The sequence below is a fragment of the Myripristis murdjan genome, chromosome 18 (genome assembly GCF_902150065.1).
Source record: "Myripristis murdjan chromosome 18, fMyrMur1.1, whole genome shotgun sequence".
Taxonomy (NCBI): domain Eukaryota; kingdom Metazoa; phylum Chordata; class Actinopteri; order Holocentriformes; family Holocentridae; genus Myripristis; species Myripristis murdjan.
The window spans coordinates 27760774-27904952 of record NC_043997.1 but is presented as its reverse complement, the minus strand read 5'-3'; the positions used below and the strand labels follow the sequence as shown (position 1 = coordinate 27904952).

The following is a 144179-nucleotide window of genomic DNA, read 5'->3' as shown; positions in this document are numbered from 1 at the left end:
AGCGGCTCCCACTTAGCATTAGCATCATCTGGAAATCGTGAAAAAAATGTTTTAAAATTTACTTACTAAAGGAGAAGGAAGCGCTGCATGGCTCTAGTGGCTCATACAACAGGTACTCTTAGTGGGCCAGGTAAAAGATAAAAGGTAAGGTGTTTATGCTTTGTGGTAATTGTTTTCCTTGGCTATTAAGCATATATAGGGGCAAAGGTATTGGGTTGGTGCCCTCTTCTGACTAAGTACAAAGCTTTGGATTATGGGGTGAAATGCCATCCACAACTGGTATGTAATTTCTGGTAAATATGTGTTTGTCAGACCCTGAAGAAGACTCAGAGTCGATACGCATTGGTCTGCTTAGTTGCTAACTATTTTGCTTAATTCAAAGATGCATCACTTATAGATTGACATCAAGGAAGACTTCCAGGACTTTGTTTTTAAATTTTATTTTGAATGCAAATGCCCCACTGGGGCTGTTGGTGGCACTAGACCGTAGCTGCTGTCTTTGGAGCTGCAAGGAGGCAAAAGCTCATGCTTTTTGTTTGCTCTAGCTTTTTGTTTCTCCTCCACTAAAAGCAAAAGTGTCCAAAGGCAGCTTTGATGCAGCAAAAGCAAAAACCCAACCCAACTCAGTGGGAGGATGTGGTTTGTTTGGTCCATCTACCGGTGGAGGTTTAGCAACTCAAGCTCACTACCCCACCCATGAAAGCCAACACCCCCACATCTGTATTGTTTTGTCTTTTTCATTTATGTAGTAGTAACATGACAATGATGAATGCCTTAATCCATTCAAGAAGGGTTTAGTGTCACTTTACAAGTGTCGTTTTCCAAAACTAAAATACACATACGACTACTGAGTGCACACAGAAAATAGTTAGGAAGATAGCACCACAACTGTCCTACATAACAGCTAAGGGGGGAAGTGAAATAACAGCACACTTTTTCAAAATGGGTGAACTGTCCCTTTAAGGTGATTTTTTTTTTTTTTTTACTTTTTACAGTATCAGTTAGCAGATGATGTTACATTATCCAGAAGTTTGTTACATCAACAGATCACATCTGACAGGTTATGACATTATAAAGCACTTATCACATTATCAGCTGCTGCACACACACACACATATGACAGTTATTACATCATCAGCTGCTGTAGGCTCAGCATGCATATTCATAGTCAATCTCTATCTCCCCTACACGCGCACGCGTGCACACACACACACACACACACACACACACACACACACACACACACACACACACACACACACACCACAGTACACCCCCCACCCCCTTTCTCCTTTCATGTGGGGCTAATTAAGAAACAATGTAGCTGTTAATTAATTACTAGCCATCACTAAGGGCCCCTGCTGCTCGTTTGGGCAAAATTAACGACGTCCTCATTATTGTTGCTGTCTAAGGAGCACCCTGCGTTTGGGCAATGTGTGTGTGGTGTGTGTGTGTGTCTGTGTCTGTATACGTGTGTGTGTGCATGTGTAAATGGTGTTTGTGCATGTTGCAGGTGTGGAAGGCACTGGCACAATAAAAGCATGCACTGGCATAATTGGCAATGAAATAACGGGAAAGCATGGAGGATAACAGAAGGGGAGAAATGAAGGTTACACAGCTGGATGGGGCTGGATCAGTACAGATTTTTAAAGCCTGATACCGGCATACCAATAAACTTTTGGATTAAAGAGGCCAATGTTCAGTTTCTTTAAATGTGGTATTTTCTGCCAATAACTTCCATAAAATTGAAAATATTCTGACTTTTTCTCATCACTTTATTCATGACACATTGGAAAGCCACTGAAACATTTTCATACATCAATTGGACCATCATGGGATACTAAAACTTTAGGCTGCTAACACCAGGTGAGCCACGTTTCACTGAGTTTTAAGTACTGACACCCCTGAAGCTGCTGAGTAACTGAACCTCCATTGCATCGGTCTAACCCTGTTCTGGCATCACTGTTGTTGTCTAGTCAAACAATACTGATTATCTATTGACTCATACTGACTATCAGCCTCTGGACCTGACACCTGTTTATCAGCAGGTAATACAAAGAGGGGCAATTTGCAAATCTCTCTTTCACCACTCTGATCTGGTGTGTGCTCCTCTCTCTCTCTCTCTCTCTCTCTCTGTCTTCTTCCTCCTCCTCTTCCGTCTTAACACAGTTTAGCTGAAAAGTACAGCATTGATGCAGGGGCGCTAGATTCACTTAAGTAGTGGGGGGCCAAAAAGTGCCGTGCTGTGTGTTCAGCTCATTCACAGTGCCTCTATTCCGTGCACCTCATCCATGCCCCTATATCGCAACACTTACGGTATAAAAAAAAAAATAAAATAAAAAGACGTTTGGCTCGTTCCCGTTAACCCACACACACATGCCCCAAATCCATCACCAAGATTGATGTGTCTTAAAAAAAAATAATAATCCTTTGGACTTGTCGTTTCAATGTATATCATGAATTAACGCGCAGTGAGGTCCGTGGCTGGGTAGGCACGATCAACCAGAGCTTAAATCACATAGTACATGCATACAAAAATATATATTAAGTAGAACTCAATATTAAAACCACTGCAAAGTCAATCAAGCTGCCGCTGTCAAAAATGTAGTTACTGACGTCGGCGGATTATAGCGCGCGCACAATTACTGCCAATGAATTATCTGAGACATACATTCACCTGCATTTCTGCAGGATTTACAGCCCAGGAGCGCCCAAACACAAGATCACAACAAGAAATCAGCTGAATCTCAACAACACAGGACTTCCAGCTCCAGTGCAGTCTATAAGAGCAACAACTATACATTCTAAACACCGCCCGCTCGGATCACACACCATTCTAAGCAAAACTCTAAGCAAAACTAAGTCTGAAAAGCCTAAAAAGCTACTGTGTCACTCACATATGAGCACAACATAGGAAGACTTTAAAACCAGAGAGAGAGAGAGAGAGAGAGAGAGAGAGAGAGAGAGAGAGAGAGAGAGAGAGAGAGAGAGAGAGAGAGACTTTTAAATATCCCTGTTAGCTTTTACCTTTTGATGTGGAGCTTTAGCTGCTAATCCAGCGCTGTGCCTGTCCGGCTCTTACCAAGGGTGTTCAGGTTGATCTGAGAGCGGATGTGGGCTGTGCAGGTCGCAGTCAGCCTCTCCCACCCAGACGCTGCCGCGACCGCCGGGAAAAGGAGACTCGGAAAGCACAACAACTTGCTAGCTTGATTACATCCACACAACCCAGTCTTTCTTTTTGTACCATTCCGTTTGAAAAGTCCTCACAATGTTAGTCCCTTCCTTTGGGTTAAATCCTTGAGGTCAGGTGATGGTTTTCCAAGTTAAAATTACGTTTTTTTCCTCAAATATCAAGTTAGAAAGCCTTTTACTGGTAAATCTCCGTCTTCGCTGCTAGCCAAAAGCACTGTGCACCTGTGACAACAGCATCGCGAGACCTTGTGGGGGGTTCATGGCCTGTCGGGATTCCCGATATTCCCGAGTCGGGAAGCCAACCCACAAAGGCAGAGAAGCACTGTGCCTAAATGATGCCCATTGAAGACAGCGTGAGAATAGACTATACATGCGCATTGTTTTCTTATTCACTGGTTCGGACATGTTTGCAGATGCACGCAGTCAGTTCAAACAGGCAACACAACACACAGCAATGAAACAGTTTTATTGACTGATGTACAGTACACTGTATGTATTTGAATTGTGTGACGTCCTCTTTGATTGGATTAAAAATGTAAATATTCTTCTTCTTCTCTTGTTTTATGTTTGTGTATTACAGAGCAGCGGAGAGGCCATAGAGAGAAAAATAAAATACACCAGGCCACGTTTACACTGTACGCTAGAAATGTTTGAGTGCGAACCAGATACAGTTTGACTCGCTTTTTTGAATAAGTCATTTTTGTATAACTGTAGTCCTCCTTACAATGTGGTGCCAGGGTGAGGGCTTCCTGCTGCTGCTGGGGGTTGTGGGTAGGGTGGCCATACGTCCGGATTTAGGCTGGACATGCCGGAATTTAAATGTCTTGTCCGGCGTCCTGCGCAGTCTCAAGCCGGACGCTTATTTGTCCTCCTTTTTGGAGTTGCACTTGAACACAACGCTGCATATCGTCCAGTGGTGTAAGACAGGCCTGGACTGTACATTGGGAGAACCGGGACATTTTTCTTTTTCGTCATAGACTTTTAAATTACAATCCAAAAAGTGCATTTATTGGATGCGGGTTAGTTTTTCTCCTCCTGCGCTGCTGTGTGCTCATGCCGGTGTGTGTGTGTGTGTGTGTGTGTGTGTGTGTGTGTGTGTGTGTGTGTGTGTGTGTGTGTGTGTGTGTGTGTGTGTGTGTGTGTGTGTCTGACTGAGGAGCACACACCCCAGCGCTGTCTGAAATGTAGTGAGGCAGCGCACTGACATAGATTGTGTAACAAAGCGAAGAGTTGCCACTCCGGTCTATTTTCGCTGGCTAACAGCAGCACACTGGCTTAGCTTGTCTATTCATACAAGAGGTATCACTTCGGCTTATTTTTCAATCTATGTTATCACATGCATTCTAGGCTACTGCTCATTCATTGGTAGCTGAATTGTTAGGTCTGTTTGATAATCAATTTACATTTTTAAAATAATAATAATAATTTAACATATTGTTCAATTAAAAAAGCCAACATGATGCAGGTCAAAGACTCAAAAAAGACTATCGACTAAAACTAGACTAAAATACTTTGTAATTTAGTCAACTAAAACTAGAATAAAATGCCAAGACTTTTCGTTGACTAAAATGTGACTAAACAAAAAAGAATACAAGTTGACTAAATATGACTAAAACTAGTAATTTGACACAAGACTAAGACTAAAACTAAATTGAATTTAACACTGGGTCTTGCAAATTTAGCGCCCATATGAGGATGAACACACTACATTTTCCCTAGTGACATAAACGCCTGTTTACATGGCTTCTGTTTGGAAACACATGCTTGTTTTCGGCTGGTGGGATCAGTTGAACATGCGTCCTGTCTATGGCACCAAGGTCATAGAAGCTTTGCTATACTGTCAAGGGCTCGGGAAGGGTAGTGCTGAGGGTGCTGCAGCACCCCCAGCTGAGGAGGGGTGGAATAAATGTCAATTAATTTTACACAAAAGAAAATGACTTGATTGTGGCTGTCACTTAGGGTGTGGACAGGGGGAGTATTAATCTACTGCACCTAATGCAAGGAAAACGAAAAACATGTAAAACGCGTGCAGAGGGGCAATTGCGCCGAGACGCATCACCTGACGCATGCCGCGCCAACAAAACCATGGCGCCCCTGTGGCAACGCATCCCTGTGTGGTCGCCTCATCATCCTCATGTGCGCACATTCCCTTGCAGGACCCAAGGAGAGGAAAACGATGGAGAGGTCATTGAATCACTGAATCTCACTTTGGAGGCAGTTGATTTGGAGTCAGTGAAGTCAATGGAGTCAATGAAGAAACTCATTACAATACATTACAACACATCTCAGTCGTTTGACACCGGATGAATAAATGCCTCCAGAAAATAAAACAACACACTTCAGTGAGTTATACATATCTCCAAACTGGAGGCATGTCTTCATCTGATGTCAAAAAATAGAGATATGTTGAGTTTTAATGATTTTTCTCCATGCGTCCACCCACCCCCCTACCACCCCGGTCGTACACGAATGGCACGCGGACTTATCCCCCCCCGCCCCCCATACGCAGCACCCCCTGGCAAAAACTAGTTCCCGCACGCGCATGTATACTGTATAATGAAACTGACACCAAAAACACCCAGTCCCTGACCTAAACGTGTTACCTGTGATGAAAATATAAGGAAACAGAAGACACATCTAACTTAAGCCCCCAGAGCAGAGGTGCAAAGCTCAGAGAAAACCACACCAGAAGGTGCCTGTCCAATGAATTCTGCAGGCTACAACACCGCTGTCAGCTGTATGAGAGCATTGTCGATATTATCTACAACAGGATTCTTACAGGAACCACAGAGAAACGAATGCTTGAATTGGGAGAGCGAGATGAATAGGATAGAATTGCATGGAATGCATTAATCCCCACAGGGAAAACGTCACACTTTATTTATGCTGACTGGGAAAGTGTCTTTTCACTTCAACACAGGAGATCAAAGGTATTGATCAGAATCTCGTGGAATTTGGACACAGCAGGACAGATGCATGCTGATACAGGAGCATGAACCCGGATGCACTCCATTCCCTGTTCACCATCTTCCTGTAGGCAAACAGAAACACATAACCCTTATGTCTGCTGTGTCTTCTTCTGTCCATTTTGCATTGTGTGAATGGTGTGTCAGTGCTAGTAGTCTCTACATTTCTCCATCAGATGGTTCCCTGTACCTTCACTGTGTTTGAATAAAGTGACTCTGGTCCTGAGATGTGGGGCAGCGTGTGTGTTTTCATCATGTTCGAGCGTCTAAGTAAAGAGTGACAAATCACATATTTTGAATGTGTTGACGGGTTAACATGCGATGCTGTCAGTTACTTTATCCAGCTCATTTTTCAGTCTTCCTCGAATACGAACAAGTCCCCTGATTTATATCATTTTGCTGTGGTGGTGTGAACACAGAGCAAACAGATTAATGCAGACATGACTAATCTGCCACCGCATATCCATCAGTCTTCTGTGTTCAGTCACTGCGCTGTAACGAGCATCATGTCCTTGTCACCCTGCTGCTTCCCCTTCCCCGTTTATGCATAAATCACATAGTATTTCCATACATTAGAATGTCAACGTCATTTAGAGAAATCATTTTCATTTAGAGGCAGAAACAATATACCTTTGTTTTTAAATGTGACGCCACAGGGCACACGTGCACCACAAAATGCCAAGAATTCCTTGTGTTTCACTGCTAAACCTGGCTGAACCATACTGATATATATACATACATAGCTACATAGCTACATATACATATGCATTTTTGACTGAAGAGTAATCACCATTATTCTATCCTTGTTGTGTCCGTACACACATTGACAGATGACAGGCTTGTTGAAAGACAGAGGCTTAAATAAAGTTGAAAGCTATACTGTTGTCTTCTTTTTTTTCAAGGAATTCTGTAAACTGCAAAAGTACAAACTTGTAGAGTGTGGTCTTTACCTGCTCTACCTGCAAAGCGTCATGAGATAACTTTGTTGTGATTTGATGCTATATAAATAAAGATTGATTGATTGATTAATTGATACAAAAGACAGCACAAATTGCATGACATCACACATCTACAACCATTAAATGCAAATATATTAATCACTGTACTTACTTGAATATAAATTGGGTATGGAGAATATTAAGGGCCTCCTGAAAACATGAATATGACACCGGTGAACACAGCATTCATGGTGTGGCCTGTGAATGCTGTGTTATCGCCATGGTTAGAAATTTACAAGAGGGAAATTCCGCTGACCGACTTCCCATGACAGCAGCTTAGCATCTCACATCCAGACACACATATCTGTCCACATTGGTGTGGAGGTAAACAAAATGAAATATCTATCAAACATCAACTACCAAAACAGGGCATTTTCACGAGGGGAACACCTAATGATAACACTGCACAGGCGACCTCCAGTCTGTAGATACTGAGGAACAGACACTATATAACACCGGTTTGATTCCAGCTTAGATTAAGGAGTTTATAATGCTGCAACTTTTCTAGGCAGCGTTCTGAAATGGTCTTGTTGCCTGCCAAATCTTTGGTATACTCTGGTTTAAACATCAGATTATTTGTAAGGATTATTAAAATGGCTGTACAGATTACTATTGAGAACATTATTGTGTTGGTTGTTCAGGCATGTCTGTTGGTTTATTTGTGGCAACAGGACTCTCAATCACAAGGTAACAAAGGTGCATGTAAACAGCTTAACCTGATAGAGAGCTGAACAGGCTCCATGCATGTTGAACAAAAAAAAAAAAAAAGAAAGAAAACAAAACACACCCCACTAATCATTTTAAAGGTACATTTTCCTTTTCCTCTGACTAAGTCTCATCCAGAATCACTTCTTCCTGAATCCTGTCAGAGTGACTGTGTTACACTCTGGCAAAGAAGACAGACGGAGAAATATAGAATAGAAATAATCCAATATGAAACAAACCATACGTAATTGGCACCCCATTGTCTTCAGTGTCTCATCCTGCAGTGTTCAAATTTCATTTAAACCAATGTGGCATGACAGGAGAGTGGCTAACTACATTATAGCAGTTTTTAGAGGAAGTCAGTCAGAAAGTTTCTTATTGTTTTTATTGCTCATAACAGTTTTATGTACCCTTCTGAACTGACATTTTGAGCTTCTCACTGTGCATGCTTTTCCATTTAAATGAATGCTTGCATTTGATGTGTGTGTGCGTGTGTGTGAATGTGTGTGTATGTATTTAACCTTAATATTATAGGGCAATGATAAATTCTGCAGCTTAACTGAGCTGCAGGGAAAGCAGTTAGAACTGAGAGAGATCAGTCAGTGATTGCACACTGTCTGAAGCGGGCACATCACAACACCGCAAATGCAAATACACAGATGCACACTGCTTTTTAATGAAGGGCACGTGCGTGAAAACCTTGCTCCCTTCCTGTGGGACCCATAAAGTGTGGCTGTCATTCCCCTGACATTGGGAGTGCTGACATTGTGACACCAGGGCTCAGGATAAGGCAAGAGGCAGCGTGGCCCTGGCTGCTGATAGCAGTAACTCATTATCCACCCCAAATTAACTACATCAACAACAAAGAGGTCGACTGGTGTGTGTGTGTTGGGGGGGGATAAGTGTATAAAAAAGCCATTAGAGGTCCACTGAGTGTCGTTTTCATCGGCGCTGTAAATAAAGGGGAGGGTGGGGTGGCTGAAGGGCAAGGCAAGCAGCCGATCTATTAAGTTGGGACGTCGCTTCTGAGTTCTTTACTGTGCGGTTTCACTGCTCACTTCCTGTTTGTGTGTGTGTGTGTATGCTGATCACTATACTACCAACAGACCCAGATGAAATCAGACACACACACACACACACACACACACACACATCAGAATCACATCCTTTGCATGGAAATGAGCCCAGGAAAGCAGCCTGCTGCCTCCACAGCCACAGAGCCATGTGTCAGAAAGTTACACCAACAAGCCAACACAACAACACACTGTGACACACACGCCGTGCAGGCTGTAAAGCTGACCTTTTCATGCCCGCTGCCTCTGTCAGCTCCCTTTCTCCAGTCCATGTTCATTAACAAGGAGATGAGCTCTGATTGGGTGACAGCTCCACATCAAAACTGCTACCCCAATCCACTTTGATTAGCCTGCTGGTTAGAGACAGCTGCCTCTCTGTCAAAGTCTCTCTCTCTGTCTTTCACACACACACACACACGGTATCACATGCTGCACACATTGCATATTCCATTCTTTTGATATCCTTGTTTACATACTAAACACACAGCCATTAAATTATGCAGAAAACGTCTTGTCACGTCACCTGTAAAGCCACCCAATACTTCAGCCATGGATCGCATGCAAACATATGCAGATCACATCATATTATATCAGTCACCACTGCTTTACACAGCACACTGAGTCACTGCTGTCCTTGTGTGTGACTCACCCATCACTGACAAACACCTCCAATGTACACTCAGCCAACCGAACACAGCACAGCTGAACTGCTCTAACACCTTAATGCAGACACACACACACGCACACACGCACACACACACACACACACACACACACACACACACACACACACACACACACACACACACACACACACACAGGCTAGGCTCATTAGGATGTCATGCATGAACGTGTTAACTTACTTATACTGTAAGTGAGACCATATGCAGGATGGCTTCCCACAAAATGTACTGTCCTTCTGCTCTGTGCCAAGCTGCAAAGTGTAAGAGCTTGTTGGGACATCAGCTCCTGGGTGTACATGGGACTAAAGTGGCAAATCAGCACCCACCACTGTCTAAATGATGCCAAATATTTGCAGTGGTGGGTAGATTTTTAGTCCACCAGACATGGTTCTTGGTTAAATAAAAGAGGCTGTGAATCACAGAACCTTATGCTGCGGTCATTTGGCTGCTACAGAATAAAATGGTGATTATAATTGTTTGCTATGGTAAAAGTCAATAGGGCCATAAAATGTGTCACGCTTGCTTGAAAACTGTCCAGATATGTTAAATTTTGAGAGCAGAAATTAAGTTACTAAAAGAATAGTGAACATTTGAATCTGTGTGTGTTGCGCAAGGTTGGCATAAAATTAACAAGACTGTCCTTCTCCACTAGCAAATCAAGCTGGCCAGCATGATCAAAGTGTACCTTGTATCTCCTTAAATAGCACAAACTGTCATAATTTAGCAGATTTTCAGTGAAAAAGAAAAGTGCTTTATAGTTGTAAATGGTTAACAGACACTGGAAAAAAGGCTAGACGTCTTCCCACTTGTTTGGTGTTTGTTGCAAAGCGCCTCACCTCAGCAGACACTGGATTGGTTGTTTGCTATTGGATTGCCTGTGAAGTCTGACATAGAATCCAATGGCAAACAACCAGCTCCAGCGCTGGGCTTGGACTTGGACTTGATTTTGGAAGTTGAAAACATTGTCACATTTTGAAACTACAGAAATTTCAACAACAGATAAGTGTAAAATGCCTTCACTGTAACACCTGTTCTCAAAACTGCCAACGTAATATTTGCCAGAGCTGGAGACCAATCAGGAAAGCAGCTCTTTTAACATGAAAAATGGATTTATTATTTGAAAATAACTGCTTTTAATGACCTCAGCAGACCATCTACGCTGTTAATTACAGGAAGAGACTGTTATCTGATCTCACACACCAAGGACCTTTATCTTAACAAATTCCTTTCCCAATAACTTTTCACCTCTCCAGGAGGAAGACTGAAACTGTCCTCAGTAAAAACATCTTCCTTAATCAAGACTATGACTCGAGTAGAACATTCAAATCCAATCATCTCCCTCACTTCTGTATCTTCTCTATCTTTTTGTCTATCGCTCTATCCCACAAATGTTGGGGAATCAACACCGGCTTAGCATTCAGAAAGTATTAAGATTCCCTTCACTTTTTTCACTTTTATTATGTTGCAGTGTGATGCCACAATTGTTTAAATTCATTTTTTCTCTCATTAATCTAATCTACACTCAGAATTGTAGAATTTTTTTAAAATATAAATTTATTAAAAAGAAAAAGTCTTTTGGGGTATGATGCAACAAGCTTGCTCCATTCAGCTTTCCCTGAACTCTGATCAGTCTTTCTTACCTTCCTTACTCCCACGATTGCTCAGTTTGGCCGGGCGACCAGCTCTTGGAGTCCTGGGAGTGCCAAACATCTTCCATTTGAGAATTATGGAGGCCACAGCGCTCTGTAATATTACTTCGCTAACAATTCCATAAAGGTTGGGCCACGTTTGATAGTTGCAACATATAAATCTGAACACACTTTTTTCCATTGAGCTCTACTGCCCTCTAGTGATTTTAGAGGGTCACTTAGATGAATAAAAGTAAAGCTTTGTTTTGTTATGATATTGTATATGTTCTGCCCTCACTGTTCGACCTGAGCACAGCTAAGCAGACAGATACATTGCTCGATAAATGACAGTTGTATTGACTTTTTTATTAATATTATTTTTTTTTATTGAAGACGCTGCCTTCAAAACATGTTCGGGCAGTTCGCATAAACAGAACATAGCTGCACATTCATCAAAATTACTATGTGAGAAGCAAACAAAGATAATGTAAATTCTTAAAGACCCCATGAGATGGACTTTAACTTTCTTGTTTTGATGTATTTCCTATTGAAACAGTATGCTTGGGTGGAATAAAGTGCAGGGAAGGCTCATTCACAAGTGCAAACTGATATATAACGGATATCAGTGTGGGAGGGAAACAATTTTATTAGAAGGAACAGGTGGATGGGATTCAAAGATTTGGTATGGTTTTATTTTTATTATTAAATTTGCATGTTTTCCCTGTATTTGTGTGGGTTTCCGCCGTAAGCTCTGGTTTCCTCCCACAGCCCAAAGACATGCAAGTCAGGTGAATTGGAGATACTCAGTTGACCATGCACTAAATGTATACCAATGTGGCAGCAACCTGTCCAGGGTGTTCCTCCTGCCTTCCACCCAATGAGCACTGGGATAGGCTCCAGCACTCCCTGTGACCCTTATGGATAAGTGCTTTGGAAAATAAATGAATGAGGATAGTCATCATGCAGCTATGCTACTAACAAAACATAATTAACTACAAAATGCCAACATAGTCAACAATAATACTTTCATACATATTAATGATTGAAAATACTCACAGGCAATGTTTTCCACAAAACAAGGAAGGATGAATGTAGATTCAGTCATAACAAACTTGACCTCTGTCCCTGTCGGCCATTACTGTGTCAGCCTTGGTGACTCTGTGTCCTCCTCTGCTCCTCTCTCATGAGGGGTCCCATAGGGCTCAGTCCTGGGCCCTCTTCACTTCTCTCTCTATTTGCTCCTGCTTTGTGCCATACTTCAGAAGCATGGCATTTCATTACACTGTTATGCAGATGATAGTCTGATTTATATGCCCCTTAGAAAGAATGACACATATTCTGTCAGAATATTACTCAAGTGTCTTGACGACATAAAGATCTGGCTCTGACCTTTTTAAGTTTAAATGAAAAAGAGAGAAGTAATGGTTTTTGGTGGCACCACTGGGACCCCCATGTAGATCTGAGTTCCTTGACTCAGTATATTAAGTCAACCATCACAAACCTAGGGGTTAAAATGGACTCGGACCTTAAACGCAACAGTCAGATCAGGACGGCTGTTAAATCAAGTGTTTTCCAATTGAGGCGGCTGGCCAAAGTCTTCCAAGGTATCACTTTGAGACAGTAATCCACGCCTTTGTCACCACTTGGCTGAATTACTGTAATGCACTGTATGCAGGAGTTAGTGAGTCTTCCGTTGCCTGTCTCCAGATGCTACAAAACATGTGTCTTTTAACTGGCACACGAGCACATTTCCCCCATTTTAGCCTCACTACACTGGCTGCCCATACAATTTAGGGTCAGTTTTAAAGTTGTTATACCCTTATACACCTACCTATTCTCTCAGGTCAGCTGACCAGCTGCTACTGAGTGCACCTAAAATGTGAAAAGTGTAAGATCAGAGGGGACCATGCCTTTGCTGTTGTGGCTTCTAAATTGTGGAGCGATCTGCCTCTGCACATTAGACAGGCCTCTGTTGACTTTATTTGATTTTCCTGATCTTGTTGTTTTGTTCTGTATGGCTGTTGTTTTACGTCTTTTAACTTGTTTTATTTGTATTTTTATGTTTTTTATGCCTTGTGTGAGCTGTGCATTTTATGTCTTCTATTTATTTTTCTGTACAGCACTTTGATACACTGTGGTTGTTTTAAAGTTAAGTTGGATTGGATTGGATTGGATGTGAGACTTGTTTCCCAGCTAACCTAAATCATTTGTATTGGCTACTGCAACACACAAAAAATGAACACAAAAAAAGCAATAGCAGTACCTGCTGGTGAGAACTGATCTCTGCCAGCATATGTATGCTAGTATAGGAACTCACCAACTAATATTCATTAGATTTTTAGATTACTATAAATACCTTTAATAGTATAAATATCTGCTTTTACTGCATGTGCAATGTTTATACAATGTTTTGCATGGTGTACAATAGTATGCTTACCAGTTTTAAAATTTGAATTATTAATTGACCATGATTTTGGACCAAGTCCATGATACGGTGTGCTAAATTAAATAATTCCCTTCCAAATTGATTATTCCTTAGGAGATGGATCCACTAGTCCACCAAATTTCTTTCACATATTTTAACCATGTTAGATCAGTTAAAGCTATTATTCAAACGACAACCAAGAGATCCAGAATCCATAGTTATCAAGAATAGTTTGCCAGACCCTTCTGCTCACGGCCACTACCTGCATCTGGTAGAGAGACATACCAGCTGAGAACTGCTGAGACTGACGCCATTGCCTGGCAACTAAACTGCGTCTGCCCCATGGGTCTTCCCGCTCAGTAGTCACAGCCAAAGTCTGCGCTGATCCAGCCTCGAGCTAAACTGATTCATCTACAAGAACAACTCTTTAACAAGTGGGCTTTAACTTCATCTGTTAGCTGTGACAAAAGGTTGATGTCCAAATTAGAGTTCCAAACTTGAATTTTAATCCTCAGAGATAGTCCAACCATTCCATAGTATACCTTCTCTTTTGCCATTTAAAAGTTCTATATTTAACTACTAATAAATGTCACTGCAAATAAGTCATTGCTCGTGTGATTCCTATACAAAGACTGTTATCTCTGTATTAGAATTTAAGACTTCTGAACTGTGACTGGTCTAAAAGTTAATTCCAACTTTTAATTTCCCACAATACCATCGAGGGTGATGCCCCTAATTTGAGGTTTCAAGAAGCCACTTTTTATGACATGATTAACAATTCTGGATTAAGGACTCATCCTGGCTTAATTTGACACTGTCTGGGAAACTGTCCCCATGAGACACTAAGGCTCTGTGTCCACTTGGCATTATCTTGCGTCTTGTGTGATTCGATCACAAGTGCACAGCTCTAAATACATCTGTTCACACCTGGCATTAGAATGTACTGTATGTCCACATGTGTCTCGTGTAACCATTTGGGATCGGATCTCACTTCTCCACCCTTTATGCAAAGACGCACACAGCCTGCATCATTTCCATTTGAACAGTCCAAACACATTGTATTTTTCTAAATCAAGATAACTTGCATTTGACAAAATGAGACTTGCCAACTCACGCCAGTGGGTTTGAGAGGGCTGGGTTCTGAGTTTGAGCAGGTAGGCAGCTTATGTTTTTATTAACTAAACAGCCAACTGCACTCTCCAGAATCAACAGTATATTTTTTCAATTAGAAACCTGACAGGTCGGGCCATTGTTGGGATTAAAGAACAGGCTGGAGCTGTGCTTACACAGACAACGTAAGGCAGTCCTTCAGTGAGGCCTGGGACAGATGTCTGTTTACACTTCAAACACAATGTGGACAAAAGCATCCCAGGCTTCTTCTGACTGTGGCTGGGGCGAATGGATCTCAAGATGCATTGGCGACACATTGGGTGGATTTACACCTGCACCTATACAGGTGAACAGATCACCCAGGACACAAGTTAATGCAAGGTGGAAACAGGGCCTTAAACTCTTGCTTTGTAATAGTAATACAACTGTATTGAAATCAGTTACGGGCTTTCCATAGACAGTCAGTGTAGGATTGATCATTTAAATAATGTACATCAAATCAGAGCAGGCTAACATCTGATTATCCTGATACAGTCTCTACGGCTGTATCACTTATAAAACAGCATGTTCAAGTAATTGTGTGTGTATGTGTGTGTGTGTGTGTGTGTGTGTGTGTGTATGTGTGTATGTGTGCGCGCGCACGTGTGTGTGTGCATGTGCGCACCTTTAATGGAATACTATAGCAGTGAGTCATGGGGGGTTCAGTAATGTGAAAGCATGTTCAGCTGCTCAAGCTCATGCCTTACATTCCTCATCAACAGTGTTCTTAAACATGGATGAACTTGATGTGGTCATGGCCTGGCTGAATTGCCTACACAGGACAGATATATCATTTCATTATCATACTAAACCATACAGATAATGACTCTCACAGCTTCACCTGATACTGTAAACAGGTTTAAAAAATGAATTGCTTTCCCACAGATAACCCAATCTCTTCCTGTCATTAATTATAAAACCAATATGTCTCTTCAGAGCACAAAATCTCTTAACCATCTGTCCCATCTCAGGACAACGTGAACTCAAATGTATGCTGTGTGTGTGAACAAGCATATGTGCATATGCGGGTGAGAGAATGTCCGCTAAGTTTAAAAAAACGAAACAAAAAAACCCTCCAAAACTGGGACAGTTCCAGGTGAAGGATTGTGGGAAGGAGGACAGCTGCTGGGTCTCACGCCCCTTCAGACCATCCAGTGCCACATACCCAGCATGCCTTGGGGTTTAAGACCCCCCACAGAAGCGTCCAACATTGACTAGCCTGTCGGTATGCGTAGTTTGGAGTCGCCTCAGTAATCCAAGAAAGCAGCACAACCACAGACACGTATTCTTTTCCAGGAAGTGGAGGCACTAAACAGGACAGCTGAGTTGAAACATTCACTTTGATCATTTTTATTGTGCCCCTCCCCCTCCTGTCTACTGTTTGACAACCGCTGAGATGCACATGCACACTTTCAGCATTTTGAATCCGTACCACTTGAGGGATTTAATCATCTCCAAACTTGAAAAGAGCATGTTGAACAGGACATTATTAGAGTGACACTGGTCTTATCACCCCAGACATGCCATTATCGAATCACCTTCACATTGTGCCAACAATAGACACCATATCGTGATCCCTCCCAGAGTCTAGACATAATAAGTAAATGTCCCAAGATACAACAAAAGACAGACTGAGGATCAGAGATATTGTGGCTCTGGGCAGATTGCACCAGAAAAAGACAACTGTGAGGGAATGCAGTGATCAGGGCCCTATACAGGAAATTAGCTAGTTGGCATTAGAAAAGATGGTCTATCTTCTGGAAGATAAAAAAAAAATAAAATAAAAATAAAAAAAAAAGTCAGACCAGAGTGAGACAAGAGTGTCAGTCCTCATTGTACATTTTTCTCCGACATTTTCTCCCACAGTTCCACAGTAAATCATTTTTTCAATTAATACTACAAAGGCCATGCAGTGAAGCCACTTTTTTTAAATTTATCACAAGTGTATATTTACAGTGAGTCCAGTGTAGATGCATTAGTTAGAGTTCTGCACTGGGTCAGGTTTTCGACCACAAGATCTGTAAAAAGTTACTTAACATTTGTCTGTAATTGGTCATCAACATTTTGAAAGCTTGACCTGATGCACTTCAGGGGCCATAACTTTTCAAAGCTAAATTAGACTTACACCAAATTTACACAATTATTGAATTAAAATTAAAATTACACAAGTGTAAAAAATATTATGCAATTCAACCCCCAGGTGGTGCTACTGTAACATTTTACCATGATATTTTTAAAATTCAAACCCTGGCAACCCCACTAAATACTATAGCATACTGCCTACCAACCCCCTAGCAACCAACCAGAACACCATAGCAACCATCTAGCAACCTCCTAGTAACCACAATCCAAATGGTTGCCTTTTTGTAGCCATGGTTCAAAGTCTTTTTTTTTGCAATGCTTAGATTATCAAAAAAAATACCAGATCAACAGCCACACAGGGTTCACTAGCAGCTACCTGTACAGTGTAAATGTGTGGTTTTAAAAGCAACCACCCACACCACCACCTACAATCGGCATTTCTAGTCTATTCTAATAATCTATTTTATACTATACAAGGTGTGATGTGATAGTGGCATGAACAGTTGCAGTGGCGTCTCTGGGTTCAGGAAATAGTGAAATAGTGTTGAACTTGATACTGATAAACAGTTTAGGCGTGAATAGAATAAAAACTAAACCAATTTATTATCCAGTAGTTACTTAGTCAGATACACCTTCAAATTTCTACAAGCAGAGGAAAACATGCATGAATATTTTCAAATATTGCCATATGTATTGTGAGCCTGCTTAAATGCTCTGGACCTTTGAGGGTTATCATGCAAAGTTACAAAGAAAAAGAGGTGAGGGGCGGATAAGAGCACACACCACTTGTTAAGGCTGATTCCTGACCGCAGTGTCCTGGGTTCAAATCTGACCTCAGGCCACTTGGGTTAGGGTTCGGGTCATACCCTCTCTCTGCCCTGCCTTTCCTGCCTCTCTCTACTGTGACTGTCAAATAAAGCAGAAATGCAAAAAAAAAAAAAAAAAAGAATTAAGAAAATGAATGTCCTCATATGTCTGACATATGAGGACAAATGGATGTCTAGCCACTTGCTGCCCAATAATCAGTGTATTTGTGATACCTGTTCAAGGAGCTGAGAGTTGATGCAGACAGACAGCGTGAACTGGCAGCTGCCTACAGGCTAGCATGTCCCTTCAGGCTTTGCAGGACTGGATTGCTGCCATTTGCCAAGGTTTCCCCGAGTTTTTTTTTTTTTTTAAAACACCTATGCTTACCGTACTATGCTTTGGTACAAGCACCAGCATTTGTATTATTCAAGAAATATGCAAAAGTAACAAAGACAGGGAGAGCACTTAATTATCCCAATGCAAGGTTAAGCCATTTTATTCTTCCTGTTTGTTTGTAAGCACAGAACAAATGGCATTCAGAGAAACCTTTTGTTGGCTGTCTGTCACATCACAGAATAATGACAAACAAAACACCACCAGAGTCACGCTAGCACCACAACTGAGCCTAAGACTTGGGCAACTCCTTTTTAGCCTCCAGGGGTGCCAGCTCATCCTTTGCAAAATAAGCAATACTTTATTTTTAGTATTATTTCACTCCCTGGACATTTTTACAACCTGAGAACGTGTTGGGGTGACTGTATTGACCACAGATATTATCTGCCCTACATCCACTATACGGTTACATGAATCTGTACTTGTCATATCCAGTGAACGTCTTCAGTCTAGTCAAATGAGGCTGATGATCTACTCCATGTGTAATTTGTGTCTATGGTTTGGAAAACCACTGTCCAGCCTAGTGACGGACATTTGTCATTGCTGGGATCCTTGTGAGAGTCTATCTATTGTATTTGTGTGTGTCTAGCACTGCAGGTCTGCCTGTCAGGGTGGTAGCTGAGGTGGTTATCAGACATGCTGCACATAATCCTGTGTTAGCAGAGGTGCTATCAGTAGTGCTAACAGTGTGGACCCACTGTTTCCCTCTATATCCTCTTTCATACTGGCCTGCTTAAGACAACATTCCGCAGCTAATCTGCACACAGCTCTTATCTGTCTGTGGCAGACTGTGTGTGGTGTGTGTGTGTGTGTGTGTGTGTGTGTGTGTGTGCACGCATTATGTGTATGGTGCACAAGCATGGTCCCTGATCAAAGAGCAGAGGTAGCATAGAGAAGGAAAAGTGAAGTGAGTGAAGCAAAATTAAAAATGAAAAGGTAGTCATAAAGAGGATGAGAGTAAAGGAAGGGAAGAAGAAGAGAGGAGAGACATGAAGAAGATGAAAGAGAAGAGGAAGAGGGAAGAAGAAGAAGAAGAAGAAGAAGAAGAAGAAGAAGAAGAAGAAGAGAGAGAGATGGCAGACTAAACAGGGATAGCTGGTGTGACTGTAGAAAGCCATGGAGAAGCCAGAGCCACAGTGCAGAGCTCAGCTGTTAATGGCTCTCTGTGGAATGAGTCTGCAAGTGAATACAAGCAGAGCAGTTCTCTATCAGCCTGCCCACTATTGAAATACTCACTGGATTACTTGTCTAATTCCCTCAGCTCACAGAAAGACACACACACACACACACTTCCACACTGTACAACCTGGATCATGTACAGCGCAACAAACAACCTTTAATCTTTCGAAGACTTGGTGAATTAGACAAAATCATTTATGGACTGAGGAAAGAGAATCCACTGAAATGGAGTCAAACCTTGACTCCAAACTCATCCTCTGAGCAGAGGCAGGCCAGCAAAAGGCTATCATCGTGATGTGACGATAAGCAGGTTGGAGGTGAGTCCTGCAGTACAAACTTCCAGCTCATGTCTAAACATGAAAGTAAGTAGCATCACTTGGGGGTTTAAATTCTGTTTTCTGTGAAAACAAGCGGGGTAATCATGAGCTTCACCACTTTTTATGAATTAGGAGAGCACACTATCATCATGTATGTTATTTAAATCTTAAACGCTAAAATGAATACGGGGCTGGCATGTAGTATAGGGAAAATCTCTATCAGTATCAAGAAAATGTCACCCGATTCAAAACAATTCATGATACCAGTTATTGTACAATGGAAACATATCTAAAAACATGTCTAATTGTCTCAGACTGACAGGAAATTTCAAGAAAAAACAATAGATTGTAAGACGGAATACCAAACTGATTGTAAAAATCTTTTTTGCAGTTTTCAACCTTAGCCTCTGATAAGAATCACTATTTATAATCATCTCAGAAAGTTCCCAAACTCACCAGGCAAATTTGGGAAATTGTAATCACATGAGAAAATCACCTTCAAACTGAACACAAACTCATCAAGTGGCTCTCAGAGGAATGACGAGGATCAGATACACCGCAGGAACCCTGTGAACGATGTCATGGCTTAAATGGATTGAACCACTTGGTATTTGCAGTCGTTTTCTTCATGGGACTCGCAGTGAGCCCATCTGTGTGACTGCAACACAGCTCATTCCCCCTGTAACAAGAGGGTTTTTTTAACCTCTGGGGCACCCTTATCCTCCTCCGTTTCAGTAAATTAATTACTATGTGTTAATTACAGCCATTACACCTGAGCCCCCTGGCTGCTGGGGCAAAAGCTTAATCAAACTGTAGTGACAGTCATTAGCTTCATCATTAAGCCTTGAAGAGCCAAATGCCACTGACAGTCCACGGGAACTGCCAGCATCTGGGGATTCTCCACTTGGCAAGCCCAAAGCCTCGGTAAACCTCTGCCTGGATCTCTAATGGAAAGTTTGGTGAGGAGATGGCACTACTTTTCTACGAATTTAAGTTATAATGATTAATATCGAGCCAAAAAAAGGGGTTAACTTCTATTCTGTGAATAAAAAGTGGACTGACTTTGTTTGGCTTTGGCATTGTTTGTTGCTAATGCACTTTGGTACAGTAACATGAGTTTTCATCTCTGTACGTACATTTCATTATCATTGTTTTACTCCACATTATGGGATATTGTTTTTTTTTTTTTTCAGGATTTAATGTACTTCCATTTAATGTGAATTATTTATTGTTTACACTTTATTGTAATCTTTTCTTTGGCAATTATGTATAGATTGGGGCCACACTATTGGTTTAGTGCCCCCTTGTGGCTATGTACAAAGCCTTGTAAAAATTGTAATAAATTGTGGGGTGAAGTGCTGGTATATAATTCCAGCCGATGAGGTGTTTGTCAGACCCTGATGAAGACTGAGAATCGATACAGGTTGGTCTGTTTAGTTGCCTTGCTTGAGTAATACATTTTTTTGCTTCATTCAATGACGGAGTGCCATAGTATTTTCCATGGTTGTCTGCATCGTCTGAAGACTTTCATCAAGCAAGACTTCCAGGATTTTGTTTCTAAATGGATTGTCTGTGTTTTGGTGGGTTTACCTTCCAGTTACTCCCTTTAACAGCGTAAGTGACTGAAACTATAGTGACATTATAATACCGTATATAGAGATGCGCTGTATTTCCATTTACATTGGAGCATATCTAAATGGCATTCAGCAGAAGGTACTTCTTGCTACCTTTTCCATATCATTAGGCACCCTTACCATTAAATTATCTGTGTCTGCCTCCATGTTTGTGCAGTGCACTTTTTTTATCTGTTTTGGTTGACTGGTGTTTCCTCAAACTCTGAGCTCTGACAGGGTGTCAGTGGCAGGCACATTCTATTGTTCCATACAACACAGTATATTCAACATCCAGCACGGGGCTGTAATTGTATAGTCTAATTCCTATTAGCATATTTATACTATACTGGCATCAGCAGAGCTGTCTTGGCAGGTAGTGCTGCTGCCTGTTTTGAAAGGCAGGTGTATTATTCATGTCAGATATTTACCCTCTCTCTACATGTTTCTCTCCCTCCCTTTCTCTCCCCTCTCTCAATTTCTTCAATTGTCACACTTGAGTGGTGCTATATTCCAGTGCTTCCCTTCAGGCAAACGTACTGAACAACTAAACAATTTCTCCATTTACATGCATGGGGGAATACAGTGTCATTCATATACACTTATACACTGGCAAACACAAACCAATGACAGTGCTACACAAATGTCTCTTGGTTCAGTTCACATGCATGTCAAGGCTCCATCCCAAGCAACTTCTAATCACTGTCAAAATCAAGCGTGAAGTGTAGAAATGTTCCCTCACTTAGATGGAGGGTGGTTTTCTCCTGAGCTTCTCTTACAGGAGCCTATGTCGCCACAGTATAAACTGCTCCTCTGAGATAGTCATGGTCACAATGGGCAGTGTATTGGCAGGGACAGCGGAGTCTACAGCAATGAGTTACAAAGAAATACACTTTCAAGGAACTGTTATTTTATGATAAGTCAAAAGATGATTTTTTTTTTTTTATTCTATACATGAAGATAGCTACATGATGGTTGTGGCTGTGGTCTAAAGTTACAAGAGAGAATCGATGACACTCCTGAGAGCTGCAGGTTGGTGTTTGAGAAGGAAGAAGGAGTACCGAGCAGACAAAGGGAAATACAGGAAAAGCTTCCACCCACATTTCTCCCTGGGCCTCATGCCTCTGAAAATAGAGGCAGCAAATATTCTGAATACAATGAAAGGCAGAATAGACTGAAGCTGTGCCATTATTTCAGCCCACAGTTTTAGCCCTGCAGGTGTTCCCATGTCACAAGCACAGAGAACAAGATGTCCCCAATTTCTGAACAAAACAGTTATTTAAGTAAAACTATACATTACAGTCCTTCCAAGTGTGAAAATTTCAGCATCCAAACCCATGGAGGAAACCCATTCTGAGACACTGAGTTGTGAAGGGAACGTTTAATTAACAGTGCCACAATGTTCTGAAACCTTTTTCCGGGTCACTCCACAGGCACTATCATCACAGCTCAGCCCAGTTGTAATAACCCGTGGCCCCAAGGTCACCCATACTAATTACAGGTGTTACTGGACAGGTACGCTCTTAAAAGGTAGCCCTATGTCAGCCCCTACAAAGAGCCATTGTCCCGAGGGCAGCCTCTGATGGGGGATTAAAGGTGCCTTGTTTTGGGAGATGGCAGCTGCAGTCACAACATTAATCCAGTGATTCACCCTGCTTTTTCCCCAGCTGACCCCCTGTCACCTTAAACAATGTCCCATTGACCTCTGGATGACCTGGGTGCCAGAACTCTCCCTACCAGAGGCAACATGAAGAGCAATAGATTGATGGGACACTTGCTGTGAGACAAGATCAATGTGGGCCACAGTCTGGGTCAATGTCAACCAACAAAGAAGAGAATGTAGTTATTAGAGGACCCAAAACCATGGTACACAAAGGGGAACTTCAGTGATGTTGCTTTGGTGATTTTGGTGGTTGTTTCTCTGGGTTTCACTGCTCTGACAGTGTGGTATTGCCTTTCATGACATTGTTTTATATATCAAATGATCTTCCCTCGTTTTCCATTCACTCTACAACTGATAACATTATCAACAACCCCAGGAGACATGTCTAAGACCAAAATCCCTATCCTGTGATGCTGACACTGATGTTCCTCTGTGTCATAAATACTTGCACTTTCAAAAGACTTTCTATGCAACTTTCCCTGACTCAGGAAAAGACTGCAACAAAGAAATTACAATCATTATCTTTGCTTTGATCAATTCAGCATGTTCTGTTTGGTAGGAACTGGTGTTTAAAATATGTTTTTAAGAGATATTATGACATCAGTAGAATATCTCAAGCTTGCGTGGATAAAGTTATGTCATGTTTAATATAATTTGATATCATTACTCTTGATTGTGGGACCTGCCAATAAAAAAGCTGGCCCCGTAAAATTGGTGCCCCATTCATAGATCCAGCCACCTGGAACGCCCAGTTCCAGAAGAACTTTTTTGTAATCTGGGACCCCTTTGTTCAGGGATTCACCCCACTTAATCTGTCTAGGAGGACCTGCTCAATGTGCTACCCTGTGGCATTGAATAGAATCTAAAATAGACTTCTAAAATTTGCATCTCTTGTATTCATCACCTGAGTACCAGAAGGATGGAACATCTCAAGCCTACCTGTACTGTCCACAACAGCTCCACAACTCGTATACCATCCCAAACTACTCTCCACCTGCACAGACAGAGCACCAGCCACCAGCCAGAGTGTAATCACTGCTGATTGTGTGTGGTGTTCTGGGGTTAGTTAGAGTCAACTCAGCGTACTTCAGTCAGAATCCCAATGCAACATCCTGGTGTGTTAGTCTGACTTAAGCTGCATTCAGACCAACGCCGACAATGTGTGTAATACGCCCGTCCTCCCAGTCACTTGAATGGGGGTAGTGCATTTAGGCTATGGGAGTACATTCCACAGGGGTTTTAGCATTAACATTACATAACATAACATATATGGTGTTACTTTTGTAACATGTTGTTTTTTGTAAAGTTTACATTTTGGTTGAATGTAGACATATAGTCACTATGTATTTATTGTGTTACTATGCAGAGTTTATATGAGATGAACTTTATGTCGAATTATTCAACTGTTAATGTTAGCAGCTAGAGAGCATGGTGCGGTCGGTGCTCGGTTAGTTTCCTCATTCCTAAAACAATTCAGATCACATAGTCCAAAATCTAAAAAGACACCACACAGAGAGTGAGTTTACTTATTTATTTTTTTAATATCTTGAAAGTAGCTAATGTGCTTATACCAGAGGATCAGAGTCACATGCTCAACCATTTACTTTTACTTTTTACCATTTATTTTTGTTTAATATATTTAGCTTTAATGCTAAGTTAATGCTATGTTGACACTTTTTAGTTAAACAAATTGAAATGACATGTAATATACAACAAATTTTTAACTACAGTAATTTGCTGATATGGAATGTAAGAATGCTATGGAAATGCTATGGAAAAAAATGTTTGTTGCATTACATACAACTCACTGTTGTATATAATGCTTCACTCTGCCTGAGTACAAATCCACAATTTTTGTAGTAAAAACCAATATGATCTATGCATTAGCCTGGAGGGGTGATATTAGCTGATTAGCTGGGGATAGAAACAAAAAGCAAAACAAAACATGGTTTAAATAAAAAAATGATGGATGTAAGCGCACTAAAAGCTGCACTACTTTGCTGACTTTATTTCCCCTCAGAAACTAATTGGTGAGTCTCAGGACAAATACTACCTCTAATTTCTGTCCTAGCATGAAAATGTTGGAGAAGCCCTGCAGTAGATGAAGTCCTCTTCACATGACCCCACAGTCAGTCCCTGTTGGAGTGATCAATACACTGAAACCACAGCTGACTGTGACTTGACCATATTCAAGACATACTTATTTGTATGCAGAAAACAAATCCTAATTACACTGTGTTTAACATGGATACCTGACTTCTGCTCCAGTCCAGTTCCATTCGTTGCAAGACATTAGCTGCAGTGCATCAGAGACAGAAAATGTCAGATACAGTGTTAAATTTCCCAGGCATTGTGAAAAAGCGTCCAGCCTCTGCCAAAGGTCAAAACTGATCCTTTTACTTCCTCCCTCACAAAACTACACGCTAATATCAGACAGTTTTCAGGACAGTCCAGGGCATGACTCACCAAAGACAAGCACTAAAGGATACACATGGCTTTCATCTACATCAAGATGCTAGCCAGAAGGTTCACAACACTGGCTACAGCAGCACTGTGCCTCTTCCCACAAACACCAAAATGGATAAGCACTGAGGGAGAGAAAGGACTGAGAGTCTAGAGGACAAGGACACCAATAAAAAACACTGTCATATAAATGTTCTCAGAAAGGCTCCAGCCTTGGCTATCCAGCAACATTACAAGGAGTCCCATAGGACTGCAGGGCATGAACTCCCTTATACAGTAAATGTGCATATAACTTCGTTCAACATTCTGTCAGCGTTATAAATTGCTCTACCAGTGAAGTATAGATAGTGCGAGCACTCCAAAAAGGGGTTGCGCTTTTTTCCACCGTGATGACTCAACCAACGCACCTGGATGCAGTGAGGCCAGTCGACCCTCACTGATTTCCATGCAAGATAATACAATCTGTTTCCCTTGGCTGCTTTCCCTCTCCAGTGTGACTCACAAAGCTTTTTACATGACATCCCATAAACCCATACAGCTGCTTGGCTACTTGAGCAATTCGAGTCTGTTTTTTTTTTTCTTTGCAATATCTTTTTCAATTCAAAAGACATCAGTCTGGGGAGGAATTGTTTAACATGCTTGTGGAAAATTGTAGGAGTAGTGATTGCCAGGAACACATTCACCCTACATGAAAAATGTTCAATCTCGAATGTGCGAATGTCCAATCTCGAATCCAGCGAACCTTTCCTTCTAAGGCTGGGCCTGACTTTGTTTGGAATAAATGTTGCCAAAGACCTTGTGATTGGGATTCAGCTCATCCATCAATACCCTCACCTTCAAGGTCACATTCTCTTAAAGGGTGAATAGTCTTGAAACAGTCTATCTACAACAACCTGGTTCTTCTTTGCTTGGATTGTGGCCTGTCAGTTTGAATGTGATCCCCAAGGGTGAGTCCACAAAGGGGATTCAGTCCTCTCCAGTCTGCAGTCACTCAGGGGTCAATGCACAATGCTCTACACAGCAGCTCACACTGGCAGAAGGCTGCGGTGGTAACGCAGAGCTGTAAAATGGGCCACATTGAGAGCGGGTTCACATCGAAGAGTCGACCAGAGGAGATCGGGGTCACAGTGGTGAGTGCAATACGATTAGATGACTTCCTCCCTGCTTGGCCTGGAACTCGCTGCTGATTTGGAGCGCACCACCAATCATGAGACCCATAGCTTATAAAACAGTGCATGTGCAGATGTATGTGTGTGTGTGTACTTGTGTCTCTGTCTTTGTATCTCTAAAAATAGAAGGCAACATGATGAGAAGCCATGTCCAGGAATGAAAGGAAATTCTGAGCATCCCACTCAAGTTCGAGAAAATGATCAGTGGTGTGAGGGGTTCTGCGATTGAGCTGGTCAGTACAATCTGACTCAGCAGCTTTGATGTGAGACAGGACAGGACAGTGGAACCAATCAGTGCAGTCAAAACCAGTATCTCTACCTCTGGCCTGCATAGATTAGAAGCAGTGGACCTCAGCAAAGAGCTTCATGTTGCTTTCACTGTTCCACTTTGTCTGAAAATTTTATTATAAAGCAAGGATCTGAGAATCTGACCCATACATGCTGTCATATCCACTATATGCACAAAATATGTAGGCATTGCAGCATGAATGGAGAGACCGACTGGGATGTAAATGAACTTTCTATATGTCCCATTCTGGTAAAGTCCAGTTAAGTATACATGATGAGCAGAGCTATGAGGGAATACATTTCTATATCTGAACACAACAAGTAAGTTGAAGGATTAGGATAGGGTAAACACAGACACAAGGCAAAAAAACAGAATTTGCCTTATCAGCAAAAATGAAACAAAGCTAGAAAGACCGAACAAGGTGGTCATCAATGATCCTGCTCTCTTTCTAACTGCCTCTCTCTTTCTTGGCCTCTCTCATATCTCAATGTCGTCAGAAAAAAAAAATCCCTCTTTTGATTCTCTGTTTCCAATCATCCCACACCTCAGTGTGCTGACCGGCCTTCTTTGCTCTCCCCAGTTGTATCCACATGAAGAATATGTAATTACAGGAGAGTGGAGGCCTGACAGATGACTGTGTGTGGAGCCACAATGCAGCCCAAGAAGAGTCATTCTGCCTGGGGGCCATTATCAGATTAACACCCCCCTCTTCTTCTGAGATCTCCGCTGGCTGTCTGGCTCTCTGACTCTCGATCTCTTTCTCTTTCATGGTATGCCTTTCTGCCTCTCTCTCGTATTGTCTCTCTCTAGTCTCCCAGACGTGCCAGGTTACATGCCATTGTCTGACTGGGTATGAGGATCTGGGTGGCAACAAAGCAAACCACAGGGAAAGGACAGAGAGGGAAGGAACAAGTAAGAGGTCTGCAAACAGAGAGCAGATGAAAGTGTGAGTTCATAGCAGTCAAGAAGCAGTTCAGAGGTTTGAGACGTTTGAAATGTCCAATATGATGTGGAATGTCCCGTTTAGAGTTTTTTTGCTCCTAATGTTTTAAAATGCTCATGGAATGATAATGATAGGATATTATGAGGGACCACAACGACAACGAGGAGTTCATGTTCAGTGTTTTCAGAGCCTTGGTTTTTGAAGAGTGTGTCTGAAGGCTGAATTCCCAGGCTCTTGCTGCGTCAAAGTCTGGACAGTTTCCTCCAACCATTCATTCAACCAATCAAGCCCAATTACCCCACAGCAGTGAACACACAGTCATACTGACAACTAACATGATTTTCTAACTTCTGTAACTGGTCTCCCTGCGGAAATATATCAAGTTTCACCCTGGCAGAGGTTCATTGCAGACAAGAGATGGGAGGAAAACCCCTAAATTGAAATGCACTGTAAAATGCTTGACCGTTTGCTCTGTTGATGCAGTAGCTGCAGAGTTTTCTTCGCATTTAAAAAGACCTGAAATGACATCCAGTAGATGAGACAGAGAGACTTCATACAGTGTGGATGTTTGTATTTTCTTAAAACTTGGATTATGGTTGTAAAAGAGCAAATGGCTATTGTGGAATAAACAGAGATTTATCCTAAAAGCCACGAATATCTGTTCACATCAATATCTACACACAGTAAAGGATTCACTGTGGGATAAATGGGTTATACCTGATATACCAGAGGTTTCAATTCACTGAGCTTCTTATCCACCCTTACTCTTTAGCTTGGAAAACAAATGCGATCCAGTGTCTTTCATTCTGTACGCGATGGAGCTTTAGTTTCACTGTAAGTTAAAGGTCGATCAAGTTATACTTGATGAAGAACTCCTGCCACTTGGAAAAGGATCAGCTTATTCCTGTAGCATATGAACAGCACATGAGGGGGCCATACCCAGTGCCCACCAACCAACCACTGAGATGACGGGACTGTGCCGAACAGGAGAGCTGCTCTCCTTCCGCCATATCAAATCAGCCAGAAGGTGAGACATTTCAAAAGGTTTGCTCAAACTGAAGAAATAAACAAGATATCACAGTTGAGGGGTCGCAACAACTCAGTTTAGACTACACACAAGCAAATTGAGGCATAAATCATAATTTATGAATCCAACCCACCTGCCAAATTTACATTAGTATACAAAAACAAATTCTTTTGTTTATTTCACACAGGTGCTATACTATGCAGCAACAATCCTATAGATGGTAGTGTCGGATACGAGTTGGGTTTAGTTTGGTAGGCTCCCGTATGCAGTGTGTGGGCGGCACACAGCTGAAAATTTCTACAAAGGATTCATGCTGGCTAAAAGAGCAGCAAGCAGAGCAAGATATTTTCAGAGGGCTTGTTTTTAAAAGAGTGGATGTAGGCTGCAACTGAAAAACAATGTGAAAACTTTAAAAACAATTACAGTGGCCTTGTTTTGAATGCTTTTACCTTGTGTTGTTCACTGTGTCTTCAACTCGCTATCCTGCACTTGAACCCAGAACTTTGCCCACCCTGATTTAGACTCAAAGCGCTTTCATAAAGGAAAAAACCCTCACACACCCAGACTGCAATACAGCTGGAAGACCTGAACAAGGTTAAGTCTCTTTCTGTCCCTCTCTTCCATCACTATCAAGTAAAGCAGGAATGCCCAAATACAATCTTAACCCTATAAAGCCTAAACTATGAAAGAATTGGCAGAAAATTAATTTTTTTTGAAATTGAACCCTTTATTTAGTCCTATAACAAAATATATATATAAAAAAGAAAATTCAAAAAATATGTTATTACACGACTTTTCTGGTGTATGATATATGATATGTAGTTGAAGTGCCAATGGTATGGTCCAGGGTGAACAGGGGAAGTGTTCAAATGCATACAACAGTATTTTGGTCAAGTATTGATTAAACTGAAAACGAAAAATGGAATTGAAAATGTGTATCATATATGATACAAATGGCTTTATAGGGTTAAACACACACACACACACTCACACACACACACATGCACACAGCCAAGAGGACAGCTGCTTGTCTGAGCTGAAAGACACAGGTGGGGACGAGGAAATGGTAGCGGTGGATGTGTGTTTCCGTTAGTATGGTTTTCATGTGGAAAAGTAGGCGTGGATCTCAAAGGTGTGTGCTTGTGTGTGTGTACAACCATATACTGTACACCTGTGTTTTGTGTGACTCATCCACCACAGTCACTGTCTGGCATGGGAGACGTGCCCAAAGGCATTAGCTTGCCTTGATATACACTCATTACTGCTTTTGGAAGTACATGGGAGGTGATATCAACCTGGTGGGCAACAAAGGAAATTGTGATGTGCACAACCCATAAGAGGCCAGACTCAAGAGGCACTTAGCATAAGGATAGAAGATGGGTGTGATGCTAGAGATTTGCGGTGTAACATTACATGGCCACAAGTGTTCTATAAATGCACTGGTGGAGAGGACGCCAGCATATGGGCCGGAAAAAATTCAGCGACACAGGAATACTCATGAGCGAAACCAGTCTCTCTCTCTCTCTCTCTCTCTCTCTCTCTCACACACACACACACAGCAGGTTCTGATCACACTGACATGTGCACACAGCATGCTCCTGGAGTCACACACACACAGGCAGCTGCCATCCTCTCACTCTGTGTGTGTGTGTGTGTGTGTCCTTCTCTCCTCATGTCTTCACATACTTGTGTCTTAATACAGTGTGTATATACATATGTGCTATATGTGTGTGTGAGTGTGCTGGCATGTGCATGGATGTATGGGTCAGGCTTATGCAGCTGTCGCGACCTTGCATTCACAGCTTCTCCGTTCTTACCCCCACCTCGCCCCGCCACCTTCCTTGGTGGATTAGCGCGCCGCCGTGCATGCTGGGACCGCATCACAGCCAATCACATATTCATGGGAAATTCAATTTCTCCGACACACTGGGATGATTTGCACCCTGACACAGGGCTCTATCTCGCTCGGAAAATTGTGTCTCAAATTGAAAAAGCAAGCACAGTAAGTCTTTTACAATGGGCCCGAGCAGAGCAAAATATTGGAATGTGAGAGGCTGGGGGCGGCGGCGGAAAAAATACAGTTAATGTCTGTGTGTCTGTGTTCCTAGTCAACTGTACAGAGAAGCTGCCCTGACTTATTTGTTACATGCTGAGGGAATTCATCTGCATATCAATGCTACTGTACGGCTCTTCTATTTAACTCTGTTCCCATGCAGTCAGTGACAACAGGGAGGCAGTGGGCTGAAAAAGCAATCCACTCGCAATTTCACAACTGGCGCTCCCCTCTCTACCTCCGCTCCCATCCCAGTCGTTTGATACAGATGTTGCCCAGCCCCCACCGCCACAATATATGGATGTGGGACAGGTGTTCACCCTCATCCCACCCCCACCCTGTTACCACCAGCAGCAGCTTTCCCATCCCCTGATCGAGCTCAAGATAAGCCCGTCTGCCACACAGACAAGTGATCGTCATGGCGGCGGCACCGTCGGGAGACACATGTTGTGCAGATGCCATCGAGCTAATTGGAGCCAATCGGCATTTCACACAGCGAGTGTCACCCGCATAATAAGGTCACCCCCTCTAAAATTCCCCACAGTGTTTTGCTCATTTTCCCTTCTTGCGTTTTCACACTTCCCAGTGGTGTTGGCCTAAATATGGTGTTTAACACACCAGCTCTGCCACAGCTGATTCCTACTGACAAGGCAGGGTTGCGGGTCACAGGATGGAGTGCGTGGTAGGGGTTCAGGAGAAGGCGCATCTCCCCACTTTGAGGTAGCTCTGTGCCCCAGGTAAGTCTTCTGAGGATGGAGGATAAAATCAGATAAGAGATCCAGAGACCCCCCCCCCCACAAAGAGAAAGTGATAAAGACAGACACTGAGCAGCCTTGAAGAGGGAGATATTTCTGCAAAGATAATCCCTCTATGGGTGGGGCCGTTTTGAAGAAGGGGACATTTTCATCATCCGTCCTTGTATTATTTGATCTGTCCAGTAGCCGGTCTGTAGTTTGTTGTTTTCTGATCTTGACTGTCTTTTCAGGAACCCACCAAAGAGGATCTTAGCAACATCTGGCTCTGTGGAGGATGTTCTGAGACAGTGCTGGTATCACATTTCAGCAGAAATGGGGTTTCACAGCGGTTAGAGAGACTGTCCCATCAAAGAAGGGTAAAAGGTTTTGATGCCAGCAGCCAGTATCCTGTTGAAGTGTCTTTGAGCAAAATGCTGAAACCCCTTCCAGATCACTGACTCGAGCTGCTCTGGGTAAGACAGTCAGATAAATAAATCAAATAAAGACAGTGAGCTAATTGAATAAAATGTCAGAAACTCAGAAACAGCATAGTCCAGTGTGACTAGAGCCCAGCATTTGATAGATCTGTTCCCAAGTCAGCCTATTAACTTGTTTATGTCTGCAAACTTGGACTCAACATTCTTACAGTGAGCCTTCAACTCATTTATTAATTTGGAAAATCCTGGTGAAAATTCGGCATCACATTCTCCCTCTCCAAGGTGTACCTCATCTAAAATATGTTTAAACTGGCCAATAAGACACTTAATTAATTCGAGAGACCTTCAAGGAGTCCTGTAGCTCACATTCACGCTAAGACAACAGACTTCGCTTGCATAATTATCTGCAGTGTTTACACACCAGTAGACTTTCTGCAACCACCAACAAATCTCCAACCTTTTCAAAATGCAGCAGGAGTCGTCCATTCAGGCCGCTGCTCCTCACCGCTAAGCCTCAGTCTGGCTCTTTGTAGCTGAAGCAGTGCTAATGAGAATGAGGTCATGGGGATTTTGGCAGCCATTGTGACGGATGTGTGGAGAGACACTAGCCAGAGCCATACCCGCCCCCCCGCCCGACACCCTCTCTCCCCCCTACACAAACACACACATACACACATGGATATACACACACACACACTCCTCACCTAGTGTGTCCAAACACAGTGAGTGCTGGGCCACTGGCAGCTCCTTGGCAACTGGCAGCCATGTTGGAGGCCAGCTCAAATAAAAGGATTTACATGGGAGAGAAGGGAAGAAAGACAGCAAGAGAGAGAGGGAACGAAAGAGGGAGAGAGAGAGAGAGAGAGAGAGAGAGAGAGAGAGAGAGAGAGAGAGAGAGAGAGGGAGAGAGAGAGAGAGAGAGAGAGAAACTTTTATCATTTGCAGTTGACACTCGAAACCCTGCTAAGCAAATGGGACAGAAAGACGAGGAAACCCAATCAAAACAGCATCAAAGACCATTTCTAATTCACACCAATCAAACCCAGTGTGCATTTCACCTCCACACACACTCACCATTTCTCCCCAGTAATAATGTGAGCCAGATGGAGGGACGAACAGAAAGGGACTGTGAGAAAAGGCAAGGACTGAGCCTTAAAACGGATTGAAAAAAACATGAGAATCAATGTCTAAGAATTTACCCACAATGGTATAATGAATGAATGAATTTTTTATTTTCATGTCATGCCTCTTCCATGGCCCATCCCACATGCGATTACAAGACAAAGATAAAATAAAAATCATTTCTGCTTGCTAAAGCCGTAAACAATACTGATAATAATAAGGAGAAAACAAATGAAGTACCTGATCTCACCTATACACTGTGGTCTTTCTTCTAGCCAGTGCTTCTTCTAAATAAGAAATTAAAAGGTTTTATGTTCAAATAACCATGGCAGTATGTATGTGCGCTGCATAATTTTTTACCTCCACTTTATTAAACAGTGTCATTCTTATATTGTGGTAATGTGGGCATTACAAAACAAAATCAGTTTCATTAAGCTCACACAAACAATGACATCTCTCCTCAGCAGTATCTACCCACTGACCAGGGAGGTTTTTTGTTTGTTTGTTTTTGTTTTTTACAAATGCATATCCATATCCGTACCTCTACAGGAGCGATTATGTTCCTCAGACGACAAAAAAATACACATTCTTTCATGCTTGGCACAAAGATACACTCTGCACAGTGGTACAGGTTTTCCCCTTTTCACAACCTCCAAAACTCCACTAGTGCAGCTTTTAGGTCCCATCAATGGCAAGTATGCCTTGAGGTCCAGAAAGGGCCCTGCATTGTACACTAATTTCTGACAGTGTAGATCTGTAAATATAGAAACATGATCAGGTTTGATATAATCCTGCAAAATTATGTCAAAGTCATTCAAAATGGGGCTTCATATTTCTTGCCCCTGACAAAATTGCACATTTGCACATTGCCCACATCTATGCACATTGTATACATCGATGCACACTGGTTTTTGCACACTGTTTTTTTTGTTTTTTTTTTCATGTATTTATCAGCTATTTATCATCTGTTTATACTGTAAATTTGCACATTGCCTACATCTATGCACATTGTATACATCGATGCACACTGGTTTTTTGTTTTTTTGCACATTGTTTTTTGCACATTGGGTACTTAGATCTTTAGAGCTCGAGTGTCATCTTTTATTCTTTATTTTTTATCTTTTATTCTTTATTTTTTATTTATTTAATCTTGTACTCTGTGGATACTGCTGAAAACTGTGAATTTCCTTCGGGATGAATAAAGTATCTATCTATCTATCTATCTATTAGTTATTGTTGGGCGTCCAGATTGAATCATACAGCTTGAATCAGTGACGGTTTTCTCATTCTGAAAGGCTATGAGTTCTGATGTAATCCACCGTCTTGGGTTTCTTTCACGCCTAATAGTTCATTTGCATGGCGCCCGAGACTGATGTACTCTTAGCAATGAAAATGAAAGTGACACTTAAAAATTCATCACTTTGCTCCCAACTGGCAGGTGTTGCTAACAGTGGTAACAGTGTAACAGTAAGTGGACCCTTGCAAATTATGGAGATGTGCAAACCTGCCCGTCACTCCAAAATCTCACTGAAATGATCATTAGTGCTGTGCATGTATCACCGCATTTTGCTGCTCAACATTGGAATTTCACTGGAAACTGCTGTCAATGTGTAGACAACATTCATTTATAACCTGCAAGTCTTCCCTCCATGGCAACACGTTATCTGCTGTGCATGACATCATCTGTAGCAACAAGGTCAGCCCTGCCCCTCCTCTTAGTTTAAGAATTCATCCAATTCCTTAGTAAAAGTTGCTCCAAATAGCTTTGTGAATAGGTTTAAAGAGAGAACGCTTAGCTGGGAACTCTTAGTGCCGCTTAGGAGGATTCTTACTCGTAAGGTAAAATGTTTAATCAAAGGCCCGATGCATCAGTCTGCCTCAGCCTGAATCGTTTCTGTAATCAGACTAAAGGCCTGCAGATTCTGCTGAACTACAGCACACAGACCTCTTCATACTTAAAGATTCAACTCAATGCAGTCAAGTGTGACCTACAGTGATCCGACAGGCACTTCACTAAGAAAGCAGCCTCACAGGAGGAAGGACCGGACTCCGGAAATCAGCTGGTGTTGCACACAATGTTTGCTGCTAAGCTGTTTTTTCGGGGCAGATGAAAAGAAAAGGGTGATAATGAAAAAGGGGATTACCTACAAAAAGAGAGGAGAGAACCAGTTAGGCCTGCTGCTGAATACACACAATAAATTAAAAAAAAAAAAAAAAAGCAAACAAGCTTCCCCTGTTGGCCTGTCTCTGGCTCACCTCAGCACGCCAGCTCTGAACCACAACCAGGCTTCCTTCTTTGTTTGTGTATGCATGTGTGTGCACGTCTGTGACTGTGTGTGTGTGTGTGTGTGTGTGTGTGGGTGAGCGTTCTTTCGGGGGGGAAGTCGGACAACAGATTTGCATACAAACAGCCTGTCCAAATCCACAGAGGGGAGAGAAAAGATGTAAGGAGGGGAGAGAGGAGAAAGACAGGTGAACAAAGTGAAGGAATGTGTGTGTGTATGTGTGTGCGCATACGTGCCTGTGCGTGTGCATGCACGCGGAAGGGGGATTTGTTTGTCTTCCTCAGGTGCTGAGGGTTTTCGATTTAAGCAGAGTGGAGAATCTCATTACCTGAGTGATTCACTGACTGTGTGTTTACATGCCTTATTCCAAAGGGGCTGCGGGAATGATCCTTCATTCCTCTCTCTCTCTGCCTCTCTCTGCCTCTCTCTTTCTCTCTCTCTCTCTCTCTCAGTCAGCAAAAAACAAAGTTCCCATTGCAATAACAAACAGCCCGTCTCAGACACAGAGGAGGCTGTGGGATCAAATGCCTGTTTCTCACTGTCGTGCCGTTGTCACAAACAGGACTCTTTGGTGAAAGTGCTTGGATGAAGTTTCCCTGATGACACAAGCATCTCCTCTGTCACTGTCATGGGGGGCGGTGGGGGTCCTAGATCACTGTTTTGAAGTTCACTGGGACCCCCAATTTGACTTTCAATAAACTGTGGCCCCTCATGTGAAGAAATTTTGCCGTATTGGGGCCCTTAGATCAATGCATTTTTTTCACACACGAAAAAAACAAAGAATTTGCAAGAAATTTATAAAAAGTTGCAAGAAAATTACCAGAAAATTAGTAACAACTCCATTTTTAAGTTAACTTTCTTGTGTTTAAATGCTTTTGAAGGCATCTGAAGGTAGCATTCAGATGCCTGTGTGAGCAAGACAGGCAGTATTTTTTATTGCACATTTTAATGATACAAAATGATACAAAACCATCTGTCCAACTAAAAATGGCTCAGTACATAAAGAGCCATATGCATACTGCATAAAGCATATTACAGGATATTGGCTAGAATTAGTCTTAGGAACTTGAACAATAGAAATTCTTTGTAATTACTGTAGGTTATCTTTGCACAGAAGGTACTGGAAATATGAAATCATTTGGACTGGAGTATTCAGAATCGCAAGTCAAATTTATTTAAATTTACATATTAGCTGTTGGTAAATCACTTGCTAAGTTGGTAATAGTTGTGTCTTTTTTTCCAGTTAGAGTTAGGGTTAGGGTTAGGGTTAGGATTAGGATTAGCTGGTTTGAGCCTGCCTTAGTAAATCAGGGGGTGTATCTCTTGTATATTTCTTTCAAATCAAACAGTGTTGATCTTGGTAGTAGCTAGTTGAGCCTTATCTGGCAGGTTGATGGATGCCATAATATTATTTAACAAACTGTTTAATAATAGTACAACCAAGATAATGTGATACCATAACTATAATTAAATTTGATCATCTAGTGTTCTGTATATGGTTCAAATGGCCTGTGTAGACAGTGTAGATCCTTTACCAGTAATTTTAGTGTTTGTTTTGTCACAATGGAACTTATTGAATAAGTCCCCCAAAGATAGCTGCCAGCTGGCTCATTAGAAACTGTAGAATCTGTGATACAATGCCAGTCTTCATCACTCTCCATATGTTTTATTTTTACCTGTATTTGTCTCTCTGTTCCAACCTCCCTGCTGGAATCAGTGTAATCTAGGCTAATCTAATCTCATCTGTTGGAACGTGGAGATATCTTTGGTCATGGCTCCAAAACGGCAGTCCTACGTTGCACTGTGAGAGAGCTTCAAAGAAGTCACGGTCTTGTGACCAAAGATAGCCAAAGACAAAATTCTGACAGTCAGAAATTTGAACCACCTCAGAAAATGCCACACCTGCAAACCTACTGACAGGAGTGCAGTTTAAATGACGTGCTGATCATCACAACACTGGTGCTAAACCCAATGATGAAGGTAAAACGAACAAAATAAAATGTTTGAGGTTCTAACAAAGAAGGCCTGGGTCCATCTCTCCTTCTCCTCTTCTTCTTTTTTCGTATTTTTTCCAGACACATCAATATCACTTCATATTAATAATTAATATTAATACATTAATATCACTCTTGGCTTCATTCTTGCTGAGCCTCACTGTTTACCACTCCAGCAGTGCAGACTGATGACGTACACCAGTGATGTTTCCTTGCATACTGATTGTGTTGTAGCCAATAAGACTCAGTCGGTGTGATCATCGTACAGTCGACATACATCAAACTTCATGCTGTGCCCATGTTTAGAAGATCCACGTCGCGCGGTGTGGCTTGCAATAAACTGGCATTAGAGGTAAAACCCAGCAATGTTCTGGTGAAAAAAGGGGGGAAAATTAGTGTGTAAGCTATGACCTTCATTCTGTTAAATGTTACGGCATGTTCTTCCCATTTAAAGAACCCTATCTTTAAATCATCAGTTTTACACCACCTTTTATGATGTATACAAGAAATTCAGGAAGATTCATGTCCATTTATGAAGGTGAGTAAATTCTGTTCCACAAATAAGCAGATGAGCACCTTGAGTCTACATTGGAGAATTACTCCAAAGTAATGCACGAGCATGATGCCATAACTGTTTCATACACACAACTGGATTTCGTATTAAGAAACACATCATTGTCTCTTTAGTCTGAGTGGAGTCTATTTTGTCAGCGTGTCTTTGTGAAAACAGCCACCGCACCGCCGTTTCCTTTGCTCTGCAGTCTTGAAATCACCTGGCGCCGCTGTTGTGACAAGCAGCACTCCAAACAATAATTCAATTTGTCGCTGCTTTGCATCCTCACTCTCGCTCACAGGCACACGTCTCCTTTCAATCAAGAAAAATTTAGTGAGTGAGCGTGAGCGAGAGACACAGACAGAAAGAGAGAGAGAGAGAGAGATGGAGGTAACAGACAGTCTGGAGGCCCAGTGGATTCAGATCACAGCACCTGGCCTCATCTTTCTCATGTAAAACAGCTTCTATTCCTGACAGTTTGTTAAAAACCACCCAAGGAACATGCCAGATTCAGATGAAAGAAGCCTCAATGTTGGCTTTTTTTCTTTCTCCTTTTTTCTTTCTTTTCTTTTCTTTCCTCCCCCACTCTCACCACACCACCACCCTCCCATGATACACCGCTGCACTAATTGCTATCAACATGAGTCACAAACGCTCAACCCACTTTTTTTCCAGGCGAAAATTATTACTGGCAAGCTTCACATCCGTCAAGGCGTGCTAATTCTATTTTACTGGTCGTCTGGGGTGTGTGCGTGTGTGGGTGTGTGTGTATAGGTGTGTGAGTTCGGCTGGCTCGGTGACAGAGCACGTCATGCTGGGTAAGACTTGGGTGGCAGAGTCGCCTTTGAACTGCAGACGGAATATGTCAGTTTCTGCTCCAAGATAAACTTCAACCAACAGGGAGCAAGAAAACTGTAATGGTAACACAAACAGTTCTGTACACCCCAGCAAAACTCTGTATGGTGATGTAAAGTACTGTTACAAAAGGCATTTTTTTAAATTTTATGTAAAATCACCTTTAAAGACCATACCAGTGATTTTGCATGTTTAAAGTATAACTAATATCCACAAAATGCATCTTCCCAAAGCAAGCAGTCATATATTAGAACTCCAGAGTCATTTTTCCTTTTATCCAGCCACTGGTTTCCATTTATTCCACTATGATATAAAAATTAACTTTCAGAGACTTCAAACTTTCTTCACATCACTCCACATTAGTTTTCCTAAAAGTAGCAGCACTGTTGTGTTTTAATGGCTTGAAATTGGGTGGCGTGAAACAGTCTCTCCACTGGAAAATAGTCCCCAGAGAACTCTTTGCTTTACAAAGTCAATTATCAGTTCTGCGGTTTATGGATGGCAACAATATCGCTAGCCACAGAAGCAGAACATCATTAGGTGGGTGTTATGAAATCTTTAGTATCCCCACATGATTTGCAAAAATGGTTTGTTGCAATGTAAAAGGTGAGTAAATTGCAGTAAAGAAGAAAATCATTGGTATGAGCCTTTACACAAAGAACCCTTCAAGAGCTCTGAATTTTCTCAATGTGATGGCAGAGTGAGGGATAAGACAGAGAAAGTTTGTGTATTCTTTTTGTGGAGCTGAAACCACAGAGAGACCTCTGTAAAAACATTATATACAAGGGACCCAGAATGATAAAAGACTCAAATTGATCTGAATTGAATTCAGTGTGAGAACAAAGCAGCACTGGGCCAGGGTTTCCACACATCTGAAAACAGTGAAGAGACAGGGCTCTCCCTAAAGCCCTGAAAGCTGTTTTCAGAGGCACTACAGGATGCTTTATTGCCATTATAAATACTAATCATTGCATTTAAGAAGAAAACATAATGTCATATAAATATAAAAGTTGAACAGCAGCTACATAAGGAGGCCACTGACAGACAGTGGTGATTCATACCACTGTTATTAATATTAATATAGAGTTATGCAGTCACAAGTGTGTGTTTATATAATATAATTTATATGCTCTTTTATATGCTCTAATCTTATATCCTTGATAGTTAAATGAAACGTTTATTAAAAATTTAAGTATGGGCCAATATGAACCAAGGAGCTTCCTTTTATATATCATGTCCATTTTTGTTGATTCCAGAAATGTGTGAACGGCGGCATGCTGTGTTTGTGCTATTGGCTTATGACGGAAACTGAAAATACCAGTGCAGCGTGCGTGTGTGTGTGTGTGTGCGTGAATGTGGAGAGGGTGTGGGGTGTATATGTGTGTGTGTGTGTGTGTGTGTGGGTTGGGGGGTGCAGGGTGGAGGGGGGTGGGGGGTGGGTATACACTATACAGTGTGGTTGGCACAGCTCTGAGGGGGAGAAGATCCAATCTTTGAATGTGTTGGTGCGAAGGTGGAATACTGCAGAAACCCTGCTGGGCCACATTTCACAACTCTGCTAGGAGCCTTCCTATCGGCACACACACACACACACACACACACACACACACACATGCACACACACATGCACACATCTCACACCACCCACTCACACTCACACATTTAAGACATACAGAAACATTCTCCAGCAGGCCTGGACTGCTCTACATCTCACTTCTGTCACTGAAACCACTTAAGGTGATTTTCATGTTTTAGGAAATTCTTTAAGATAAAATGAAAAGTGCACAGTGGTCACATTGCCATTTCACCTAGCAACAGCATCATGCCTGTGTGTGTGTACTGTTGTATTTGTGTTTGGGTACACACACACACACACACACACACACACACACACACACACACACACACACACACATCTATTTATATGTATGTATGTATGTATCTATTTATCTCTCTCTATATATAATGTGTATATCTGTGTGTATATATATATATATATATATACATACAGTATGTGTGTATATGTGTGTGTGTGTGTGTGTGTGTGATTGTGTGTGTATATATCTATCTGTCTGTCTATATCTATATCTATATATAGATATAGATATAGATACAGATATAGATATAGACAGATAGATATCACAGTTGTATGCAGGTCTTGGCCTGGGGAAGAGGGAAACAAGGGGCCACTCTGCATTCAGATCAGGAACCAAACCACTGGAAGACCCCAACAGGATTCCAGTGTGGGTTGCCAGGGCAACATGAACAGGAACTTTCAACCATGACAGCAAAACTGCAGAAGCCGATGAGGAGAGCACAAAACAGCAGGGAGGGGGGAAAAATAACCTCGATTTGGAGGGAAGCGACTGGAAACACAGCGAGTGCAAGCAGAGCATGATGGGACATTTTAGTGGAGAAAGTTTCAGAAGGTCTGGCATGTTAAAATAAACGAGTAAAAACCTTGTTGTGGGTCTTGTGTGCCACGGGCTGGCAACTGGTTGTTTTGCTTGTTGCTAGGTAACCAAAGATCCCCCCCCCCCCCCCTCGCCCCCCTATCCCAAACTTGTTCTCAGCCATTTTGCTCTCGACAGTTTCCACCTCACCAGGCTGAGAGAGACAGACAGACAGAGGAAGAGGGAGGAAGAAAGATTGTGAACTAGCTACCCCCCCACCACCACCACCACATACACACACACACACATACACATTCAAACACACGTTTCACCACCGCCCCTGTGGTCACCCTCAGATGCAGATGGCAAGGCCCAAACAAAAAGACGACCCGCTGCCAGCGGCCTCGGAAAAACCTGTAAGCAAACACTTTTCTGCTGTTCCTTAGCAGGCGGCGTCCTTCTGCCACTGCTAAACACTTAATTAGACAGTAGTGCCGTAGTCGCTCAGTGTACTTTCCCAAGGCCTCGTTAACGAAGCGTGCATGGAGTTGAAGCGGCGAGCGTTGCCTACCGCCCGGACAGCGCTGTGCCAACAGCAAAGAAGTGGATGGCTATGGATGAGAAGAAACAAAAGCTTCCCGTGCCAGGAAACTTGGCTATTATCGTCCCACTGCGTCTCCCAAGGACGACAGGACAGCGACGGTCCAGACGGGACAGATGTGAGGTCAGATAAAGCACACGACAAACACTCTTGAGCACTGCACACATGGCTCAGAGTGAAATTATGTTTGTTTGTCGGCCTACTAAAGGCCTATTTATGCTCAACATTAAGTGCATATCCAGATACAGACAGTCCATACTCATGTGTTCATTTCATCCATATTCCAAAACGGAGCCGTACCACCACAAATTGTGGAGGTACGGCGGAGCCAATAGGGCGAGAGAGACTGGTCTATGAGCGAGACATGAAGACGACATTTTTAAAAATCATAATACAGTTGTCCCTCGCTATTACGCGGTTCACCTTTCGCGGCCTCGCAGTTTCGAGGATTTTTTTTTTTTTTTTTTTTTTTTTTAACAGCGCATTGTGTTCTGTGTCTTGATTGGCTAAAGGAGAGCCCGTGCATTGTGTTCTGCGTCCTGATTGGCTAAGGGACTGTAGACCATTGTAAATCAATCTCCTCCGTGCCGTGTCTCCTGTACAGTACAGAATGTGTTCATTCTATAATACTGGACTTCTTTTTCTACGAAGGTTTGAACTTTGAGAGTTTAAACAAGAGAGAAAAGTGAGAAAATGTTAATGCCTGTCTGAGAAAAGTGTATAAAGTGTGTAGTGAGGGGTTTTACAGCCTTAAAACATCTAGAATAATTGTAAAAAATAAAGCTGACTACTTCGCGGATTTCGCCTATTGCGGGTTATTTTTAGAACGTAACCCCCGCGATAAACGAGGGACCGCTGTATTATAGAAAAGAATTCTCCATCCTCCCTTCATGATGTATTTAATGACCTCACAGACCACCGCCGTCTACAGCGGCACCTCTGTGTGTGCCTCTTTGTTGCAGGTCCGTCATTACGAGCTCATCCACTGTCGCCATGTTTGCTGTCAGTGAATCCACGTGAGGGCAGCTCTGAGTCAAAAGTTTCTGTTTAACATCCGTGCCAACATGAAGAATCCATCACAGTATGTGGGCAGTGACAGCTACATCGTTTGAAACAGACGGATTTATTTTTGCGTGTAAAGGGAGCATAAATGAGCTTTAATAGCAGAGGTTTGTGATGCAGCTGATACTGATACTATATGACCGCGGTTCCACCTGTGTTTTCACTGTCAGATCCAGTCAGATTGATATTCCACACATGACTATTGAATTTCTTTTCCCTGTTTAATATGTAAAATTAAATTTAATCAAATTAAATTAAATTAAATAAGGAAAGCAGTGTTTCTTCTGTAATATGTTTACGGCTGTGGTGCTTTGGACGATAATTCTAGCTTTGTCCTGTACCTGTAGCTGTCTGGGTCGAAGTCAAGGTTATCATCCATTTTATCTTACATTTTTGATCAGTTTTTGGTTTTGTTTTGTTCGGATGAAAGTTTATAGTTTTAATTCATTTTTCAAATTGGGTTTGCCGGGTTAGTTTCATTTTTATTTTTTGAAAATGCTTAGTTTTAGTTTAAGTTTTCAGAAAAAGGGTTGCGTCATAAAAACGCAACGAAACATCAGACCATTTAAAAAAATGTCTTCACAGAGGACAGATGAACAAAAAAACCGACAGAGATGAAAACTAAATGGATTTTCTCCATAATTTTTAGTTTATTTAAGTTATTTTTGTAAACACACAATACAGTTTCAGTTAGGTTTTTTTTTTTTGGTAAATATTTTTTCACACCTAGTTTGTTATTTCTTCAGTTTTCGTTAACAATATCAACCCTGGTCTAGTACGTTTCAAACTGAGGCTCTGTTATTTGTTTATTTATTTATTTTAAATCATACCATAATCAGTATATTCACTATTTCCAAAGCATCTGGATTGCATTTATCTTAGTTTTAGATAACAGTGACCAAATTGCAATGTATATTTCAATTTCATATTTCATCTTGCAGTGGTGATGTGTCTGCTGTGCTGGTGCATCACTGCTAAATGAATACAGGGGAAACACTGAGGAGAGGGATATGGAAGTATTTACAGGTCTATCTGTCCTTTTATTCTTGATTTGACTGCTTTTCTGAAGTGAAACTGGTAACAGCTGGCAGGCTCTGAGGAGAGTGCAGCCTGAGCGCATGCTTTATGGAGAAAAACTATTCCTCAGCGCTCGTATGATTCTGGAGAGAGACTGAGAATGCAGACAACACTGGTAGAAACTAAAGACCTCGGATTTCTTCACACCAAGTCACTGAATGAAAATTGCTCTCCTCTGCTGTGCCAAGTGCTTTTTGCTCCTCCATTGAGGTTTCCCTGGGGACTATTTTCCCTGGCGGAGGGACTGTTTCACTCCAACCAGTTCCAAGCGATCAAAACACAACAGTGCTGCTGCTTTTAGGAGAACTGATGTAGACGACTTTATTTTGGTTTTTTGAAGAAGGTTTGAAGTCTCTGAAAGTTCATCTTCATATATCACATTAAACATGTAAAATCACTTATATTGTCCTTTAATCTCATCATTTTATGGCCCCAAAATCCAAAACTTCACAGAATTTCATTTTCCCATAAAATGTTGAAATGCTGAAACCCATTGAAAGTCAGACTAATACAGACATTTTCAATGAGTTAATGGCTTTGTAATGCAGGATGAGGCAGGTTTACAGAGGTCACATCCTCATTTCCATCAGAAGGGCCCAATATTAACTAATATCTAATAAATGATTTTTAATGAGGGGCCAATACATCAGCCTAACAAGGACTGTGGTGTAGCTGAGAGGAGGCGTCAGCTGTGTGTGCAGGACACCAGCAGACAGCTGATGTTATGGAAACAGCCTGGGAGGGTCTGGATGGGCCCTGGCCAGCTTGAGTGGCGAGCTGAGCGACCTGGCACTCTGCAGGCTGGAGGAAGCATGAAAGAATTCATGAAACAGAGAGGGACCGACAGCAAATAAGTCTGATGATTTACAGTGTGGCTTTCAGAGCATCTCTTTAAGCAGGATGAACGAGGAGAGACAAGATAAATGAGGAGAGGAGTCTTCTCTCTTCACATGTGCAAACAATTTTCCACAAAGAACAACCACAGGCCAAATGAACTGTCTGCTCAGGACGTGAAGCGTGAACAAATGCCTTTCATATTAAGTCAGGACCCTGGAGACCCATATAGTGCATGTGTGTGTGAGTGTGTGTGTGTGTGTGTGTGTGTGTGTGTGTGGGGCTGGATGTGAGTCGCTGCCATGCACCTGTATTTGCCAACATTTACAATGTAAATGCACACACCTTATTATAGAACATCATGGTTCCCTCTAAATGTTCAATTTAAATTCAGCCAATCTCAGCTCAGATTAGATATATGCTGCAGGGTGTTAATCCTTTGATGTATGTAGTGGTGGTGGGGGGTGGGGATGGGGGGATTAGAGACTGAGAGGGTAATGACTATCCAATCCAATATGATACAATACCATCAGTGCTGGTAAAGTTAGTCAAATCAAGTCATTGAACACAGTGACTCTTCACTTTGTACAATACATAATAATCACATTCCAAATGAGCCTCTGCACAAAGGAGTTAGAGTACTAATTACTTTACTTTTGTTTAACTTTCTAACATTCAGATCAACCATTGTCAGACAAACAAGATGCCAAATCATATCATGGTCTACAATCGGTTTTGGATATTGCATCATAATAAATAAGATAAGAAGGTCTGATCCTGGACCAGCAGATAGGAGGCAGGTTAGGCTGAAACCTCAGCTAACATGATATTTCATTCTCTTCACTGAGAATCGAATCCCTCAAAAAGTCCAAAGGCAAAGTAAAAAAAAAATGAACGAAAATGATCACTTACAATACCTTGTTATGAGGAAAAGTAATCGAATTACAGTAATCTGAGTAACAGTGATCTAATTACTTCCAACACTGGATATGATACAATACAAATAAAAATGAAACAATATGGTCAGATATGATTCAATACAATACAAAATGAGGGCATATGAAAGGTCATCCAAACAGAACAAAACAATACAACACAAAACAATACCACCCCTACCTCTTTTCTTTTATTCTGAATTTCAATTTGTTTTTACTTTACTTGCTGTAAAAAAAATCCCTTTTTTCTCTCCACTCGCCAAAACAAAAAAGCATCTTCACACCTCTAAGCAGTGATATTTTAAATATTTATGAAAAACATGTTACATTTCAAAGGGCTGAAGGTGACGGAGTTGCTGACTGGGCAGGTGATGATGATGACAGAGGAGCAGGATGAAGATGACGGCAAACAACAGGGACAAATGTCATTAAATATGAAAAGCTCAGTCCATAAGCAGGAGGTTTGAGGTACAACGCCTTGCAGCAGTCATTGCATTGCGGTGATTTTCATTTTAGTTTCTGTCTTTCTCTGATTTTTTTTATTTTTTATTTTATGATTTTTTTTTGGATATTTTATTGTAGTCAGATTGTTGTAATTTATTATTATTGATGTGATTTTAATTACAGTTTAGTAGACAAAAGCTGAAAGAGTTTTACTTTTCATCTTGGTCAATCAATTATTTTTTGATTTTAGTCAAATTTTAGTCATTTTTTTATGTTCTAATTTTAGTTTAAATGAAGTCTTCAATTTTGCTGTGTTTTTCATCAAAATAAGTAATTTATTCATTATTACTTTTAGTCAGAGAAAATTTTGTCTTGTGTTTTTTAATGTCATGGGTTTTTTCATTTCACAAGGGAAGAGATGAAAATTGAATACAACTTCACACCATCATCGTTTGCAGGGCTCAACATATTTTGGTTATAATGACATCATCGTCATGGCAAAAAGGATTCTTACACCACGAGGAGGTGGGGGGCAGCTGGTTGGACAAGCATTTTGACTGTCAGCACCTGTTTTACTGCTCGTTAATCACTCAGGCTAAGGAGGAACACACACACACACACACACATTTTAAAAAAGTGTGACCATCCTGCCAGCACATTTAGGTAACGGCCAATCTGACTCACCTCCACACAATCAATAGGCAAAAAAGCAGAGAAACCCTATTAAATGTCGAGGGCTGGTTCTTCACACACACACACACACACACACACACACACACACACACACACACACACACACACACACACACACAGCAGCAGCATTGTTCATCAGCACAGAGAGGACAAAAATAGAAGGAAGACGAACAGTTCAGAGCCTGCAGCCAGTCAACAAGAGACAGAGACAGACAGACAGAGAGAGCGAGACACACACACACACACACACACACACACATACACAAAGTAAGTCCTTTCAGTACTGAGTCTCTCTCCATTCAGGCGCCTTGTCATGTTATAGAGCCTGCTGTTCCTGCCCAGAATCTCCTCCTCTCCCAAACTCTGTGTGCGTGTGTGTGTGTGTGTGTGTGTGTGTGGAGACTCATCTTTTTACACAAGCCTTTCCATAGATCTCCACTAAAGATCTTTGGAAAGTCTTAGTATCGCTGTGTCCTTTCTGTTTGTGTGTATATGTATGCATATACATATGTGCGCATGTGTGTGTGTGTGTGTGTGTGTGTGTGTGTGTGACTCAGAATAGTATACGTAAATGTATATCTTTTTTAATGTATTGATTTTTCTATGCATTGGCTGTTATCTTTCTGCATGTGTGACACACTTTGTAACTGTGTGTTTTGAAATAAAGCTTTACTTTCTTACAATAGTTGTGTATCCTCAGATGTCCTTAGACCATGTTGAACCACAGTAATATTCATGCTCAGTTATCACTTAAAATAATTTGGGTTGGTTAATGTTGCACAGCAGCCTAAACCCACTTTCTGCCAGGTTCTACATCTGCTCTGCACAAGTCAAACAGCATCAAGAGAAAATCCAAGCCCCGCCCACAGTTTGATTGACACTGTTAATACAAAGGACAAGGGCATGGCCACCAAAACTACCAGCCAATCAGCAGCCATGGCTCATTAACACTGAATGAAAGTTCTTTGTTAGGCTCTAGGTGCAACAGCGGCCCTGGAAAATAAGTTCGCTCAATTTTTTCCTCAGTTTTCATTCATCACACCCCTTTTAAAGCCGCTCAACACATCTGTGCATGTTGGCGGCCCCTAGTGGTAGTGAGAAGGAAGTGTCAGAAATCCAAGGGCTTTGATACTCAAAAATCAGGTACTGTGTGATCAGAAAACTGCCACAGCTACGTCGGCTCTGTGATGCATCAAACCCAAACATACAAAACGGATGACGAAGGCGCAACATCCGATACTGGTGAGTTCATCTTCCTTGGGACAGAACGTGGCTCTCTGCTGCTCTACTCTGAATTACACGCTTACTTTCGATTTGTCATTTCCTGTGGGCGGAGATGCCCCCCGCCCCACTCCCACCCCCACCCCCAGTGTGCTCACAACAGCAGAATTTCATTACAGCAAACAGAGTGAACCTACAGCGTTTCAATTAGCGGAGGTGGGACTCGCCCCTCTGCCGCAGCCCCGCTTATTAATTCAGGCTGATAAGAAAGGCTGGATTTTCACATTCAGTCTTGTCTGGTGCAGCTTCGAGTGTAAAATGTAAAGAAAAAAGGCTGAAAGGCAGCGCAAGTGAATGTGTCTCACTCTCACTTTTCTTTTGTAGAGCCGGGATGCCCAGCATTTCAGACCATTCAGCGAGGACACAAAAACATTTCCATGAATCTGTATCCGCCTTGTCTTCTGAATCTGCTCAGAAAAACAACCAGTGAAATGCTGCAGATGACACACACACACACACACACACACACACCATACATGCAGAGCAGGAGTCAGACCACAAAGTCAAAACATGTGCGGCAACACACAATTAAGACATGAACTGCATACATAGTGAAAGTAACACACACACAGACTGTCTCTTCCCTGCAAGGATGCATACAGGATGCTGGGCAGAAAACAATTTCACAGTTTACATGCATCAGTCGACCAATCACAGAGCTTCACAGTGCAGCGAGTGGACTCTGAGCAGAGCAGAGCCTGGCTCAACAATAACACAGGTGGGCTTTTCATCTTCTTGTCAACTCTGAACACTTTGCAGACGAATGGGTGATGGCAAGTGGGCTACAACACACACACACACACACACACACCTGAAAAATTCAATACTGGTTGTGATTGCATAATATAAATTCCGACCTCCAGTTATCGTGAGGCAAACAAAAAATAACACTAAAAAAACTGCATTTTCAGAAAAGCATTACTTCACGCCTTCCCCCCATGCTTCTTTCTCCTGTCCTCATATAACACCAGTCTGATATGTGGTAAACTATGAAATCAAATTTACAGCTCTGTGCTACAAAGGCAGGCACATTGTATTCTGCAAATGAAAAGATGGGTAAAGTGAGTTTAGCTGGGTTTCTGCTTCACACATCATTGTGACAAATATGAGAACACCAGTTGCAGCTTATGCAAGTCTTTTCTCTGTAGAATAAGCATATCTGCTGTGTGGCAGAATGATGAAACCTTAGAAAAACATCCTCTGAATGAGAAGGCTCCCACCTTCCACCTAAGCCATCGCATCTCCCTGACGTACATTCAGAATCGCTCAATCCCTCAGACAAAATGAAATACAGAAACAAGAGAGGAGGCAGGGATTCAATTTTCACACCCATCAATCCACATGCTGCTCATAAATGTCAGCCTTAGGGAAATTGAATGGCACCATTTGTCTGTGTTTATTAGGCTAGGATGAACTCAGTTCTGTCGACCTTTCAGAGTACAGGCTCATGCCAAGTTAATTGAGGAGAAGTCAGGGCTTGGGGTCCTGGGGTTGGCAGAGCCTGACTGCAGGTTCCCTGTGGACTCCTTCGCCGCAATAAAAAAGAAAAAAGGACAGGGAGATGGAGAAGGGAAGTTCATCAAAAGAAAAGACTGGAGTCTGTTGAGAGAATGTCAAATATTTTTATTACAGGAGAGCCCGGTCTGAAATGCCAAAGCACAGGAATCCCACAAGTCAGAGCTAAGCAGTTGCGGCCTTGGTTCTGGGAACTTTGCTTGAGTGAGTCACCACATTTCTGCAGCACTGATCATGAGTTTGTTCTCTTTACGGCTGGCCAAGAGGAGATTTTTATTAGCATTACAGCCAACTTATCAGGCTAAGAGACAAAGTGGAACCCAGCCACACTTACTGAGATGCTGCATACTCAACCTGGTGAAGCTCAACTGACAAACTGCACAGGTGAGCATGTTGTGTGCAGTTTACATTATTTCTCTTCAGTTTTTCCTTCCCTACAGAGTTGCCTCGGCTGCATTTCAAACGACCAATGTGCAAAGCTGCCTAGTTCACCTTTAACTGTGATCTCTTTGGACTGTGTTAATCATCCATTCAGTTGTATAGTTACATGACTATACAAACTATTTACCAACCATTTTCCCTGAAAGCTCCAACAAATTTGAGCAAAATCCTGTGAGCTATTTATTTGTTTGTTTGCTCGATTGAAATAAAAGAGGTGTCAGGCAGTCTGCAGCTCGGGTGTTACACTGACAGAAAAGCTCTGATTGGAAGTGATGTCCCCACCAGACGCCACCACTCAAATCCCCCAGGCGTCTGTCAATATCTCATCACAAAGAGCCTGTTGTTTACACAGTCAGGCTGCTCTCACTTGACCCAGCCTTAAGCAAAAATCTCTATAATATTTCTATAGTCTTGCCATACAGACTTGCAAGGTATTTCTGGTCCTACCTTAGTTTATAACGATCTTATTGCACTTTGTGATGTTTTTATCTCCTGTAAGATCGCTATAATAATCTTATAGTGATTCACAATGGACTGTCAATGTGTGAGCAGTATTCTGTTGTGAATCTACACTGGCCTTAATACATTTTATAGAATCATGTATTTCCAGTGAAATCACTATTATTGTGTATCTGCATGGCATTTTTCTAAAATGTATTAGTCTCTAGGATTACTGTAGCAATTTTAGCTATAGGGAGACACTGACGGTCAAATGCCGTTAAAGTGCTGTGCATTTACATGTTAGCAAAATCGCGTTTCAAGCCACAAATAGGAAACCCACTGCAAAATTCATGGATAAAAAGCTACATCAATATTTTAGTGGTGGGTTTGTGTGACTAAATCAGCAGTAAGCTGTCTGTTTACTGTGGGTCCCCGTCTCACTGTGCGCGCTGCCACACACAGGAGCGTCCCTCCGCTGTTTATCATGGATGTTGTGGCGCACAATGGCTCAGGTAGTTTTCTGGTCTCAAAGTGGGGTCCGGGACAACCAAAGGCCCCTTAAGGGAAGGAGGGGAAGGGGAAAAGTTGGCAGCAAAACGACGAAAATAGCTTCATTTAACTGTAATTAACTCATTAGAAATTACTGTGACTAAAGAATGTGCAGTTTTACATTTTCTCTCCACAAACAATGGAAACAAACTATTCCAACCCAAAACGATCACGACACCAATCTGATGTGCCTAGGAACAAATGTGATCAAACAGCGGTCCGGGGCCCCAGTGTGCATGGCCCCCTGCCCTGCAATTATGATGAAGCCTAGCGCATCTGACCATTTGGATACATAAAACCAAACCCTGTTCCTTGTGCATGCGCGCGCGTGCGCGCCTGTGTGTACACAACAGCCTCCTGAGAACAATAACTTGTTCCTGCGCTGATGTGGAGCGGCTGGTGTGATGGATGGTGGAAGGTGACAGAGTGGGTGCACGGCCAGGGGGACGTGACGGGACGGGACGGGGGGTGTAGGGGTTGGAGGGAGTGGGGGTCGTTTACTTACGCTGCTGTTCTCCCCTGTCCAGTGGACCATCGCCTGGTTGTGGGTGGCATCCCCCTTAAGCACGAACGAGCTGCTGAGCAGAGACACTTTGTCCCGGGATAGGGCTCTCCTAAAGCGGGGCGAACTCTCCGCGCCGCCTGCTTCTCCGCCAGCGTCCGTCGGTAAGCCCGGCCGGGAGCCTGCGTCTCCTCCGCCCATGTCAAACATACGGTCCTCCCCGCCGCTCCAGTTTAAAACCCCGCTGTCACAGCGCGCGGGTCCCGGCAGTGCCATCCAGGCCGAGACGGTCAACAGAAAGACGCAGAGGTGCGCGACGGCGGACACAGGTGCTTCAGGGCGCAGAGGTGCCATGGTTTGCGCCGTGCTAGCGCTCATATAGCGGAGGCTGATGGAGAGGCTGCCGATGCTTGTGGAAGATAGATAGGTGTATACTGTACGCCGAGAGAAACAGAGAAAGAGAGGGAGGGAAGGAGGGAGGGAGGGAGGGGAACATGAGCGAAGGCAGACAGTGGAAACAACGTGGACGCGTCCCTGTGCCAACCGGGATCCAGTTAGCGGCACATTGCTGCCATCTGTTGTCCTGCAGCCTTACAGCACCTGGTGACTCACCTCATGATAAAAATCGGTTCTTCCATTTCCTGTCAGTTGTCATTTGCATTTTAAATACTTATACTCAAAATATTTTCTGTTGTTTATGTTGTTATTCTAAGGGGGCGGGTTAGCCTGGAGGATGGGATAGAGGAGGACTTGTGACAAGTGGATATCACTTTAAATCCCAACCCACCTGAGGAAACCCTTTTACAAAGTGAATTAACATCAACTAACACCAACACCAGCACTGGCTTGGTGTCACCAAGAGCAATCTAAAACATACAGTACACGTATCCAAAATGACAGTAATACCTGAAGAAATATGTGTGTAACATTAGTCCACTTACAGTCTAACAGTCATCTTCCATGCCCCCTTGAGCATGTGCTGGTGACCAGCTGGCCACCACGTCCAGGTTGACACCTGATCCCACTAAGCAGTATCCCCTCTGTGTCCTGCCTCCTATCCAATTATAGGAAGAGGCTGGATTAATCCACGGTAACCTAGGTCAGATGTCTCTTCAGCTCTGCATCAATACAGACCTTACTTTTTCCTTTATGTTTACACTAGTGGGGAAGCACGCATTTCACCTCTTTTACTAAGATTTATTAATTAAACAATGTTTGGGGCAAAGCCTTCCTCAGGGTCAAAACCCAGCGTTTCTAATTAATGGTCCTAAGTAAAAGGAGTTGGGATGTAATACATAATTTTTCATCCATGAATTCCCTTTTTTCCATCAGTGATGCTGTATGACAACATAACTGGTGTCAAAGATCATATAACTGCCTCATGTGAGGTGTTGGAGCAATGGGGAGCACTGGAGCAATGGGAAGGTGCTGCAAGTGGGAAAATTTGTTCTTGTATATTTTGACATTATAATGGAAAGCAAGCAAAATTGTCCAGAGATCTATTTAGCTACATAGTGAAAACAAGGCCAGCTCAGGTATTCAGGAGACCAATGCTCCCTCTAACATGGCCTACTGTATTTAAGGAACTGCATGAATTAATATTATCTAATTTAAGGGGAAATGTATGTTTAGTATACAAATTAATAATTCATGAACTAACGTGAAATAACTGTTATTTCAACAGTTTTTCTTCAAACATGCATTATTTCTTTAGTGGCTATTGTAAAATATCAGTTTTGAGAAGGTGATTCGGTTAAATATTAATTTTGTTAAATAATAATATGTGAGAGTGCTGCCCTGTTGTTATTGGTTGGGAACAAATGGAGACAGTGCTGGCTAGTCTCAGATCAGTGCACTCAGGTGTCCCAGCTGGCAGAGCAGGGCAGCGCTGCTTTTAATATTTGATGGATGAGAGGGAGGAGAGGAGTCCGAGTTCAGGAGAACAGACAGGAGTGGAGGGCTTTTTTCATATTACAGTCAAATAATAACACAGATTCTGTTAAGTATTTTGTTCCATGTTCCATTTCTTTTTTAAATGTGCAAATTGGTGTTTTAGTTCTACATGCTTTTCTCACTGCAGAGCTGCTCTGGAGTCAGAAATAATCCCTATGTTCGAGTTAAACCCCAGTGGGCAGAGCCAAAGAAAGACATTTTTTCTAATAATAGCTAACCATAAGTCATTACCTAGTTAGCCTAAGAAGCCAAGTTAAAACAGGACTGTGGCATCCTGTTGCTATCTAGGTAAGCTAGTTAGCTAGCATGTTCATCTGCCAAGATCCAGTACTGGATTGTGATGGTAGCAGGGTGAGAAGGGCAGCCCAGACTTCCTTTTCCACAGCCACATCCACCAGCTCCTCTTGGGGGATCCCAAGACATTCCCAGACCAAGCATGTTCTGGGTCTGCCTCAGCTTGTCCTCCCTGGAACACCTCCACAGGGAGGCACCCAGAAGTTGTACTAATTAGAAGCCAAACGGAACACATCGTCTACAAAAAGCACAGATGCAAACCTGAGATCAGCATACAGGACACACACATTTGAAATCCTGTCCACGAAAATCACAAACAGATATGGAGACCAAGCACAGCCTTGGTGGACTCCAACACCCACTGGGAATAAGCTTGACTAGGGGCCAAGGATTGGAACACAGTTCTCACTGCAGTTATACAGGGACTGAATGATTTGCACTGACACCACATACTGTCTAATGCTATAGTGACACAAGAGGCAACAAAGCTACAAAACGGTCAAGCGTCTAGATCTACATTGCTGCCAAGTTTCCCATTAAATGTCAAATGATATAATTAACGTCATCATGGGCTGCCATGCATGAATCCCTGTATGCTTATACAGTATATGACATCATCATCATCATCATCATCATCATTATCATCATGTGTGTAGTATGCAACCGCAAGCTGTATTGGCTAGCATGTAAACAAATTTGACTTATCTGGTGCACCAAGAATTGCTACCACCCTATTTTTCATCACAGTCTATGGGGTGTTATAGCACTGAAAACGGAAACTTGAAATGGAAAACTTGAAACTGCTGACAGCAAGAATGTTTTTTTCTTCATTCCCAGCAGTAGGTAGTGGAGCTTGGAGAGACAGCAGGATGGCAAGTTCAGAAGATGAACAACACAGGTGACTGGCTGACGCTTGTCTGTCACTGAAGCGTTGAAAAAAGTCGGAGTCAGAACAGCCGTCACACAATGACAATTGACGGGCATGCATTTGTAGCTTTATGTTGCAGATTTCCATTGAAAATAACATTTCATATCAAGTTTGCCTCCTGTTGCGTGAACACAGAGTAACAGTGTTGAGAGTGCAATCAGTGATCACAGGAGCTTTTATGTATTCTCTAATTTGTAGGACTGAATGAAAACAGTCACTCAGTCAATGCCAGAGCAATCACTCTCTCGACTGATCAATTGATCAATTGATCAGTTGATCAATCACAGATTATGCCACAAATCATCATGTTTCCACTATAGCCACAGTCTCCACAAGCTGTGCAGAGTAAAGTCTGATGTAGTTTTCTTGTGGCGGTGTAAGACTAATGCACATTAATCTTCATAACATCCAATTATCCATGAAAACTCCATGACGAACAGAGCTGCGTTCAGCAGCATTCAGCAGCATGCTAACCAGGCAGGCCCCCGCGGTCCGAGGTTCGCCTCCCCCTGAGCTCTGCGCTCAGATGATGCAAGACCTTCTTTATTCATCCATACATCTCATCTGTGATCACAGACACTGCACCCTGCCACAGGCAGCCATCAGTGAGCACCATGAAATATTTGCTGAGTTTAGTTTGCTAATTTAGTGGTCAGGTTGTGGAGATGATACACACTGAAATTCTTGCAATTTTCTGTGTTTCACTGAGTCTTCAACTTCATGGAGCCTTAGTCACAGAATGAAAAACTGGAAAACTGAAAATAAGGTCTTGGGTATTGGTGGTTCTTTCTTTTGCCCAGTTTTTGAGTTTATATTTGTGATGGAAAATGAGTGAGATTCTGGTCAACTCTAAGAGTGAAGGAGATCTCAGGAGATGTGATGTCTTATGCAAAAGATGTTTAATTGATGCTCAATAAAGCTGGGGAGAACAGAGTATGAGCGCTACAAGTGCGAACACTGTGTAGTACCACACTAATTCTGAGGGTTTCTCACTGGCATGCCTTATTTTAAAGGAGAATCCTTACCTAAGTATGTCAGAGGTCAACAGCTCTGGGTTCATGAAAATTGCCAATCTGCCTGGCCTTGTTTCCCCGTGCCGCAGACTTCTGGCATTGGCAGCACAGAGACAAGTATGTCTTATCAACGCAGCTCAAAAGGGCCTAAATGTGACCTATAGCCACACAGAAAATTCCTTCACCATATTTGATTTCCATCTCACTGTTGGATCAGTATGAAAATACAGATACCTGATGAAGGTCAGATGACAAAAAAGTCATGCATAAAATTTCCTTAAAGTGATTTTTTCCCCTAATTTATCTGCCCGTACCTGTCAATAGTGTGGGCACCTATTAATACAGAGGTGCAAAATCCTTTCTGAAGGTGGCCAAAAATTAAATGATGGAAAATTCTGCAAATGTTTTGTAATATTCAAAATGTACCAAACAGCAGTGAAGTACACAAGTAATGCCACTAATCTTGTGACCCACATCCAGAGAGGCCATGTCAATCATGGAAAAAAGTATCATCAAAGTGTTCTTTCACATCCCACTTCCTCTGCATGCTCTAATTCTATTACCAATTCTATTACCAAAGCCTTGTTCAAATGGAACAGAGTATCATTATCATCATTGATTCATTGAAAAAATGTCATTGCAAAAATACATTATAAGCAGTGGACTGTTTTAAAGTGTTGTTTACAACTGAATGATTTACATGTTTTACAAACATGTTAATGCCATTGTAATGACCCTTTCTCTTTCATTTCACATTTCTTCTTGTAACTAATAACACAACTATAGCATTAGTAGAATCAAAATGTAAAGATTCTCACTGTTACATTGCATTGTGATGCATTGTGACAGGACTGAATCAAATTGTACTGATCTTTTGGCTACTTAAAATGTATCTGCAGCTAGATCACCTCATTGATCTCCTCTTGAGTCTTTTCAAGACTGGAATGATCTGTTGCCTTTTCCTGATGATATTCTCTGAGTGCTCTCTATGTAACATGTTGGTGGTGCTGCTGCTGTATTTTTGCACAGTTTACAAAGAGAGTCATTGTCTTTTTTTGTAAAATGATCCCAAACCAAGCTTCTTGGTTCATCTTGTCTAAGGTGTTTCTTGACAGAAAGGCGGAAATGTACTACATACTAAATATAGCCTACGAAACATCATTAGACCTTGCTCCTTCCCATCAATTTCACGTCTTCACTTTATTTAACATTTTTACACATTCATCCTGTAAATGAATGCAAATTATCTGTCTATCTATCTATCTATCTATATAGATCTCTCTCTCTCTCTCTCTCTCTCTCTCTGTATATATATATATATATGTATGTATGTATATATATATATATATATATATATATATATATATATATATATATATATATATATATATATATATACATACATACATATATATATATATATATATGTGTGTGTGTGTTCAATATCTGGTTAAATGAAAATATCCGTGCATCTCCCTAGTCAAATGGCACATCGGACAGGACAGGGCCTGAAAAGCCTGAAGCAGAAAGCCTGGGTTAACAAAGACAGTTGATCACTACCATTAAGGTACCAATGATCACTGTATGTGAGTTAAGGGTTTGTCGACACAGCTTATGCAAAAAATAAAAGCCTGGCTAAGTCGAACCTGCTTCATAGTACAGTGCCCTGTTTTATACTGGTCCTGTTTGCTTTGCCTCTTGTGTTGCTCCTTGCCACAACATCACTGTCCTCCATGTTAGCCAGTCCCTTGCGTTTCCCTCCAGATTCCTAATTCCTCATGCATTCAACCTGTCTGCATCACCCATGACACCTATTTGAATTGGAAAGTAGATCCGGCAGGTGCCATCTGCAGAAAATCTTTGTATAGTTCCCTTGCGCCAGGAATTTATGACATGATAGTGCTTCCACAAATAATTTTAACTTCATGAGAAAACTGGGTACCAGGACATGTTTGCTTTTATATTATCATAATCCACTTTGGCTGTATGCTTTTCTGTGCTACACATGCAATTTTGGGACCTGTTTTGCAGCACTATGGAAGTGAATTGACAGATGGAAATACAATATTGTGGATTAGCAGCCCAGGGGAGCACAGAGCAACTAATAAGGATATTTTACCACCATGTGGACTCACATTGAGGTAACATAACAACCCAACACCTGACCAAAGTTACATTTAAAAGGAAGTCTGGGAAATTCTGGACATAACCAACATAAGTAGAAGTAGTGAAGGCAGGCTGAGGTAAAGTGGGTACACCAAAAATGAAAAGGGCAACACAAACTGAGGATAGACAGATTGGACTGATTTTCACCTTAAGCTTTTGCCTAAGTTATTCAAAGTTAGAACAAACAAGTTTTTCCTCTAAATTTTATCACAGTGTCATGTACATGTATTTGGAGATATCATGGTAATATTTAGTGAAATATTCAAACCCATAGCATTGTTTTCTGGTTTTATGGTTGCATCTAGATATTTTCTGTTTGATGACATCACACAGAAAATATCTAGATGTCTTGCGCATTATTTTATACACATCTCCCTGTAATTAAGCTGGACTTATTTGGCACCTTTGGAAACCTTTGAAAACCTTTTAGCCACGCAACAAGCATTTGTGATGACACAGGCAGAGTTGAGGAGGTTAAAGAACAAATGTGGCCAGAGATATTTATCGACCATGATCACATCATTTTAAAGCCTTTACACGCTGCTGGCCTGCATGCTGCCACATTTATCACACTCTCCAAGAGAGACACATACACGCATAATGCATGCATACACACATGCATACACATATATACCTCGAGCCAATGCTAGACATGTTTCCGACACGTAGTAATAGGATGTTCCACTAAAATAATGAGGCAGCCAGCAACTGACCTTATCAAACCCCTGTGGAGTAATTACCTCGGTTCAAGATCCTTAAAGCACTCATAGACACAAAAACACCCCCAACCACACACTGATAGAGACACACACATACACACACACTGGCACTCTGGTATTTCATGTGTACTCCTGCATGGTATAAAACCTGTGACCATCCATTAGGGAACAGATGAGGGCTGTTCTGTCCTCGGTGCCCTGCAGTCACGCTCTGTCATTCCACATTAAAAGCCACTGGGCTGATAACTCACCTTGGCCAGAAGATCTCCAACACCACGCTCTCCCTCACTGCTGTGAACAGCACTGCAGGCACACTTATACTGGACAAATGTACATGAGTGTTTATGTGCAGACGATGACATGTATACAGTGTTCTGGTGGTATGGTACACAAAAACTGACCTCTTTCCATATCTTTGATGAGAATTTGATTTAGCAAGCAGTTCACTATCTTCAATTATGACAATTTTCCCCAAATCAGACCTCACAAATCGTAAATAGCAAGTGATTTTCTGGATTTTGATCTGTCAAACTTATCAGTTTGTACAGGTGTGTTCAGGTGTTTGTTCAGGCAGGGCGAGGCAGGTTTCACCGTACGTTCTGTTGACTGACATGTGGTTAGAATTGGGATTACACTGACATAATAGCTGGACTAGTTCAGGTCAGGGAGGAACCTGCATGATAATAAAGACAACATGACTGACTATTATCTGTTTACGTGTAGATCAGTACAGAAGAACAGTTAAGCAATGCAAACACAGGAAAGTAAACAGGGCTTTTATAATCAGGTTCCCCTGCATTACAAAGACAAGGAAAAGCAACACTCTACAGTGAAATAATAAAATCCATATTCAAGGTAAAGTGCCTTGCCTGAGTTCACCTGCCTCAACTATACAAAGACTTATACAAAGACTTTCAACCGTCAGACCTTGATGCTCTGGTTGCCAAGATACATGTTGAAGAGCTGTGCGTCGATCTAAGCATACAACACTGTATGATTTTGTATTCCAAATGTTTTGTTTTAATCTAAGCACACAAGGTTAGTACTGATACACAGTGCTTTTGAAAAATGTATGTAATTACTTTTGTGCATGTTGTAATTCACTTCGGGATTATGATCCAATTTGCCAGCAGATAGCCTGTGGATTGTGTTTTATAGATTTTACAAATACTGACTGACTGTCTTGTTCAGATCAGACTCTTTAATTGTCAAGCATGAGATTTCTTTCTTGTTTTCCCCCTCAGCAGTCTGAGGAGCGCAGTGCTGTGATGTGAGAGAATGAGGACTGATGTGCAGCGGTGAGTCACAGGCAGGAATAATTCTCAAGACAGACTGACCTACAACCAACCTTTAAGGAGGATGGGCTGATTAGAGCTATGGTTGCTAACTATTGCTGTATTAACGTACTCACAGGGAGCGAGGAGCAGATATTCTTCTTGTACAGTTCAAACAAAATTTGCTTGTGAAGATCAATACCAAAACCATTATTTTTGGATCAAAGCATCTGTAGCTACAACTTTATGATGATATTCTCTTTAAAAATGTGACCACTTTTATGTAAAAATAGTCTCTGAAATAAATCTATACTGAAATCCAGAGGAGGAGGAGGAGTATTAGAAGAAGAAGAAGGAGAAGAAGAAGAAGATGATGATGATGAATATGACAATGAAGAGGTCAAAGATGATGATGATGATGATTATGATGATGAAGATGAAAGAGAGAAGAGGAAGAAGAAGACAAAGATGAGGATGATGATGGAGAGGAAGAAAAACAAAGATGATGATGAAAGAGAAGAGAAGGCAGACATCACTCTTATCAGAAAATGTAGCCATCTAATCAGAAGTGGATCCCATCTTTAATAAGAGGCCAGTGTATGTGGGCTGACAGCACTGTGTGTCAGGAGCTGTGCTCTTACCATTCTGCCAGCATACCACAATGAAAGCTCTCTGCTGCTCTTTGAAAGGCTTCAGCTCCATTAACTCTCACATCTTTAAAGCCTCTTCAGTGCAGCACTTGCTTTTATTTTGCTGCTCCATGTACATTTTTGCTTAGGGAATACTCATAATACATTTCCATTTGTCAGATTTCCCTGGAGCTTTCCTGCCCACCACCCCAACCCCCACCCCCTTTAGGTTTTCTCTTCAAAATGCCTCAAACATCTGAACCCGCTCTGCCCTAACTCCTCAACCTGAGGTATCAATAAAGCAGAACACCCTGCTACAGCAGCGCTAATTGTGACAGATTTGTTTACTGTGTGCAAGGCAAACAACATCTTAATTATAGTCGAGGGAGGAGGGAGGGGAGGAGGATGGAGGGATGACAGGAGTGTGTGCGTGTGTATGTGTATGTGGTAGTGTGAGAGAGAGAGAGAGTGAGAGAGAGCAAGACAGAGTGTGTGTGTGTGTGTGTGTGTGTGATGAAGGCGGGTGTGTGTGTGTGTGTTGGGGGAGGTTGATGCAGTGTCACATCAGGAAATGTACCCATGGATCAAAATGTGCCAGTTATTCCTTGCTCCAGGTTTGCATGAGGTCACCAGATAGATGAAAAACAAAAGTTTCTCATGTGTGAGTGTGTATGAGTTTGTATGTGTTTGTGTGCATATACAAATTCATATTTTCCATGGACATTTTGGACTTCATACCAAACATTAGACATGCTAACTTGGCTCATAGAGAAAAATGGGTGGCACTCAAAAAAAAAAAAAAAAAAAAAAAAAAATGAATAAAAAATTCTGAGATTATAAAGTCACAATTTTAGTAGAGAAAAACTTGATGATTTTAGCTCACAGTCACAATCTTCTGGACTTTGAAGAGACATTGCTGTGACTTGGGCTGATTCAGAAGAAAACAACATTGTGATTCTGGCTAAAACCAGCAGGATTTCCTTCTTAATAAATCCAATTACAAAGGAGAATTTGGTGAGGTCAGCAACTGCAGGCATGATACACGGCAAGCAGCAGCATCTACAGTGTTGTCGCTGAAGCCATGTGATTCCTTTACCAAATAATAATAATCATAATTATAACTAAAACTATTTTAATTATTTTATTCAAGTTTGTTTTTTTTTTTGGTAAATATATTATTTTAACCTTGGCCCTAATACGCCAGCATAGAAAACCAAGTTTCATGTTTGAATAGTGTCGTATTGTTTTCGGCTACGGAGCCCTCAGTCCTCAGTGTCTGGGCGCAGTGATATTTTGTTATGTTTACAACCTACAAATTAATATCACACGCCACTCGTCTGTTAATAACATCTGGCACAGGAATATATGAAAATTTGTCCAAAATGTACACACGTGTTAATGTGTACTGTCTGTCAAATAAACAAATAAAAAAATCTAACTGAAGTGAGGGTATGAATATAGTCAAAGAGAGTTATTAAGGGTAAAGTCATACGTGTATGTGTGTGTGTGTGTTGGTTGAAGCTTGGTTCACACTGGTTGGTTCTGGTTGCTCCATGTTGGTTCTACTGGGTCTTGTTAGCTTTGGGTGGTTTGCTTGGCTTCGGTTCCTTCATGTTGGTTCAGCTTGGTTCTGGTTGGTTTGTGTTTTTCTGATTGGTTGCGGTTGGCTCTGGTTGTTTTTTGAATGATTCTTGTTGGCTGTGGTTGGTTCATGTTGGTTCTGCTTGGTGCTGGTTGGCTGGTTGCTTCTGTTTGAATCTGGTTGGTCCTAGTTGTTTCTGGTTGTTTCTGGGTGAGTGTGGCTGGCTCTGGTTGATCCGTGTTGGTTCTGTTTGGCATGGGCTGGCTCTGGTTGTTTCTGGGTGATCCTGGTTGGTTCGTGTTGGCTCTGGTTGGTTTTTGGTTGCTGTTGCTGGCCGTTGGCTCTGGTTTGTTCTGCTTGCTTCATGATATTTGTTGTTTGCTCCGATTCTGACTGGTCCTGGTTGGCTGTGGTTGGTTGCAGCAGTCAGGGAATAAGCATGCTGTGTTTCTCAGCGCTGCAGACAAAGTTTTGACTGATGTGTTGTTGTGTTTTTAGAGCAGAGCGCTCTGTGCCTCACTTCAGAATCATTTCATGAAGGATGTAATGAGTACAAATCCGTTTCACTGCACAGCATAGTTGAACTTTCACTGATGGATTAACTTTTAACACGAGTGTGTGTTTGTGTGAGAGAGAGTGAGAGAGAGAGAGAGAGAGAGAGAGAGATGGCTGTGCAGATGGCAGTACTGATGGATCCTCTTTTTAAAAATATCTCATTCTTCTACCTAATAAAGTGTCCACTTTATTAGGTCCACTTCTAACACCATCTAATGCAGCTCAGCTCAGCAGCTCTGCCATAAACTCTACCTGTGAACAAAGTTTATAATGTTCAGTTTGTGTTGACATTGTGGAGAATGTGTCAGTTTAGTTCAGTGTTTATTACTGAGTTGTAGTTTGCAGAGGTCTTGTACAGGAGTACATTACACTTAGATGTGTTTCTAATTTTTTGTCCTCCCTATTTATATGTGTGAGGGGGACAGAATATTAGAAACATCTCTCAATAAAATTCAGTCCAGTACAACAGCACCACTTAGCTGTATTGGATTGTAGCAGATTGTTAGAACCCCCCCTGCTGGTGGTTCATACACCCCACACATCATCTGAGCCCAGAGAGCTGTGTTTTTCGGAGTCTGATCGGTGTAAACAAACGTCCTCTTGGCAATGCTGCGAAGGCCTTGTTAGTCTTGTTGGATGAGAAAGGAAAGGGCTAGCAGAAGATCCCCAAGCATGAATAATGGAACAACCTTGAATATGTTGTCTTCTAGTTTGTGTGAGTAGAACAAAAAAAAAAAAAAAAAAAAATGAAACAAAACAACTTTCAAACAGTCTGTACCCACCCACCCGCTCTCGACCTTTCTTCCTCCGCAAGCTGCTTTGAAGTGAGCTTTATTTTCCTCTCCTTCTCTCTCTCTCCTCATCTCCCAGTCCTCGCAAATGTACCCCCCACCCCCCGCCCACCCCTCCCCCAGTATGACATTGGGTTCTGAGGCAGTTGTTCAGTCTCTCTCCTGGTAAACAAACAGACAGCTCTGCAGCTCCTTCCCCAAGGCTTCACTCTCACAATGACTATTCATAAGGACTAAATCCTTCACCCAGATAAGCAGCAAACAAAAACACTTGTCTGTCCCAGTCCAACTGCAGAGGGTGCTTCTGATTAGATATGGGTTAAAATAAAGGAAGGGTCAGTTAAGGAAACGGGTGCAAGAGTCCAACAGTGTTTTTAAGACTTTCTTCCATCAAGAAAAGAAACAGACATGAGGAGAAACAGACTGTGCTGATGAGGCAATTGATTTCAGAGGGACTGGTCAGTTTTCAGATACTATAACATCTTGTTTCTGCTGAACTGCTGTCCAATTTCTCATGCCTACTGTAGTTTCATAAAATATGCACAAAAAACGCAAACAAGCATAAATAGTTGATTTATACCTTTATGTGCCAGCTGAGGTTCAGAGAGGAAGCCAAGAAGTCATCAGCAGTGAATGTAATTCTAATTACTTGAATATTTTGAAAGCTGAGAGTTCAGTTCTAAAATACCAAGCAGCTGTTGATTGGCAATGGCTAAAACTGGCATAATCTCTGTGAGCCAAACAACCAAACATGTTTTTTTTTATTTTATTTTATTTTATTTTTTGTTTTTTGCCCATTAGGAAGCAAGGCTCTGTACAGTACTTCACCGTGTCAGTTGGTGGGTTGGTCAGTCTGTCAGCAGTTCCACAATGGCATATATCAAAATCTATTTGGTGGTTTGCCATGACCATTGATGACAACAGTCATTTTTGTTTGCAGTAGGGGTTTTCAAACTTTCTCATGTTCTGGACTCCCAAGTTGACCCTCATCAAGCCCCTAACCCCCCCTTGAAGTGATTTTACCATCATTAGTTGAGGTCTGCATGGGGCAGGGCCACCTGCAGGACCTGCAAAAGATATGTGCATGATATATGTATGTATATGTACATGTGGAGACTGCTGGCAGGTACACATGGGCACACTGTAATGCATGTCTTTAGTTTGTTTGTTTGTTTTGTTAGTTTTTTTGGTGGGCATGACACACATTGGTTGCAGGCCGGCTGTGAGCTAGTAATTCTCCCTGATTGCATGCCCTAGCTAGCTTGCCATACATCAACACCAACAGCTTGTTTGCTTGATATGCAACCTGTGTTGGCAGCATGCAGGGAGGTGACTGTGACTTACAGGATGATGGTCGCTTGACTGAAAACAGAAGACATTTGGATCTGTGTTTATTATGTATTGAAAAATCTAGGTGTTATACTTGTCAAGTAAAGTCAGAGAGATGAGATTAAACCATCATTTAAAAATAATCACTTGCATGTTTGTGTTGTACCGAGGTCTAGTAAATTAACACTTTGAAACCTGAGCAAATTCACTTGATGTCTGTCAGAAGATATGGGACAAAGGTAATTAGCCAAGAAAACTACCAGAAAAATAGCAAACCAAACACCAGAAAATTAGCAATCACAAAAAAAAAAAAAAAAAAAAAAAAAAAAAAAAAATGGCAAGAAAACTATATAATGCATGTATACTATTAAAATGATCTATTTAAAGGACAGATCAGTGATACTGGATCAACATCAGATTTGACACCTTTCACAAGCACAAAGTGAAATTAAACTAGTCCTCATTTTGCTGGGGACCCCCTGGAAGACCCTGAAGGACTGTTGGAGGGTCCTTGAAGACCACTGGTCTACAGGATGAAACCTGTCAGTTTTGGTGACCCTGTGACCCCCCTCTAGCTCTAGCCCAGATTTCATGTCCCATAGCAGCAAGGAATGTGGAACAACTCCGATGGGAGGTGTCTTGGGGTGCTGAGTTGATTTAAAGTATGAAATCAATAGGACTTGGGGAAGTTGCCAATCCATAGTTTGGACCCCACCAAGTGCCCACCAAGTCACCCAGTGTTTCTCTGCGTACCCTGCCTCCTTTGTGTCTCCATCTCCGTCTGTGTCTGTGTGTGTGTGTGGCATGGGTGTGGCTCACTCAGCCACACCTGACTCCAAGCAACTCATCTACTTTAGTCATCATCAGTCATCAACTTTAATTCTTGTTACGGTTTTAGTTTGGCACACTCTAAGGCAGAGGCACGACCCAGTCAGACAGTTACAGTCAAACAAGGATTTATTTAGGAGTAGGGGAATGGAGATGGTGAGGGAAGGCCAGGCGTGGGCAGCGGTTGGGGAACGAGGTCTGCTGGACGGCTTGGTGGCGAGGGCGGCAGATGAACATGCTGAGCTGGACAGCTTGGTGGAGGAGACGGTGGGCTCGAGGGTGGAAGGACAGGAGATCCAGAGCTGGAGCAGGCAGCGGGAGTCAGGACCGGGTCTGGACACAGAAGACAGGATTAGCAAAACAGAATACGGGACAGAATGGCAACAAACTAAGTTAGGGTTAGGGTTGTGACTTTGCATGTGGTGCCACAAGTGCAGTTTCAAAACTAGATGTCTTCTTCATAGATTCAAGAAACATGCGTAAAGCCGTTGTCATATCGTGTTGGGATGAGTCTGTTAGCTGTCACACCATGCAGATAACTCTCCAGTTACAATCCATAACAGAAGTATTTCCAGTTCATCGTTAATGAGAGCCGTGAAGTTCAGCCCACATCAGAGGAAACAAGCAAGAATCTCGTCTTGTAATGAGACAGAGCACACCGTGTTACCATCCTGTCTGCTCCGCTTTTCACACACTGAATGAATCATTTGCCTTTTCCTTTTTTTTTTTTTCAGTGGCTTGGTGTCTGAGCAGGTGGAGTTGCAGAGAACCAGCAGAGAGGCTGCCGGTCAGTTAGCTCCACCTTGTCAGATGTGGCAAAGCAGGGAAAGAGAGGAAGAACAAGATGAGAAATGAGAAATGAATTTGGTGTGTGTCTGTGCATGTGTGTGTGTGTGTGTGTGTGTGTGTGTGTGTGACAGAGAGACTCAGATAGTAATTGGGCTTCTTTCATCCACATTGATGAACTCTTAGCAGCTCAACTCTTAGCTTTATTCATTCTTGGTTGCCACCCTAATGTTTCCCCTCTCCCTCCCCATCTCACTGTCCTTCTCTTAATATCCTCTCAGGCTCAGATTCAAGCTACAAAAGGACCTGTATGATCAAGTCAAGACATTTGACTTTACACTACCGGGATGCATGACTAATGAGCTTGTTGCGACCCTGGGGTTGTAAGGACATGTTGTGTGTATGTGTATGTGCTGTAGCTTTCTTCCTTCGCTGCGCCTGCTGTGGTGACCCTGTTTCCACCTGGTATTAACATCTGTCCTGAGAAATATGATCAGAAGCTGACACTTTTAATTACAGGTGTATACAGCAGCAATGTGTCCTCAATGTGTCTTGAGATCTGATTGCTCAGGACATATTTGGAGGCCTGGGACGCTTTTGTCCGCATCCCATTTGAGGTGTAAACACACATGTAACCCAGGATGGATTGTAGATCCACCTACTTTTACCTGACATCCTCTGTCTTAAGCTTTGGTCCAGACCAACACCACCAACACTGTCCAGGCCATCACATTTCCAGTATCTCCTGCCTGACTCTGCCCAGTGCAGCTCAACTGTCAGCCGATGGATCAAATGCAAACTGAAGTGCAGGTCGACTATAAAGCAGCTGGTTAATGAATAAAAACACAAACTGTCAGGGAACTACAGGGGAGCCAGGAGGAGCACCGCTCCCCTAAATAAGACATAAGGATATTTCTTGGCAATATGCAGCAAATTCAGAGGCTGCCGCTGAATTTTATATGGAACAATTTTATATGGAATTTTATATGGAACATTCTGCGACAATCTCTCTAACCCCAGACACAAACGAGTTACTATAGGAATACTACAGAAATATTACAGGCAGCAGTGTGAATGTGCATGTCACAGTTACTACATGAATACCACAGAAATATTACAGGTTGATTTGTCACCAAAGATGTATTTTAATAACAGGTGGGTTCAGAGCCTGTGTGATGGGTTGCAGGTGAGCTCAGCTGATTGTGAATGTGTGTGTGTGTGTGTGAGGATGACTGGTTCCAGCATCCAAGAGGGAAGTTTAAAGGCTGGCTTCTCTCGGCGCCTGCAGGCTCTCCTCTGTCCACCTCCAAACAGAATGCTGCCAGTCAGCTCGTTTTTTTTGTGAAATGTGCAGTTATATTTAATAACTGATTGACCAGCCCAGGTTCAGTAGGGGTGGGTGACATTTTTGTTTAGTTGTTTTTCTCCTGTTTTTCCTAAGCTAGGATTCAGGTTAGCCTTTGTTTCACTGTTCCTTTTGATTTGTCCAAGTTTAGGCTCTTGTTGCACATTTGGTTACAAACTGCTTCCAGGCGTGCATAGGCTCAGAGAGTAATTTCTTTATTTGTTTTCTGGAACTGGAAATACAGAAAAACACAAGCACGTCAGTTCAGGTTTACTGTGGCTGCATACTGTGGGCTGTCTAGCTCTACTGAATGGCACAGATGCAACAGGTATGCTCACGCTGCTCCTGCATGAAACACAAAATACACACTGTAACTCTCAGAGCATGTGCACTGATGTTATTTCACTCACTCACACAACTGAATACCAGCAAGCTCTATAGACATTTACACTGCTGATCTCCACTTATGCAAATTGCTGTTTTACACAACGTGGTCTTCCGATTAATTTGCAAGCTACGATATAAATATTACATTTGCATTACCAGTAATCTATTACTCTGAAACATTTATTTTACATCTGTGTCCCCACTTTAATACACCTTTTCACCACTATTGCTCACCTGGAAATACAGAAAAATGCAAGCACACCAGTTGAGGTTTACTGTAGCTGCATACTACAGGCCATCAAGCTCTACTGAATGGCACATATGCAGTCTCCTGCTCTTTACCCCAAAAGCCCCTAAAATAGCCTACTAAAATTTTACAGTTAGTATTGTAAGTGAACCCATAATATTATGAATAAGAAAATAATAAACCCAAAACAAAATAATAACTGAGAATGAAGATGAAATATTAGGTTTCCTTTGTTGGTTGTCTGCCCTGTGCTCACCCTGAAGCAAAACAGAATTAAACCTTAAAGGGCTATAATCGTGGCTGATGATGATTCTTGTGAGCTAGGAAGAGGGTCTCTTTTGTTCATGTTACACCAGGGTTTCCCCAAAGCAGGGTCATCACAAAGCCAATAAACTATTACTGATTTGGAAAATGCCACATCACTGATTATCTGTGATTTCTGTCTATGTAAATGAGTATATAAAAGAGGCACTTCTAGGTCCAGACCATTGGAAATGCATAGTTCAAGTTTATTTTGAGCTTCAAAATCAGTGTTTACAGTGTCAAAGTGCTTTACGGGCAGTTTTATAGGAAATAAAACAGGATTACACCCCCCTGGCCGTGACCTGAGCCCTTATGGCAAAGGAAAAAAACTCCCCACAAAAGCTAAAGCTGATGGAGAGAGAGAAAAAAGAGCCAAATACTAATTTTATTCCAAAATGTAAAAACAAAGGCTAGACAAATAGTGCAAATTTACAAGATAATAAATGTCCCCTAAATATCCATCTAAGCATTGTCATTAAGAGCCCACTCACACAGCTTTGAGCGTTGAGTCAGCTCCCTTTAGAACTGACAAGAAGCCTGATAGCACCTCTTACCTGCAGTGAATATTCCCCTGTGATAAAGCTGTCAGTTGGGTTTGGTTTATTTTACACTGTTTCGGAGAATAAAATTTGACTTTGACCCTTCCTTACTGTTGGCGGTGTCCTTCCCAAGAGCAACAGCCCAGCAGGTAAATATCAAACACTTCAACAAAAAAACGATCCAGTTTTCTTTCTTGTTTTCATCACCATAGTCAAGCAGCTAATACAACAGTGTAGCAGTGCAATTGTAGGTGGAGGAAAAATTATGGAGCCAGTGGAGGAGAGTAACATTCTGAGAAACAATCAGAATTTTCCAATATTTGAGCTGTAAATTTATGAGGAGAAAAAAAAAACAACTTTATGAGAAAAAATTCAGTAAATATTTTTTCTTTTACTTTTTATTCAATGAACCACATGTCTTGACTTTGCTGCTGCTTGATGGCCTCATGAAATTCTGCTTTGTAATGGAATGTAGTAAAAAGGAAATCCTGCTGATTTCAGCCCAGAATCACAATCAAGATTGTTTTCTTCTGAATCGGCCCAAGTCACAGCAATGTCTCTTCAGAGTCTAGATGCTGAGGAGAAGATTGTGATTCTGGATTAAAATGATCAGGATTTCCTTCTTACTAAATCCCATAATAGAAGAAAAATAAATTTTCCTTATTTTTCTTGTAAAATTGTGAGATTATAATCAGTAAGTTTTTTTCTCCCTTAAATTTGTGTTTCTTTTCATGTAAATTAACCACCTTATATCATAATCATGTTTTTCTTGGAATATTAACCCCTATGCCAATGCTCTCAGCTCCGTATTTTTTTCTCCCTACAATGGCCCCAGTACACTGTCAAAGTCCTTTTTGAAAACGAAAGTCATCACATAGTCTGATCACTCCCCCTTGAAATGCTCCACTGTCTGTTTCCTGCTGGCTGCTACACATAGCTCTTTTTTTTCTTTTCTTTTTTTTTTTTTTGTATATTGGCCAAAATTGCAGTGACATTTGTCCAATCAGGTTGTAGGGGTGGCACTGGCCACTATGGCCATCCCTTTAAAACTACATGTATGAGCATCGTCCTGTCTTGTGCTGCCTCAGTCAAGGCCTCCTGCTGCTTTTTTGTTCTCTTTACTATGTAAAGACTTACTTTGTACTTTGTTTTTTTTGGAATTTTATAGGTATTGTTCTTCACCTGAGTGGCCAGGAGGGGGCCCCCTCTCTCTGTGGTCCCTCTCTGAATTTCTTCCCTCTTTATCAGGCAATTTCACTGATTAGTCACTCCTCTCTGCTTGAAGGTGAGGTAATCAGTGAAATCAACTGGTGGAGTTTTTGGTTGGAGTGAAAACCTGCAGCCTCTCGGCCCTCCATGGCACATGGTTGCCTAACCCTTGCTCTGGGGAGATGATGTAACCTGGCTGGCCTGGGAATGCCTTGGGATCCACCAGGAGGAGATGGTGGATGTGGCAATGCAAAAGATCGCCTGGGCTGACCTCCTCAGTCTGGTGCCACCATGAATCATTTCTGGATAAGCGGCCGGAAATGATGATGGCGATGATGATGATGGTGGTGGTGGTGATGATGATGATGATGATACTGCTCATCCACATAGAGTTAAATCGTGGTCAAATGGACTGTTAGTAGATTCTTGAAGATGTTTCACTTCTCATCCAAGAAGCTTCTGACAGCTCTGTCATCAGAACTGAAGAAGCTTTTTGGATGAGAAGTGAAACATCTTTAAGAATCCTCCAACAGTCCTTAGCTCGATTCAACTCTGTACATAACCATGACCTGGATGACTGAGAACCTACATAGACACTGATCTGTTGACTTCAGACATACTTTATGTTCCTCTATTACCTTCGACTGCCTCAAGATAGCAATGTGCCAACAATACGCCTGGCCACAACTCATTTTAAAACCAACACACCGATGGGCGCTCAGATGGACACAAGTACATTTGCTATTTACACAACATGGGCACTTGACAGGAAAATGACCACTGTGCTGGTTGGAAACTAGCAAATACACTTGCAGTGGACCCCCTATGTCATGGCTCCGGTGTGTGTGTGTGTGTGTGTGTGTGTGTGTGTGTGTGGTATAGGTCTGGCTTCACCACCTCATCAGTTGGCAATCACCTCATCAACTCTTCAGGATAAGGACCCTGGCACTAAATCATCACCAGATTGCTCAGCCTACTCATGTGGTAACAACTCTCTTGGCTGCTTTAGTGCTTATTATTAGAGTTAAATCTCCTGAGTCTTTCTCCAGTGTTTCCTCCAGCCTGTTTGTTCCTAATTCTGTATTTCCTCAGCTCAGCAGCTCAGCCTGGCTTCTTCCCCCCACACCACCACCTCAGACAGGCTCTCCTACCAGCCATGCATCTTCTCCATTACCAGTCTCATGCAACAGCTAACAAGAAATTTTCATTCTTTTTCCACCAACCTGTTGTCTTAGTCTGCATATGGGTCACAGCAAAAACCAAAATATTGAACCATAATGGTCATTGCAATGTGGAATAAAACAAAAGCATTGTATCAAAGTGAAACAGATTCTTATTTGGTGGAGAAAAAAATCACAAGGCAAGAGTGAATATTATTAAAAACTGCTTACCTTTGAAAACCTATTGTAGAAAAGGGTAACCTGGCAAACAATTCATTAAGGTTTTAAGTTATGTTGTACAAGTGTTTGTGTATGTTTACTATGCTGATAACCTGGACAGAATTAACTGCCAGATATTTGAATGGAGTGTGGTGTGACATTCTCTGCATTAAAGAGAGCAGGACATGTCCTGTCAAGAGGAGGTGTGATGACATACTGTGACATATTGCGATGCCTTTCATAATAATGCCATGAAAATATATCTGAACTGGGTGATATATTGTTCTGAGATATTTCTCAGCTAAAGTCAAGTTGCATAATATTCTCAGTGAGAGCAGTTGGCAGCAGGTTAGCTCCACTGGCTAATACCGTGAATTAGCAAGGATAGAAAGAGGACAGAAATATCCAGCTGAAGCAGAAGAGCTGCTGATACTCTACAAGCTGGTTCCTGTGTTAAAATCTACTAAAACAAAACAAAACAAAACAAAAAAAAAAATCCTGAGATTATACAGTTGCAAATTTACTAAAAAACAAAACAAAACAAAACAAAAAAAACTTGGAAAAATAGTTTTTCTTCTACTATGGGATTTAGTAAGAAAGAAATCCTGGTGATTTTAGCCCAGAATCACAATATTATCATCAGTATAGATTTTTTTTTCATAAATGTGTGTTTTTTCTTGCAGATTTACCACATTAATCTTGGAAATTCAGATGTTTTTTTTTTTTTTTTGCAGAATATAACTGCCCTCCTTTGGTTCCATCATTTGTTTTCTCCCCACAATGGCCCTAATACACCGTCATAAGTTACTGAGTCTCACTTTTTTGAAGAATTAATTTGAGCTGATGTTTTTGCATGACTGGGGTATGATGTTGAATGCCAAAACATGAAACAAAGGAGTTCAAACCAGATTCTTTTTGCTAAAAGAAAAGAGAGGAAAATGAGCTGAGTCTCTGGTGCAGGGACAAACTGTTTTCTTCTGAGTTTTTGTTTTCTGTCTGTCTTTTTCTTTGTCTCTCAAACTGGTGCCTCACTGTTTTATCCTACACATAATAAGAGCATGGCAAACACACAGCATGGCAAAGGCCTTTCATCCACAGAGTTCTGCAGACAGACAGCGGTGAGATATCTTGACAGCCAGGCGCTCTAAAGGCCGATCCTCACTGCTGCAGTGATTTTTTCTTTGATTTGTACACACACAAACACAACTTCAGCCTTTAGCCTACGGAGTAAATTGATTTCTTGCAACTTGAAAAAACTGTGCCATGGAATGAAAAAATGGCTTTGAAGTTTTGTCAGTTGAGAGGAAAGTAAAATGTGCTGTGGCTTGTTCAGATGTGGACATACAGCACACAGCAACATGACGATGACTCTGATTGTCTGTGTCAGGGTATCAGTGAGCATAGGCCTGTTCAGCGTTTCTCAACCCTTTGAAACCCATGCAGGAGCCTGTGCGTGGCTGTTTGGCAGCTCTTTTTGTGGAATGTTGTGGTATTTTTGTGCTAGGTTTATTTGTTTTTTTCTATACTTCCAGCCACTCTCTTGTAGTTTTATTTTATTTTTTTTGTTAATATACTGGTCATTTACATGTAAAAAAAAAAAAAAAAAAAAAAAGAGTGACCATTTCAGAATCAGAATCAGAAATACTTAACTAAAAAAATAGAAAAATATATGCCTTAGCAATCTGTTAATAGATAAATAAATAAATGAATAAAAAGATGTGCAAAAAGTATATGTATTATATAGCTCTACATACAACATACATACACACATGTTCTGGTCATTTTCTCTTAATTTTACTGGAATATATTATTATATATATATATTTTAAAATTTTATTTAACTTAGTTTGATTTGATTTGATTTTATTGGCCACTCACACACCTAACAGACACTGTGTGGGCTTCAGTGCCTTGCTCGGAGGCATCTCAGCAGTAGGTTGAGTAAGGAAATAACCTAGCGTTCATCGTTTACTTTCACTCCAGCTGGCAACCCATCATCATCATCATCATCATCATCATCATCGATGCCATTTGTCATCCATCAGTTTCAATTAGTGTTGCTCATTGTCCAGATAAGCGTGCCACCGCGCTGTGTGTCAGTGGAGTTGAGTAACAGTTGAATAACCTTCAGTTTGGTAAGGGATGAATGAACTGTCCTTGGTCACGTGGCTGTTTCCAGCTTCAACTCAACCAAACTATAGCAGCGTCAACCCTCCTCTAACCGTGGCTCTCGGTCAAATGTATGACGCAATTCTCAGACTGACTCGTGATTGGTTTCCACCAGCACGCCGCCGACAGCAGGGTAGTACGTCCAGTCAGCATGTTGTCAGTGAAAATGGCGACTTGGTGTGTGCGGGCGCTGAGACAGAGCTACTGTGTTGTTGCTTCTCCTTCACTATTCAGGTGAGCCGCATGAAACCAGGACACAGGGGCTGTGTTGTGTTAAATGTTCTGTTGGTCCTAAGCTTCCAGCTCGGCCCTGTGAGGCAGGCCGCGGAAGGACAGACACACCACAGCTCTCTCTAACATGTAGCCTTGTGACTGCTAACGGGTTAGTTAAAGTGTACCTGTGAAATCTACACAGTGACTTACCTGTAGCCATGTTGCTTAATGCTACACCTTTTCTCAAACCTGAGAGTTCTGCACTGACAGAAAAGAGGCGAGCCGGCCAGGTAGCATGTTAGCATTAGCATGTAGTTATCAGAAGCAGAGTCTGGTGACATAAGCTGCTACCTGACGTATGAACAGGTTTCCACGCTGTACTGTAGTGTGATGGGATGGAGCAGCGCTGCAGCTGCACTCAGGCTGGACGGCTCTGAGAGCTGGAAATGGACTGAATGTATTGCTGACAGCTGTATTGAACATAGGCCGAAATGAAAGGTTATCGATTAATTATCAGTTTTTCATTCATGCTGCACCAATGTTTCTGTACATTTATTAATAATACGAGCAAAATAACCCGCCAGATGTGTGAAAGGAGTTTGACTTGTCTCTCTGCTAAGACAGTGGGACATGTCCTGTCCGGACGTCTGATGACATACCATGACACACTGTGCTACATGCTGCCTGCTAGGCCTCGGACTAAATACATTTCGAATTGGACTATAAATGTGAATATCTATATACATATGTGTATATATGTGAGTTTTTTTTAATACGATTGTCAAACTCTTATTTGATTATATTCACGTCAACAACATGAAGTAGACATGTTACATACATTTTCATTGAAAAAGTTGCTGTAAATATATATATATATATATATATATATATGAACATATAATTAGTATTAAAAATACAATGAATTACAGTTAACAACAAATAAAATGTAGTCAGAAGAAAGAAAGAAAGAAAAAACCCTTCAGGGTTGCTAACTAATTGGAGTAAACTTGAAATGTCTAAGTAATTTAATTGTTTTTGCCAGTTTTGCATTTCTGAGTGTTAAATTTTCAGTAGTAGTCAAGTATTTTTTAAAATTGGAATCTTTAAAAATGTAAAAAGAGTTTTTTTTTTTTTTTTAAAAGCCAAATCATTTTATGGATATAATGTTTAGTCTAAATAATAATCAAATTAATTGTATTGTTAAACATAAGTAATATATCAGTTTTTGTCAGCATGAAATCTTTGTCTCATTTTTTGAGAAATTATACTGTAAATCAAACCCAAAAGAAGCTCTACGAAAAACAGTCAACAAAGACATGTTCAACAGTTTCCATCTCATGATCACAAAATGTCCAGGTGTTGTTTATAGCAGGGAAGAAGTCTCACACATGAGCTTTTTCAGGATAGTACCTGTGTACAATCTGAAACACCAACTCCTTGATTTGATTTGGAATTGGACCACATATTGTTGTCAGCTGTTTTCTGTCTTTAGTCAGCTTGTATAACATTGTTAGTAAGGCCAGTTGGCAGGAGGTTAGCTAGACTGGCTCATACTGAAACCTCACGTTGGCAAGGCTGGAAACAGGACCAAAATATCCTGATATCCTATTTGATTTGAGCACAAGCCAGTTCCTGTATTGAATTTTACTTAATTTAAAATAAAATGTCAGTTCTTTACAGTATACTAAATAAGTGGGGGTGATTCCACATAAGATGTCAGTTCTTTTTCTCATGACAATTATTGATTCCGTGACGCCCAAAATCAATCTTTTTTGTTTCCATTTTGTCACTTCTTTGACACAGCCATGTCACAACTTTATGAAGAAGTAAGAATATGATTCCTATGTACAGATTAGATTGAAAACACAAAAAGGCCGCTTTTTGTGCCACTTTGTACTAAGGTTCATAATTTCTTTTTACAATCCAGTTAAACGTCTTGTACTATTTGCACTGATCCAGTGGTGTAGTCTACGTGATACGCAGGTATACAGCGTATACCCACTAGAAAAGGTCCCGCATTTCCGTATAACCACTTAAAAAATAAAGTGGGCTCTTTTTGACCATATTTCGGGGGACACTACAGCTGGAGCTAACGTTAACGTTTCAGAAAGGGGGTGTGTGTGTGTGTGTGTGTGTGTGTGTGTGTGTGTGTGTGTGTGTGTGTGTGTGTGTGTGTGTGTGTGTGTGTGTGTGTGTGCGCGTATACCCACTAGAATAAACTAGACTACACCACTGCACTGATCTATGATAGGTGACAAATTATTTGTTGTGTTGCTGAATGAGGAAAATGCTGAATGCCTCAAAGTGTGTTTTGGACATGTTGGCCTTCATGACTGTAAACACACAAGCATCACAAATTGTAGTTAATAACTTCTAGTGCCTCACACTAAAGAGGAAAAGTTACTGAGTTAATTTTATATACAGTATGATCTTCCTTAGTTCAAACATGGTTCTTTAGAGATTGAAAGGAAAGCATGAATCAACAGCACCGCTCTGGTGTGAGTCATGGCTCCTTACTGAGCAGTGTCTTCACAAGCTTGAAGATAAACTAAGAAAAGCAGGCCAATCAAAGAGTCCTGCATGTTTTGTTGCAGTGATGTGGAGTATCACTGATTCAGGTTTTCACTCAGAAATCCAACTCTGTCATGGATACATCTAAAACGTAGGGAGTGGAAGACTTCAGATATAGTTAAGGAAAAGTAAAATAATTAGTTTTACAGAAAGACATAAACACTACGTTGTGTGTTTTTCTGGATCTAATTGCTTTTGAAAGCTTTAAAACACAAGAATCACTGATCTGACCTTTGACTCACTTTAGTTTTTTGTAATTTTCTGTTTTGTTCTGGAAATTTTCTTGTTTTTTTGTGAATTTTGTTGGAGAAATAATGTTTTTCTTAATAATGTTTATCAAAGATTTGTTAATTGAAAGCTAGGTTTGGGTTGGCATTTCTAATGCTGTAAATTTTGACACTGCACTTTTCAAATTTACTGAAAATTTTGGCTCTAAATATCAGTTGTCTGTCTCTCGGAATTCTAATAATGGGTATTGGTACCAGTTGTAATTTGTTACTTCCATTGCTGGTGCTTAGCACTGAGATGCTGGAGTCAGTATTAAGTCTTCTGTTGTCGTGGTGCAGAGCGTCTCCGCGGTTGTTGTGCACAGCCGCCCAGCAGAAGAATGGCCGGGGCTCGGAGGATGAGACAGAGAAGCCGGAGCAGAGTGCAGCAGAGAAGACCCTGGTGGAGGAGAAGACCCAGCTGGAGGAGCAGCTGAAGGATGTCACGGTAAGGCTGACTTTGTGGAAGAGAATATTAAAGTGGCATAAGAGCAAATCTAAGTGTAAAACAGTTGTGCACTCATTTCACCAACAGGATCAGGATTTATCAGTGACTACATGTACATGGAATACAATTCAGATATTAACCCAATTAAGACAATGCTTGGAATAAGAAATATCCACATAAACAGCATTTTCTTATTACCTTCATCCAAATAAGGTCGGAGCCGTTAATTCTCTGATTAATGCATGTGGAGTATTCCAAATTTAGTCCAGTTATTGAGGAGCATTTTAGCAATGTACACACCTTAATTGTAAAATGGCATCTTGTTTTTGTGGCAGATTAAAGCGCTCCAGCAGCTTGAAATTTGTCATTTTGATGCTAATGTCATTATAGCACAAACTGCATACTATTGAAATATATTTATTAATTTCATTCATATTTGAGTCAAATTCAAATCACTACTTCTTTCTCAGGTAGAATTACTTAATCCATTATGATGGACATCTGTGAGCAAACCCTGGTGCAGGAGGTTTGGTAAGCTGCACTTGAAATGCAGCTTACAAAATAAATATGAAAACTTAAAAGACTTTCTTGAGTGTAGAGATTACTAGCAATAAACAGCGATGATCAGAGAACATTTTGTTTGAGAAGCAACGTTGTGGTTTTGCTTCTCATAAACTGCCAATCATCTGCTTGATAACCTGTTGTTATGAAGTAGATTATTGATAGCAGCAGTGAGCATGTTTTCACAGTACAGTGGAGAGAGAGAGAGAGCATTTGACTGGTTTTATCATTGGGTTCCCAACACAAACTCTAATGTGACTAAAATGTGAGTGCAGGGTACAATTAAAAAAAAAAATATTGGGAAGGCCAGCTCTCACTCTCAGTTTCAGCTTTGGAGACTGAAAACTCATTCATTCACCTTTACCACTTTACCCAAAACAAAAGGCTAATTGTGAAACAAATACTGTGCAATGGTTTTATTTATTTATTTTTTTAATACTGTATCATACAGTACTGAAATTCAATCTATAGTATTGGTAGCAAACATTCCCCAACTATAAGGTGTGTTAATCCTTTGCTTCCTGTTGTGTGTGTTGTGTGTGTGTGTGTGTTTGTTTGCAGGAGAAGTACAAGCGGGCTTTAGCTGACACAGAGAACCTCAGGACCAGGAGTCAGAAGATGGTAGAAGATGCCAAATTATATGGTAAAAAAAACAAAACCAATTTCATCTGCTAATCCTCCAGGTTTTCAGATTTCTTTGATTATGACATTGAGTATGTTTACATACACACCACATTCAGGTCAATATTCTGGTTAAGGTAATTTCCTGAATAAGGTGTTTATATGCGCTGCAGCAACTAGAATATTCTGTTTACATGTAACTTGGCATATTCCTGTGTTTCGGCATATTCCACACTCTTATTTAATGCAGCACTCAACCTGCGGGGGGCAGCAGTACACCTATAGGCGTGTGGTCTGCCGGAAAAATACAGAAGAAGGAGATGATGTCGCTGTTTCTGTGTTTTCTATCATGGATATATTCCATGATATTTAAGTCTTTCATTAGATGAAGGCAGACTGCAGTCTCCTGGCTCTTGCTGCTGTTTGCCATGTTGTTCTCCCCGCTTGCAGTAACCATAGCAACAAAGACGCCCCAGGATTCATTGTGAATCGAGCATGCGCAGACATAACTGAATATTCCGGTATGGGGCATTTTCCGATTAAGGTGTTTACATGGCACAATATTCTGGTTAGAACAGGCATATGCCAGGGGTCTGATTCGGAATTCCCTCCAACAGGAATATGACCTTAATCGGGTTCGCTGCGTGTTTACATGACTCATGCATAACCGGAATATTGATGATATTCTGAATAATACAGGAATATGGTGTGCATGTAAACGTGCTCAGTGTGTGTGGAAATGTGCAGTTGGCTGTTGTTGCCTCTAAATGACACTGAAGCACAGCTGAGTTTCCCAGGGTGCTTCTCACCTGTCAGAGACACAGCAGCCTACACCCTGGGCCCTGTCCACTCCCCCTCTGTTTGACATTCACACAGAGGGCACTTTTGGGACTGTCCCAGATCTTTCTGCAGGAAGTGGAAATGAACAGTTCCGCCTTGTTAAATATTAGTTTGTCACCCCCTGTTGTTTCCCCACACAGCCTTTTCATTTGGCTTCAAGCATCATGGACTGAAATTTAAAATCAATGAATGTGTAGCTATTCCATATCATTTTGTCCCTAAGGTCAAATGATTTGCAGATTTTATAGGAATGAATTACAGCCATCCCTAATTTATCTTATATAATAATGGAGATTATTATGGTGATGTTACACATTTGCAGGCAAGCTGACAAAACCAAGGAGATTATGAGATGCAGAGTAGAAGTTTCTTTTTTACCTACAAACAAACACACAGAGCAGTTTTGGCCTATTTTTACCAACACATCATGGCAGTTGAGGTGGTGAGTGACCTCAGAGTTTACCAATGTGTTTATAGCCTCCCTTTGATTCAGAAGTTCCCTCTGCAGGTGCAACTGTGACTTGATGAGTGTCACTCTTTAGTGAGGTGTTAGTGGGGAGGCACCCGTTTGGGAAAGGACCAACAAGTGACACCCGGGCAGAGCTTTGAAACATGCTGACTGCTGAATATGTTGTAACTTGTGCAGGCATCCAGGGCTTCTGCAAGGACTTGCTGGAGGTGGCAGACATCTTGGAGAAAGCGACGGAGAGCGTGCCGAAGGAGGAAGTGACGAGCCAGAACCCGCACCTGAAGAACCTGTACGACGGCCTGGTGATGACCGAGGTGCAGATCCAGAAGGTGTTCAACAAGCACGGCCTGGTCAAGCTCAACCCCGACGGCCAGAAATTCGACCCATATGAGCACGAGGCGCTGTTCCATGCACCTGTGGAGGGCAAGGAGCCCGGCACCGTTGCCGTAGTAACCAAGGTGGGCTACAAGCTTCATGGTCGAACCCTAAGGCCGGCTCTGGTGGGCGTGGCCAAAGCCTCTTAGTGCTGAGGCAGCACTGTGACAGAAGATTTGGTGTTTGGCCGGGACGAAGGATCACCTCGAGTATAGCAGACTGGTCGAGGTCCCACCGCACTCTTCTCGCCGCCCTCTCCCCCCTCAAACCCCCTACCCCCACCCCCACCTCGTGGTGCCTCAGGCAGACAGGAACCAACTGAACTGAACATGCAAACTGTGTGAACAGAGTTGCAGCACTTTGGTGTGGGGCGTCTCATCTGGACGAGTCACATTAGATTTCAGATTTCAGTTAGATTTCAGCCATGTGTCTTGTCTTTGTCATAGTATGTTGCTTTTTCTCTGGCGGGATGTAGTGCTCCTACCAACTGTCATTGATGTTATTGTTATTCATAATGGAATCACTGTTTGTAAAGAAATACTTTACACCAAATCACACGGAAAGGTCTGCATGTCTTTATGCAGGCACAAGCCACCTGACTGGAAGAGAAACAGTTGAAAATATGTTGTATTCATTAATAACCTGATGCTGTTTATTAAAGAAGCATAAAATGTCCTAACTTCAAGTTCTGTTGTGGCTCAGCTGTTAATGTTAAAATATCATCAGAATATTTAGTGTTAAAATGCATAATGGGATTGGAGGTGAGTGATCCTGATACTGAACTGCTGATATCATTCCAGACATTTTGTTTAACATCATATAATCTTTGATGTGATTCCTCCCTTCCTCGTTTCATTTTTACGCGATTAAAAGTTTGACAGTTTTACTGTATTTTATGGACGAGGCAGGAACTTTGTAAAGCCTGAGATTTTTTTTGCAGTGAAATGGGTTTTCCAAGGGTTGACTCACCATCATCATCATCATCATCATCATCATCATCATCATCATGGCACATCATAGACAGATGATGTTCATATTGGTGCTCAGGCTTCATTTGATGGTAATGTCCCACTGCCAGCTTCAGAATAAACTGATCAACTCAGGTTTCCTCCACTTTTATTCTTTTTCTGTTTAACTTCAGGTTTCCAAGACAAACTCCATCAACCAATCAGCAGAAATCAGTTTATCTCAAGACCTGACAGCTTCCGGAGCACAGTATAACAATTCTTTGGTGTATCAACAAAACAAACAAGAAATGGCTGGAGCCATTATTGAAAACACACCAGTCACCCCAGGCTTCACCCGACTTAGCTGACAGTTTTTGTTCTGTAGCTGCTGATGGCCAATAACTGCTGCTGATCTATCTTTCATTTGATCATTTTCATGCAAAAATGTAGGTATTCCTTTAAAATTCTCCTCTTGCCAGGAAGGAAAAGCTGCCTGTCATGTGAAACAAATTTTTAATTAAGAACCACAGCAGGTCATTTCTTCAGGGTGTCAGCTGTAAAGGTAGTTCACTTGTTAGATAAAGGATACATTTACATCTTTAAATAAATAAACACTAAAACAATATTTTGAACGACTGAATATATTAAATGTGCGAAAAATATTGCAGATCATAGTGCATGTTTAAAAAGAAACAAAAAAGTTGCTGGCACTTAGAGCTGTTGTATCTTGCATTTCTGGGTCCATTTTGTTTGAGTTTTTCTTTTTTCTGTGGATTACTAACTAACCCAGCACTAAATGACAAAGTAACTTCTGGAATGTACAGGTCTTCAGTTTCAAGTTCAAGTATATTTAAAGGCAGAATGAGCATGCTTTTCCTAAAACAAAAAAAATTCTGTTGACTAATACAAAAATAATCCCTCTCAGTTATCGCTTCTGACCCTATTTAAATACAAGAACTTTTGTCTATCTAGCATCACTGGTCTGATGTATAATCATTTTAGTTATTACCATTATAGTTGTCTTCTAAATCAATTATCTTTTCTCATCTTCCAAGTCATTTTTTTTTTTTGCTTATCACCTTTCCCCCAAAGTTTCTTAAAGAAATAGAACGCACTTGCTCCGCTTTCAAAGGGTTAAATGTAAGGTGGATTTTTCCATTTTGGACCGGCATTACCGCACATTAGTGTTGAATGAACCCAAGGAGACTTTGATCAGAGGTTATTATACTGCTGACGAGTGAATGGATGAGACAGTTTGGAAGTATGAAGAATTTTCAGTTTTAATGGAAAACCATCCACACCATGTGGTGCAAACACAAGCGATGTGAGAGCAGAAGAGCTGGACAGTTTGAGCACTGAAGAGGACAGAGGCTCTGACTCCTACGGAAACAACCAGCAGGTAAAAAAAAGAAGTGGTATGCCATGATCATACCTAAAGCTTCAGAAAACAGGTCTTTCTTGCACACTTCTTCAAGCTATAAAAATGTGGATGACATAAAATACTGTACATTTCACAGGTCAGCATTTATATTTTTTTTCTCAATTTATCTTACAAAAATATTTACAGGTGGTGACATTCTAAGCAAAATCCCCCACATAGAATATAGAACATATTTCCCTGCCCCCTTAGGAAAAACATAGAAAACAGTTCAAATTACAATGTTGTTTTCTGAATGTTTTGAAAAATCATTCAGACTGATGAACATCAACATCACCAACACTGACCCAATGCAGAGAAGCCTGGCAGGTCAAAAACACACACACACATCTCAACTGTCCTGGGACACTCCTGACATCAGGTTTTAAATTAGGGATAAACATACTGACTTTTCAGGGCCATTACCGATTATTAGTAATCAAGATCAGCAATAACTGATATTTAGGACCCATATTCATTTGTAAATTTAAAAACTGCAGTGTCAGAATTAACAGCATTAGAAACACCAACACAAACTTTGATTTAAATTAACAAATGTTTAGTTTACATTAGTAAAAAAATGGCAAAAAAAAGCAAATAAAAAAGACAAGAAAACTATAATCATTAAAATTATACACTGAAAGGTCAGCAGTGGTGGAAAGAGTAGTGCAAACTACTCCTCTAGTAGAAGTACTGTTTACTGCAGTAGAAGTACTGCTGTAAAAATAAAAAGTAGCTCATTTCACATGTACCCAGAGCACGTCACTTTTTCACCTCATGGGAACTGTGTAAGGCATGCTCTTTTCCATTCACTTAGAAAGGATGAGACTATACGATACAAACTAGATTCTTTTAAAGGTGCATTATGCAAAGTTTCCAAAGGTTAAATGAAGTGAGGGCCCTGTAGACTCATTGGCACTTTTGCAAATTCACTTTAATATTTGGGTTGTGTATTGTTGTGTTTGTGTTGGACAGGTCTCTCCTGAGAATGAAACCCCGAGTCTCAATAAGATTACCTGTAGAGATAATAGTTAAATAAAGTTTAAAAAAATGGTCGAGTCTACATGGTTCTCATCACCAGGCCACTTATTACAAACTTATTCCACATTTTCACCAGCGGAGTCAAAATGGTCCTTGCTATAGTTTCTCATTGTGCAGCTTTTTTTTTTTTTCAGTGAAATTTGGAAATGACTACAAGCAGAACCAACAAAGTTGAAGCTGGTTCCTCTTCTCATCTTTTCTGACTGAACTTTTATTGTGAAAGGTTCCACGATCTGTCAGCGATCGTTTGTTCTCTGTAATGGATGTGATTTAAAATGTAGTGAAGCACAAAACTCAAGCAAAACATGTACTTCAGTGAAAGTCAAATTACTATTTTTTAAAAATACTTGACAAGGACACAAAAAACCTTCTCAGTTACAGCAACATGAGAAAACTGTCATTAGTTCCTTCCGTGCAGATCAGTGATGCTGGACCATTCTTGTGTTCAAATGTTTGTGAAAGGTGTCTGAACACAGCACAAGTATTTCAATCTAGCAAAACTGAAATGAAATTGTATTCCCCCTGGCTTTCTGTCTTTCTGTAAAACTAAAAACAAATACAGTGACAAGGAAAAAGAATATTGTAACCATATAACAGAAATGCTGCCCGGCCACTCACTTGTGTTGCCCTGTCTTTCAGACACAGCCAGCATCTGTGGTTTTCATATCAGCCATCATGTAAATCAAATTGATGATAACAACTATTAAAAAACCCTATGTTTCGGCCCAATTATGCAAAAATTCGGATGATTTTTGCATAATCATCTGGGACCGGTAACTGGTCAATCCCTAGTTTAAATGCCTGGTTGTTCTAGGTTCTAAGTCTTGATGCTTCTCTAGAACATTCATGGTCAGACTGAACTTTGAAGTCAGAGCTCTACTTAGCCCAGTAGCTTAGGGCTGGATTTTGTAGACGATGTCCATCCTTCCTTCATCTTAAGTGTGGAACAGCTGCAGCCTGCTGTGCACTGCATTACCAACATGAAGTTTTGGTATGTGACGCTGATTTTTAGTGCTAATATTCACAATTTTGAAAAGATAAAGAATTTGCCCTAAGACTTAGCTGTCAGCTTGTGGAAATGTTTCTCAAACAGCATTCAGATCAGTGGTTCAGTGATCAGCACAACTTCAGCTACACACAAGAAAGTACTCAGCGTGTGGTTGGCACCGGAAACCTGGGTGGCTGTAGTGTTTCCTTGGAATCAAAAATGATCAAAATCCAAATAATATATCCAAATTGCAGGAGCTGCAATTTTCTGATAAAGGTGAAATGTGTGACAAAACATTGTTGTACATAAAGCTTTATGGTGCCAGAGATTCCCTGCCCATCAAACTGTATTTTCCAGATGTAAAGGACAACAGGTTTTTCTGATGCAGACTCCATCATTCCTACTAAAATTGTGAATCATATCACAATCGCAATATCTGTATAATTTATCGCAATATGATTTCTTTTTTTTTTTTTTACCATGTTGTTCTACTCTAGTTCGGACCTTGGTAGCACATCGATACGATTTATGATTTAAATATTCATTTATTGAGATTTTCTATTAAGAACCACTGTGGGACACAAAAACTCCACTGAAAGTCATACTAAAGAAATTCTCAAGGTGGTTTAGGAGATCCTTCAGGCCAGATGAGTTTGATCCCTGAAGCTTGAAGATTTAACTTTTTTATTGAAAGGACAACATCAGCAAACTGCAACATCTACCTAACATGACCTCCAGCTTTTAGTACAGCCTAAAAATGAAGCAGATTCAAATCCTCCTTGGTGGTCACATGGAGGGCAAAGACCCAGGTTAAAGGTCAAGTCTGTTGTGACAAAACACACACACACACAGCAAAGATGGCTTAAATTACCGCAAGAATACTGGGTCTTTAACAAAGAGGTCAGTGGAGAAAGAATACAGAAAGCATATCCCAATTTGGGCAACACCCACCCATGTGCGGTCCTTTATTCCAGCCTGTGTTCCACTCCTGCTCCCTGTCCACCAATCGCCAATTCAAGAACTTCATTTACATTTAAATCGTGCGCTGGCCACGGCTTGGCCCGCACAAAAGCCCACAAAGAAAGAAGATGAGAAATGTGTCACCAAGGACAGCAGACAAAACTGCTCTGACACAGTCTGTCTGTACAAACCAAAAGGTTGATGTCGAGAGTGATCTTTAATCATAACAAAACAAGTATATAAGGAAGGAGTATTTTGTTTTTACAGCTAAGCCAATATTGATCTGCCATTAGAAATCTAATATCAGCTGGTCGTTGGTCTTCTGACAGGACAGCTGGTCAGTGCTTTAAACACATTTTATTTCAGACGTCTGCCTAGAGAGATTATTTCAGTGCAACAGCCTGTAAGCCCTGCGGTGAAACCTGCGTGAAGGAGCAGCTGATCACCTAAAAAACATTCCATGAAGGTGCGAATGCTGTTTAATGCTTTTTCCACTGATAAGAATAAAACAGTGCAAACTCTAAATTCTTGTTTGAATTTTTGCATTAAAAAAGGCAAATTTTTTAACACCAAATATCAGCAACATCAAACCAAAATACTGATACCTTAATGGAGATACAAGCCTGGGGAAACAAGGAATTCTGCATTGACATAGGAAACGGTGCAGGATCAACATACATACTCACAAAATTGGAACTGTCCTGAATATATAAATTATTGCAACTGATCAGTGTGTTTGGATTGGCTTAAACCTGCACCAGGCAACAGGTTACTCTAGAAATACATCAACCTTTTGGTCTAAGCCAGAGGTTTATAAACGTCCTCATGTTCAGGACCTCCAAGTTGACTTTGAGTGAGCTGTGCACCCCCTTTAGATCAAGAGATATTTTGCTTGGGTTCAGGCACCTTTAACAAGCATTTGAACACAAAAATTCTGATCCAGCATCACTGATCTGACTTTCAAATCATATACACACAATATAATTAAATATCATCTGAGTCATTTCAAATATAGTTTTCTTGTCATTTTTTGGCTAATTTTAAACATTGTTGTTTTTGAATGAAATCAACTGAATCTGCTCAGCTTTCAAAGGGTTAAACTGTTTTGATGTCGTACTTCAACACTTACAATTTCTGGTGAGATGAAACCAGCAAGAAAAAACATTTGAAATGACTCTAAACAAGAAAAAGGGCATCGCATCGGCCCTGAGATGCCACAGATTTGCTTCAACTAACTTCAGCTCTCAGGTATGGTCAGTGGGAGCAAATGCCGTCAGCAGACAGGAGGTGACACATGACGCCAAACAGAAAGTGAGCAACCATCCGAAAAGCTGAACCTGCTCTTCAAACTTCAATCTTTTGCTGCCACATGGGCTGCAAAAGCGCAGAGCTGCCTGGCGCGGCATTAACTGGTTAAGTAACAGAACATGAAAATCACTTTAACGAATTAATGGTTTGAGTTTCCTCTGTCTGTTGTAATTCCAAACTGTAAACACAGCAGTAACCACAAGGATGATAATTTCAGTGACAAATACTGACCCTGCACCATTCTAGGATTCATCACTGCTGTTAGAACAGGTGAAACCTCTACATCAGCTCAGACTGTATCAGAGTTGCATTCATCTTCAAAAGCAATATGGACACCAAATAAAGTGAACCCACAGAAATGATCATTACCCCCACAATATTTTGATTCCGTTATAAAAATATAGGCCTACTTCTGTTCCTACCCCTCCTCGTATGAAAATATTTGTTTCCAAAGGGACATCCTTTTTCTTTGCAATGTACATATTCACAAGGTCACCTTTACAAAAAAATGGCGAAATCCAGTAGTTTTGATCAGCAAATGAAGTATGACCAACCATCAACAAGCTCCTCTGGAGTGTTACGAGACATCACGGGATATCCAGCCGCTCTCTGTGAGGAAGGTGAGGATGCGCTTCTTGAGGACCTTGTCCAGGTAGCTGGGCAGGCGGCTCTTGGCAGGAATGCCCTGCCTCTTCTGCAGGTGATCTTTGATGATGATGGTTTTGACAGTCAGGTAGCGTGTGGGGCTGAGGTTCAGCGAGTTGCACAGCACCTTCTCTCTGTCCGACAGCAGCTCAAAACCCGTCAGATTCTCGATGGCGGCGAACTCCCCATCCTTGCCCTCTTCTTTGATTCCGCCTCCAACATTGACTCCTCCTGCGGCCCCTCCACCTGCCCCGGCTCCACCTCCTAGTCCCAACCCGAAGCCGAGCCCGCCCCCTCCTCCACCACCCCGTTTGAAGGCGACCACACTCTTGTTCTCCTTGCGTTTCTCCCGTTTGTGGCGCGCAGCTTCGTACTCGGCTGACTCCTCCAGACGGGTGATGCCGTTGCGGCGATAGCGCTGCAACTCGCGCACTTTGGCCCTCAACATGCGCTCTTTGTGCATGTTGTCAAAGAATTCCTCAAACTCCCTGTGGGCCATGAACTGGCAGAGGCCCCGCAGCCGGAGCCGCTGCTCCTTCTCTTCCTTGGTGATCTTGCGTTTAGGTGTGCTTGTGACTGAACCTGACCCCGCTGCTGTCGTGGAACCCGCACCGATTGTCATGCTACCGCCAACTCCCATCCCGCCCATGCCGCCACCACCAGTGCCTGAAACTCCAAGCACCCCTGGCTTCTCCTTCTCTTTATCCTTTTTGTCTCTGCCCAGGAAGGCAGGAACCAGGTTATAGTCCCGGGCAATGTTCTTGCGACGCTGTCGTTCACGGAGCTTACGCACATACATATCCACATGAGCGCGTTTCATCTCGATTTCCACATCCTCGTCGTCGTAGTTGACCGACAGGCCACTGATAAGCTTCTCCGCATCCTGGTCATACTCAATCTCATAATCATCACGAAGCGGCATGTAGCCCAGCTGCTGCTGCTCAGCTAGGCTGATGTCCAGTGGAGGGAGAGGTGTTGTTAGACTGGGGGATAGGGGCCCCCCACTAGGACAGGTGTGGTCCGTCACCCGGTTAGGAATGCTGTCAGGAATGCAGGCCTTGCCCAGGTTTCCATGGATGTACATGGTGACATAATGCTCCATGACCTCCTGGGGGGTCCGGGAAGCTCCCACATGGGTGGCCATGTCCTCCTGAAACACAGAAACGTGTTACTGATGATGATACTTGCATTAATATGTAAATATGTTGCTAAAGTTGAATACATATGAAATGGGCTGACGAACAGGATGCAGTGCATTGTAGGACACAGTGAAATAATAAAACAGATAAAGATAAAAAAATTAATGATGACCTCCAGCTGGTAATGAACAAAACAATCTCAAGACAGATCACTTATTGGTTAAGAAAAGCATTAATTTAATTTAATCAAACTTTATTTTTTATTCCCTGAGGGACTTCAAGGGAGTCCTCAGCAAAACTGGGAATATTTTAATGTCACTATACTTGAATTCACAAGTAATTATGATTAAAAAAAAAAAAGGTAGGACTTATTTTTGCATTTTGTTTAAATGTAGCACTTTGTCAGTCTGATATGTATGTTACCAGGGGCGGACTGGGACAAAAAATCGGCCCGGGCATTTTGGACCAGACCGGCCCACCACATTTGATAACACACACCTTTCCGGTCATTTTGCTCTCTTAAATGTGTATACCAACTGTGCAACTCTTTAAAACTATAATGCCATGCAATTAGTTAGCTGTCATCAGCAGTGTTGGGCACGTTACTTTGAAAAAGTAATTAATTATAGTTACTAGTTACTTCTACTAAAAAGTAATTAATTACCAGGAAAAGTAACTATTACGTTACTTTTTAAAAACATTGTTCAAATATGTCAAATTACTTGGCTGCCCCAATCATACTGGCCTATAGTACTATAGTGGAACAATAAAATACAATAGATGAATAGGAATTGAACTTTTTTATTCTATTGAACAGGCCACAACTGGCCAACAGTATACCACACAAATCCTTTAAATCTGAATCTGATTCGATTGGTATATATATCTCCCCATAAAGTTAGAACAAGGCATTAAAAAAGGCAAAAAAAAAAAAAAAAAAAAAAAAAAAAAAACAACAACAACAACAACAAAACAAACCCAAAACAAAACAAGGCAAAATAATAATAACAATAATAATAATAATTTAGCACCTGGGTTACAAATTCACAAAAAGAGTACAGAAATGAAAATTACAGAAACCCTAAATGCCACAGTATGTGTCATCTAGCCAATGACAGGCAGAATGATAAGAATCACTTCACTGTCATGGTTAACAACAAAGTGAGGTAATAAAGTAAAACCCGACTTTTGTCCGGGTGGGGAATTGAACCGAAGATCTCCTGCATGGCAGACGGGGGCACTATCCGCTCTACCATCGGGAATTGTGTTCCTCGGGTATTGTTTGGGCTTGTTCTTCATTCATATTGATAAATTACGAAAAAGCGAAAAAGTACGATCGGTTTGAAAATTGACAGCCGCTTTTTTTCTCGCAGTTTTTCTGCGCCACTTTTGCGTTTTCTCTCCATCTCAGTAGATCCTATGAGATAACGTTTGACCCGCGTTGCACTGCACACCGGCGCACCGAGCCACAGGCTCGTGATATGATTGGGCCAGCCCCGTGTCAGTGAAGAAAAATAACCAATGGGCCGCAGAGCAGCGTGTCTCAAGGGCCGGCCCGGTGCTGAGTAAACAAACTCTTGCAATGACTTTATTTGCCGAAATCATTATGCAGGCGGGACCAAACTACGCAAAAGGGGTTGTTTAGCAATGTGATTGGGCCAGCCCAGTGTCAATCGGGCCGCTGATCTACTGATCTTACGGTCAGCTATTTCAATAATAATTAAAAAAAAAAAAAAAAAAAAAAAAAGTGTCGGGGGACTGTCGGCCCACTTAGCACATCGGCCCACCGGGCAAATGCCCGGTGGGCCCGATGGCCAGTCCACCCCTGTATGTTACCTAAATCATTTAATTCTTAACACACCCCAAAACACAGTTATCTATCAGAGTCCTTTATAAAAATGATTTCAAACAGGGGTCCGTGGCTATGCTAAATCAAAGTTCAATCAAACTTTGGGATCCAGAAAACCCCTCATGTGCATTATGAATTCACTCAGGCCAAAGGATGAGTTCACTGAATTCAAAAGATATGGACGAAAAACTTGAGGCAGGTTGATCCCCCAGTGCATCTGATGAAAACTCAACTGACACGCTGCCTTAGGCTGCTCCTTATAACCCGATATTATTCCAGTAGGAAGTCATAAATACAACCTGTAAAGTGCTTTCAATGAATACATACATATATAAAATAGCACTCTGTAACACGAGTCTCTTTACGGCTTTGTTTTAGTTTGGAAATCAAAAGGCACTACCAAAGATTTTAGCAGCAGCAAAAAGAGGTGGCAAGCAAATCCAAAAGAAACATAGATCGATACTTGGCGATCTAGACAACTTGATTATCATAATACCACGTAACTCGACACCTAATAACCGACAGCATCACTGTCATCCTCAAGTTCCTTGACACTCATTTACTTATTTATTTAGATTATCAGGCCATAGGCTAAATTGTACTTTGCCACTGACCTATTTCACTCTGTACATTTTCCTAAGACCTTAAACTAGTTTTGTGGAAGTTAGGTGTAGCCCACTTTGTGTGCTGGTTCGCTGAAGTGAGACAACTAACCCAGTTTCCAAATCCATACTGCTCGATAGCATCAAGCAGCGACTGCTCTTCCCTGCTGGTCCAGCCTCCCTCCGCCTCGGGACCCCAGAGGGAGAAACGGCCGCCGTCGACCTGCTGGTAGCCGTGCCATCTTCGGTGGTTACCAATCTCCGCTCCCGCCGAGAAGCACTCCGGGCACAGCTCGATGTCCGGGCAGTCGGTGCAGCGGAGCCGCAGGTTTGTAACGTCGGCCAGACAGTTCACGCAGTACTTCTTCCCGAGGTCCGCCATGTTGCCTCGCTCCTGCTTCTTGTTGTTGGGGACAGAGCTGCACGCGTGCGCACTGGAGCCCCGGCGCGAGCCGCTGCTGCTCGTTAATATTAATGAGCAGCGGCAACCGAGCCTGTGATTGGCTCAGAATCCTAGTTTCCACGGCAACCGAAACAACACTAGCGGTCTTACTAACTTGTACCTCGCTGAAAATACAGAAAAAAGATTTACTCAAATATAAGTATTGTTTGAACTCTCGGTGCGATATACCGTAGGCTTATGTAAACATATACGGATTCTGTGGTGGAGGCACAGACAGATCAGCAGGAAAACGCCTCAACTACCAGGAGTGAAAACATGGAGTTGAAGAATGGTACAGAAAATGTGGTGGATGAGTGCAAATCTTATGTTTCTGATGCTGGAAGTGACAGAGATGATGTGCCTGCTGAAAGGGGGACATTGGAACAAGATCAACAAAACTTTGAAGTTGCAGAAGCTTGTGAGGGGACCCCTGCTGGACAATCAGTGACCAGCACCCCAGAGCCCAGGGAGAAGCATGGAAATGAACTCCCCTCTGGGAACAACGTGGATTCTGGTGAGTTTCCTGAGGTGAAGCCACTGTGCTGTGAGGGGAGTGTCATATTCGAAGTCAGACATGATGATGATGGACTCCCCATGTTAGACTTGGAGAGTTCAGCGGCAGAGAGCAGCAGCCCTGTAATGGAGGAGGAAGAGGCTGGAGAAGAAGAAGGAGAAGTAGAAGAAGTAGAAGGAGTAGCCTCTCCAGATGAAGGAGACACTGACTGTGAAGAATTAGTGCAGCTTCTGCAGCAGCTTCATGCAGAGAGAGAGGAAGCCAGCGTGCACAGCAGTCGTCTGCAGGTCCAGCTGCTGGAGTATTTCAAGAGGAGTGGGGAAGATGCCCAGGTGGAGAAGAGGCGAGCGTCAGAGCAGGAGCTGTGCTATGAGAAGCACATAAGCACGTTAGCTGAGCTGAAGCAGCATCACACCACAAACTCAGGAAGCGCTCAACAGCAGGCAGAGCAGTTAAGACTGCAGAGCCAGGAGAGGCTGAGCCAGGTGGGTCGGCTTATTGTTAAAGGCAGAATGAGTAGGAGTTGTTGTTGCAGTTTGCTACACACCCACTTGCCTAAAGGCCGACGCCCAGAAGAGTCCCGAGCACAGCAAAACAAGAAAATCCATGCAGAGGGCAGGGTCTCTGCGGACACACACCAACACACGCTTCTAGTGGCTCAGAAGTGATGATTGAGAGGGATTCTTTTTGTATGAGTCTATAGATTGATTTTAGGAAAATCCTGCTGATTCTGCCTTTAAATTTCAGATTATAAAGGCCTCTGCACAGTTCCTATGTAGTCAAGGAAGGTTTGAAAATGGTTAAAAAAAAATAATTTGGTCATTTTCAGGCTTTGAAAAGTTCTACACACTGGCTTATTTTTCAACAAGGACTTTCAGTAAGAATTCAGTAACAATCCTCTACAGGTCTAACAGCAGATGTTTTTTTTTTTTTTCAGCTGGTCCACGCACATCAGGATAGGTGCTGGGTTGAACGAAATCCATTAGTGAAGTAAAGTAAGGCCCACACTTATCTACACAATAGGCAATTTATTTGATTAGACAACATTTCAGGCCTTTATCAGGTACACACAGGTGTGCTATAGAGAACAATCAAAGGCTGTCTCCAACTACAATAGTGGGACGACATTCAAAATTCATGTGAAAAGAAGCAAATAACAACTATTGTGCATAGAATATACTCAGTAATGTATGAAGAGTAAGGATACAAAACCAGCTATTTCAATACAGAAAAGCAGAAACAAAGTTGTGCACACTCAGTGTCAACACATACCTGTTCTAGTCTAATTTTAAGTAATTAGAATTTGAATTTTAACACAGTTTTTAATTGGCAAACCAAATTTGGCTGCCCTGTCTGTTGATCTCTAATAAAACTTTTTTGATAGGGGATCAGTTTTTCCACTCATAAACTACTTGAACTACCGACGTGAATTATACACACCTTTACACCGATACAAAGCAATAGCCACTGATGACAACTACTAAACTACAAGCAAGGTGATATACAGAGGGTAAACAAACCACTGAGCTAATGAGACAACTGATCAATGCAATCAGAGGAAAATGAGGAAAATGTCTCACAATGTTGTAGATGATTTTATAACATGTTCACGCTCAGTTCAGTAATGTATTTGGTTATTATGTTCCATATGAGAAAGTCCATTTGTGATCAACAGTTATTTCGTCCGAGCTGAATGCAGTCAATTGTATCTATTGACCTCAGTGAGAGAGACTGCCGCACTGTGTCAGCTTCCCCCAGGATGGGGTTGTTCCCACACTGGTGTCTGAACCATTTTGGGGTTCCTAAGATTGTAGGATTCCAAAGATCAATGGTCATTTAGGGAGGTTGTTATCTTGACACCATTTGGATAGGTCCCTCACCTCCATCCTACGGGCAACCTCATTGTTGTCATTTATCAGTCTAATCAATGTAGTGTCATCTGCAAATTTCACAGTGCTGTTAGGATATTTGGCAACACAGTTGTATGAAAAGACTGTAAATTAAGAGACTAAGGCAACAACCCTTGTTGCGTATTTTGTGTTGTGTACATGGGTTATTGGGCAGTAACCCATGTACACAACTCTAACCTACACTGTCTTATCATGATCCTCAGGTGGAAAGTGAATGGCGTGCCTTCGTGGCACTAAAGCAGGATGTCGCTGTGGCACGTCTGAGGCAGCACCTGGGCAAACAGGCAGCTCAGGCCAAGCTTGAGCCTGTCCTGGCATCAGAGCAGCGTCAGCAGGACGAGCTGGTCCAGATGCACCTGGAGCATATCAAGCTGAAGATCAGGACTCGCAAGCTGGAGGACGAACTCCACACCCAGGGGGAGCTTGCCAACGACCTTCAACAGCTTGAGTTTGAAAAGCTGCAGGCCAAGAGCCAGAAGTTTAATGAGAAGATGGAAAAGCAAAGTGAGGAACTGTTAAGATTGCGCAACAAGATCAGCAGCACTACGTTGGTAGGTTAAATGCTCATTAAATCTAACTGAATATGATCAAATGTGATTCTTCTGTCTGTCTCCCCAGTGGACCAGCTGCCTTCAGCTGTTCTACAGAGAACGTGAGATACAATTTATATCTCCAGATTCTATGAGTGTAAGTGTATCATTCTGGATGGAGACTCATTGATGAGGTGTTCACAGTGGACTGGCACGCTGATCTCAGAAACCATAAAATAGACAAGAAAACATTAACAGTAATAATAACAACAATAATAGTATAACAATTTTAGAGCTGCAAATAACTTAGTTACTTTCATTAGCGATTAACAGGTTGATTATTTTCTCAATCAGTTGTTTGGTCCATAAAATGGTAAAAATGTTGATCACAGTTTCCTACAGCCCAAGGTGATGTCCTCAAATGTCTTGTTTTGTCCCAACCAACAGTTCACAACCTAAAGATATTTAATTTGCTGAATAGAGGACTAAAGAAACCAGAAAATATTCACATTTGAAAGGCACGAATCAGAGAAATATGGTATTCTTTCATTAATTTTACCAAAATGTAACACACACACTTTAAATTGTGTATTTTCTCCATATTATGGCAGTAAAAATTAAAATTATGTCGTGTTTCTTGTTTTAGGGCAATTCAGTGTGTCTGCCACAGTGATCTACTATTTTCGATATTATGGTCTTTTACTGTTACTATTTGAAATTTTTTCACTGACATTTTTTGCTGTGTAGACGAAGGTTATGACTGGTTATAGTCAGTAGAAGTAGTGTGGGCAACAGCATTTTCCCCAACATCAGAACAGAACAGCACAAGTCCAGAAAGATGGCAACTATAAGGACTGCACAATTAACTGAATTTTATTTTCAGTTAGGATTTTAGCTTCCATGAATACCAGAAAATTGATACAGCAGTTTTTGTGCCACATTCTCTTTAGCAATATTTCTCTCACTTTATTGGACTTGACACACATGATAATGAATGATTTTCATGCACTGAAGATGGACTTGGACTGAAACATTTACACTGCAAATGAGCATTTTCTGAGTACTTTTTCATGAAACGTGAAAAGCAGTCTCTCAGTGTGTTTCTGTCAGTAATGTGCAGGCTTTTTTGGAACTGTGCTTGAATGATTTTTTTGGTCTATGCAGCTATCAGGACTTTGAATTGGACATTATTAAAGGTGCTGCAAGCGTTCCTTATGCGGTTCCTTTCAATGAAACAAACTTGATGTGAACAAAGTGATGTTATGTTACTAGACCATAGTGTTTCATGACATTTCACAAGGTCCAGAAAAAATTCTCGTTTCTGATGAATTTGGCTTTTGAAGATGAGTACCTTTTTACCAAAGCAGTTGCAGTTTGAGAAGTAGACTGGGTAAGCTGACATCACTGAGTTTCTCTCTCAACGTGTAATGCTGATGATATTGTTGTCTCTGCTGCTCTGTAGGTCCTGACAAGTGTGAAGCAGAAGCTTCAGTGGAGCCAGGTGGAGAGACGGAGCAGGCAAGCCCAGCTGGCTGAGCTGGAAGCCACAGTGGCTGGGAAGAGGAACCTCCTGACCCAGATAAAGCAAGCCCGCAACTGCCTGCACAGAGACAACCTGAGGCTGCGACAGCCCTGCGGATTGCTTTGGAACAGTGTCCTGCAGCGTGACTTCCAGGACAGCATGGACACCTCTGTCCAGCTCCAGGATAGGCTGGCCAACCTGAAGAGGCAGACGGCTGTGACTCCTCTGAAGATGAAGATGAAGGTGAAGACAACTTAATGGTAAGAAGTGAGCTTGTTTTGACTGTGAACACACGCATTTACAAACACAAATACTCACATGTATTGCAGGAACGCATGCATTTTATCACTTTGGCAAGAATTTCAACAATTTAAGGAAAAATTTGAAGACCAAACTAAGAACATATGTATGACAGTGTGCTGAAAATTATGTGGAAAATATTTTTTCCAGAAGGAAAAATTATTATAGATAGGGCCCATAGTGCGTAAAAGTGGCCTATACTCTGCTGACTCAATAACTGCAGAGCTCCAAACCACCTCTGGCATTAACATCAGCACAAGAACTGCACTGGGAGCTTCATGGCTTGGGTTTCCATGGCCAAGCAGCCGCATGCAAGCCTTACATCACCAAGCACAACGCCAAGCATCAGATGAAGCGATGTAAAGCACGCCACCACTGGACTCTGGAGCGGTGGAAACATGTTCTGTGGAGTGACCAATCACGTTTCTCTATGTGGCGGTCTGATGGACGAGTCTGGGCTCAGCCTCGGCCCCTCAGTTCCAGTGAAGGGTGCTTCAACTCACCAAGACATTTTGGACAATTCTCTGCTTCCAACTTTGTGGGACCAGTTTGGGGAAGACCCTTTTCTGTTCCAGCATGACTGAGCCCCAGTGCACAAAGCAGCTCCATAAAGGCGTGGCCGGCTGAGTTTGGTGTGGAAGAACTTGACTGGCCCTCACAGAGCCCTGACCTCAACCCCATCCAACACCCTTGGGATGAACTAGAACGGAGACTGCAAGCTGGGCCCTCTGGTCCAACATCAGTGTCTGACCTCACAAATGCTCTTCTGGATGAACGGGCAAAAACTCCCACAGACACACTCTAAAATCTTGTAGAAAGCCTCCCAGAAGATTTGAAGCTGTTCTAGCTGCAAAGGGGCCAACTCCATATTAATGCCTGTGGATTTAGAATGGGAGGTCATAAAAGCTCCTGTAGGTTTAATGTATAGGTGGCCCAATACCTTTGTCCATATAGTGTATGTGTCTGAGAGAGGCAAAGATATTAGTATCATTTGAGCTGTAAGACAATGACCCATATTTATTCTACATTTTAAGCCTTGTTCCATTGTGGTAAATATTTGAGGCTGTTTTACTGCTTTTGAAATAGTTAATCAAAACATTTTCGAAATTGGAAAATTGCCAAGTGCAGTATCCAAATTGCAGGAGGGAGCGGCAGTCTTTTGATGAAAGTAAAATGTGTGATAAAACATTGTTGCAAATAAAGTATTATGATGCAGTATTATGATGCCCTGGCCTGCAAATTGGATTTCTCAGATGTAAGAAAACATGTTTGTTTGGTACAGACCCCAGGAAAAATCACATTATCAACATTTTAATAGTTTTCTAATTGAAAATATGAATTAGACTGCAAACTTCTCATTCCTACTAAAATTCAAAAATCATATTGCACTCGCAACATCTGTCAAATTAATTGCAAAGTGATTTTTTTTAACCATATCATTCAGCCCTTGTTTGAAATGTGCTTTCTTTTGGCTGCCTGTTTGGACTCTCCTCTTTTGGACCCTAGATGGAGCCATTCAGCCATTAAGGGTTCAGTCATGTAGGGAATTTTCTTTTAAACATATTGGACTGACATTGGTGCAAAAGGGTATTGCATCAAAGAATTTCACCCTATACAAACACTAAACTGTAGAGTGCTTTTTTGGATCATGGAAACATGTTAGATCTCTTTGTCCCTCATTGTGACAGTGTGACTGTAAACACCTCTTAATCATTTAGAATTGCATTTTCTATTAATGGCTGTGCAGTTGAGTTGTGTGTGTGTGTGTGTGTGTGTGTGTCTGTGTGTCTGTGTGTGTGCAGGACATATTCAGGTAAATTAATGTGACCATTTAAATTGAAAAAAGTAACCACATGGTAGCTTTTTAGAACACATTTAATTGACTGTGGCCTGTGGTGAAATTGACTACTCATGCATACATTTTAACACAAATTTAATGTATTATCTGTTGTAAGTCTTGTCTGTAGGTCTTTCAGTTGACCTTCAAATCCTGACAAAATGATGTTGGCTAGAAGCATGATAACAGTCACTGAACATCAAGATACAAGAGAGGAAGAGTAAAGAGAAGTGTAAATGGATGCTTTGCAGTAACATCTCCACTGTTTTTTATGTGTTTTCTCCATGCCATTCTTACTTTGATATTTGATGATTAATCTATATTTCAGTTACAGTTGAAAATGCAATGGGAGTTTGAGTTGATTATATTTGTGAGTTGATTATGTAACTATCTGTGTATGAATGCTTTTTCACATCCTTTTCAACAGAGGTTAAGTGACAGTTAAAAATGGTCAGAATCAAGCAAATCAGTCTCCTCGGTACTGGTGGGAAAGCATATTGTCTGAAATATGAGCTAGTGTTAAGGCAAGAACAGCATGGGACTTGCATAATAAGTGGTGAAGTTATCCTTTATTAAACAATATTCTTTATTTAAATGTGGTGCAGGAACACTTCTATGACCCAGTGTCCCACTGTGCATTCATTTGAACTGAACTTTAAGAACTTACGGAGAACCCTTCATGACGCTATTGTAAGTGGGGAAGATCCAGGGATCCCATCAAGGAGTGGATAACTGCTACCAAAAGCATGACACCATATCCTGAGAACCTTGCATCTGTAAAATATGCACCAGTACTGGTACATATATCATAACGGGCTCTATGCCACTTCAGCAAACAGTGCAATTTGGATAGTTGAACCTGACTTTTATTGGCGACTTAGGCTGAGATGAGTGCAATGACACCAAGGTCATCTAGGTGGCGCCTCTACCCTACCTGAACCATCACCACTTCACCTTCTTGGTACCATCCTGGCCACTTTGCCACCTGTTCTACCACCTGTTTTCACCTGAAACAGATTCTATTAATCCTCAAATCATTTATTATCTATGAATATAGCATCTTCTGAAGTAGCATATCATTTGTGTGAAGATTTTTTATTGGTCCTTCCTTGCTGTTCAGACTGCGTCCTGCAGTCAGCCACAGTGGGGTCATTAGCTGTACATCATCTATGTGTTGATCACATGAATTAGATGACAAGTGGGGCTCACAGACTGTAGCCCCACTACAACGTCATTCCATATGTCACAGCTGACTGGTTATCTGTCAGCTAGCCAATCAACACTAGCTTGGAATTTAGTGGTAATGTCACAATCACAAGGAGGAGGAGACGCCAGCTAACTCGAGAAAATGAACAAAGTGGATTTTATTCTCTAGCATACAATTGAAATCGTTAATTAGAACCTTGGTGGCCACCAGCCACGGGATGCTGTCATACGTCAAACTGCTGGGAAAACTAACATCATCAAACTTTTCCACCTTGAAAGTTGCAGCCGTGACTCAACACATTGACCATGCTGTCCTCCATGCTGACTTCATCCCCAAAGTCATGGACCAGTTTGCCTCCAGCTTTGGGGAAGGAAATCAGATTTTATCACCCTGGGTTTGTGGTGCTGGTCCATGCATTGGACACACTGTTGTGCTGGATTGACTGATACAGTTGGTGATGAGTGTCAGTGTGTCCATGCTTATCTATTAATTTTGCTGTTATAAGGTTGTGGTTATAGAATTGATCTGTATCCCTCGAAAGTCTGTGCACTTTGTTGTGGCCTTCAGTGGTTTTGAGGTCTTTGCTGCTGGTTTGTGGCCCTACATGCTCATTACTTCCAAAGCCCAAATCTTCACTACCACTTTGATTTGGGCTCTAAAGGGCAGAATGTGTAAGGATGTGAACATATATGGACATCAATTTCACTTAATTAGTGACATGCTTTTATTAGTGACTGATTCATTCTCTACACTTTGACGCATGGCCCAAATATCACATCATTTAAATGTAAGATTATTTCCTTAATTCTTTCCCTCTGTGTTTGTGTATACCTGTTAGAAGCCAGCCACTCTAGAAAGTGTTTTAGGAGCCATGTGGACCAATGACATCTTAAAAAAACAAAAACAAATCAGAAGCAAGGGGAAGAGCTATAGTTTTCCTGGTATGCCTATGTAACCTATTATTGAAGTAGTTGGTGCCCCACCAAATTTTACACATAAAATGCCACTGATGATGACAGTAAGAAAAACAAAAAATATTTATTTATTTATTTATTTTTTTTTTAGTTTACCAGCATCCCGTAAAAAAGTTGGTACAGATTCAAAATGAATGAAATAAAACTCTCACACAAAACTGTTATGCTCTATAATATATGTTCCATTCTGCAATGGCTGCATATGACACAAATACTTTAACACCTGGCTTAATCTAAACTGTATGTAATTATTCCATCTATATGGAGATGATATGGCAATCCACAATTATAAAGAGTAATAGGACTGTATGGTATACAGAACAGCACAATGTGCAGAATAAATGATTATATTAAGATTTTTACTAAAGTCTGTAAAACTTATAATGTATCGAGGAAACTAAACAATCATTTGACAAGTTATTACATAAATGAAGCCCTTCAGAAAGATGCTACTTGTCTATTTGCTGTATGAGTTGACCCAGATAATGATGATGGCAATGAAGCTCAAAGATATGAAAAGGATGTAGAGGCCAAACAGCAAGCGGTCGATGATAAAGCCCACCTGGATCCACTCCTCAGAGCCGTGGCCCCCACTCACATGACTGTCCACCTGGAGGCGGATGGCCTCGAGGTGCTGGCCCAGCCTCCTCAGCTCCTTCAGGACCTTGTCCTCCACCACTGACCCCTTCTCCTGTGGAACTTCCTCAACAGCCTTGCTGTCTTCTGCCACTACAGGGCTGAGTGTCACTTTAGCTTTTTTAGGAAAACACAACAGAACATGTGAGAGCTGTGCACTGCGGGGAACTCACAGTGTATAAAGATGCAGACTTTTAGATTTGTCATTTAGTCCTGAAATGTTTCAGCCATCTAAATGTTGTTCAAAGAGTGTTCTTTGATTAACTTTCTGTAAAAAAAAAAAAAAAAAAAAAGTGGAAAATTGAGTAAACACTCAATTTGACTGAAAACATTTTTAAAAGGGAGAGAAAAGGGTTGGTGGAAAATTGAGAGTGGGACACATCAAACATTAACAGAGACAAACACTGACAACACTGGGCAGTGGGGACAGTTAGCCTCATGGACTGAGCAATGCGAAAGGCTGGAAATAAGACATTCAACATCCAGGTGAGCTGCAGGTGAGTGTTTAAGAATCAGGAGTTAGGACTGAATTTCAGCTGAATTTCAGAGTATGAATGTTTTGATGTGTTCTGTATGTTTGATCATGGCTGTTTTTTCATTGTGTATGTACTTTAAAAAAACTGTAAATAAGTCACATTGCTGTATAAAGAGCAGTCTATTTTTGGGGGTTCATGTGTACATAAGTGTTCCTCCTATTAAAGACTGGTGTATTTTAAGTCCCCCTCCACTCAAAAATGTGTTTTTCCTATGTTTATGTCCCCTAAAATTGCTGACCTTAATTTACACTGACTTGTGTCTGTGCAAAGTTTGTCACTAGAGAGGTACTTTCACAATCTTCTACTGAAGGGGGGGTTCTGTGCACTTCCCTAAAATCTGAGATTGGGATGGGACGGTTTGCATATCATTAGTACCAGCTCTGCCAGCTGTGGTGGTACTGCTGCACTGCTGGTCATATTTTGTTTTCAAAAAACAACAGGACCAAAAAATGAAATGGCTGTCTCTCATGAACAGTATTGGTGGAACTATGAGATTTGCAGTTTTTTTTTTTTTGTTATGAAATGTGGCACAATGGTAATAACTTGCAGGACAGGACTTCTGTGTCCTGTGTACCAAGCTTCGCTTGCAAGCCGGTTTGCAAACAGGCAGGGCACTGATTGCATTTTCATAGGTCTGTGCATTTTCAGTGAGGACAAAATTTAGAGTTACTTTTAAGGCACAAAGAGATGTTTTTACATGGAAAAAAACCCTTCTAAATATGTAATACTGATGAACAGTTTATTTTTCAAGGCTTTTTAGGGGCTTAGAACATGGCTGGAGGGGGGCTTTAAATGTTGGGGTAGCTATTCATTTCCAAACAGCTTTCATGTACAGACATCCTTTATCAGAAACATTTTCTCCCTCTATTCACTCTTTTTTGTTGTCTGTTGCCATGGCCTCAAACTTTTTGCTCAAGACTTTTGCCTTGCCGCCAGACAAACCAATTTCTAACTGACATTAAACTTCTTCTGAGTAGCGACTTTCATTTGCATTCAGTAAAGTCAACAATGTAAAACGTTTTTGTGCAGCTATGTAACTTTTTCTTGTATTTTCCCTCCATTTTCACCATGTTGAGTTTAGCCTAATACACACTGGCAAGATAGTTATCTGTACCCTACAGCTAAATGACTGAAGCTGTAATAGTTGTGTAGCTACTGGCTATATCCTCCTGACATGGTGCAGATAACAAAAAGCACTGTGGCATGGCACACACAAGCTCTAGCCAACAGCACCATCTGCTGGCACAACACTGGATCCAAACCAGAGACCTATAAATAAACCCATATTGAGATCCAACCTGTCTCTGCATTTTACTGGTGTGTGGGACGCACCTGTTTATAAGACTCACAACATGTTTTAAATGAAAACAGTTGGGATAAGGGTGTCTTATTTACCAGGTGTTAGGTTCATTTAGTAGAAAATAGTGCCAGGAGTTGTTTCTTCAGTTTTTCTAGGATGTGTTTTTGCCTATAAAGTGTCTACCATAGCTTGCATGTATTGCAGTTTTGCTGCAGTTTCATGGCTGTCACTAGTCACTTCTGTTATCATTCATTTTTGTAAAGTCATGTTGATCCTGTAAACGTCTGTACCTTAGTCCTAAAACAGCTGTCCATGGTGTACAGTTGCTCTTATGCGTAGGAATACAACAGCTCTTAAGCAAACAGAATATTTCCAATAGCATGACTGGTCTGACACCACAGTAATACAAAAGCAATATTTCAAATTTCACTCCCACCTTCATGATAATGAAATTTTTAAGGGGCATATTTGTTTGTGGTTTGAAATGCAGTTTGTTTGCTGTCCCAGTTTACTTACACTGTTGCTTGGCCCAGATGCCACAGACAGCTGATGTAACATCTATCCATGCATTACTCATAAATCCTTGTGATTTGAACTAACCCTTTAATAAAGAGTTTTGAAGTTACATTTTTTAATTATGTGGCAATTCCTGCTGAGATCAGAATCTGTGTGATATGCCTGATTAGCAGGTTAACAAGTTCCCTGATGTCGTCACAGTGCACTGTGACAAGTAAACAAATATGGCAGCAGTTCTGAAGATTTGTGATGTCACCAACAGCAAGCGATTTTTTTTTTTCTGTTTTAGACAAAAGTTGCTTTTGTTGCGGCGATGCCTGATGATACTATAAGTTAACCTACAATTGGTCTGTGCTGTCTGCCTGTAAATGGGATAAATACTGACTTTGGTAAATCATCTCTAATAGACACAAGGCCAGACCTCATCGAATTACTGTGATTCATGGGGTCCGGCAACCAGGGTAATCATTTTCTAAGTCTTATACCTGCTTCTTTTTGTTCTCTGGGCTTTGGAGGCAGGCCAACAAGACAGCCTAGGACACGAAGAACCAGTACTTGGACCCAGTAGGGGGGTGGAGAGAAGTTAGCGGAACCACAAAGGAGGTTGGTGATGAGGATAGTCTCCAGGAGACTGGCCACCATCAGAGCCAGGCAGAGAGAGAAGAATACATCTGGAACAGAGAAAGGAGAAGGTGCGCACAAGGTGCAAATTCACTCAAGTTTCCACAGGGAAGAGCATGTGCTATTGCCCCAAAAATGACCAAATCAGAACACCCTTCATGTAAATGTAATTATTGTAAAACATATGAACTCCTCTGAAGTGGTGCAAAAATGTTGTAAATTGAGAGGGGTTGCTATCATTGCTACACGACGCAGGCAGCAAGTCCGGAAGGCCAGGGAGAGCTACTTCAAATCACAGAAAATTAAACTGAATTAAAAACACATTTTATTATAGACTTGTATTACTAGTCTTGCACAACATTTAAGATTTGTAGGTGTCTGCATAGCCACCCACTCTGATGGTTATATACCATCAGCACTAGGGTTAGGTGATCTATTTTCCTATCTTCCAATCATGGCTAGTTGAGATTGCTAATAGGTGATCTGATCACCAGGGGCCGGTTGCAGCACACCAGCGAAATGCCAGCAAGGACAATTAAGGTTTTAGTGTTCAAGAGAAATGTAACATCTCTACTCAATTACATTATGGCTTTTATCAAGATGCCAAAGGTGAGAATATTATAGTGCCTGTCTGCAAGCTATGTAAAAAATGTGTGCCAGTGAAGGATATGCAGATCATTAATTTATTATTTATTACCACTAATGCATTATTTAAAAAGGCTTGCCCCATCCATGACTGCTTGCAGTGCTGTTTTATTATAGAGTCAAGCCTGCAGACATAAATTTAGAAATAAGATCTTTCTGATGTTTTGCACTTTATACTTGTAATTGCAAGACAACTAGCTGTCCTCACATTGCACACCAACACCTCCATGTGCCGATTCCTGAGATGTATGACCTTTCATGTAACAGACAACATTGAGTACAACAGCAAAACAAGCCCAAATGCCTTGATTGAGCTAACATTACAGGCAACCAATAATGACTTTAGCAGAAACGCAGGGACCTGAAAAATAGATGTAGAATTTAGTGTATTTGCAACAGTGTCTTACTGACTTATGAGAGGTATGGTGTTTCCAGTGATAGGCAGCAGGTCATTCATGATGAGCAGGAAGACAGTATAGCCCAGGATGAGGGTCATTTTAAAGGAGGACCGGTCCACACTCTGCGGAGGCAACAGGAAGCTGAAGAGGTCCACTGTGATCAGGAAGCAGCTAGGGAGTATGAGGTTCATAACATAGAGGGTAGCTCTGCGCCGTATCCTGATCTATATTGAGGGAGGGAAAAAAAAATCTATCTATTTGTTTCCTTGAATATCTTGCTATAAGCTATACAAATAAAATGTATTATTATCACTGTACAATTTCAGTCCAATCAGACATTAATTATACATGGAATGCAAGCTCGTCGAAGCCATTTTCGCCTCCTAGCATGTGTTTATGATAGGTGATATCCAGCAGCTCCCACTCCCCCATGGTGATCATCGTGTTTTTCGAGCCTTGCAAAATTCCCTCCACCGGCATCCCCAGGACCATCTTTATTTCTTCCACTATGTGGGTGGGTGTTTGGGATGGAGGGAGAGAGGGATATTCATTAGTTCAGAAATATGACAGCAGTCAAGATTGAGAGCAAACACGTTGCTGATGAAGAGATACAGATACACAGGAGATAAACATCATAAAAAGTGTGTCAGACACTGATGGAGTCTGTAAACAGTTGGGGGCTAAAATAGGTTAAATAGCCTGTGTGAGACAAAGAGAGACACATTATTGATCATTTGAATTCTGCTATTTGATTTATGCTCTATGGTGTCTGTTGAAAGTTCAAGTTTACAGTCTCAAAGGGCCCACAGAAATTCAACAAACACCCCCTTCCTTAATCCTCATAGCAGGCAAGAAAAAAACAAACCCCCTAAAACCCAGCTGAAACAGGGAAAACATGTTTAGGATATGATGAAATCAGATTGTTAGGCTGATGCAAGCTCATCTAGAATCTTATAAGTCAAGAAGAGGACTTCAAAATCTGCCCTGGCATGAACTGGGGGACGGTGAGGGGAATCCAGGACTGGTGTTATGTGGTCAAACTTCCTTGTTTTGGTCAGGGTTCTGGCAGCAGCATTTTGGACCAGCTGAAGACTTTTGATACCAGCTGCAGGCAGACCAGACTACAGAACAGTGGGGTATTCAAGGTGAGACATGACAAATGTATGAGCCCTAGTTTCTAAATTAGCCATACCTACTATACACCTAAATTTTGTGATATTGCAGAGGTGATAAAAAGAAGTTTTGGTAATGTTTTTGATATAAGTGACTAAAGACTAGAGTCAAAAATCACACCAAGGTTTTTTAGCTATAGAGTTTTGAGGGATGAGGCAGTTGTCAAAATTAAGGATAAGATCACTAAAAAGGTGCTTAAGGGGTTCCACTGACTAGCATTTCAGCTTTGCCAGTATTAAGCATTGCCAAATTTTAGGACATCTAAGCTTTAATAGCATACACATGCCTCAAGGTTAGCCAATGCATAGTGGTCATTGTGCTTGATGGGGATGAAGATCTGAGTATCGGCATAATAATGGAAGCTGATGTAATAACTATGAATAATATCACCCAGAGGGAGCATGTAAATAGAGGATAGGAGCGGGCCAAGGACCAACCCCTGAGGAACACCATAGTTAAGCTCTCGGTACTCAGATGTCATATTATTATAGTAATAAGATTTAAACCGATTTTTAGATTTTCCAAGCACTTTAACAATTATGGTATATTATACAGTGGTATGCAAAAGTTTGGGCACCCCTTAGGAAAATAACTGCATCAGTTTGTCACTTGCTGAGCTTTTGAAGCAGCAACTTCATTTTAACATATGTTACACCTTATGGAAACAGAAACATCTCAGTAGTAAAATCATTTTTATTGGTCCAATAGAAACATTTTTATGTGCATTTAAACAAAAATAGGCATGTGCATAAATTTGGGCACCCCAAAGACATAATTCCATTAATATTTAGTAGAGCCTCCTTTTGCTGCAGTAACAGCCTGTAGACGCCTCCTATAGCCACAGACAAGTCCCTGAAGTCTGGCAGGTGGTATTTTGGGCCATTCCTCCATATGAAACGCCTCCAGTTCAGTCAGGTTTCTTGGCTTCCATGCGTGGACAGCCTGCTTTAAATCAATCCATACATTTTCAATGATGTTAAGGTCTGGGGTACGGGATGGCCATTCCAGAACATTGTACTTGTGCTTCTGCATGAATTCCTTGGTGGATTTTGAACAGTGCTTAGGGTCATTGTCCTGCTGAAAAATCCAACCCCGGCGTAACTTCAACTTTGTTACCGACTCTTGAACATTCTTGTCAAGAATCTGCTGATACTGAGACGAATTCATATGGCCCTCAACTTTAACAAGGTTTCCAGTACCTGTACTAGCCACGCAGCCCCGTAACATGATGGACCCTCCACCAAATTTCACAGTAGGCAGTAAGTTCTTCTCATGGGATTCAGTGTGGTATTATTTCGCTATGCATACCTCCTCTTGTTCTGACCAAATAACTATCTTAGTCTCATCTGACCGCAGTATTTTTTTTTCCAAAATGCCTCTGGCTTGTCCAGATGTGCTTTTGCATATCTCATGCGACTCTTCTTGTGATGAACACTCAGGAAAGGCATTTTGCGCTTCACCCTTCCAATGAGCTTTTCTTGGTGCAAAGTACGCTGGATTGTGGAACGATGAACAACTACACCATCAGCAGCCAGATGTTCTTGTAGTTCTCTAAAGGTGGTCTGTGGCTTGTCTGTGACCATTCTAACCATCCTTCACCTGTGCCTTTCCTGTATTTTTTTTTTTCAGCCTACCACATCTTTCCTTCACAAGGACAGTTCCTGTGGCCTTCCATTTCTGCACTACATTTCTGACTGTGGAGACAGACAGTCCAAACCTTCCAGATAATTTCTTGTACCCTTCTCTTAATTAATAATAATGAATTATCTTAGTTTTTAGGTCAGTGGAGAGTTGTTTAGAGGCCCCCATGTTGCCACTCTTTAAGAAAGAACCTAGGACAAGCACAGCCAGCAATTACCTATGTTAAACAGTTTTTTTCATGATTGGTTCCACCTGTCTTTGTAACTGAAGGTCTAACAAGCTAATCAAAGCAATTTTGTGCAGCAACCTGTCAGCTATAAATCCCTACAGGTCTTGAAATGAATGCGATTAAAGGGTGCCCAAACTTTTGCACGTCACATTTTTTACGTTTTATTTTATTATAATAAAACTATGTAATGCTACTCTAAGAATTTCGGTCTGGAAAACACTCAAATGTCTACATCTTTGTAGGAAAACAAATCTTGTTGCTGTGATCTTCTCTTATAAAGGTAGAGCAAATTATCAAGAAATCTCAGAGGGATGCCCAAACTTTTGCTTACCACTGTATAGAGTGGAGATATTGTTCACTGTATATTTGTGTTGGATTTGCCTCACTGGCCAGCTTACTTAAAAAAAAATTATTTGTGTCAATTCAAAGCCATAATATGCCTCAGACTGTTGTTGCAACACTATTAATATTGTCGTTACTGCTATTATCACCACTGTATTACTATACAGCCCTATGTTGAACTTGCATTATTCTATGTCCTGCAATGTGCTCCTGTCTGTCTGTCTGTCTGTCTGTCTCTCTCTCTCTCTCTCTCTCTCTCTCTCTCTCTCTCTCTCTCTCTCAACCTTTCTGGTTGAGGCAGATGACTGCCACCCAGAGTCGGGTTGTGCTCGAGGTTTTTGGAATTGAATTGACTTGAGAAAGCAGTGTAACACTGCATACAGAACTTTGCGCAAATATGAAATTCTTTATCCAATTCATTTTCTCTCTGGTGATTTTTTTTTTCTCCCACATAATCATCCATGTCAGCCTGTGATTTAAGTAGATACCTCAAGATTTGGACATTTATATTTACATGTTTTTCCATGTTTCTTGAGAGGTCATCATGGGTGGCTAACCACTTAGCCATTCACAGTCTGCTTTTTAAAACAACACCAATCATATTCAGGTCACAAAAACATGCAAAAATGTAAAAATGAAAGTACGTGCAAAAAGTACATTTGAAAAGTACAAACAAATGTTCAAATTTTATAAATTATATTGAAGGAATGAGGAAAACCCATTCATTCACCCACGGACAATCAAATTCTGAAGCCTATGCACATACAGAGGAATGCAAGTTGCTTTGCCAGAGATAAATACCAGAGATTTAGAAGAATCCTACCCGTAACCCCAACCCTAACCTGAAGATGTATTTCATACTGGCTGACAATAAAAGTCGATAAATGACGTAATTTTTAAGCAAACAAAGCGATGAAGTGCCTCACCAGTGTGTGTGTAGGAGTTGAAGGTAAGAGTGCAGTTCTGGATGTCAAAGGGGAAGGTGTAGATGTTGAGGTGACAAGAACTGACCACTCTGACAGGTAAAGCATCATGCATGTAACCATTGTGGTACAGATGCACATATGGGACATCAGGCGCTGTGTTTTGATACATGCTGGAAGACAAGCAGAGAGTGTGACTTGTTTAACTTTGCTGCTTTTACACTAATAACACGCAGAAATAGATGCCTGTGTTAGTAGTAGACAACTTAAGTATCTCTCACGGAGAAATTGGTTTTCAGTGTTAAGCAGTTCTAGCTTGGACCAGGGTTCACTTCTGAACCAATGCATTATTGAAATAAGGCATAGAAATGTAAAATCCCAAATGGTCACTGTCCAGGGTTAGTTGCCAACACGTACATTCTGCCATTCCTACAGCCTTCAAGAGCGCCTCAGCTCTGGATGGGGGCTGTTAGGAGATCTATTATGCATGGGGCTTAATATGCCATATATAATGGCAACAAGTCAGCAGCAGTTTAGATTCAATGATGTGCTTTCATGGGCAATAACTATATAGTGGAGCTAACATCTGTGTTTTGTACTGTTGAAACACAGCACAGCATCTTGATGCCAATGCACCGCAGAGGGGGCACTAACTGGCAGAGGAACTACAGTCATGGATTGTAAGGTTAGGGTTAGGAGTTTTTTAAGAGCTAGGAAGGCTGCACTCTCCAGATGCATTAAATTGTTCTGTATTGTATATACTTTCTTATGTTTAAACGTTGTACCAAACACTATGTGGAACTCACAATTCATTGATAACAGCATCCGGCACCCAAAATTTCTTCCTGGGGAGAGAAATCTTGTCAGTGCCACACTGGATCGGGTCCCAGGAGACAAACTCATTCTGCCACACCTAAAAAAAAAAAAAAGAAAAAAAAAAAAAGAACACACTGGTGTTATTGCACTGAGCAGACCTGAGGTAAACACTGTAATAAGATCTTTCTTGATATGATACTTGATGTTCCCTGGGAAAACTTACTTGAAATGCAATTTTCCCATCTTTGAATTTACACATATTTGTCATCATTGGTTTGAGATGTAAAGTAAAATGGAATACACTACTTACAAAATTTAGCCAGATGTAAGTCGTCAAAAGCTGGGCCTTTTCATCCTGGAAAAAAACAGATGGCTTTCTTTTGGAACAGAGAATGTAAATGAGTGCAGCTGTGGTTAACTTCATTTGACTGCTCTGCTGCTAATACCTGCAGCCGGAAGAGCCCTTTGGCTTGTCTGAAGAGTAGCATGGCTTTCAAGAACAGATACAGCAGCTATGGAAATTATTATACTCAAGAAACATGTTTCTGATCTTGTACAATGTACAATGCTGAAACATACAAATTTCCAGTATGTGTGTAACTGTATGCCTTAAATTGTCACATTTGTATAAATATAATTATTTGATTTTAGATTTTTCTTACAAGTAATCTGGTTTTATAACCAAAATAATTAATTTGCTGTTGCAGTTTTTCAACACTAGGTTGCAGTACAAGGTTGTGGTTTGCTCCAGGGACTGTAGTAAGAAGCACATGAGCAGCTGTCCGCTCCTCACAACTGTGGATGATTGACTAATGACAAACCATATCTCCTTGTCTCATCCTGTCTTGCCTGTATTACAGGTTGGTAGCGTGTCAACAGTCTGTTGGCTAATCCTGAGGGATAATCAGTGGTGGGGAATAATCCATTACACTTTCAGGAAAAAAAAATACAGCTACTAATCAAAATGTTGGTGATTCTAAAGGGATTACATCTGATTGTCTATTTTCCTGGTAATAAGCTTGTAGGTACAATCCAACATTAATGCTTTTGATTTGCATCTTCTCACCATGCAGTAATGTCTTCTTTTGGCAGATCTGTGGACATGGGAGTTGGCAAAGCTTTGGGGACAAATTTAAGTGCAACACCATCAAGGGCAGGAGCATCTCTACATCTACACAGGCTCCATTCATCTGGCAGTGTGCCAGATTTGTTGTTTGTGACTTGCAGACGTAATTTGCTTTGGAGGTTGTGCTTGAACATCAAAACATTTGGATCTTGAATCAAGTCATATTTAAGAACTTTTATTAAAAGTTTGACAGTAATCAGTGTTGAGTACTGGTTTAAACAATTTTTAGGACTTTTCAGCTTTATTGTCCAGTTTAAAACATTTGTTAGGAAAGTAATCAAAAAGTAATCAAATGTCATACGTTACGTGACTTTAATGAGGTAATTAAAATAGTTGCATTACTTATTATATTATCAACAGGATAACCAGTAATCTGTAACCCGTTACATTTGAAAAGTACAGGTTTTCAAGTACAAGAGTAAAACGAGCAGTGAAAGAGTTGGTTGATACACTGATACACTTGTTGCCTTTTGTTTAATTTATTATTTGTCATGTTTAAGGTGTATAATATTTTTGAATTGTGTTGGAAAGTGTGTTTGAAACAGTGTAGGTGTAAAAAGTCACAATAGATTTTCAGTTAGTAGAGCTGTTATGTGCAAATCTGAGTCATACTTGATGGTACCTGTGTATCAGTGCACTGATGATCAATATCAGCCAAAACGGATTTGGAAAGATGAATGTTGAGATATGGAAATGATAAAGAGAGAAAATGTGTTTGTTTTGGGTTCATTTTCTGCATGTTGTATTGAACATTGAAAATGTGTCTAGAGAGACAATAAATGCCCAATAATAGTAGCAACTGGTTAAATGAAAAAGAACAATGCACACAGTGTACAGTAAATGAGATGTGAATGAACAACTCCAGTGCTGAGTAAATTTCTTCCAGTGCTGAGTAAATTAATGGAAAAAGTTGTTCTTGAGCAGATATTGTACAATTTTTCATTTAATCAATTACATTCTGATTCCCAGCATGCTTATAAGACAGACCATTCTACATGCACAGCACTAACAGAGATGGTAGACAAATGGTTATCTTTTACTGACAAAAAAAATCATGGTTGGAACTGTGTTACTTGATTTTAGTGCAGCATTTGATGTTGTAGACCATAGCTTATTGCTAATGAAACTAACTGCATATGGGTTTAGTCCAACAACAATCAAATGGATGAACAGTTATTTATCCAACAGGATGCAGAGTGTGTTTTTAATGGCAGTTTTTCTTCTTTTAAACCTTTACAGTGTGGTGTCCCCCAGGGGAGCTGCCTTGGGCCTTTACTTTTTGCAATATTTACTAGCGACATGTTGTATGCTTTGGAAAAATGTAGTGCCACTTTTTTGCAGATGATTCAACTGTTTATCTTGCATCAAATAGCCTGACTGAGTTAAAAAAACACACTTCAATCTGAGCTGCAACTATTACTTGACTAGATATGTGAAAATAGACTTGTTTTGAATGTAGCAAAAACCAAAGGTATTGTATTCACTGCTAGACATGCCACCAAGGATGATAATCAGCTGTGCCTATTACTTAAAGGTTCAAATATTGAACAGGTTCAAGAGGTAAAATTGCTGGGTGTCACACTCGATGAACGGTTAACATGGGAGAAACACATAGACAGTATTGTCAGGAAAATGGGTGGTGGAAAATCATGCATCAGAAGGTGTTCCTCATTTTTTACCCCAGCCTCTAGAGTACTAGTGACACAGGCACTAGTGCTGTCTCACCTTGATTACTGCTCAGTAATATGGTCGGGTGCAGACAAAAAACATCTGTCCAAGCTTCAAGGTGCTCAGAATAAAGCGGCAAGGCTTGCACTGAACTGTCCATTGGGTGTGAGGCAGAGTACTGAGCGATTGCATGCGAGTCTCTCTTGGCTCAGAGTAGAGGAGAGGTTGGCATGCAATTTAATGTGTTTCTTTAGGAATATCTGTTATAGCAAACAACCAGTTTGTCTGTACTCGCAAATACATTATGTGAGAGATTATCATAAGTATTCTACCAGGCAGGCTACTAAGGGTCACATGGTTAAACAAAAACCCAGAACAAATGAAATATGCAGATCTGTAATCTATAGGGCCATTACAATATGGCATACATTACCAACTATGATCACTGGAGCACCCAGTAAGGCAAGTTTTAAGAGGCTGCTAAAAAAACACATGATGAATAACCCTAATGTGAATGGATTGAACTGAACAAATCTTGATTGTTAAGTTGAGGTGTTGTGATGTTTGATTTTATTTGACTTTTATTTGTCTTGGAAAGGTTTTTATTAGGATTGTTAACTGTTTTTATGGAGATCTGTAATATGTGATAATTATTGTTCTTTGTTGTGGACCCCAGGAAGAGTAGCTGCTATTTCGGTGGCAGCTAATGGGAATTCCAAATAAATAAATAAATAAATAAACTGTGCATGATTCAGCCACAGCTCCCTGTCCAGCCTGTCCTCGCCTGTATTTCAGGGCCCATATGGCTGCCTGTTGGTGCTGTAGCCTGGTAACTGTAACGCCTTCAGCTTCCAGGTAAAATTCCAGATTGGCAAAACACTCATTGTAAAAGAGCATTTAGGTGGCATTTTCAGGTTGCACATTACTGATGTTGCTTTAAACATGCAGATTGTGACCGAATTTATGTCCACACAAGGGCTGCTGCTGGTCACATGTTTTGATGGTCCAGTTCTGTGTGAGTCAGCTTTGTAGCAGAGACCGTCTGGTTGAACTATTTCAACTATTTTCTGACTGTATCTGTCAGTTATCCCATTAAGATGCACCAGCATGACTGAAAAGACTAATGAAGCAGTGCTTCACGGCTGGGCTTAAAAACAAGTCAGAATTGTTAATTATCTAATCAGTGTCTCAACCTGGGGGTCAATACCCCTCAGTGGGTCACAAGAGAATTTTTAGTGGTTGCAGGGTGATTAAGATTCAGGGGAAAGAAAAATCATCTTTAGTATGCAAAATAATCATGATTAATTTTTCAGTTTTTACTTCTTTCTTTTTTTCTTTTGCAATACTGAGTAGTTTTAAAATGTGAGGCCAACTCTGATAATTAAGCAAATGAAACAACCTGAAAGGTTTTCATTCTTTGGGTGCACTGTTTACCATATGTTTTACTATAAAGGGGCAAAAATGTATGTGTGTGTCTTTTCTGTATGTGTATTTTTATTTATTCCATATATTCCATTTAAGTTGATAAGATATGAAAATACTGAGGTTGAGCTGGTTTTTTTTTTTTTTTTTTTTTTGCTGTTTTTGCTAAGATTGTTGTTGATCCACAGTCATCTCCCTTCCAGCAATTGTCACCACTGATAAGATTCTGCATGTGAACCACATGGACAGTATTGTCAAACAAGAGTAGGCTGATGTCATCCTCATTAGCTACAACTGGAGCAGGGGCACCCACCACCTGTACCCTAACTGATGACACTGACATGTGCGTCCCGTTTGTGTACTGGGCGTGGAAGGCCTACGTTCAGTGAGCAGTGCAGATGGACAGAGGAGTGGGATGGCCCCATCCTGGACATAAATGTCACTGTCAGGGCATTTGCAGACACATTTCAGGGTCTCCTTGGGATGCATGCACTGATGGAATGTGACTTGTCTCCTACAAGGCATCTGCACTAAAATTACTCCTAAGCAGTACCATGGCTGGGGGCCCCCTGGTGGCTCACCACATAGAGCACATAGCACAAAACACTGAGGCTAAGCTGCAGCAGCCTGGGTTCCAATCCAACCCAGACTCTTTGTTGCATGGCATCCCACAACTGTCTAATAAAACAGAAACAGCCAAAAAATATTATTTAAAAAAAGAAAAGTATTATGGCTGGTCTCGACACAGCACTTGGGGAATGTGATGCCACTCACAGTGACCAGTGTAAAGGTACCAGGACTGAGTTTTTCCTCACACTGTATGGGTAGAAGAGGGTCAAGCTGATGAATAATGCTCTACTGATGGAGGAAAAGGCAACCTGAACTTAAAAAGCTCCTCCAACTGATGTGACATGATGCCACAAGTACTGTGTGCTCAGTCGCAGGTTATGTTGCAAATGTTGGCTGCAAATCAGAGAAAGCCACCTGCAGAGGCCAGAGACATCACTAAATTCAGGAGAAAGGTTGCTAAAACAAGGACGGTTATGCCCTCTGTTTCCACCCAGGTGGTGGCTCCAGTCGATTTGCTTGATGTCACCAGGTATAGCTCCAGTGTACTGAAGGCCTGCAGTCAAGCAAACTGCAGCTGCACAAGCATGAGCACAGCCATTTCCTCTGCAGAGAAGCTTTCCTTCTTACGTGGCAAATGCACCAACAATATCAATCCACTAAGGTGCAAGAGCCCATGGCTTTTAAAGGGAATCGGTAGTGTTGTAGTCAAGACCACACCAACCGAGACCAAGACATTACCGAGACTAGAGAGTGCCGAGACCAAGATAAGATCAAGACATTTGGAGGTCGAGACTGAGACGAGACCAAGACATTTGGATGTCGAGACCGAGACGAGACCAAGACCATATATATTAAAGAAAAATCCTAACACAATAGAACAAAATGACAGGTATCTCTTTTAAACTTAGTTTGCTTTTAAACAAATGCAACAGCAACAAAAACAAAATGCTGTTGTTTTCTAACCAGCACAATGAAACAAATCTCAAATCTAAGGAAATCTGTTGTTTGACTTCTTGTAAAAAGTACGCCATCATTGACCTGACAAGCAATGATAAATATGCTATTTCATAAAGAAAGATTAAAAGAAAAAGGAATAAGACCTAAATTAAATGAACTAAATGAAAAAAAAAAAATCAGCAAGGTTTCTTGAACATGGGTCTTTAATTTAAGCAATTTGAGAACATTTTGCATTTTGGTGCTTTGACAGCTATAGTTTGACTCATTTCAGGATGATGAAATTGAATACTGAATACTGACTATAAAATTCCGTTTATGAACTTCCATTTATATTTTAATGAATATTTATTAGGCTAAATAATGATTTTTAAGGAACCTTGCATGGATGCTATTTTTTTTAACATATATTTAAGCATTATTACACGAGAGGGTGTGAAGTTACAATAATGACGGTCAAGCACACCTTCCAGTGTAATAATGCAATTATAAAACTATTACCAGCAAAATAAAATGTATAATCAACATGTTTTCATACTGTGGCCATTTCGCTCTCAAAATATAAAAGTTTTTTGCTAGTATTCTCTCCGTTTCAGCGGAAATACATGAGATCTGGCGTTAACTAGTCCTTGTCAGCCAGCCAACTTGGGCTTATCATGTTTTCTAGATATCGTGATTTCCCAAAACTGAATAAATACCACACATAGCAACACAAAACTGCTTTGCTAGCTCAATCATGTTGTAACTAGAATATCCGCTGGAAAAAAATCATTTTTTCATGGACTGATACTTCTGCTGACTTCTCAGTCATAATCTAACAGGTGCCATGACAACGACTCACCAACACAGCTGATCTTTATCTACAACGAACTTATAATGAACAGTTATATTTAAATATAGGTTACTGCTTTCCAGTGTCGGCGCCAGACCGACACTGGAACTTACCTTTGAAATAAAGACGACAGTTTTCACAGATGTGTTGATTTATTAAAATGTTCATTTCAATGTACAGATGCAAACAAACTGACGAATTAATTAAATCAATGGCCAAGGCTACTCATAAAGACTAAACAAATGAATAATGATTAATACATTAATAACAAGAACAAAGTTATTGCCTGCACATCTCCGTGGAAAATCTTACTGGTACTGTCCGTGGTGCTGACACTGCCTCAGCGGGTACTATTACGTCCGTGGTGCTGAATCTGCCTTAGCGAGTACTGTCCGTGGTGCTGAATCTGCATCAGCGAGTACTGTCCGTGGTGCTGAATCTGTTTCAGCGGGTACTGTCTGTGCATTTCATTCTCTTTATTATAGAAAATAAAGCTCCATAAAATTCACAGAGGATCTTGTTTAGCTCTTCTTTACTTACACCTGAAAAATCAGCTGTTTGCCCGGTGTTTGTCAGGCAGTCTTGTAGACATTTGACAGCCCAAGACTTTGACTGGGCCATACCGGCTTCATTTCCTGACCTCTCCACCTGATCCAGCTCGTCACTCGTCACTCTCGCATATCTTGGCTTTATCTGTTTCTGTCTTGTCTTCCTCGTCCAGCCATTTATCCAAACTTAGGTCGCCAAAGAAATCAAAATTGACAACAAATCGGTCCATTATGCAGACTAACAAAGTTGACATCGGTTTTTGATGCGGGTTTCAGTGAAACGTTCCGTGTTGCCATGGAAACCACACAGACTCTGGCAATAAGATATAGGCGGAGTAATATTTTCAGTGATGAGGTATTTTTCATTTGAGCACAGCTAGCCGTGCTGTCATGCTCATTTGAGCACATTCTAAACTTCTGATTGACCAGTCAGATTGCTTGGTCGGATCTACCTGTTGTATAAATTTTAAAAATCTCACGTACCCCCTGGAGTTCCTCCACTTACCCCCAGGGGTGTGCGTACCCCCATTTGAGAAACTGTGCTGTAGGGTATATGCCCACATCAGCATAAGCACTGACATCTTCTGCTAAATACACAACCATATAGGAAATCAAGCTTATCATATAATGATGTCCCTTACTGTATCGACCTCGGGAGCCGTGACAGCTATGAAAAACTGACACTGCCGTTTGGTTCCTGTCCGTTCTCATTTTTATTCTACACTATATTACCAAAAGTATTCGCTCACCCATTCAAATGATCAGAATCAGGTGTCCTAATCACTTGGCCTGGCCACAGGTGTATAAAATCAAGCACTCAGGCATGCAGACTGTGAAACAAGACATTTGTGAAAGAATGGGCCGCTCTCAGGAGCTCAGTGAATTCCAGCGTGGAACTGTCATAGGATGCCACCTGTGCAACAAATCCAGTCGTGAAATTTCCTCGCTCCTAAATATTCCACAGTCAACTGTCAGCTCTATTATAACAAAATGGAAGCGTTTGGGAACAACAGCAACTCAGCCACAAAGTGGTAGGCCACGTAAAGTGACGGAGAGGGGTCAGCGGATGCTGAAGCGCATAGTGCAAAGAGGTCGCCGACTTTCTGCACAGTCAATTGCTACAGAGCTACAAACTTCATGTGACCTTCAGATTAGCCCAAGTACAGTACGCAGAGAGCTTCACGGAATGGGTTTCCATGGCCGAGCAGCTGCAGCCAAGCCACACATCACCAAGTGCAATGCAAAGCGTCGGATGCAATGGTGTAAAGCACGCCGCCACTGGCCTCTAGAGCAGTGGAGACGCGTTCTCTGGAGTGATGAATCACGCTTTTCCATCTGGCAATCTGATGGACGAGTCTGGGTTTGGAGGTTGCCAGGAGAACGGTACATTTCAGACTGCATTGTGCCGACTGTGAAATTTGGTGGAGGAGGAATTATGGTGTGGGGTTGTTTTTCAGGAGCTGGGCTTGGCCCCTTAGTTCCAGTGAAAGGAACTTTGAATGCTTCAGGATACCAAAACATTTTGGACAATTCCATGCTCCCAACCTTGTGGGAACAGTTTGGAGCGGGCCCCTTCCTCTTCCAACATGACTGTGCACCAGTGCACAAAGCAAGGTCCATAAAGACATGGATGACAGAGTCTGGTGTGGATGAACTTGACTGGCCTGCACAGAGTCCTGACCTGAACCCGATAGAACACCTTTGGGATGAATTAGAGCGGAGACTGAGAGCCAGGCCTTCTTGACCAACATCAGTGTGTGACCTCACCAATGCGCTTTTGGAAGAATGGTCAAAAATTCCTATAAACACTCCCCTCAACCTTGTGGACAGTCTTCCCAGAAGAGTTGAAGCTGTAATAGCTGCAAAAGGTGGACCGACATCATATTGAACTCTATGGGTTAGGAATGGGATGGCACTTCAGTTCATAGTATGAGTAAAGGCAGGTGAGCGAATAATTTTGGTAATATAGTGTATGTCTATCCCCTCCTGCATGTTGCCGCACGTCAGCCAGTCCACCATGAGCCATAGAACACACTCGCCGAGACGTTGTACTCGTTGCCACTGACTTATGCAACAAGAGAGAAAGTCAGCCAGGCGATTTCCCGGGGACGCCCAACATAAGCACCGCTTTTCCAGCCGTCTTTATCCACTCTGCGTATTCAGGGGGCGTGTCACACAAGGTGTCGCAAAGGCTGTGTGACACCGGGAAGGCAGCAGCTGCACTTTTCTTTTTTCTCTTATCAAAGTATGAGAGACTGGTCTCGAGCGGTCTTGATCAAAAATTCCGAGTTCGCCCAGTCCAAGACCGAGACAAGACCGAGTGAAAATGCCTTCGATTCCGAGACGAGACCGAGACCCTCAAAAAGTGGTCTCGAGACCGGTCTCGAGACCAAGACCGATCTCGAGTACTACAACACTAGGAATCGGACAGGGCACTCTCATTGGTTTACTGCATGGTACACCCAAAGCACACCCATGATTACTTAAGACACCAGGTACAAGCAGCTACACAGGTTCTTTCTTTGCATCAGGTCTTCCAGTCTGTAGTCTGTGGAGTTTAGTATATTATCAGCTGAGTGTGGGTGGAACGACGAGTCACTGCAGGGAGTTTTTCTCCATGAATGATAACATCAAAGCTGAGCTACACTATATTACCAAAAGTATTCGCTCACCCATTCAAATGATCAGAATCAGGTGTCCGAATCACTTGGCCTGGCCACAGGTGTATAAAATCAAGCACTCAGGCATGCAGACTGTGAAACAAGACATTTGTGAAAGAATGGGCCGCTCTCAGGAGCTCAGTGAATTCCAGCGTGGAACTGACATAGGATGCCACCTGTGCAACAAATCCAGTCGTGAAATTTCCTCGCTCCTAAATATTCCACAGTCAACTGTCAGCTCTATTATAACAAAATGGAAGCGTTTGGGAACAACAGCAACTCAGCCACGAAGTGGTAGGCCACGTAAAGTGACGGAGAGGGGTCAGCGGATGCTGAAGCGCATAGTGCAAAGAGGTTGCCGACTTTCTGCACAGTCAATTGCTACAGAGCTACAAACTTCATGTGACCTTCAGATTAGCCCAAGTACAGTACGCAGAGAGCTTCATGGAATGGGTTTCCATGGCCGAGCAGCTGCAGCCAAGCCACACATCACCAAGTGCAATGCAAAGCGTCGGATGCAATGGTGTAAAGCACGCCGCCACTGGCCTCTAGAGCAGTGGAGACGCGTTCTCTGGAGTGATGAATCACGCTTTTCCATCTGGCAATCTGATGGACGAGTCTGGGTTTGGAGGTTGCCAGGAGAACGGTACATTTCAGACTGCATTGTGCCGACTGTGAAATTTGGTGGAGGAGGAATTATGGTGTGGGGTTGTTTTTCAGGAGCTGGGCTTGGCCCCTTAGTTCCAGTGAAAGGAACTTTGAATGCTTCAGGATACCAAAACATTTTGGACAATTCCATGCTCCCAACCTTGTGGGAACAGTTTGGAGCGGGCCCCTTCCTCTTCCAACATGACTGTGCACCAGTGCACAAAGCAAGGTCCATAAAGACATGGATGACAGAGTCTGGTGTGGATGAACTTGACTGGCCTGCACAGAGTCCTGACCTGAACCCGATAGAACACCTTTGGGATGAATTAGAGCGGAGACTGAGAGCCAGGCCTTCTCGACCAACATCAGTGTGTGACCTCACCAACGCGCTTTTGGAAGAATGGTCAAAAATTCCTATAAACACTCTCCTCAACCTTGTGGACAGTCTTCCCAGAAGAGTTGAAGCTGTAATAGCTGCAAAAGGTGGACCGACATCATATTGAACTCTATGGGTTAGGAATGGGATGGCACTTCAGTTCATAGTATGAGTAAAGGCAGGTGAGCGAATACTTTTGGTAATATAGTGTAGCTGCCAGGGATGAAAAAAATAATTTAGATGCCTTGACTTTCCTGTGTATCTGGTTAGATAATCGTCGTAGGGAAAAGTCTAACTGTCCCTCTCTCTCCAACTCTCGCAGCCTGCCACACCGACCTCCCTGAGCCAGCCCACCAGCTCAGCTTCATCCCAAGTGCCTCTCTGCAGCTTTCCTCCTGACTCCCCTGGTGAACCCATGCAACTGGGTCAGGCTCACCTGTCTTCATCTGAGTGTCACCTCCGTTTGAGGGCTGGAGTGTGCATTTATTGCAGCCAAGCAGGCCATTTCCTCGCCTACTGACGGGGCTCATCAGTAACTGTGGGGGGCCTGAAAAGCAAAACTGCCAGCTCTTCTGGTAACTCCCCCACTTGTATGCAGTTCAACGCCTGCCTCATGTGGAGCCAGGAGACTCGTTGACTCCAGCGCTGACACAAATTTCATTGATTCTGCTCGTCACTCAAGCTGGGATAAGCAGCGAGGCTCTCTTCACACCCCTGGATAACAGTGGCAACCTCGCCAAGGTCTCATCTCCCCTCACTGCTGTAGTCCTGTGTTGGCCCTGGTTAACACTCCACATCCCTCATATTGATTGGTCTTCCAGTTCCAATGTCAGATGGTTTGTTTTCTGCCACTCTCACTCCTCCAATCAGCCTTGGCCCCCGGTGCCTCAGCTCTAGTGTCTGAGGCTCTTGATCTTTCCTCTATCCCGCCTGAGTATCACCACTTAGGTGAGGCCTTCAACAAACAGCTTGCTCTGAACCCCTTCATTTTTGTTTGTCTTGATGATATTCTGTTTTTCTCCCGGAACATGGAGTTTAAATCAATCTAATGTCATTTTTTTCCAAATTTGAATAGTGTGTTTTTAAGCAAATAAGAACTAGAACAAAGTAAAAGGACAACATTTAGAATTTTGGACGGTTTACACTGACCTCGTGACAGTTTAAATTGTCAGCATCAGTTAACCAAACATGGTGATGAAGTGAGTAAGGCGAATACCTGATCTGGCAGAGGTCTGTACTCTAGGAAACGCATTTCTCATTATATACGTTATCAGTTATTCAGTTATTCAAAACCAGTAACAACTTACTTTATTTACAAAGGACCTTAATGCAATCCTTGATTATGTGAATTAAAAAACCAAAAAGAAAAAAGTGTGAATATGTATACCTCTATGTATGTTATTATATGCACATCTTTGTCAATTCATATATATGCCAAATGAAAATAATAGATAAGTGCTCTCCATACTATGCTTTATTTTTTCACCATATTTTATCATACAGTTTACCGAGGCTATAACCTATCCCATCAGATTCCATTATTAAATAAAATGTATTGTGAGGAACATCTATTTAACATACCACTCCCAGGATTCCATACAGGATGAAGTCAGTGCTGACAGTTGTGGGGGTCGAGATGTTTATCACCGGCCTTATGGAGTTCAGCTTAAAGACTGGAGCTAGAGCCTCCAGCAGGGAGCGGGGGCTGGGTTCAGAGCAATTCACCATCATTGCATTGCATGGAGCTGACGAGAAGATTAAAATACACACACACACACACACACACACACACACACACACCCAAATATGCTTCATCTTAATATTTTCTGCAACAACATTATGGATCAGCAATCAATAGATTTTGTTACTTGGGGTTTGCCTTACCTTTAGTAACTGCTAATTGTACAGACCTGCCACATGATTTACTTGGTAGATGAATTCTTGGTTAATTGGAATAATTAATCATTTTCAGTTCTATACAAAATACACTGGAATTCAAATCTTTTAGTTCTTGGTTAAGAAATACTACATTGACCAGTATTACCAACACATTGTTTTAACTACATTATGGTGTGCCAATTAATGCATAAAGATTTGATGTCATGTCACAAATATGCTTTGACCAAAGGGATATGAAGGGAGACAATGATTAGCAACCAACAACAACATGTGAAGGGAGTGAAAATGACAACGAGAGAGGATTTGATTCAGATCTTTCATTACTGATCCGGCAGACACAGTTGGCTTTAATTAACATATTGTGAATTTGACAGTGCTTAAATCAGGGGTTCCAAAAAACTTTTTCATGCAAGGACGCACATGTAGAGGAACTTCAAGTTCTCATCTCTCCCACCAATTAGTTTGTAAAACAAAGTTGTCAAAATAAGTAGTTAAGCTATCAAAGCACTTATATCTATCATTACAGTAAATTTAGTATATCAAATTCAGTATATCTCCATATTTATATGTGAGACATTGTCTCATTGTTTTACATTTAATTTGAGCAAAATCAGTAAAAACATCATGTCAGTTACTAGTAAATGCCTTTTTGTTTGTGGAGAGTAAACCTTGTTATTGTTTTTAGATTGCGCATCGGCTGCTCTTTAAAAAAAAAAAAAAAAAAAAAAATTGTCCATTTTGTCAGATTGTGGTGTTTTAGGGGGCTTAATGCAGAAATGATGTAGAAACTGTATCAACATTGCATGATTTAAACATTTCTGTTCTTTATCACTGAGAAAAGAATGTGTTGATGCAGTGTTCCCATGACCCACTTATCTGTATGCTAGGACCCACCTTTTGAAAATCAATAGCTTAAAAATAATGTTTCATTTTCTGTGATTTTCATGGTTGTCAATGATGCTCAGACAAAAAAAGAATATTAATACTCATTAGTCATATGAAAGTGCTTACCTTGTATGGTGGCAAAGGTGATGAGAAACAGAGCCAGACAAGGTTTTACTGGTTGAAGCCACTAGTTGGGTTGAGGAGAAGTTATCAGAGAATAAGTTGGTGTACATGATGTTATGTGCCTTCATCTTACTTACTGTTTCAGGTGTTCATTAGTTTTAGAAATTTGGTCACATAATGTATATGAAAAGACACCTTACCTTCATTGCAACAGCTTTAGAAAGTTCTAGATTTATGCTCCTTCCGGTGTCTGGATAGCAGAGATTTACAGTGAATACTGACACATTTTCAATAAACCATCATTTTGATTGAGCATTCATCACATGTTCTATTACATTTTCCAGATATGTATGGGAATATTTGCTTCTTGGTTCCCGACTGCATGACCTACCTCCCAAAACCAGTTGTCTAGATAGATTGTCGACCTTTAAAATGATCTGGAGCTTAACAGCAAAGGCATATACAATACTGACCTGGCAGGCAAGCTCGTGCAAGTCTAAATTCAGTCCTAGCTGCCAAGATATATATATAGTAGGCTATCCCTCAAAACCAAGCGTGACTTGGATAAAACCCTAGGCAAATGGTGTGGTTTATGGAGAGCTGTGCCAGGCAGTTATTTTGCCTTAGGTGGTTGAACACAAAACAGATGCAGCCACAGCTGATATTTGGTAAACCAGTGTGTGCCTAGCACAGTGGCATCAGTGTCACACCTGCTGCAGCCATGCAAACAAGCAGTGAATGCCCTGAAACAGGTGCTCCCCAGTCTCAGAAGAATGAAGAAACCACAAAATCAACAGGGAGAATACAATTAAAAAAAAAAGAGCAAAGGGAGGCAGTAGGGTGAGAGGCCAAAGCGTTTGATGTGTTATTCAGATGCTAAGCAGCGAGGGAAAGATCCCTATCTTTCAGCCTTGCTCGCCGGAAATGAGTCTGGAGAAATGAGAAAATGAGCCTCATTAGATTTTAGATAAACTGTGGAAGAATAGACCTTTTTGGCTACTTTTTCTCCGCACTGATGAATTCAAAATACTATTCTGCCAGATCAAAACAATGGACGAAAGTAGAAGGTCATGCATACAAAAGAGAATGGGAAGAGGAAAGGCCTTGTCCCTGCCTTTCCTGTCACTGTCTAGTAAAGCAGAAATACCAATAAATAAGTTCTACTACTTTGTTGGTTGTACTTTTTGTCATTTCCAAATTTCACAATAAAAGCTGCACCATGAAAACCTGCAGATTTGCGATGGAAACGAGGACCATTTAGACTTGAGTTGGCCTTATAATCAGAACCATGTAGACTCAGGCATCATTTGAAGTGATTATTCCACATTTGTCAGTTGAGTCTACAGGGTCCGACACGGTGGAAACATGTTCTGTGGCGTGACCAGTCATGCTTCTCTATCTCGCTGTCTGGAGTCTGGGTTTGGTGGATGCCAGGAGAAGGTTCCCTGCCTGACTGCACTGTGCCAGCTGTAAGGTGTGGTGAAGGAGGGATAATGCTATATGTTTTACAGGACTTTTACAGGACTACAGGTTCCATTTTACAGCATTTATTCTCTTTCTTTTGCATTCAGTTAAAAGGGATGAAGTTGAGTGGCGTCATTTTCAAGCAAATTCAGGAACAAAGAACAAAGGGCTCCTCCTCAGCTGAAGTGCAGAGAGTGAAGGAGCTCAGGAGACTTAAACCTGTATGAGCTCCTATCTTCAGTTAACACACCTGTGCATGCTTAAGGACTGAGCTCTTGTGCGTTCTGCACTAGCAGTCATGTGACCTCCACTTCCAGCAGTTTGGGCTTGATTTTCTGGGCTCAGCCTCAGCCCCTTAGTTCCAGTGAAGGGAAATCTTAATGCTTCAGCTCACCAAGTCATTTTGGACAATTCTCTGCTTCCAACTTTGTGGGAACAGTTTGGGGAAGGCCCTTATCTGTCCCAGCATGACTGATAGATAGATAGATATACTTTATTGATCCCAAACTGGGAAATTCTGTGCCCCAGTGCACAAAGCAGCTCCATAAAGGCGTGGCTGGCTGAGTTTGGTATGGAAGAACTTGACTGGCCTGCACAGAGCCTTGACCTCAACCCCATCCAACACCTTTGGGATGAACTAGAACGGAGATTGTGAGCCGGGCCCTCTGGTCCAACATCAGTGTCTGACCTCACAAATGCTCTTCTGGATGAACGGGCAAAAACTCCCACAGACACACTCTAAAACCTTGTAGAAAGCCCAGAAGAGTGGAAGCTGATAGAGCAGCAAAGGGGGACCAACTCCATATTAATGCCTGTGGATTTAGAATGGGAGGTCATAAAAGCTCCTGTAGGTTTAATGTGTAGGTGGCCCAATACCTTTGTCCATATAGTGTATGTGTCTGAGAGAGGCAAAGATATTAGTATCATTTGAGCTGTAAGTCAATGACCCATATTTATTCTACATTTTAAGCCCTGTTCCATTGTGGTAAATATTTGAGGCTGTTTTACTGCTTTTGAAATAGTTAATCAAAACATTTTCGAAATTGGAAAATTGCCAAGTGCAGTATCCAAACTGCAGGAGGGAGCGGCAGTCTTTTGATGAAAGTAAAATGTGTGATAAAACATTGTTGCAAATAGAGTATTATGATGCAGTATTATGATGCCCTGGCCTACAAATTGGATTTCTCAGATGTAAGAAAACATGTTTGTTTGGTACAGACCCCAGGAAAAATAACTTTGTCAACATTTTAATAGTTTTTTAATTGAAAATATGAATTAGACTGCAAACTTCTCATTCCTACTAAAATTCAAAAATCATATTGCACTCGCAACATCTGTCAAATTAATTGCAAAGTGATTTTTTTTTAACCATATCATTCAGCCCTTATTTATATATGTGCTTTCTTTTGGCTGCCTGTTTGGACTCTCCTCTTTTGGACCCTAGATGGAGCCATTCAGCCATTAAGGGTTCAGTCATGTAGGGGAACATATTGGATTGACATTGGTGCAAAAGGGTATTGCATCAAAGAATTTCACCCTATACAAACACTAAACTGTAGAGTGCTTTTTTGGATCATGGAAACATGTTAGATCTCTTTGTCCCTCATTGTGACAGTGTGACTGTAAACACCACTTAATCAATTAGCATTGCTTTTATTCAAGCAGTGACTTCATTTTCTATTTATGGCTGTGCAGTTGAGTTGTGTGTGTGTGTGTGTGTGTGTGTGTGTGTGTGTGTGTGTGTGTGTGTGTGTGTGTGTGTGTGTGTGTGTGTGTGTGTGTGTGTGTCTGTGTGTGTGCAGGACATATTCAGGTAAATTAATGTGACCATTTAAATTGAAAAAAGTAACCACATGGTAGCTTTTTAGAACACATTTAATTGACTGTGGCCTGTGGTGAAATTGACTACTCATGCATACATTTTAACACAAATTTAATGTATTATCTGTTGTAAGTCTTGTCTGTAGGTCTTTCAGTTGACCTTCAAATCCTGACAAAATGATGTTGGCTAAAAGCATGATAACAGTCACTGAACATCAAGATACAAGAGGAGAATTTGTAAGTGTAAATGGATGCTTTGCAGTAACAACTCCACTGTTTTTTATGTTTTCTCCATGCCATTCTTACTTTGATATTTGATGATTAATCTATATTTCAATTACAGTTTAAATGCAATGGGAGTTTGAGTTGATTAGATTTGTGAGTTGATTATGTAACTATCTGTGTATGAATGCTTTTTCACATCCTTTTCAACAGAGTTTAAGTGACAGTTAAAAATGGTCAGAATCAAGCAAATCAACCTCCTTGGTACTGGTGGGAAAGCATATTGTCTGAAATATGAGCTAGTGTTAAGGCAAGAACAGCATGGGACTTGAATAATAAGTGGTGAAGTTATCCTTTATTAAACAATATTCTTTATTTAAGTGTGGTGCAGGAACACTTCTATGGCCCAGTGTCCCACTGTGCATTCATTTGAACTGAACTTACGGAGAACCCTTCATGATGCTATTGTAAGTGGGGAAGGTCCAGGGATCCCATCAAGGAGTGGATAACTGCTACCAAAAGCATGACACCATATCCTGAGAACCTTGCATCTGTAAAATATGCACCAGTACTGGTGCATTTATCATAACGGGCTCTATGCCACTTCAGCAAACAGTGCATTTTGGATAGTTGAACCTGACTTTTATTGGCGACTTAGGCTGAGATGAGTGCAATGACACCAAGGTCATCTAGGTGGTGCCTCTACCCTACCGGAACCACCACCACTTCACCTTCTTGGTACCATGCTGGCCACTTTGCCACCTGTTCTACCAGCTGTTTTCACTTGAAACAGATTATATTAATCCTCAAATCATTTATTATCTATGAATATAGCATCTTCTGAAGTAGCATATCATTTGTGTGAAGATTTTTTATTGGTCCTTCCTTGCTGTTCAGACTGCGTCCTGCAGTCAGCCACAGTGGGGTCATTAGCTGTACATCATCTATGTGTTGATCACATGAATTAGATGACAAGTGGGGCTCACAGTCTGTAGCCCACAAGGGGGAGGAGACGCCAGCTAACTCGAAAAAATGAACAAAGTGGATTTTATACTCTAGCATACATTTGTTAATTAGAACCTCGGTGGCCACCAGCCACGGGATGTTGTCGTAACTCAAACTGCTGGGAAAACTAACATCATCGAGGAACTTTTCCACCTTGAAAGTTACAGCCGTGACTGAACACATAATTCTTTCCCTATGCGTTTGTGTATACCTGTTGGAAGCAAGTTACTCTTTCAAGTGTTTTTGGAGCCATGTGGACCAATGACATCTTAAAAAATGTAGTTGGTGCCCCACCAAATTTTACATATAAAATGCCATTGATGATGACAGTAAAAAAAAACAAAAATAATCTTTTTTTTTTTTTTTTTTAGTTTACCAGCATCCCTTAAAAAAGTTGGCACAGATTCAAAATGAATGAAATAAAACTCTCACACAAAACTGTTATGCTCTATACTATCCATTCTGCAATGGCTGCATATGACACAAATACCTTAACACCTGGCTTAATCTAAACTGTATGTAATTATTCCAGCTGTATGGAGATGATATGGCAATCCACAATTATAAAGAGTAATAGGACTGTATAGTATACAGAACTGTACAATATGCAGAATAAATGATTATATTAAGATTTTTACTAAAGTCTGTACTTATAATGTATCGAGGAAACTAAACAATCATTTGACTAGTTATTACATAAATGAAGCCCTTCAGGAAGATGCTACTTGTCTATTTGCTGTATGAGTTGACCCAGATAATGATGATGGCAATGAAGCTCAAAGATATGAAAAGGATGTAGAGGCCAAACAGCAAGCGGTCGATGATAAAGCCCACCTGGATCCACTCCTCAGAGCCGTGGCCCCCACTCACATGACTGTCCACCTGGAGGCGGATGGCCTCGAGGTGCTGGCCCAGCCTCCTCAGCTCCTTCAGGGCCTTGTCCTCCACCACTGACCCCTTCTCCTGTGGAGGTTCCTCATCAGCCTTGCTGTCTTCTGCCACTACAGGGCTGAGTGTCACTTTAGCTTTTTTAGGAAAACACAACAGAACATGTGAGAGCTGTGCACTGCGGGGAACTCACAGTGTATAAAGATGCAGACTTTTAGATTTGTCATTTAGTCCTGAAATGTTTCAGCCATCTAAATGTTGTTCAAAGAGTGTTCTTTGATTAACTTTCTGTAAAAAAAAAAAAAAAAAAAAAAAAAACACTGACTGGCAGTGGGGACAATTAGCCTCATATGGACTAAGCAATGCGAAAAGCTGGAAATAAGACATTCAACATCCAGGTGAGCTGCAGGTGAGTTTTAAGAATCAGAAGTTAGGACTGAATTTCAGCTGAATTTCAGAGTATGAATGTTTTGATGTGTTCTGTATAGTTGATCGTGGCTGTTTTTTCATTGTGTGTGTACTTTAAAAAACTGTAGAAAAGTCACATTGCTGTATAAAGAGCAGTCTATTTTTGGGGGCTCATGCCTATATAAGTGTTCCTCCTATTAAAGACTGGTGTATTTTAAGTCCCCCTCCACTCAAAAATGTGTTTTTCTTATGTTTATGTCCCCTAAAATTACTGACCTTAACTTATACTGACTTGTATCTGTGCAAAGTTCCCTAAAATCTGAGATTGGGATGGGACGGTTTGCATATCATTAGTACCAGCTCTGCCAGCTGTGGTGGTACTGCTACACTGCTGGTCATATTTTGTTTTCAAAAAACAACAAGACCAAAAAATGAAATGGCTGTCTCTCATGAACAGTATTGGTGGAACTAAGAGATTTGCTGATTTTTTTTTTTTTTTTTAATGAAATATGGCACATGGTAATAACTGTTGCAGGACAGGACTTCTGTGAACCAAGCTCCTGTTGCGAGCCAGTTTGCAAACAGGCAGGGCACTGTTTTCATAGGTCTGTGCATTTTCAATGAGGACAAAATTTAGAGTTACTTTTAAGGCACAAAGAGATGTTTTTACATGGAAAAAAAAACTTCTAAATATGTAATACTGATGAACAGAGTTTATTTTTCCAGGCTTTTTAGGGGCTTACAACATGGCTGGAGGGGGGCTTTAAATGTTGGGGTAGCTATTCATTTCCAAACAGCTTTCATGTACAGACACCCTTTATCAGAAACATTTTCTCCCTCTATTCACTCTGTCTGTTGTCATGGCCTCAAACGTTTTTCTCAAGACTTTTGCCTTGCCACCAGACAAACCAATTTCTAACTGACATTAAACTTCTTCTGAGTAGCAACTTTCATTTGCATTCAGTAAAGTCAACAATGTAAAACGTTTTTGTGCAGCTATAGGGGAGAGTGGGGTAATTTGTGCCAAGGGGCAAGTAGTGCCACCCCTGTTATCTAGAAAACCATAGAAGAAGTTGGTCATGTGACCACATATTTTTGAAGAGGCATCCATTTCACTCATCCTGTAAAGAAGGGAGACACATGGCTTGAGAGGAAAGCACATTTAAGTTCAAAAAACATTTTTTTGCCCTCCAAAGTAAAATTTCCATGATCAAGGTTTTTTGATTGCTGTGTTTGAACAATTATCGAAAACTTTGAAAACAGTTCACACAGGTTTTAGTACTTTACTAAGCTACACCATGAGTCTATACAGTTAGCATGATGTTAGCTCAAAACAGCTGGGGGATGCATTTTTTTCAAAATGGTGGGCTTGGGGTAATTTGTGCCAAAGGGCCTTGGGGTAAGTTGTGCCAGTGGCACAACTTGTGATTATATACTATATATTACTTTATTGTATTTTATTGTTATTGTACATTGTCTTCTTACTTTTGATCACTAAAACTATTCAGATTCAAGTGAAGATGATTTTCAGGTGCTCATTTTGGAATTTTTATTTTGTTCTGGGTATGTGTTCATGTGGCGCTAGACCTTGTTATAGAAAAGTGGCCTGTGAGCTTGTTAAAATAATAAATAAATGTTAAAAAAAAATCTCATTTGTGAGATTAAAATGACCTGTTTTTCTTCAATTATCAATGGCACAATTTACCCCAGTGTATTCTCTCTAATGGCACAATTTACCCCGCACCGGGGGCAAGTTGTGCCACAAAACCACTTTTTTTTCGAAAGCTATATTTCTCAAACAGCTTATATAAGATCCAAAGTGATTGTTCCCAGGGATGCACAACATCCTAAACTATATGTGCATATTTTAGTTGGAGGCATTACTGTAATCCCCTCTCTTTAAAGGCACTTTAAGTAAAAATTGGCACTATTTACCCCACTCTCCCCTATAGCTTTTTCTTGTATTTTCCCTCCATTTTCACCATGTTGAGTTTAGCCTAATACACACTGGCAAGATAGTTATCTGTACCCTACAGCTAAATGACCGAAGCTGTAATAGTTGTGCGGCTACTGGCTATATCCTCCTGACATGGTGCAGATAACAGAAAGCACTGTGGCATGGCACACACAAGCTCTAGCCAACAGCACCATCTGCTGGCACAACACTGGATCCAAACCAGAGACCTATAAATAAACCCATATCGAGATCCAACCTGTCTCTGCATTTTACTGGTTTGTGGGACGCACCTGTTTATAAGACTCACAACATGTTTTAAATGAAAACAGTTGGGATAAGGGTGTCTTATTTACCAGGTGTTAGGTTCATTTAGTAGAAAATAGTTCCAGGAGTTGTTTCTTCAGTTTTTCTAGGATGTGTTTTTGCCTATAAAGTGTCTACCATAGCTTGCATGTATTGCAGTTTTGCTGCAGTTTCATGGCTGTCACTAGTCACTTCTGTTATCATTCATTTTTGTAAAGTCATGTTGATCCTGTAAACGTCTGTACCTTAGTCCTAAAACAGTTGTCCATGGTGTACAGTTGCTCTTATGCGTAGGAATACAACAGCTCTTAAGCAAACAGAATATTTCCAATAGCATGACTGGTCTGACACCACAGTAATACAAAAGCAATATTTCAAATTTCACTCCCACCTTCATGATAATGAAATTTTTAAGGGGCATATTTGTTTGTGGTTTGAAATGCAGTTTGTTTGCTGTCCCAGTTTACTTACACTGTTGCTTGGCCCAGATGCCACAGACAGCTGATGTAACATCTATCCATGCATTACTCATAAATCCTTGTGATTTGAACTAACCCTTTAATAAAGAGTTTTGAAGTTACATTTTTTAATTATGTGGCAATTCCTGCTGTGATCAGAATCTGTGTGATATGCCTGATTAGCAGGTTAACAAGTTCCCTGATGTCGTCACAGTGCACTGTGACAAGTAAACAAACATGGCAGCAGTTCTGAAGATTTGTGATGTCACCAACAGCAAGCTAATTTTTTTTTTTCTGTTTTAGACCAAAGTTGCTTTTGTTGTGGCGATGCCTGATGACACTATGGGCTCTAGTTTCGCAGACCTGGCGAGGCGCGGGCGCAGCGCAGCTGCGCTGCGCCAACTGGGTGTGGCCAAGTGGATTTTGCAAGTTTGGCACGCCGTGCGCCTTGGCGCATCTACTGCGCCGTTCCTCCTACCGGCGCAAGGGAGGAGAGAAGGCGTGGTGTGGGTTTGACACAGCCGATTCACTTTAAACCAATCAAATGAGCCCCTGTCCTCGCCTTTAAAATGCGCTGCGCGAAGGCGTAGTGGTAGTCTACACATTTGACATGGACGAAGAGAGCAGCCGCATCACACACTCTGAACAGTGCTGAGGCCAGTCTTGGCTGCTGCAATGTTGCTGGAGCTACCTGCCATCCATCTGTCCACCCATCCATCTAACCACCCATCCATCCATCCATGCATCTATCCTTAAATTCCTGAGTCCCCTGTCTTTCCATTACCTGCCTGCCTCGCATCTCTTTTTTTCCAGCTCTGTCACCGTCTGTTAAAGTTATTGATTTTTACGAGCAAATAAAAATTTTACTGTGAAGCCCCCATTTTTAATGAATGTTTTTACCTCAAAGGATAATCCTCGCCATATTCATATAAATAGCCTACATGTTTGTTTTGCAACTTTCGACTCCATCACTTACTGATGCAACAACACACTAGAGATTAAAACAAAACCCGGTTCATGAAAGCTTTTACATTCGCTGTTCTAAACGCCCAGTGTCTGGCAAGGAACCGATGCATTTTACATTTTCGATATGTGTGGAATCAGGGTTTCATTCATTCATTCATCTTCTAAACCGCTTATCCTCACTAGGGTCGCGGGGGGTGCTGGAGCCTATCCCAGCGCTCATAGGGCGAAGGCAAGGAAACACCCTGGACAGGTCGCCAGTCCATCGCAGGGCAAATCAGGGATTCCGTTAGAAAAAATTGGCACCGGACAACGTGACCGGCAGGTTTTCAATTTACCGGACAAATGTTTGAAATTCCGGTCAAATATTATCTGAATTTACTGAGCTTAAAATTATATGCAGGCTATATAAGAATGACATCAAGGCATGTCAATTTATAGCGTAATCTTTTTATTGAAAAGCAGGCTGTATCAAATTAAATTAGTGCTGTCAATTGACTCACGTGCGTAACGTCTAAAATAAATAAATAAATATTGCACAAGCCTGCTCTTTTAACATGAACGTTGCATACAATTGCAAACAAAAAAACGGGCTCATATCATTTTAATAATGCTGCGTGCTGCCAACTTGAAATCAAATAGATGCAATAAAAACTTAATTCAGCAGCTGAATTAAAATCAAAAGTCTCAAGTGTCTCTCCGCAACTTGCAATGCGCATCAGTCTTGTGACCTTGTTCTGCCCCAGGCTTTGCTGCGCTGTTTTGATCCGGTTCTGCAGAAAAAAACCCTCTCTCTCCCTCTGGTACACCGGAGACAGGGATCACGCAGTCTATTTTTTTTTTTTTAATTACAAATAAAATTACGTGGAAATTGACTGTTTTAATAAAATTCAAATTGTGAATATTTTCACCGGACATTTAAAAATTACCGGACTTTGGCAGATTTTACCAGTCATAGTCCGGTGATTACCGGATAACGAAAACCCAGAGTGGAATATTTAAATATATATGGAAGAAAAACTGTGTAGTTAACAGGGGCAGCGCCAGACACCATAACTGGAAAAAAGACATCACTGTATGGGACACATTGTTTGACTGACAGGTGATCAGGTTGGGTTTCCATTACGCTGCCAAACGGTGCCAATCTCCTTTGATCTGACATCAGATGTGACGGGACAGTCGATATGGAGATACGTTTATGTGCTGACTGAGATAGTAGCATTGAATAGTGGTTTCTGTGGGTATTTATTGCATTGTTAATGTGCCTGACATTCTGGAAACCTGCCTGTGAGGTTGTGGTGACGTGTGCGCACTGCCCGCCTGTCAGCCAAACTTCCACTGTGCCAGCCACGCTGCGCCTTGCGCCGAAAGTAGACGTGGTTTCAGGAGGCGAGCTTTTGGCGCACCTTGGCGAAGCCTTTTGGCACGAAACTGTCACTGCGCCAAGCTGATTCTGTCGACACCTCCCCCTGCTGCGCCGCCACTCCCATCTCGGCGCAGATCCGTCTGCGAAACTTGGAAACCGTTCGCCTCGCGCGTTGCGCTGGTCGAAACTAGCTCTGCGCGGGGTGCGCCTCACTGCGCCACCCTGCGCTGCACCGGGAAACTAGAGCCCTATAAGTTAACCTACAATTGGTCTGTGCTGTCTGCCTGTAAATGGGATAAATACTGACTTTGGTAAATCATCTCTAATAGACACAAGGCCAGACCTCATCGAATTACTGTGATTCATGGGGTCCGGCAACCAGGGTAATAATTTTCTAAGTCTTATACCTGCTTCTCTTTGTTCTCTGGGCTTTGGAGGCAGGCCAACAAGACAGCCTAGGACACGAAGAACCAGTACTTGGACCCAGTAGGGGGGTGGAGAGAAGTTAGCGGAACCACAAAGGAGGTTGGTGATGAGGATAGTCTCCAGGAGACTGGCCACCATCAGAGCCAGGCAGAGAGAGAAGAATACATCTGGAACAGAGAAAGGAGAAGGTGCGCACAAGGTGCAAATTCACTCAAGTTTCCACAGGGAAGAGCATGTGCTATTGCCCCAAAAATGACCAAATCAGAACACCCTTCATGTAAATGTAATTATTGTAAAACATATGAACTCCTCTGAAGTGGTGCAAAAATGTTGTAAATTGAGAGGGGTTGCTATCATTGCTACAAGACGCAGGCAGCAAGTCCGGAAGGCCAGGGAGAGCTACTTCAAATCACAGAAAATTAAACTGAATTAAAAACACATTTTATTATAGACTTGTATTACTAGTCTTGCACAACATTTAAGATTTGTAGGTGTCTGCATAGCCACCCACTCTGATGGTTATATACCATCAGCACTAGGGTTAGGTGATCTATTTTCCTATCTTCCAATCATGGCTAGTTGAGATTGCTAATAGGTGATCTGATCACCAGGGGCCGGTTGCAGCACACCAGCGAAATGCCAGCAAGGACAATTGAGGTTTTAGTGTTCAAGAGAAATGTAACATCTCTACTCAATTACATTATGGCCTTTATCAAGATGCCAAAGGTGAGAATATTATAGTGCCTGTCTGCAAGCTATGTAAAAAATGTGTGCCAGTGAAGGATATGCAGATCATTAATTTATTATTTATTACTACTAATGTATTATTTATAAAGGCTTGCCCCATCCATGACTGCTTGCAGTGCTGTTTTATTATAGAGTCAAGCCTGCAGACATAAATTCAGTAATAAGATCTTTCTGATGTTTTGCACTTTATACTTGTAATTGCAAGACAACTAGCTGTCCTCACATTGCACACCAACACCTCCATGTGCCGATTCCTGAGATGTATGACCTTTCATGTAACAGACAACATTGAGTACAACAGCAAAACAAGCCCAAATGCCTTGATTGAGCTAACATTACAGGCAACCAATAATGACTTTAGCAGAAACGCAGGGACCTGAAAAATAGATGTAGAATTTAGTGTATTTGCAAGTGTCTTACTGACTTATGAGAGGTATGGTGTTTCCAGTGATAGGCAGCAGGTCATTCATGATGAGCAGGAAGACAGTATAGCCCAGGATGAGGGTCATTTTAAAGGAGGACCGGTCCACACTCTGCGGAGGCAACAGGAAGCTGAAGAGGTCCACTGTGATCAGGAAGCAGCTAGGGAGTATGAGGTTCATAACATAGAGGGTAGCTCTGCGCCGTATCCTGATCTATATTGAGGGAGGGAAAAAAAAATCTGTTTCCTTGAATATCTTGCTATAAGCTATACAAATAAAATGTATTATTATCACTGCACAATTTCAGTCCAATCAGACATTAATTGTACATGGAATGCAAGCTGGTCGAAGCCATCTTCGTTTTCTAGAATGTGTTTATGATAGGTGATGTCCAGCAGCTCCCACTCCCCCATGGTGGTCATCACTTTTTTCGAGTATTGCAAAATCTCCTCCACCGGCATCCCCAGGACCATCTTTATTTCTTCCACTATGTGGGTGGGTGTTTGGGATGGGGGGAGAGAGGGATATTCATTAGTTCAGAAATATGACAGCAGTCAAGATTGATAGCAAACACGTTGCTGATGAAGAGATACAGATACACAGGAGATAAACATCATAAAAAGTGTGTCAGACACTGATGGAGTCTGTAAACAGTTGGGGGCTAAAATAGGTTAAATAGCCTGTGCGAGACAAAGAGAGACACATTATTGATCATTTGAATTCTGCTATTTGATTTATGCTCTATGGTGTTTCAAGTTTCAAGCTTATTTAAAGCCCAATATCACTGTTTACAGTCTCAAAGGGCCCACAAATATTCAGGAAACACCCCCTTCCTTAATCCTCATAGCAGGCAAGAAAAAAACAAACCCCCCCAAAACCCAGCTGAAACAGGGAAAACATGTTTAGGATATGTTGAAATCAGATGGTTAGGCTGATGCAAGCTCATCTAAAATCTTATAAGTCAAGAAGAGGATTTCAAAATCTGCCCTGGCATGAACTGGGGGACGGTGAGGGGAATCCAGGACTGGTGTTATGTGGTCAAACTTCCTTGTTTTGGTGAGGGTTCTGGCAGCAGCATTTTGGACCAGCTGAAGACTTTTGATACCAGCTGCAGGCAGACCAGACTACAGAACAGTGGGGTATTCAAGGTGAGACATGACAAATGAATGAGCCCTAGTTTCTGAATTAGCCATACTTACTATACACCTAAATTTTGTGATATTGCAGAGGTGATAAAAAGAAGTTTTGGTAATGTTTTTGATATAAGTGACTAAAGACTAGAGTCAAAAATCACGCCAAGGTTTTTAGCTGTAGAGTTTTGAGGGATGAGGCAGTTGTCAAAATTAAGGATAAGATCACTAAAAAGGTGCTTAAGGGGTTCCACTGACTAGCATTTCAGCTTTGCCAGTATTAAGCATCGGCAAATTTTAGGACGTCTAAGCTTTAATAGCATACACATGCCTCAAGGTTAGCCAATGCGTAGTGGTCATTGTGCTTGATGGGGATGAAGATCTGAGTATCATCGGCATAATAATGGAAGCTGATGTAATAACTATGAATAATATCACCCAGAGGGAGCATGTAAATAGAGGATAGGAGTGGGCCAAGGACCAACCCCTGAGGAACACCATAGTTAAGCTCTTGGTACTCAGAGGTCATATTATTGTACTAGTAAGATTTAAACCATTCGATTTTCCAAGCATTTTAACAATATGGTATATTATATAGCGTGGAGATGTTTACTGTATATTTGTGTTGGATTTGTCTCACTGGCCAGCTTACTTAAAAAAATAATCATCTGTGTCATTTCAAAGCCAGAATACGCCTCAGACTGTTGTTGCAACACTATTAATATTGTCGTTACTGCTAATATCACCACTGTATTACTATACAGCCCTATGTTGAACCTGCATTATTCTATGTCCTGCAATGTGCTCCTGTCTGTCTGTCTGTCTGTCTCTCTCTCTCTCTCTCTCTCTCTCTCTCTCTCTTTCTCTCTTTCTCTCTTTCTCTCACTCACTCACTCTCTCACTCTCTCTCTTTGTCCATCTCTCAACCCCTCTGGTCGAGGCAGATGACTGCCACCCAGAGTCGGGTTCTGCTCGAGGTTTTTGGTCCTGTTAAAAGGGTTTTTTCCTCACCTCTGTCACCCTGTGCTGCTCTTGGGGCGGATTTTGGTCCATGGATTTGGCCAAGATCTGTTGGGTTTCTGTAAAGCGCCTTGAGATAACTTTTGATATGATTTGATGCTATACAAATAAAATTGAAATGACTTGAGAAAGCAGTGTAACACTGCATACAGAACTGTGCCCAAATATGAAATTCTTCATCCAATTCATTTTCTCTCTGGTGAATTTTTTTTTTCAGATAATCATCCATGTCAGCCTGTGATTTAAGTAGATGCCTCAAGATTTGGACATTTTTATGTACACGTTTTTCCATGTTTCTTGAGAGGTCATCATGGGTGGCTAACCACTTAGCCATTCACAGTCTGCCTTTTAAAACAACACCAATCATATTCAGGTCACAAAAACATGCAAAAATGTAGAAATGAAAGTACATGCAAAAAGTACATGTGAAAAGTACAAACAAATGTTCAAATATTATAAATTATATTGAAGGAATTAGGAAAACCCATTCATTTACCCACAGACAATCAAATTCTGAAGCCTATGCACATACAGAGGAATGCAAGTTGCTTTGCCAGAGATAAATACCAGAGATTTAGAAGAATCCTACCCGTAACCCCAACCCTAACCTGAAGATGTATTTCATACTGGCTGACAATAAAAGTCGATAAATGAAGTAACTTTTAAGCAAACAAAGCGATGAAGTGCCTCACCAGTGTGTGTGTAGGAGTTGAAGGTAAGAGTGCAGTTCTGGATGTCAAAGGGGAAGGTGTAGATGTTGAGGTGACAAGAACTGACCACTCTGACAGGTAAAGCATCATGCATGTCACCATTGTGGTGCAGATGCACATATGGGACAAAAGGCGCTGTGTTTTGATCCACGCTGCAAGACAAGCAGAGAGTGTGACTTGTTTAACTTTGCTGTTTTTGCACTAATAACACGCAAAAGAAATAGATGCCTGTATTAGTAGTAGACAACTTAAGTATCTCTCACGGAGAAATTGGTTTTCAGTCTGAAGCAGTTCTAGCTTGGACCAGGGTTCACTTCTGAACCAATGCATTATTGAAATAAGGCATAGAAATGTAAAATCCCAAATGGTCACTGTCCAGGGTTAGTTGCCAACACGTACATTCTGCCATTCCTACAGCCTTCAAGAGCGCCTCAGCTCTGGATGGGGGCTGTTAGGAGATCTATTATGCATGGGGCTTAATATGCCATATATAATGGCAACAAGTCAGCAGCAGTTTAGATTCAATGATGTGCTTTCATGGGCAATAACTATATAGTGGAGCGAACATCTGTGTTTTGCACTATTGAAACACAGCACAGCATCTTGATGCCAATGCACCGCAGAGGGGGGACTAACTGGCAGAGGAACTACAGTCATAGATTGTGATATTTATTTATTTTATTTTTTTTAAGAATAAATGAATAATGAATTGCATGTTTACTTGATTTTACTTTAATTTCTAATGAATTCGATGAAGATGATAGTCCTCCAGACCCCTGTAATGCATTCCACTACATCCAGCCCCTTTGCGCTCAGCATGTGTGTGCCAGACTGTGCTCAGATGAATGAAAATAGCGAGTGAGTGTGGATATGGGCTCACTGTTGTCATGTCAAGAAAGCGATGTTGAGTGTTGTTATGTCTTGTCTCGTGATTTCCTGTTTTAATTTGAAATTTCACTTTCCTCTCATTTCAGGTCACTTGCCATTCCCCTTGTGTGTTTCCCCTGGTCTGACTGTCTTCCCCGTCCAGATTGTGTCCACCTGTTCCCTATTACCTTGTGTGTGTGTGTGTATATATATATATATATATATATATACACACACACACACACACACACACACACACACATATATATATACACTACTCACAAAAAGTTAGGGATATTCGGCTTTCGGGTGAAATTTCAGGATGAACCTAAAATGCATTCTAACCTTTACAGGTGAACTTAATGTGACCTTCTGTAAACTTTTGAATGCACATGTCCAACTGTTCAGTGTTTCAGTACTTTTTGCACAAGTTACTGTTCTCTAACAAGGAGTTTAACGCCAAAATTCACATCAGGTGTTTGATGCTCCAGCTCATCGAGGTCGTATCATTAGGGAACGGCTGCTGGAGACTGGGGTACCTCAAATGGAGTGGCCTGCACTTTCTCAGACCTGCATCCCATAGAAAACCTATGGGATCAGCTGAGTCGCCGTGTAGAGGCTCGGAGCTCTGTACCCCAGAACCTCAATGTCCTGAGGGCCGCCCTTCAAGAAGACTGGGACGCCATGCCTCAGCAGACAATAAGTCGACTTGTGAACAGCATGAGACGTCGCTGTCAAGCTGTAATTGATGCTCAAGGGCACATGACAAGTTATTGACACTGACATTTTTTGTTGTGGTATATCCACCACTGTTGTTGGCTTTTGTTTCAAGAAATTGTTTGAGATGAGGAAATCACCAGTGTATGCTTCTACTTAAATGCCCTACTTTCATAATATAATATCACTGTAGCGTGAACTTTTTATATTTTCCATAAATTTCACCCAAAAGCCAAATATCCCTAACTTTTTGTGAGTAGTGTATATATATATATATATATATATATGTATAGAATCTGAGTTTCCCTTTGTCCTGTGCCAGTTCGTCTTGCCACACCATATCTTGTCAGATTATCCATAGATTGTTTCTTGCCTTTGCTACTCTCCTTAAGTTGATACTTTGTCTTGCCATTTTCTTTTGCTTGTCTTACCTTGCTAGAATGATTTTCTCTTGCTACTTTTGTTATTGAGAATTTCAGTTGTTACTTTTTACCTTTGATAATTATAGCCTCCTTGATTGAGTGAATTTTGGTTTAGTAGTTTTTCCTCTGAGAGAGTGATATTTTGTATTGATACTTTTCGTCATTAAAGACTGTTTGATTATTGTAATTCCTGTCTGGAGTCGTGCTCTTGGGTTCATATTTTTGCTCGGCCCTGTCAACTGTCTTGTGCTAGGACGCTGCTCTTAGTGCTAGTGGTTGCTGCTGTAGAAATAGGGTCCCCAGTCTTTCTCTCGTCCCCTCACTCTACCTCTTGCTCATCCTTTCCTCTCTCACTCTTTCATAGTTACAGGGAGTTGGCTCCTTCCACTTTCCATTCACCTGCTCAGCCAGCAGCCTCTCCACCAGTCCAGCATCCTCAGAGTGCCACTCACATCTCCATCCAACTTCCCTGCCAGCCTGTACCAAATCCCCCTGCTCATTCATTTGTGTTATTTCAGCAAAGCCTCTTAAAACACTTCTCTGTTTCATCATATTCACCATTTGGTATGGCGCCTCTTTGGTTTTAGAGTATGATCCCTATAAATTTGAAGACTGTTTTAGGAGCTAGGAAGGCTGCACTCTCCAGATGCATTAAATTGTTCTGTATTGTATATACTTTCTTATGTTTAAACGTTGTACCAAACACTATGTGGAACTCACAATTCATTGATAACAGCATCCGGCACCCAAAATTGCTTCCTGGGGAGAGAAATCTTGTCAGTGCCGCACTGGATTGGGTCCCAGGAGACAAACTCATTCTGCCACCCCTAAAAAAACAAACAAACAAACAAACAAAAAAAAAACACACTGGTGTTATTGCACTGAGCAGACCTGAGGTAAACAGTGTAATAAGATCATTCTTGTTATGACATTTGATGTTCCCTGGGAAAATGTATTTGAAATGCAATTTTCCCATCTTTGAATTTACACATATTTGTCATCATTGGTTTGAGATGTAAAGTAAAATGAAATACACTACTTACAAAACTTAGCCAGATGTAAGTCGTCAAAAGCTGGGCCTTTTCATCCTGGAAAAAAAACAGATGGCTTTCTTTAGGAACAGAGAATGAATAAATGAGTGCAGCTGTGGTTAACTTCATTTGACTACTCTGCTGCTAATACCTGCAGCTGGAAGAGCCCTTTGGCTTGTCTGAAGAGTAGCATGGCTTTCAAGAACAGATACAGCAGCTATGAAAATTATTATACTCAAGAAACATGTTTCTGATCTTGTACATACATACGCATTTCCAGTATGTGTGTAACTGTATGCCTTAAATGGTGGTCACATTTGTATAAATATAATTATTTGATTTTAGAGTTGTCATCTTTTGAAAATACTGTTTTCCTACAATTAATCTGGTTTTATAACCAAAATAATTAATTTGCTGTTGCAGTTTTTCAACACTAGGTTGCAGTACAAGGTTGTGGTTTGCTCCAGGGACTGTAGTAAGAAGCACATGAGCAGCTGTCCGCTCCTCACAACTGTGGATGATTGACTAATGACAAACCATATCTCCTTGTTTCATCCTGTCTTGCCTGTATTTCAGGTTGGTAGCGTGTCAACAGTCTGTTAGCTAATCCTGAGGGATAATCAGTGGTGGGGAATAAGCCATTACACTTCCAGGAAAAAAAAAAAAATAGAGCTACTAATCAAAATGTTGGTGATTCTAAGGGGATTACATCTGATTGTCTATTTTTCTGGTAATAAGCTTGTAGGTAGAATCCAACATTAATGCTTTTGATTTGCATCTTCTCACCATGCAGTAATGTCTTCTTTTGGCAGATCTGTGGACATGTGAGTTAGCAAAGCTTTGGGGACAAATTTAAGTGCAACACCATCAAGGGCAGGAGCATCTCTACATCTACACAGGCTCCATTCATCTGGCAGTGTGCCAGATTTGTTGTTTGTGACTTGGAGACGTAATTTGTTTTGGAGGTTGTGCTTGAACATCAAAACATTTGGATCATGAATCAAGTCATATTTAAAAACTTTTATTAAAAGTTTGACAGTAATCAGTGTTGAGTACTGGTTTAAACAGTTTTTAGGACTTTTCAGCTTTATTGTCCAGTTTAAAACATTTGTTAGGAAAGTAATCAAAAAGTAATCAAATGTCATACGTTACGTGACTTTAATGAGGTATTTAAAATAGTTGCATTACTTATTATATTATCAACAGGATAACCAGTAATCTGTAACCCGTTACATTTGAAAAGTACAGGTTTTCAAGTACAAGAGTAAAACGAGCAGTGAAAGAGTTGGTTGATACACTGATACACTTGTTGCCTTTTGTTTAGTTTATTATTTATTATTATTTATTATTAGGTGTATAATATTTTTGAATTGTGTTGGAAAGTGTGTTTGAAACAGTGTAGGTGTAAAAAGTCACAATAGATTTTCAGTTAGTAGAGCTGTTATGTGCAAATCTGAGTCACACTTGATGGTACCTGCATATCAGTGCACTGATGATCAATATCAGCCAAAACGGATTTGGAAAGATGAATGTTGAGATATGGAAATGATAAAGAGAGAAAATGTGTTTGTTTTAGGTGTATTTTCTGCATGTTTTAATGAACACTGAAAATGTGTCTAGAGAGACAATAAATGCCCAATAATAGTAACAACTGGTTAAACTGAAAAAGAACAATGCACACAGTGTACACTAAATGAGATGTGAATGAACAACTGTGCATGATTCAGCCACAGCAAGCCACAGCTCCCTGTCCAGCCTGTCCTCGCCTGTATTTCAGGGCCCATATGGCTGCCTGTTGGTGCTGTAGCCTGGTAACTGTAACGCCTTCAGCTTCCAGGTAAAATTCCAGATTGGCGAAACAC

At 41.3% G+C, this 144179-nt stretch overlaps 6 protein-coding genes across 7 annotated transcripts in view; 2 read left to right on the top strand and 4 right to left on the bottom strand.

Moving 5' to 3' along the window:
* Window positions 1-51966, bottom strand: part of sorcs2 (sortilin-related VPS10 domain containing receptor 2) — a 409650-nt gene extending 357684 nt beyond the window's left edge. Inside the window, exon 1 of the mRNA XM_030076136.1 lies at window positions 51566-51966. Within this exon, the coding sequence (XP_029931996.1) occupies window positions 51566-51940 (375 nt within the window). The 5' untranslated portion in view covers window positions 51941-51966. The remainder of the gene's footprint in view (window positions 1-51565) is intronic.
* A 22103-nt stretch (window positions 51967-74069) lies between these two features.
* grpel1 (GrpE-like 1, mitochondrial) lies at window positions 74070-81464 on the top strand. Its single transcript, XM_030076756.1, has 4 exons — window positions 74070-74221; window positions 77338-77485; window positions 78608-78689; window positions 80154-81464. Exons 1-4 carry the CDS (start codon window positions 74139-74141, stop codon window positions 80498-80500), a joined length of 660 nt encoding a protein of 219 aa, XP_029932616.1. The 5' UTR covers window positions 74070-74138; the 3' UTR covers window positions 80501-81464.
* Window positions 81465-82562: 1098 nt separating this feature from the next.
* tada2b (transcriptional adaptor 2B) lies at window positions 82563-91787 on the bottom strand. The gene is made up of 2 exons (XM_030076137.1): window positions 91360-91787; window positions 82563-88807 (listed from the first exon to the last, which is right to left on the bottom strand). Exons 1-2 carry the CDS (start codon window positions 91627-91629, stop codon window positions 87590-87592), a joined length of 1488 nt encoding a protein of 495 aa, XP_029931997.1. The 5' UTR covers window positions 91630-91787; the 3' UTR covers window positions 82563-87589.
* Window positions 91742-121478, top strand: cfap184 (cilia and flagella associated protein 184). 2 transcript variants are annotated; one of them, XM_030076139.1, is made up of 4 exons: window positions 91742-92688; window positions 94317-94664; window positions 96106-96425; window positions 121386-121478. In XM_030076139.1, exons 1-3 carry the CDS (start codon window positions 91966-91968, stop codon window positions 96421-96423), a joined length of 1389 nt encoding a protein of 462 aa, XP_029931999.1. In that variant the 5' UTR covers window positions 91742-91965; the 3' UTR covers window positions 96424-96425; window positions 121386-121478. The 2 variants fall into 2 exon arrangements, with proteins under 2 accessions (XP_029931999.1, XP_029931998.1); XM_030076138.1 differs by lacking the exon at window positions 121386-121478 and having other exon boundaries at window positions 96106-96599.
* LOC115376308 (5-hydroxytryptamine receptor 3A-like) lies at window positions 100610-122791 on the bottom strand. The gene is made up of 8 exons (XM_030075795.1): window positions 122645-122791; window positions 110570-110614; window positions 110250-110356; window positions 109447-109616; window positions 105484-105641; window positions 105149-105359; window positions 103957-104142; window positions 100610-101230 (listed from the first exon to the last, which is right to left on the bottom strand). The coding sequence occupies exons 1-8, from the start codon at window positions 122789-122791 to the stop codon at window positions 100941-100943; spliced, it is 1314 nt and encodes a 437-aa protein (XP_029931655.1). The 3' UTR covers window positions 100610-100940.
* A 6388-nt stretch (window positions 122792-129179) lies between these two features.
* Window positions 129180-144179, bottom strand: part of LOC115376802 (5-hydroxytryptamine receptor 3A-like) — a 22143-nt gene continuing 7143 nt past the window's right edge. Inside the window, exons 4-10 of the mRNA XM_030076574.1 lie at window positions 142330-142374; window positions 142007-142113; window positions 139263-139432; window positions 136750-136907; window positions 136423-136633; window positions 135233-135418; window positions 129180-129507 (exon numbers count right to left, since the gene is read on the bottom strand). Of these exons, the coding sequence (XP_029932434.1) occupies window positions 129212-129507; window positions 135233-135418; window positions 136423-136633; window positions 136750-136907; window positions 139263-139432; window positions 142007-142113; window positions 142330-142374 (1173 nt within the window). The 3' untranslated portion in view covers window positions 129180-129211. The remainder of the gene's footprint in view (window positions 129508-135232; window positions 135419-136422; window positions 136634-136749; window positions 136908-139262; window positions 139433-142006; window positions 142114-142329; window positions 142375-144179) is intronic.

What these genes read in the sequence shown, in the direction of transcription:
- grpel1 (XM_030076756.1), top strand. Translation starts at nt 74,139, where the DNA reads ATGTTGTCAGTGAAAATGGCGACTTGGTGTGTGCGGGCGCTGAGACAG. An exon ending in AGCAGCTGAAGGATGTCACG is followed by an intron (nt 77,486 to 78,607) that starts GTAAGGCTGACT and finishes GTTTGTTTGCAG; the next exon opens with GAGAAGTACAAGCGGGCTTT. An exon ending in AGAAGATGCCAAATTATATG is followed by an intron (nt 78,690 to 80,153) that starts GTAAAAAAAACA and finishes TAACTTGTGCAG; the next exon opens with GCATCCAGGGCTTCTGCAAG.
- tada2b (XM_030076137.1), bottom strand. Translation starts at nt 91,629, where the DNA reads ATGGCGGACCTCGGGAAGAAGTACTGCGTGAACTGTCTGGCCGACGTT. An exon ending in AGTATGGATTTGGAAACTGG is followed by an intron (nt 88,808 to 91,359) that starts GTTAGTTGTCTC and finishes TCTGTGTTTCAG; the next exon opens with GAGGACATGGCCACCCATGT.
- cfap184 (XM_030076139.1), top strand. Translation starts at nt 91,966, where the DNA reads ATGGAGTTGAAGAATGGTACAGAAAATGTGGTGGATGAGTGCAAATCT. An exon ending in GCCAGGAGAGGCTGAGCCAG is followed by an intron (nt 92,689 to 94,316) that starts GTGGGTCGGCTT and finishes CATGATCCTCAG; the next exon opens with GTGGAAAGTGAATGGCGTGC. An exon ending in AGATCAGCAGCACTACGTTG is followed by an intron (nt 94,665 to 96,105) that starts GTAGGTTAAATG and finishes GCTGCTCTGTAG; the next exon opens with GTCCTGACAAGTGTGAAGCA.
- LOC115376308 (XM_030075795.1), bottom strand. Translation starts at nt 122,791, where the DNA reads ATGGTGAATTGCTCTGAACCCAGCCCCCGCTCCCTGCTGGAGGCTCTA. An exon ending in TGTATGGAATCCTGGGAGTG is followed by an intron (nt 110,615 to 122,644) that starts GTATGTTAAATA and finishes GTTTTTTTCCAG; the next exon opens with GATGAAAAGGCCCAGCTTTT. An exon ending in CAACTCCTACACACACACTG is followed by an intron (nt 105,642 to 109,446) that starts GTGAGGCACTTC and finishes CCACCCACATAG; the next exon opens with TGGAAGAAATAAAGATGGTC.